The 129,076-nt window shown below is 45.1% G+C and overlaps 20 protein-coding genes, 7 long non-coding RNA genes, 1 other non-coding gene and 1 pseudogene across 33 annotated transcripts; 11 read left to right on the top strand and 18 right to left on the bottom strand.

Annotated features, from left to right (window-relative positions):
• Positions 1–1,793: 1,793 nt before the first annotated feature.
• On the bottom strand, positions 1,794–2,261 carry LOC112344661. Its single transcript, XR_002991800.1, has 3 exons — positions 2,181–2,261; positions 2,001–2,045; positions 1,794–1,935 (listed from the first exon to the last, which is right to left on the bottom strand). It is a non-coding gene; the product is annotated as an uncharacterized LOC112344661 (long non-coding RNA).
• Positions 2,262–11,214: 8,953 nt separating this feature from the next.
• LOC9660221 (peroxidase 29) lies at positions 11,215–13,283 on the bottom strand. Its single transcript, XM_024670001.1, has 7 exons — positions 13,167–13,283; positions 12,960–13,105; positions 12,816–12,872; positions 12,681–12,726; positions 12,142–12,626; positions 11,727–12,081; positions 11,215–11,661 (listed from the first exon to the last, which is right to left on the bottom strand). Exons 5-7 carry the CDS (start codon positions 12,388–12,390, stop codon positions 11,258–11,260), a joined length of 1,008 nt encoding a protein of 335 aa, XP_024525769.1. The 5' UTR covers positions 12,391–12,626; positions 12,681–12,726; positions 12,816–12,872; positions 12,960–13,105; positions 13,167–13,283; the 3' UTR covers positions 11,215–11,257.
• Positions 13,022–14,308, top strand: LOC9659032 (aspartic proteinase CDR1). The gene has a single exon (XM_002965170.2). The coding sequence runs from the start codon at positions 13,022–13,024 to the stop codon at positions 14,306–14,308; it is 1,287 nt and encodes a 428-aa protein (XP_002965216.2).
• Positions 13,918–19,546, bottom strand: LOC9660220 (eIF-2-alpha kinase GCN2). Of its 3 annotated transcripts, none has more exons than XM_024669996.1 (31): positions 19,345–19,546; positions 19,223–19,294; positions 19,124–19,171; positions 18,959–19,064; positions 18,800–18,907; positions 18,356–18,739; positions 18,227–18,307; positions 18,098–18,184; positions 17,933–18,046; positions 17,764–17,878; positions 17,595–17,706; positions 17,494–17,548; positions 17,287–17,441; positions 17,048–17,232; positions 16,842–16,996; positions 16,545–16,797; positions 16,230–16,494; positions 16,086–16,179; positions 15,952–16,032; positions 15,848–15,904; positions 15,665–15,796; positions 15,532–15,615; positions 15,376–15,484; positions 15,197–15,333; positions 15,048–15,149; positions 14,928–15,001; positions 14,770–14,878; positions 14,603–14,722; positions 14,426–14,549; positions 14,339–14,372; positions 13,918–14,285 (listed from the first exon to the last, which is right to left on the bottom strand). In XM_024669996.1, exons 1-29 carry the CDS (start codon positions 19,476–19,478, stop codon positions 14,430–14,432), a joined length of 3,648 nt encoding a protein of 1,215 aa, XP_024525764.1. In that variant the 5' UTR covers positions 19,479–19,546; the 3' UTR covers positions 13,918–14,285; positions 14,339–14,372; positions 14,426–14,429. The 3 variants fall into 3 exon arrangements, with proteins under 3 accessions (XP_024525764.1, XP_024525765.1, XP_024525766.1); XM_024669997.1 differs by having other exon boundaries at positions 18,374–18,739; XM_024669998.1 differs by lacking the exons at positions 13,918–14,285; positions 14,339–14,372; positions 14,426–14,549; positions 14,603–14,722; positions 14,770–14,878 and having other exon boundaries at positions 14,928–14,985.
• Positions 19,547–19,673: 127 nt separating this feature from the next.
• LOC112344696 (F-box only protein 6-like) lies at positions 19,674–20,820 on the bottom strand. The gene has a single exon (XM_024670000.1). The coding sequence runs from the start codon at positions 20,817–20,819 to the stop codon at positions 19,692–19,694; it is 1,128 nt and encodes a 375-aa protein (XP_024525768.1). The 5' UTR covers position 20,820; the 3' UTR covers positions 19,674–19,691.
• A 1,223-nt stretch (positions 20,821–22,043) lies between these two features.
• Positions 22,044–24,142, top strand: LOC9659031. The gene is made up of 2 exons (XM_024669999.1): positions 22,044–22,681; positions 22,748–24,142. The coding sequence occupies exons 1-2, from the start codon at positions 22,065–22,067 to the stop codon at positions 23,466–23,468; spliced, it is 1,338 nt and encodes a 445-aa protein (XP_024525767.1). The 5' UTR covers positions 22,044–22,064; the 3' UTR covers positions 23,469–24,142.
• Positions 24,143–24,242: 100 nt separating this feature from the next.
• LOC9659030 (conserved oligomeric Golgi complex subunit 4) lies at positions 24,243–26,936 on the bottom strand. Its single transcript, XM_002964828.2, has 3 exons — positions 25,347–26,936; positions 24,484–25,294; positions 24,243–24,410 (listed from the first exon to the last, which is right to left on the bottom strand). Exons 1-2 carry the CDS (start codon positions 26,919–26,921, stop codon positions 24,665–24,667), a joined length of 2,205 nt encoding a protein of 734 aa, XP_002964874.2. The 5' UTR covers positions 26,922–26,936; the 3' UTR covers positions 24,243–24,410; positions 24,484–24,664.
• A 35-nt stretch (positions 26,937–26,971) lies between these two features.
• LOC9659029 (adenylate kinase, chloroplastic) lies at positions 26,972–28,383 on the bottom strand. Its single transcript, XM_002964827.2, has 6 exons — positions 28,085–28,383; positions 27,789–27,917; positions 27,576–27,710; positions 27,359–27,505; positions 27,225–27,299; positions 26,972–27,162 (listed from the first exon to the last, which is right to left on the bottom strand). The coding sequence occupies exons 1-6, from the start codon at positions 28,337–28,339 to the stop codon at positions 27,058–27,060; spliced, it is 846 nt and encodes a 281-aa protein (XP_002964873.2). The 5' UTR covers positions 28,340–28,383; the 3' UTR covers positions 26,972–27,057.
• Positions 28,384–28,501: 118 nt separating this feature from the next.
• On the top strand, positions 28,502–30,079 carry LOC112344669 (DCN1-like protein 1). Its single transcript, XM_024669889.1, has 9 exons — positions 28,502–28,621; positions 28,735–28,796; positions 28,877–29,016; positions 29,076–29,241; positions 29,303–29,367; positions 29,452–29,501; positions 29,548–29,649; positions 29,706–29,765; positions 29,818–30,079. The coding sequence occupies exons 1-9, from the start codon at positions 28,619–28,621 to the stop codon at positions 29,911–29,913; spliced, it is 744 nt and encodes a 247-aa protein (XP_024525657.1). The 5' UTR covers positions 28,502–28,618; the 3' UTR covers positions 29,914–30,079.
• Positions 30,035–31,745, bottom strand: LOC9660219 (dynein assembly factor 1, axonemal). The gene is made up of 8 exons (XM_024670033.1): positions 31,587–31,745; positions 31,445–31,524; positions 31,289–31,363; positions 31,093–31,218; positions 30,893–31,025; positions 30,763–30,845; positions 30,617–30,702; positions 30,035–30,563 (listed from the first exon to the last, which is right to left on the bottom strand). The coding sequence occupies exons 1-8, from the start codon at positions 31,743–31,745 to the stop codon at positions 30,055–30,057; spliced, it is 1,251 nt and encodes a 416-aa protein (XP_024525801.1). The 3' UTR covers positions 30,035–30,054.
• A 1,296-nt stretch (positions 31,746–33,041) lies between these two features.
• On the top strand, positions 33,042–37,456 carry LOC9660218 (leucine-rich repeat receptor-like serine/threonine-protein kinase BAM1). Its single transcript, XM_002965168.2, has 2 exons — positions 33,042–36,903; positions 36,991–37,456. The coding sequence occupies exons 1-2, from the start codon at positions 34,227–34,229 to the stop codon at positions 37,383–37,385; spliced, it is 3,072 nt and encodes a 1,023-aa protein (XP_002965214.1). The 5' UTR covers positions 33,042–34,226; the 3' UTR covers positions 37,386–37,456.
• A 54-nt stretch (positions 37,457–37,510) lies between these two features.
• TRNAF-GAA lies at positions 37,511–37,583 on the top strand. The gene has a single exon. It is a non-coding gene; the product is annotated as a tRNA-Phe (tRNA).
• On the top strand, positions 37,584–39,467 carry LOC9659028 (probable proline iminopeptidase). The gene is made up of 11 exons (XM_024669550.1): positions 37,584–37,706; positions 37,756–37,880; positions 37,966–38,158; positions 38,254–38,392; positions 38,457–38,591; positions 38,641–38,739; positions 38,824–38,854; positions 38,916–39,001; positions 39,064–39,174; positions 39,240–39,288; positions 39,339–39,467. The coding sequence occupies exons 1-11, from the start codon at positions 37,630–37,632 to the stop codon at positions 39,416–39,418; spliced, it is 1,125 nt and encodes a 374-aa protein (XP_024525318.1). The 5' UTR covers positions 37,584–37,629; the 3' UTR covers positions 39,419–39,467.
• LOC112344716 (pentatricopeptide repeat-containing protein At3g26782, mitochondrial-like) lies at positions 39,465–42,952 on the bottom strand. Its single transcript, XM_024670032.1, has 2 exons — positions 42,837–42,952; positions 39,465–41,571 (listed from the first exon to the last, which is right to left on the bottom strand). Exons 1-2 carry the CDS (start codon positions 42,950–42,952, stop codon positions 39,465–39,467), a joined length of 2,223 nt encoding a protein of 740 aa, XP_024525800.1.
• Positions 42,953–43,557: 605 nt separating this feature from the next.
• LOC9660217 (photosystem II repair protein PSB27-H1, chloroplastic) lies at positions 43,558–44,384 on the bottom strand. Its single transcript, XM_002964825.2, has one exon. The coding sequence runs from the start codon at positions 44,214–44,216 to the stop codon at positions 43,626–43,628; it is 591 nt and encodes a 196-aa protein (XP_002964871.2). The 5' UTR covers positions 44,217–44,384; the 3' UTR covers positions 43,558–43,625.
• Positions 44,385–57,389: 13,005 nt separating this feature from the next.
• On the bottom strand, positions 57,390–60,739 carry LOC9660216 (U-box domain-containing protein 43). Its single transcript, XM_002964823.2, has 3 exons — positions 59,411–60,739; positions 59,043–59,343; positions 57,390–58,997 (listed from the first exon to the last, which is right to left on the bottom strand). The coding sequence occupies exons 1-3, from the start codon at positions 60,638–60,640 to the stop codon at positions 57,487–57,489; spliced, it is 3,042 nt and encodes a 1,013-aa protein (XP_002964869.1). The 5' UTR covers positions 60,641–60,739; the 3' UTR covers positions 57,390–57,486.
• A 2,854-nt stretch (positions 60,740–63,593) lies between these two features.
• On the top strand, positions 63,594–64,536 carry LOC9658847 (thaumatin-like protein 1). The gene is made up of 2 exons (XM_002965165.2): positions 63,594–63,713; positions 63,772–64,536. The coding sequence occupies exons 1-2, from the start codon at positions 63,665–63,667 to the stop codon at positions 64,473–64,475; spliced, it is 753 nt and encodes a 250-aa protein (XP_002965211.2). The 5' UTR covers positions 63,594–63,664; the 3' UTR covers positions 64,476–64,536.
• A 13,415-nt stretch (positions 64,537–77,951) lies between these two features.
• LOC9660215 (serine/threonine-protein kinase STN7, chloroplastic) lies at positions 77,952–80,528 on the bottom strand. Of its 2 annotated transcripts, XM_024669880.1 has the most exons (11): positions 80,198–80,440; positions 80,063–80,130; positions 79,913–79,996; positions 79,724–79,843; positions 79,565–79,663; positions 79,333–79,501; positions 79,186–79,279; positions 79,033–79,126; positions 78,918–78,974; positions 78,467–78,859; positions 77,952–78,410 (listed from the first exon to the last, which is right to left on the bottom strand). In XM_024669880.1, exons 1-11 carry the CDS (start codon positions 80,379–80,381, stop codon positions 78,213–78,215), a joined length of 1,560 nt encoding a protein of 519 aa, XP_024525648.1. In that variant the 5' UTR covers positions 80,382–80,440; the 3' UTR covers positions 77,952–78,212. The 2 variants fall into 2 exon arrangements, with proteins under 2 accessions (XP_024525648.1, XP_024525647.1); XM_024669879.1 differs by having other exon boundaries at positions 80,063–80,528.
• A 529-nt stretch (positions 80,529–81,057) lies between these two features.
• Positions 81,058–93,784, bottom strand: LOC9658843. 2 transcript variants are annotated; one of them, XM_024669886.1, is made up of 3 exons: positions 93,540–93,784; positions 93,021–93,481; positions 81,058–81,168 (listed from the first exon to the last, which is right to left on the bottom strand). In XM_024669886.1, exons 1-3 carry the CDS (start codon positions 93,760–93,762, stop codon positions 81,085–81,087), a joined length of 768 nt encoding a protein of 255 aa, XP_024525654.1. In that variant the 5' UTR covers positions 93,763–93,784; the 3' UTR covers positions 81,058–81,084. The 2 variants fall into 2 exon arrangements, with proteins under 2 accessions (XP_024525654.1, XP_024525655.1); XM_024669887.1 differs by lacking the exon at positions 81,058–81,168 and having other exon boundaries at positions 92,760–93,481.
• Positions 81,686–84,363, top strand: LOC9660214. Its single transcript, XM_024669881.1, has 13 exons — positions 81,686–81,785; positions 81,850–81,875; positions 81,930–81,987; positions 82,046–82,158; positions 82,231–82,392; positions 82,473–82,719; positions 82,782–82,946; positions 82,992–83,072; positions 83,123–83,194; positions 83,240–83,287; positions 83,366–83,471; positions 83,530–84,020; positions 84,073–84,363. The coding sequence occupies exons 7-13, from the start codon at positions 82,932–82,934 to the stop codon at positions 84,142–84,144; spliced, it is 885 nt and encodes a 294-aa protein (XP_024525649.1). The 5' UTR covers positions 81,686–81,785; positions 81,850–81,875; positions 81,930–81,987; positions 82,046–82,158; positions 82,231–82,392; positions 82,473–82,719; positions 82,782–82,931; the 3' UTR covers positions 84,145–84,363.
• On the top strand, positions 85,693–86,820 carry LOC112344664. Its single transcript, XR_002991803.1, has 5 exons — positions 85,693–85,831; positions 85,908–86,043; positions 86,096–86,187; positions 86,255–86,348; positions 86,402–86,820. It is a non-coding gene; the product is annotated as an uncharacterized LOC112344664 (long non-coding RNA).
• Positions 87,633–88,128, bottom strand: LOC112344665. The gene is made up of 3 exons (XR_002991804.1): positions 88,012–88,128; positions 87,907–87,964; positions 87,633–87,846 (listed from the first exon to the last, which is right to left on the bottom strand). It is a non-coding gene; the product is annotated as an uncharacterized LOC112344665 (long non-coding RNA).
• On the top strand, positions 88,252–103,827 carry LOC9660213. 2 transcript variants are annotated; one of them, XM_024669885.1, is made up of 3 exons: positions 88,252–88,496; positions 88,555–89,087; positions 103,678–103,827. In XM_024669885.1, exons 1-3 carry the CDS (start codon positions 88,274–88,276, stop codon positions 103,687–103,689), a joined length of 768 nt encoding a protein of 255 aa, XP_024525653.1. In that variant the 5' UTR covers positions 88,252–88,273; the 3' UTR covers positions 103,690–103,827. The 2 variants fall into 2 exon arrangements, with proteins under 2 accessions (XP_024525653.1, XP_024525652.1); XM_024669884.1 differs by lacking the exon at positions 103,678–103,827 and having other exon boundaries at positions 88,555–89,237.
• Positions 93,908–94,693, top strand: LOC112344666. Its single transcript, XR_002991805.1, has 3 exons — positions 93,908–94,024; positions 94,072–94,126; positions 94,187–94,693. It is a non-coding gene; the product is annotated as an uncharacterized LOC112344666 (long non-coding RNA).
• Positions 94,661–95,709, bottom strand: LOC112344663. Its single transcript, XR_002991802.1, has 5 exons — positions 95,626–95,709; positions 95,418–95,553; positions 95,291–95,365; positions 95,130–95,223; positions 94,661–95,076 (listed from the first exon to the last, which is right to left on the bottom strand). It is a non-coding gene; the product is annotated as an uncharacterized LOC112344663 (long non-coding RNA).
• Positions 97,261–99,700, bottom strand: LOC9658842. Its single transcript, XM_024669882.1, has 14 exons — positions 99,590–99,700; positions 99,500–99,525; positions 99,389–99,445; positions 99,238–99,324; positions 99,010–99,171; positions 98,682–98,929; positions 98,455–98,619; positions 98,329–98,409; positions 98,207–98,278; positions 98,122–98,130; positions 97,961–98,066; positions 97,586–97,902; positions 97,406–97,525; positions 97,261–97,353 (listed from the first exon to the last, which is right to left on the bottom strand). Exons 7-14 carry the CDS (start codon positions 98,467–98,469, stop codon positions 97,282–97,284), a joined length of 792 nt encoding a protein of 263 aa, XP_024525650.1. The 5' UTR covers positions 98,470–98,619; positions 98,682–98,929; positions 99,010–99,171; positions 99,238–99,324; positions 99,389–99,445; positions 99,500–99,525; positions 99,590–99,700; the 3' UTR covers positions 97,261–97,281.
• LOC112344667 lies at positions 101,652–102,162 on the bottom strand. The gene is made up of 3 exons (XR_002991806.1): positions 101,994–102,162; positions 101,843–101,940; positions 101,652–101,771 (listed from the first exon to the last, which is right to left on the bottom strand). It is a non-coding gene; the product is annotated as an uncharacterized LOC112344667 (long non-coding RNA).
• Positions 102,163–102,708, bottom strand: LOC9660212. Its single transcript, XR_002991807.1, has 3 exons — positions 102,595–102,708; positions 102,417–102,534; positions 102,163–102,321 (listed from the first exon to the last, which is right to left on the bottom strand). It is a non-coding gene; the product is annotated as an uncharacterized LOC9660212 (long non-coding RNA).
• Positions 103,828–107,013: 3,186 nt separating the features above from the next.
• LOC9660211 lies at positions 107,014–108,583 on the bottom strand (annotated as a pseudogene).
• Positions 108,584–129,076: the final 20,493 nt, after the last annotated feature.

The following is a 129,076-nucleotide window of genomic DNA, read 5'->3' as shown; positions in this document are numbered from 1 at the left end:
AAAATTTGATCTTTGATTCCTGCTTTGTTGGGGCAAAGAAAGCAGAAACCATCTCTGGCTTCCCTACTTAACAACGAGGACTGCTTAACTTTTGACTTTGGAAAAGTGCTTGTCCATTAACCTGGGGAGCACTCTCACTCGATCTCGCTTGAAGAAAAGCTCTTAGTTATATCAAAGCCCAGAACGAAACTCTCTCTCTTCCAAGGTCCAGAAAACTCCTCCCAAAAAGCTAAAGAGAGGTGGCGCCCAGCAGGTTATCATCGCAGTTGGCAATTTGCGTGTTTATGTGTTTCTTTGCCATGAATCAAAGTGCACACCAGCTAAGGAGAAAAAGAAAGAAAAAATAAGATCCATTCCATGAACCTCTCATGAAGCTTCCGTTTTCGAGCCCCAGAAGTTTGGCAGATCGACAAAGATGAGATCCAATCGCCCAATCCCATGTCTACCAATTTGCTATACTTGAGAGATGGATTGCTCACTCTTTTTCTCTTTAGTTATGGCTGTGATCGAAGTCAATCATGGATGATCGTATAAGATTCCAACGCCAATTTCGCATTTCGGCCCCTCACCTTATAATGTGTTGACATTCCTGATATCTATGAGGAGTGGTTCTTCCTTTTTATTTTTCTCACCCCTTTTGGCGGCGTGTCCAGTGCTCTCAAGCTTGCCACATTTTCCCTTTGCTAACATTCCACTCAATAACAGAAACACCCCACCACGAGGAACACTACTCGTCGCAACTTTGGCCTATCCATTGGCCACCATAGCTTTTCTCCACAAATCCTTTTCCACTCACTGCTCGCTTGTTGCATGATTGCAAAAGGGTGGCAGAAGCGAGATGATTAGGGATGATTCCCTTTCCCCCATGCAATGTACACATGTGGTTGTTGATGAGGCCACAAAGAAGCAAAGTTCCAAGAGTTATCCTCGCCCAACCTCCAGTTTCAAGGAATCTTGGCTTCGATCCGCTCAGGCACTGTTGCTGCTGCTGCTGGCTAAGATCGATCGAGTGCAAACTGCAAGAGCGTGGCCAATTCAAATCACAACACGTGAAACGAATCAAATGATGTCAAAAGTTGGCGATCTCGACTTTTAAGTGCAAATGCCGTGATCCGGCAAATGCTGCTAATGCGAGGAAATTACATGGGAGAGCGGTAGTCTACCCATTTTTAAGATTAGTTTTTGCATTATGAGGGAGGTGGGGAACGAAGAAAGATCACGAGGGCGGGGCCTATGGATTGTGCGTGTGTGTAGCTCTCCTGGATTGACACATATGCAGCTTTAACCTCCAGCAGGAAACTTCGGATCTCGAAAGCGAGATTTTGGAGTGGCCCATTTATCCATCTCTTTTCTCGCATTATTTGTGTCACAGCCACAACTGTGGCTTGAGGCGATTGACAACGAATATCCATGTTAACAATGTGCCTGGGCTGTACAAGTCCAACCTTTTTGGAGTGCACTACCTAATAATGTGTATACTGAATGCTCTTTCTTTTTTTTCTGTCTTGCCTTTTATTTTTGCTCTAAGAGAGAGAGGATTCCATTCCAGAACGTCGGTGGGTGATCAATCAGATTTATGCAAAGAAATTGTAGTTTCATGCCAGAAGTTGTGCTTCAAGTCAAACCTGAAAGTTCCACATTTCATCAAGAAATATTCCATTATGTGAAAGAGTTCATGGTTGAACTCTTTTCCTCTCAATTCCTAAGCTCCACCCATCAGGGAACCCTGGCTTAAAACCCACACCTGGAAGAGGAAAAAAAGTCTATTTTTACTTCCTAAAGCTGAAGATGGATGGGTCAAGCAAACATTGATTAAGCTGGAGCGAATCAGAAATGAAGTGAATTCCTGTCACGAACTTTCATTCCAGGTCTAAGAACATCATTTGAGCTGCTGGAAATGCAATAGCAGCTGTGGAAGAGATTACCAGCAAGGCTCTGTTAAGAGACAGTCAATGCTATATTTTAAATTCAATGGCACCTTGCTTGTTTAGAATACGCACCATAAGGAAGACAAATGCTTTGGCAAGGCGGGACCTCCTCCATCCCTGCATCCAGCAAATAGCAAACAGTCAGCTCCCTCACATCCACGGAGGAAGAACACCAAAACCAGGAGCTCAAAGTCTTCCACCCGGACCATGCTTGGAACCCTCGGCTGGCTCTCTAGCTCGAATTGGGCTTACCTCACGGAAAAGCTCGTGCGTCGACGTCCCGAGACTGGCCACATTCCCACACTCTCATCGATGATAGAACCTAGAGTGGAAGAAAATGAGCCGGGCAACGATTTTGGAAGGCTTTGGCAAGTTCCATTGCCAGTTCTGCGGACGGGCAGGATCGCTCCACGCTGGCGCCGCCGCCGTAGATGGGTATGACGTCAGCGTCCGAGACGGCGCCAGCCTTGGACACGTGCCCGAAGCTCATTGGCCCGCTAAAAACATCCATTAAAGTTTTTCACAGAACCATAGTTTGAGGACGAATAATACTGTTAGCATAAAAAGAAATTTTTAGTATTATAGATAGATTAGTAATGCCAAGGAAATGTTGGGTGAATACTCAATATATAATTTTGGAAGAAATATAAATAAAGTTTAAAAACTAATATTTAATATATTATTACACAAAATTTGTGTTTAGTTTAAGAGGAATGAAGTTATACTTATTTCTAGATTATTTGTAGCCAGAAATTTCAAATTTTTTCTTGTTATTTTTAAAATACCTATGATGCAAAATATTTATAACCAAATATGAATAAGTATGAGAAAACTATTCTAAGGGCTCGAATTGGTCTATAAAGGTTGTTAGGTCTGATTAGTGATATAGTTTGTTACTAAAGCTATTTTTTACAAGAAAAATTATACTCCAAAACAATTTATTATTTCATAATGTCTTAGCTAGTTGGTTGTATTAAACTTTTCTGAAGATTCTTATTTTTGTTAAGACTCAAGATTCTTTTGAAATAATTTTAGTAAAATAGTAAACACAAAAAATAATAAATACTTACTAATATTGCTAATTATTTATATTTATCCACTAAATTCAGATAAGTTAAATTATTTAAAATAGTATTTAAAATATTAAATGGTAGTTATTCATAAGATGGTTAAGTATCACATTCATGTATTTAATAAGCTTGTATTTCTGGATACTAAAATGGGATTATTTGATTGTTAAAACTCCAATTTAGCTGTCACATAAGATAGTCTAAAAAGTCTGAAATTAGAAAATAAAATAATAATTATAAATTACCTTAAATTAATTTTAAATACTAGAATAATATTATTTTGGTAATATTTAATAATAATTGATTATATAAATGTATAAAATATAGTAATATATATAGCCTTATCTTATATAGAAGAGTGAGTGGTCTAAATTAAAATTAATTTGATCCAATCAAAATCCCACTACACTAATAATAATATACAATATTGTAACTATACATTTAAACTTCCTCTTAGAAGGATAAAAGGCAATTAAAGTGTTTTTGTTAATGGGTTAGGATCTAAAAGAACATTAAGAAGAGGCATTAGTGGATTTATAGGCAGTGCAACTAAGTGTAATTCACCTGTTGCACATATATAATTTTTGAAAGATTAATTTATTGAATATTGTGCCAAACTTTATAAATTTGAAGTCTAACTTACCAAAATACATGATATGGTCCCTTCTATTGGGCAAGGAGCTTTTAAACAAACTAAAATTGGGAAAATGAATTAATATTTAATAATCTCGTGAGTTTATATAATGAAGCACCAATGGAACTCTATACCCTTGTGACATATAAATATCAAACCAATATGATATATACTTTCAAAATGGTGATGATTTTAAAGAATATCAACATCAATAAGTTTTATATCATGTATGATTGCCCCTGATGCAAGTTGATGACCATTAACAAATATTGGCATGATAATAATGTGGAAGAGGTCATAATTTTATGCTAGGAGCTAAAGCAAACTCCCAATTATGAAATTTGCATTAGCTCCACTATCCCCTAAGGCAATAAAATGGAAAGATGCAATACAAGCCTAAAGAACAATAAAGAGATAAAACAACCTTAAATGTGCTAGTCTTTGTTTCTCTATAGCATAGGTTAGGGGCTGCATTTATCATGGACATCTTTAGGCAATTAGCAACACTATGGTCTAGATCACCATAATAGAGATATAGATGGTTGTTGGTGCAATATTATTATTTCACAGATGTGAGGTGGTAGACAACTAAAAACATTAATTTGCATGGATGCTACATTATTGCCATCCGAATGAGGTGGTGTAAAGGAAATATATTGTGCTATTTATTGAACTACCATTCATAATATGGTCATTCAAGTTGTTCTTAGAGCCCATTTTCATAATGAACTGCAAGATTGATGGTTGTAAGGAACAAACTCTTTAAAATATCATAGGCTAAATGATCCCAAAATCATAATTGAAATAATAAAAAATTTGGGTTAGACAAGACTAAGTTTGAAAATGAGTCCAAATATTAATATAGGTCATAGGGTGAAAGTATAAAACACTCGATCTCTTGGGTGCAAGTGTATAATAAAGAAAGTATAATAAAGAAAATGAGGCTAAGGACCAAGTCTTAAAGGAATTCTCCAATAGTATTTCCAAATTGTATTAGGGTTCAAATTGAGGGTTAATAGCCTTGGAAGTCCCTGAAGGACATACTCAAAAATAACTCCCATTTTTTGAAGGAAAAGTAAATGTAGTGTTCCCGAATAAGGTAAAATAGTGCCTATTTGAGTACTATATGGTTCATTTGTCGTCACCCCTTCCTATGGGGCTTAAGTTTTCCATTTGGGATAGAGGTGGGGTAAGATACTTATATTGGGTCATTAGGTTATAATGTTTCCTCCTGAAGTCTTGAACTATAAAATGTACTCAAGGTTTAGAATTTAAGGGTCCCATGAATAAATTTTATCATACTAAAGGATGATAAAAATTTGGAGGCTTGGTGTGTTTAACTACTTGTATTTGCAATGAATGTAGTTGAACATTAATCTAATCTATTTTGGGAAGAAAGGGGGATTGGGAAAAAGAGTTTAGGAATTTATGAAAAGATGATTAACACCTATTACTCGTGCAATGAGTAGTTGAAGCCAAATAAGACTAAGTAAAAGTTGGTATAATAAGAGTGGACTTTGACAAAAGAACTTAACTACGGCCAATGTAAAAAATAGTCAAATAAGTAAGGTAAATTGACAAATTGGGAAAGGAAAATCTTGTGGTTTATAATCAAAGCCTTTTTCTTAGTTCTAATGAAGGATAAAAGTGGATAAATGGGAAATAGCTAAAGCATAACATAAGTGAATAAAGGTGGAGATTGAATTGCCTATGGAGATAGAGCCTTTAGTTACATAAGAAGCAATGGATGAATAATCTCTATATACATAAAAAAAAATCCAATAAGGAGACTATAAACTCCTGAATTTGAACTTTTTAGGAAGTCACCTAGCCCAATATTATTCAAACCTAAGGATATTTAACCCTAAATATCTTAATACCTTTAACCAATTGGAAAAGGAGGTGCACTTTTATTTATAAACCCTTTCCCTTTATATTTAAACCTTTATAAATCATGTTTTGGTTGCTTATAGAGACTTCTAAATGTGAATTTAGAGGTGAGATGAGGTCATCTAATGCTCAATTGGACACTCTGGAAGGATAATTGGCACATATTACAGACCCTCATATGTAAATAAAAACATGATGAGAAATGGAAGAGAAAACAAAACACTATAGATATTAAAAATGTAAAAAGTATAGACCATTTGACATGTACTAAGGCTAAACTAGAATAAGTTGAGCAAATCAAGATAGAATCTATCCCATAAGCAATTCCAAAACACAAACCAAAGCCTCACTAGTCTTAAAAGTTAATAACTATAAAGGGGTGAAGGATTAGTTCTATGATATGGAAGATTATTTCTAAATATTGCAATTATCAAACTTATAAAAGGTCCCATATGCAAAAATATACTTAGTAGATAATACTAAGTTTTGGTGGAAACTAACAAAGGTTAATGAAAAATTAATGGCTACTTAGGAAGTGATGAAGGTGAAGATTAAAGTATTTTAAATTCCCCCAAATACTACTTTACATCTAAGGGATGAGTTATGTAAGCTAAGGCAAATAAAAGCATTCAAGAGTATATGAATGGATTCATGACCAAAAGGATCCTTGTCATGGATATTGACGATATAAATGCATTCTATACATTTATCTCAAGATTGCAAATTTGGGCTCGGGGCAAGATGATATATTGGAATCTGACAAATTATAAGGACATATTAGATATTGTTATCAAAGTATATTTCAATAAAAACTTATAAAAGGGAATTAAATTCATATTTAGCAAAAGATCCAAACCAAGAGGAACATATAGAAAGGGGAAATTCAAGAAGAATTATCATAAGAATGAATCCTCAAATTTCAGAAGGCAAATTCAATAGTCAAAAAGTAAGCACACATAAGAATCATGCCAAAAAGGACAAATCCACTAATAAAAAGATTAAACCCATTAATAATATATGGAACAATACAAAATTGTCTAAAGCCTTAATAAAACTACCTTTAATCTTCTCTTGAAGGGCTAATAAATGTTGTAAATGACTCTTTACCAAAGTTGCTTATTTAATGAGTAGTTTTAAGCTAAAGACTAAATCACATACCTTTATTTGAACTTCACTTAACTTAATAGCTATGTTGATTTTGGCTTTCTTCAGGTAGGGATATTTTTTTGAGAAGTATCTAGCATTGTTACAATTGTCATAAGACATAGTTTAGCAAGTCAAACTAACAATGTAATAATTGGGAGAATTGAGGATTTCAAGGTATTCAAAGCACTAATGAAGTACTTTGACAAACAAAAGTTGAAGTAAAGACATTGAAAAATGGATATGGACTTCACTATTTTGGATATAATGAGATTTGATGTGATTTTTGGGATGAATTGGTTCAATCAATTTATAATAGTCTAACATAAACAAGGTAGAAACCTAATGGTATTGGTGAATCCCCTTGGAGAATGGATCTAAGACGGATAAAAATAGGGTAAAATAGGTCTAAAGACTCTTGTTTAAATATGGTATTCAGAAAACTAAAGGAACTAAGACAATATTTTTGTGCTTATCTGGATTGAAGTTGAGGTCATACATGTTATACCTCGTTTTCATCCACTACCATGGCCTGATGCTCCTGGAAAACATCCTCATGTCCTCTACCAAAGGCTCAAAGTTCGAACTCTAGATCCATTGGTGGGGTTTATAAGAGTAGTGGAGCATCATAGGGCTTCAATGAAGTTGTTTGTGCTCACCTTTTCATTTCCTCCCTGTTTGTAAGAAGAGTTGAAGAAGGCCTTGGCCTGATGCTCCTCCTCCCCTTATTGAATCCTGAACTGCAAAAAAAAAAAAAAAACTAAGTGTGAGAATTGACAAACCACGTGAGCAGAGAGTTTTCTGGCATTGGATCTAGTGTGGTGGCAATTGATCTGGTGTAGTGGCACTGGATCTAGGGCACTCACAGCAGCACTGGATCTGGCACAGTAGCTGCTGTGGCACTAGATCCAGCACAGCAGTTGTTGTGGCACTGGATATGGCACAGCAGCACTCGGCAGCACTGGATCTGGCGGCAGCGGTGGCACTAGATCTGGTGCCGCAACACTGGATTTGGTAATCAAGCTCACCCACTTAGAAGTTAAGTACTCTTCATTGCATAAACTGGTAAATGTGATAATCCTTATCATCTTGAGGAAAATGAGTTACCTTAACATCCAACTCCACTATAATCACCATCACTACCATTGCTATAGCCAATAGACTCCACAACTATGTGACCAAAATCAAAGGCAATGGCATGTGTATGCTATGATTCCACTATCCCATCTCATTGGATGGCTATTGATCACTCATAGAATGGCCATTGAATTCTAAGTCATATTGCCATGCCAGTGGAATATATTGGGGCATCTTGTACTTGCCATGGGTAAAAACCATCTAGGCCTATGGGGTTTTACCACATGGACTGCATATGTGTGTGTGTGAGGTAGCAAGGTGTCATATGGACATATGGACACCCATTTTATGAATAGCATGCCATACAAGTCCCTTATGGACACCCATTTTATGAATGACATGCCATACAAGTCCCTTACATCAGTACAATGATAGTGCACTCACATTGCAGATGATAGATAAAATATGGAATTAATAACCAATGAAGATTTGGAGGTATACATCTGTGGACTATGGATTGACATAGCATGGAATTGGACTCTAATTCTTTACTCCCTCTTGTTCCCCCTCTCTTTGAATTGCTCTTTGTTGGTATTTGAGCATGTTGAAATTGTCACCTATAAAAACTTACTTGTTTTAAATCAATTTATGGAAATTTTATTTATTACTTGATTTAGCTTTGTAAAAATGGTGAGTTGTTTTTAATTTAAAATTTATTCAACTTCTTCATAATGTTCATAACCAGCCAATACTCAAAGATCATTATTTAAAGCTCCTCAAATTTATCATCTATTTAACTTTATAGATTTTATATATAGATGTCAGCTGAGAAAAGAGAAAAAGAAATATATAAAAATGTAAAAGATAAAAGTATTATCTTTAAAAACTTTGTTTTTTTCCAACTTTTTAAAAATTATTTTTAAAATAAATAGTTGAATCTGAATCTCATTTTATATATACAGAAGGATGAATTTATATGTTTTTCTTACCTCTTTATTTTTTATTATAATTGTTGTAAACACATTAACTTTCACACTTAGATCATTTACTGATACACTTTCTAATCAAGATGCATATGTAATATTTAAAAATCTTGTTTTCTTTCTCCATAGTCTTCATAATAATACAAATTATATGGTAGGAACTTTTCCCATACAAAATTTTGAAGGAGTTAAAGTTTCTCAAATATCTATGAAAATATCAATACATGGATATTCTTATGATATTTCTAATGCTAAATTTTGCATACCTATGGGATCTAATATGCAAGTTAGAGGCGAATACCTTAAAATATTACTTACAACTCTTGCTCAAGCAGTTGTAGATCAAGCTTTAGCTGGACTATATGGTCATATTCGAGCTGTTCACGAATTTATAGAATTAGAATATATAGTACATGGGAACAGAATAAATGATAAACAAAATCTCACAATAAAAAATATAAAGGTAATTAATTATATTTCTAATGCCATTTGAAATATTTTGTGACATTGTTAGATAAATATGGATGAAAATGATTGTTGGATTTATAGGTCATCTTTAGTAAGTGGAAATAAAAACTATTTAGGATCTTATCTTCTCTCAGAAAACTCCATTGTTTCTTCAAATGGAAATTATAAATTAACAATAACTAAAAATTGTAATTTAATATTTGTTTATTTGACAAAAATAATTTGGGAATCAAAAACATCAAATAAAGGATTTAAATGCTATGTAGTTCTCAATACTAATCAAAATCTGATTATATATAATAGTTTAGAAATTCCAATATGGGCCTCAAATACTAATACTAAAAGTTCTACACAAAGTGCACTTATAATTGAAAATATTGGTAAACTATCTTTATATAATACATTAACAAAGCAGTTAGTTAAGCAATGGCCATAGTACAAGAATTGAGTAAAACAGCATACTATAATCATGCTTCACCATGAAACCCTCTAAACAGCTAATGAATGAATTCCCATGATATGTCTAATTGCTCACTGATTGTGTTTGAAATTTCCCCATAAATGTTGTTGTTGCAACCTCGAGTTGTGAGGAAGCAAAGGAAAACTACCTTGAAAGGTGTTTCTTGCCAGGGAGAGAACTTGAAGTCTCCTCAAGTCAATATCCAAGCCATGGATAGGGTTACTCCCTACCTTGAATCACTCCAGCTTTGTAAGCAGTGAAACTGGGATGCTTCCCACCAGCCTGTTCCTTTCCCCAGAGTCTTAAGACTGATGAAATGCCTCTTGTTCTTAGACACCTCGAGCACTTGCAAGGAGGTACAGTTTGCCAGTTCAAGGGGGATCTCAACATGCAGAAAGTTGGCTGAAGTTATGTAACCCATAACTCCAACGTGTTTTGAAGTAGTATCAAAGTCTCCAGCTTTTGAAGGCGCGCCAGTGATGAAGGGATCTCTCCTATACGTTGTGATCCAAATGTAAGCCTATGAGGCTGGAAAGCTGGGCAAGGGAGGAAGGGATTACTCCAGTCAGCATTTTGCTTCCCAGCCAAAGATGTGGAGGTGTGGATCGACTCTGGGATGGTGCTGAGATAAACCAAGGTCTTGGACCTGCCAACTTCCCCTGGTCATATGACCCCTCCGATTATGGAGTTTGAGCCGACGTTCAAGTGTCCGAGCTTGGTCATGTTATCAATCCTTGAAGAGATTGTCCCTGTACACATGGTTTCAATCAGGCTGAGGAACTCAAGCTGGGTCATGTTCCACAGCTCTTCGCTGCGAGTAGACGATTGAGTCCCAGCGTTGTGGAACTGGACCGTGTAGATGTCAATGTCAAACCACTCGATCTTTGTGCAGTTGCCAAGCTCAGGAGGTATTTGCCCAGTGACGCTTGTCTGTGTCGAACATGGAGAAGTACTCGAGCTTCTTGTCATCAGCAATGAGCAGTTGGCAAGAGAGAGCTCTTCCAGCCTTCCCAGCAAACTGGACTTCGGGGAACTCGCAGCAGCTGTGCGTCTCTTGGGCGGGAGTTACTTGTAGCAACGTTAATGGGCATCTCGAGGAGCTGGGTGGATGCTTGGAGGAGACCTCCGCTCGCTTTTCACCGGGCTCAAGCACGCCGACCTCTCTTCCAATGCGATCCACGGAGAGATCCTCCGACTCGTCAGTGAGCTCCACAGCTTGACACTCTTGGATCTCGAGAGCGACAATCTATCCGGGAGCATGAAAACTCTCAGTCGAGCTGGGCATGTTGCCAAAACTTTGCTGCTGCTGCTTCCATTCACGTCCCATGCCACTGCGCCAGGAACACGAGGAACACAACGAACACAAAGCCAAAAGCTCCCATATAGTTCTCTTGATGGTTTTATTTCGGTGGTGACGAAGATTAGCGTGTTCTTTATAGAGAGAAAATCGAACTCTCAGTCCACGACTTCACTTTCATTCCATCATTCTCTGAAAAAAAAAGTCAAAGCTCATATCACAATGTCAAAACTTCCTTTCTCAAATCAATTGGTTTTCTTTATATCATAGCAACCATAGCAAAGAACTTTAAACTTCGATGATCTACTTACGAGTTGACAACCTTGCAATCTCTTCTAATCTCTCCACTGCTACCCGTGAGAACGTTGGACGCCAGCATCTTATTAAACGCCGAGGAGAAGACCGCAAAGAAGTACGCCTGGTTCGTCGCAAACATGGAGACAATCCGGGAGGTTCTCTTGTCAAGCGCGATCTTTGAGTCGATTCCAAACAGCCCCTGCCCATTGAGAATGTCTCTGAAGTACTGGTTGTCGAAGAACACGTTGGTGAAGTCATTGGCGAAGAAGGTGTTGTTGTTGAGGAGCTGTGGCGGAGTGGGAGGACACTGAGCTCGGAGCTGCGCTGAGCGAGGAGGGAGCAAGTTCGGGTCTTGCGTTGGATACAATCGATCCAGGACGCTTACGCAGTGGCCAACACCAACAGTGTGAGCACCTACAAACAAGAAAAGAGCGAAGAAAAGAGCTCGAGCAGCAGTGGGAATTTGGAAGTAGGAGTACCTAGAATGGCCACTGTTTCTTGGAGCGTCATGCCTTTGGACTGGAACAGGCTGATGGTGTCGTCGACGCTGATAGTTGGGAGTGGAATGGATCGATCGGCCGCTAAGTTACTGGCGCTTGTGGAGTCCCTTCGTCCGAGGAGTATGGGAATGTTTGGTCCCCCCGAGATCCTGATGGAGTCTCTTGCAGCCAAGGCTATGATGTCCGCACAGGAAACCACACCCGGGCACGACGCTTCGAGCGCGCTCTTGATGCTGTCAATGAAATCCAGTCGACGGATTCCAAAGTTTCTATCGGAGACGAGCTCGCTGGTGATCGACTCGGAGGAGCTGAGCAGGATGGACGCGTCACAGCCCTGGAGAAGCACAGAAAAGTTGGCCAAAACTGTTAAGATTGTAGGAAAACATCTACGTACCCCGACTTGGCAATCGTGGAACGCCAAACGAATGAGAGCACCGGCAGCAGTCGGGTCTCGAAAGATATTGCTAGTGAAAGACTCCCGGACAATGGTTTCCACGTTTGGACAAGTAGCTGCATAGAATCCAAACCTCAGTCCTTTTGAAAACCCGTTACCACCGAAAGTGTCGACTGAGTAGTACTCGGAGTTGGACAGGCCGAGTAAAAACACCGAGCAGACGAGAAGAACTAGCGTTTGCCGTGTCATGGCGTTCTCCTCAACATAGCTTTCAGAACATTATACCGAACGAATAATATATATACAGACCGAGAGATTGGTGCTGGGGCTCGCCGACTTTCTGGACAAGAGCTCTGAAAAGTGGTGGCAAACTCGTGAACTTCCCACCAACATAGCGCATAGAATATTCAGAACTATTAGATTTCATAAACGAGAAGGAAATAAAGAACCTCCAATGTTTCCACAATTGTTAGATTGGCCTGGAGCTGTAAAAGACATTAACATTTATTAGAAAGAGTCACATTTTTCCTTTAACATACCTGCAAACAAGAATAAGCTCAATCTGATCAGTCAACCATTTGGCGGCTGCACAAAAGAGATGAGGGGAGAAAATTCTTTTTAGTCGGGAAAACAAGCGCTGTATAGCAAAGTCAAAATGCTTAAGTGATTCTTACGCAAAATGTAAGCTTCGGTTTTGATGAGACCGTCTACCATCTGCCTTTGGTGCTGGCCTGGAAATCGAAACACACAATCTTTATAAGCTCCGCATGCTTGGTGTGCTCGCACGACAAATCCAAGCTCACGCAAAATATACTTACATCGCCTCACATAAGTTCTGTCTTCGGCGGCTCGGGTGCTCGATCGAAAAACAGCCTTGGCAATGGCGATCTCCTCCTTTCTCCTGCTGCTCTTCGCGCGGGCTCTTTTCACGCTTCCACTTGCTCCTGCTCACGTCCATCCGCTCCTGCGAGCCACACAACAGGATGGATTCAGAACAGAGCTCAGAAGACGCGATTCCAACTTACCGATCTCCAAGAGGTTCCAGAACAGCTTCCTACGAGCCAGATATCTAGCGTCCAAGGCCGGAGAAGGCAAAGGGGAAGCTATTCCCGGGATCCCCATGACCGACGTGGGCAGTGCTTTCACAATGCCTCTTCTGCTCGGAACTCCTCCTCAACGCATGGACGTCCTGTTTGATACCGGGAGTGACCTCGTCTGGGTGCAATGCTTACCAAGCGCCGCCAACCGCTTCAACTATACACAGTCGTCAACTTTCCATACTGTGAGCTGCTCCGATGCCTGCTCACACTTCAACGACTACTGCCTCTACTCTTGCGAGTACCAGTACCAATACGGAGGAGGAGGAGCAACATCTGGCCTGGTTGTCACGGAGACCGTCTCCCTCAGGACGTCCAACGCGACTACTTCGAAGTTTTCCGATATCCTCGTCGGCTGTAGCTTATCTTCAAGCGGCTTCCCGAACCTAGACGGCGTTGCTGGCTTCGGTCGAGGCCAAGTCTCGTTGATCACACAGCTGAGCGACTCCATCGGGAACAAGTTCTCCTACTGTCTTTCGCCACTTAACCATCCCAGCCCCTTCTTCTACGGCAGTGCTGCTCCGGTCCATGCTTCAAATGCCCAGTCCACACCTCTTCTCACCCGCGATGGCGACGAAACGTTCTACTTCGTGAACCTCACTAGTGTCTCGGCTGACGGCTATACCATTTCCATGCCTCACAGCGACCTCGATAGCTCGGTTGGCACCATCTTCGACTCTGGCACTACACTAACGTTTCTTCCTCTTGGCGTGTACATCCAAGTGATAAGTGTTTTCAGCCGCCGGATTAATCTTCCCCTGGTTAACGGCACCTCGGTAGGCCTAGACCTGTGCTATAACATTTCCCTCCAGAGAGACTACACCTTTCCCTCCCTTGCTCTACATTTCCCAGATGCTTGGATGAACCTCCACCAAGATAACTACATCATCGTCCCAAGTCGAGCCGATGCCGAAGCGTGGAACGAATCAGTCGCTTGTCTCGCTATCATGTCCAGCGCAAGCATCGGGATTAATATCATCGGCAATGTGATGCAGGAAGGCTACCATATCATGTTCGACAATGAGAAATCCACCGTCACTTTCGCACCTGCATCATGCTCGGAGCTGTGAGAGGAGTAACGCATAAAAGGAATAACTTACACATAAGGCTGTACTTTGAGAAGCTCACAAAAATCTAAGCATAACTATTAGATCATATTTTAAAAAAAAATCATGAGATCAAGTTACCAGATTAGATGAGAGACTGTCGTAGCATTTTCACGGCCAGGGGGCCAGAAATCAAATCCGCCAAGCTTTTAGCCAAGTCATCCCTGGGAACGTCTACCACAAACTTGAAGTCTAAATGGCGAACCTGCATAGAACACCGAAAAGATTTGGCTTTGGAAACAGAAGGAAGTAAACTACCGTGACCACCCCCTGGGATAAGCCGGACTCCGTGATGATTACAAGCACCTTGATTCCATTGTCATGCGCATATTCGTACTGCTCAGTCAGGCTTGGAGCAATCGCACATACAAAGTCCGCCTGCTACGTAGATGCTTGTTGAGAATGACCACAATAAATCTGCTCACCTTGACATTTGCGGACCATAATTCGTCTGCTAATTCCATTCTCTCTTTCAGGAGACCACCCCCTCCTCGGCAACATACGAGAACTTCAGCAGGTTCCGTTTCATTTTTACTGCACGAACAAACTCAATTCTGCATTGATATACAAGCTTCCGTAGTACCTATCTTTCATAGCAATATGGATCAGCTTTTGCAAAGCAATAGTCAGTCCCACTGCCCCTGGTGGAGTGTGTACCTGATCAAGTGAAGTTATTGAAAGCAAGGATAGTTGTAGTTCTTACTCCATAATCCTTAGCGAGGTGTTCAAGAAGTAAATCATAGCGGCCTCCCACGGCAAGTAGCATACCCTGAGCTCCGGGGTAGCTTGTTCTAGGAAAATATATCTGACATATCATGCACTGTTAGCTGAGTCAAAAATCATATTCATCACCTGAAAATACGCGGCATTAAAGTAGTAATCACTCGGAACGATGAAAACGTCGACCGTAAGTAACATTTCTACACGCCAATTTCTCAAATAGCTTAGTAGTCTTGAGAGCTCTTCAATCGCTTCGATGCTCGATGGACCTGATCAAAGGTTATGCTTGTTAAGCACGAGTAGTATCTTACTATTAGATAAAGCTCCTCTTAATCGAGCAAGAACTTCATCCGCGTTTCCCGTGAAGCGACGTTCAGCTGTTTGAAGCCTGTCTACCACGGCTTCGGATAAATGTAAACCCTGCAGCAAAACTGAGCCTCACAAAGCTTAAGCACGTATTAGCATGCCTGGATAAGCTGCCGACGAACAAAAACCCATCTGGCCTTCCGGTCTGCTGATTGAGGACGGAGGAAGGTCATAGTTCCAAGTATCTGAAATAAAGCACAGAAAATATCTCAAAAGTAAAATCCAAGAGCATACCTGAGCCACATTCTTCCTTTGCTGTCTGGTTACGCCACTCCAGCTCCATATGGTATCTAGAATTTCAAGGTGATTAAGACGTAGCTCGCATGTTTCAGTAGACGACACCCTGGAAATGATATCGGCAGCTGCCTGTAGCTTGGATTGTAAGAAAGAACAGCCATGCAGGACTTCGTCAATTACCTTGATGACCTCGGCTTCGGCTAATGCACGATAACCGCCGATTATGTCAAAGTCTCCCTGCAAGCAATCCTTTTTGTGTTTTTGTAAACCAAAACATTCCTTACTTGAAGATACTCCTTCGGCGCACGATATCCCACGCCTTTCCTGTAAGTATGAGAAATCTCGTAGCGCTTCCATGACGTGCTCTGGAAAACATTATGCACGTCTGAGAAGAAAGAAACAGACACACACACATCACCTGATTTAGGACAACCCATCGCGCAAATAAAAGACGTGTGTCATAACGTAATTCAAACATCGTTCCTGAAGAGTTAATAACTTTGACGGCAGATCTATAAGCGCACAAGTAAGCCTCTAAACCGATCAACAAAAAAAGGCCAACCTGTTTGATGTCTTGACATCAGAAGCTACGGTCATGCTTGGGCTTCGAAATTTGCGGGCCCCGTGCCTCGTAAAAACGTCTTTAGTAAGGCCAATAACCAGCTCTTGTGCTGTCAGCCATTTAGGCGTAAGGTGATCCAAGTCACCAATCGAAAGGTTTGCTTCGTTATCAGTCTTCGAAGCTAGTTTTTCCTCGTCGAACAAAGCAGCAATAACTTGATCAAAAACAAAAGTATTATCGGCACTGTGGATGGTTCGCAGGATATCTGTACGAGAAAAGCCAGAAAAGTGAGGTAGAAACCAAAAGTCGCAATACCTTTCAATGCTTTATCTTCCATCCTAGGAGGCAAGAGCTCGGATTGCAGAACGTCCCGTGCAGAAGGACGGTCTTGAGGATGAGGCGATACTAGCAAATGTACCAACGCTGCTTGGTGCGGAAACTTAGCCGCCCAGTTTGAAGGTAAAATATTTTGCTGTTTCAGCTCGTTCAAAGTGACATAACGCTCCATGCCTGTGCTGAATGGATGCCATAGCTCAAACAGAATGACACCCAGACTGTACATATCAACCTGAAAGGAAAGATCAGTAAAGTTTCTTAACTTAGAAAACCAACCTTTTCATCAATGTGTGGCCAAGCTTGTTCAATTTCTGGAGCTCTATAAAAGTAGGTACCGACTTGGCCAGTCCCTTCGAGTGACTTTACGTTTGCTTCAAATTTAACAGGAACACGGTGATCTTGATCAGGATTTTGCAGATCCGCAAATTTAGCTGCACACACACCTGTCATAAACGATTTGATACGTAATATGCGAAACTTACCAAGGCCGAAGTCACCAATCTTGACATCATTTCGAGTATCAAAAAATATATTACTTGGCGTAAGATCTCGATGTATGATTCCTTGCCCATGTATATGTGAAAGGCCTTCGACAATTTGACGAAAAATTCCCCAAGTCAACTCCTTGTCTAGAACTGATCGTGTGTCAAACACTTCTCTCAACGTCCTGAAATCGAAACCACATGGTCACACGGTCTAAAAAGAATGCATTAACACCAACCTTGGGCAGTATTCCATTTGAATGTACAAAAATGTTGAAACCGTGTTGACATCGTTGCTTGAGGAGCCCGCCGTATCGACCCAGCTTGACGAAATTTCAGATTCTTCTCCATAGGGAGTGCCAGAAGAACCCCCTGCTGCTGTCTCGAACCACGCCTATATGAATATTAATTGAGCACAGGCATAGAAACGAACAGGAAACTCAAACCTGATAATAGCGAACAACATGTTGATGTTGCAAACGTGAAAGAGTAGCAACCTCCCTGTCATATTTTGTCTCAGGATCGTTGTAGTCTGGCAATAACTTACCTCAAGATCTTGTCGGAAGGGTTTTCATCTTTAAGCTTGACCTTCTTCATGGCATATCGTCGCCCGTCGAGTTTATTTTTGCACAAAACTACATGGCCAAATCCACCTTTCCCTGTGTAAAACACGTGAGAATTTTTTTAAAAGAAAATTCCATCACGCTCTTCCTTACCCAGCAAACAAAGCTCTTCAAAGTCAGACAAGTATCTCGAATTCATTGCTGCAAGATTGCCATCATTTTCTCCTAACAAATCGGGACTTGCATTCCAAAACCTTTCCAAATTTCTCTAAGTTCATTGTTAGAAATAGAAAACACAAACAATGATTATGTCAATGCTTACTTTAAACTCCGAAACATTATCCTTGTCGACGGTCTGCTTAAAAATACGTTTGAATGTTGCCTGAAACATTTGAGGTTGACGAGAAACCAAGTCCTCGGCCCACGATGGCATGATCTGCATAAAAAGAAACTTATACAGCAAATTCTCTCGAAAAACATCACGTACACCGAGTTGTGACAATTGAGAAGTCAATTCGGACAATGAATTCGGTAGAGGACCTTTCTTGCCACAGGCCAAACGAAGCAGATATACCTGCAACGATATCAGGCAAGAAAATTATAAAAATGCACAAACCAGAATCAAGTCCTTTTGAATGGCAAATATGGCGTCGTCGTCGCCTCCGGTTCCCAGTGCCTCAGAAGTCATAGCCGGTTGCTACAAAAAGCGCCACTAATTAGTAAAGACTAAAACTAGAAATCGTACCCTCGTAGTTCGCGCCACCTTGTAGCCAGAGAATGCTTTAAGCAGAAATTCGCTCACAGCCGCGTCTTTAGATAACTGCTCGTCTTCTGCCGATGCTTCGCGGGTTTCATTATCAGCATCTAAACCTTTAATATGTTGCTTTGAATCCTGCGGCTTTAGCTCTGGTAAAACTAAAGCTGGTGGTCTCCGAAAACCGGGTCTGTTTGGAATACTTGACGAAGGAATCTCCTTTTCTAATGGAGTCTGTCCAGCGGGAAGACTGTCCGGGCCTTCCCAGGTGCCACTATTTTCCCATAAGTCACAGTAGACGAAATCAGAGTTCACTGGCTCTGATTCCTTGACAATGGGAGGCTCGGACATTTGTGCGACGCTTTCGTCCAACTCCTAGACACACAAAATGAAACGATATGGCCATGTCAGAATCAAGATTCTCAGAGAATTTACCTTTTTTTGCTCTTGAGCTAAGTTGGCAAGACATTCCGAGAAATACTCCTGGGCAGCTTCAACAAGATTGAAGATCATAACTCTTCCTTCTCGAGCACACAAAGCAGCCTAAGAACGAAAATGCTAGATCGACAATGAGTTGGACTACAGTTTGCGAACCTGTTCTACCAGCATTCCGTGTAGAATATGGCACTCGGTTTCCAGCGATTTATCACTCGCTGCGATTTGTAGCTTTGGGGGCTTCCAGGGATAGCCAGGAAAACACCTAGCAATCAAGCACCAAGTGCGCGAAGAATTTTCGGCTAGACAAATTTTCAAGCCCACCTTACGAAGAGATGAGCAGCAAAATCGTTGTCATTCTCAGAATGTGGTCTGGAAGATAACTACTCGATAAAAAGAAATTCTCACGAAGATAAATCTTACCGAAGATTTATCGTGATCTCCTTGATCGGATGATCCGCGACAACGCTGAAATCGTTCTGAAATATCGCCGATCTGATCGAGGAGAATTCAGTCGGCTGAGCTACAATTCGCGTGAAACTTACAAAGCGGTGATCTCCTCGTCGAGCAGCGCATCGCCGTCGTCGCTGGCATTGCTGGTAATTGATTGCCGCGCCTTGCTCTTGCCCTTGCCCTTGCCCTTGCTCTTGGCGGGGGCGCCGCGCTTGTTCTTTCCCATCACTCCATCAAAGAGAAAGAAAAACCCCCTTCTAGGTTTAACTCAAAGCTCACATTTCTTGCAATATTTCTAGGTCTAGCGCAAGCGGAGAGATTGGAAGGCGCTCGCTCGAGCCCCCATCCATTCCAGCTTCTTACCGCAAGCGAACGAGGCGAAAGAGATCTCAATCCAATGGTATGTTTTTGGAGTGGAAGAACAATCTTACAGGGTTTCTCACAATTTCTTGGATGGGCTGATTTCCAGCCGGGGCTCGAGGCAGATGCCCCGAAGCATGTCGTAATGGGGATTCTTGGTCACGCGGGAGCAGCAGCTCGTCCATCGCCAGCTCCTGGTCGAGAATGTGTAGGCGAGGATCGATGCGCACTTGGTGCTGGAGAAGTAAGCCATATCGCCGCTTCCAACGCACGCAATTCTTCGCGACGGTGATTTGAGAAGAAGCTCGTCGCTCAAGCACCGAGGCATTCTGTCCAATTCTATCCAGAAGCTTGGATCATCGCTTGGAAGAGATTTCTCTCCATCGCTGCGGCTTCTGGGCTGTTCTTGGTGGAGTTCCCAGATGGCGATCTCGTCCTGGTTAGTGCGAGCAACGAGCACCAGCCTTCCCAGACGATCAACCAGCTTCACTGACGTGAGCTCCTTCGCTGGAAGATCCACACGCCGCCAGCTTCCTCGACCAAGATCATACGCTACGAGCTCGCGGTTTCCAGACACGACGAACAGCGTGCTGTCGCTCATCGCCTTGCTCGTCGAGATGGCCGCGTCGATCAAAACAGTGCCACCTTTCGTCCACTTCCAGCTGCGCGACTCAAACACCCAGGCGGAGAGCTTGAAGTTGGCGGAGGCGTGGTGGGAGACGAGGTCGGATCCGGCGACGACGATCGTGAATCCGCTCCTACCGGTGGAAACCATCCCGACGACGAGGAAGAAGAATCGCGACATCTCCCGAGGCTGAGGAACTCTCACCCATGATCTCGTCACGAGATTGCAAACATGGAGTTCTTTGCTGCTCCTGCTACTGCCGCTCCCAAGATCGGGTTTTGGAGCTCCACAGATCAATCCTCTGGAAGAAGCCAGTGGCTGGATTTGCAGCGGGACCGGAAGCGAGAGCCAGGAGTCCAGCGATGGATCGTAGGCACTGGCGATGGATGGTGTGGAGCTGGGGAAGAGAACCAGCCAAGAACTTTGCGATGGAACTCGAGCGATCTCGTCCAGGAAGCTGATGCTGCTGATCCACGCATGGAACTGCTTGGAGATGGTGCGCGATCGAAGAATGTCGGTGATTGGCAGCCACGAAACGACGCTACTCACGAGATCCCGCGGGAGCTCCTCCCAGATCACCATGGTACTCTCCATAAATCTTTCTTCCTCCTCTTGTTCTTCTCCTCGGACGCTCACGCGTGGTTTTAATTGTTCCAGAGTAGCTCCAATCGCCATGAAGGAAGCCAAAGATCGCGCGATCCAGAGGAGGGCTCCAATTCGCAGCGCGTGGAAACGGCCGATCGATCACTGTTGGAGCGGCCAAAGCAAACAACGCGAACAAGGATGGATGGATCGATGCCCCGCTCGGACAATACAAGCGAGAACACTATTGGACCGGCCAGGTGTTCACGCAATGCTTGCTTGCGGGGATCCCCTACCTAGTGTCGGTTAGGGCGCACGCAGAAGCAATGTCACGTCGTGGGAAAAGTTCCAAGAGCCCTAAAAGTGGGTAAAACCCTAAAACAGGGTTAAAACCCTAAGAGTTAGGGTTTAGACAACTGGCTAGTCCACGTCAGCTGGGCTTTTTTGTCGCTGTTAGCTGCTGGATATTGCCGTCGCGGACTGCCGGTCCCTCCATTTGCCCGCCAGGCTGTTAATTGCCTGGCTGTGAAAGGGGGTGTGTGAGTTGGCACGGCATTGGCAAGAAAACGCGAAAAACCCTACTGGAATACAGGCGAGGCTTGGCTGTGTGTGTAGTGTACTGGGCTGGAAGATCCTCTCTCTCTTCTCTCTTCTTTCAATCCCTCTCTCTCCTATTAGAGAGATCGATCCATCCAGAGCGAGCGAGGAGCCCCAGGCCGGCGCGCACGAATCCCTGCCGGAAATCTTGCTCTCCATCCTCGATATTCTACCGCGCTCCAGTGGATTCTCAGGGGATTTCTTTTGTTCGCGGCTGGATCGGTGGTCGTCGACGCGCATTTCGAGTGAAGGTCGCGCAGCGGCGCTCCAGGTTTCCTTCCCCCCTCCTCTCCTCTTTTCTCGTGCGTTTCGTCGATTCGCGATTCCTGGGGTTCTTGCTGGATAGCAGAGTGAAAAGAAAAGAATTCGGGATCCTTGCGAGGGATTTTGCTTTTGGAAGGTTCTCCCCTTTCGATTCTCTTGCCGATTTTTCTATCTCCCCCTCTTCCTCTCTCTCTCTCCCTCGCTTACGTTACGAGCAAAGCACAGCATTTATCCAGGCAAGCAAGCATTCCTTTACAGTGCCTTCCAAGGCTAGAAGAGAGGCGGGCCGCGATCACACTATCAATCCAAAGATCATGGCACTCCATCACTACATAGCAGCGATCTTCTGAGCATGGGCAAAAGGATCACTCGCCAGCAATCGACATGGATCCTCGCGCGTTCATCAAGCTCTCGGTGAGTGCTCTGGGCGTCCGGGTGCCGCTCGCCTCCAAGCCCGCTAGAACAGGAGTCCACTCCTCGACATCGCCATTCTTCTGCGAGGTCCGGCTTCCAGGCTACCCAGTCCAGACCACGCCAGTGCCGCTCGTCTCGCCCACGTCGCCACCCCCGGATCGCGGCATCGCCGCCAACTTCTACCTCGACGAGTCGGCTCTCGACAAGCTCCTCTCGCCAACTTCGTGCTTCAAGAGCTCGTTTCCATGCCTGGAAGTTCTGGTCTACACTGGACGGCAGGGAACTCGGTGTGGAGTGAAAGAAGGGAAGCTCATGGGGACATTCTCGCTGCCGGTGAGCTCGCAGTGGATGGAAGGAAAGCCCATCCAGCTCCACAGCGGCTGGACGGGCATTGGCAAGGGGAATTCCACCGATGGCAAGCCGGGAGCCGAGCTCCATCTCGTCATCAAAGTGGAGGCGGATCCTCGCTACATTTTCCAGTTTGATGGGGAGACGGTGGCCAGCCCCCAGATCGTGCAGATTCAAGGCAAGATCACGCAACCGCTCTTCAGCTGCAAGTTCAGCAGGGATAGACTGAGCCGATCAAGGTGAGCTTGTCAGAGTTTTTCCTGGAGAGAGTTTGGTGGTCTAACTCTTTGGATTTTTTCTCTCAGGCTGGGACTGTGTGAGACTCCTCGTAGCGGTGCGGGGAAGTGGTCGGGTCCATTGGGAGGCCATGATCACAAGGAGAGGAAGGAACGCAAAGGGTGGCTGATCATGATCCATGATCTATCCGGCTCCCCCGTGGCTGCTGCGTCAATGGTGACACCTTTCGTGCCGTCGGCGGGGAGTGACCGCGTCAGCCGCTCCAATCCCGGGGCCTGGCTCATCCTCCGCCCGGATTCCACAAGTGGAGACAGCTGGGAGCCGTGGGGGAGACTCGAGGCGTGGAAAGAAAGAGGCAGCAAAGGTGGCCTCGGGCTTCGTTTCCAGCTAGTTGCGGAGAATGGTGGTGGCGGCACGGCAAACGTTGGGGGCGCTTTGGTCTCGGAGACGGTCATCAGCTCACACTCCGGGGGAGAGTTCTCGATCGACACGGCGAGGTTTCGTCCGGCAACGCCGTCGCCGGCGAGAACTCCCGTGCAGAGCCCCCGCAGCAGCGGAGACTGCAACTTCATCAACGTCGGGCTGCCGGCGTCGGGGGGATTCGTGATGAGCTGCACGACGCGGGGCGAGCGGCAGAGCTCCTCCGGCAGGCCGCTGGTTCAGCTGGCGATGCGGCACATCACCTGCGCCGAGGACGCAGCGGTGTTCATGGCTCTGGCAGCCGCGGTGGACTTGAGCATCGACGCCTGCCAGCCTTTCTCTCGAAAGCTGAGGAAGGAGCTGTCGTGAAAGGAGGAAAAGATGGGAAGAGCAGTGGGGATCTATCTCCAGGTGGTGGTGAGATTGCGCTGGCGTCTGGCAATCAGGCCTTCGGTACATAAATTTTTTGGACAGGATCGGCTCTAGCTAGCGAGAAAGGTGTGGTGGTGGTGGTGGTAAGCAGCAGTGGATGGGGATATATATCTCTACATCGTCAGGGATCAGGATCGTGCTACAGCAGGTCTTCTTTTTTCCGGGGGCTTTGTTAATGCTCGCCAGTGCTCAACAGCAGGAACACACCGGCACAAAGTTATCATCCATCGCAGCAGCAGCAGCAGCAGCAAAGGCGAAGAATTTTGCGTGAAAAGGGAGGTGGTGCTTTCGCTCCACTGGAGAGGAAAGCATTGCTGCTATGATCCTTCACAAGCGGCGGGGCGCAAAGCGAGGAACAGGGGAAAGGCAAGAAAAAAAATCCAGGAACAACTCGATTCTGGAATCGTGATCGCGAGAAAAAGAATGGTTTCCCCTGGATTGGACAGGACTCGATCACGGAAAAAATCAAGCCAGGCAGCCAGCACCAGATAGAAAGAGTGCGAAGAAACCCAAAAAAAAAAAGAGAGAAAGAATTGAGTGGAAGCGAATCGATCAATCTCGAGACAATGGAACGAGATGAATGATAGGTGAATGATATTGTTTTGTAAGTACAAAGCGTGAGAGAGATCCAAACAAAAAAACGCATGGACGGATGGATGGATTGTTTCTCGCGCCAGGGAGTTCGTTGGTTTCCAAGCGTGTATAGTTCTCTTTTTTAAAAATGGAGGAATATTCTACCAACAGAGTAGAATTTTTTTTATAAAGGGAGAATATTCTACCAACACAGTGGAATCTCCAGTGTGAATGAAAGCTCCATCCTTGGCCACCAGCCGCCAGTTACATGTGCTTGCCAGCTACAAATTCATTCAAGCCATCTTCCTGCAAAGAAAAAAGAAAGAAAAGAGAGAAGAAAAAGAGGTGATGGATCCAAACGCTCAGCTCGCAAACATACCTTTCCAACGAGAAAATTAAAGCCGCAAGAGAAACCGCTGGAGCAATGGCGATGGCGAGCGCTGGAACGTCGTCCTCCTGGAAAGAGTCTTGGACCTTTCCGGGGGGGAGCTGAGCTTCTCTCCTCTACCCGACGGACAAAAGTTCCCATCGATCGATCGAGACTCGGACGTCGCTATGGCTCACAGCTTGAGCGCGGCGATGGCGTCGGGCTTGAAATCCAGCCGGAGCCCCAGAACGCGACGGACCTCGTTGGGTGTGAGCCTCCACGTCATGGGCCCCGAGTTCTCCCCCCAGTAGTCGAGGATCTCCGACACCTTCTCCAAGTTGAGGATGGTGGCCATCTGCGAGAGCCGCGCAAACTTGTCCCGCACCGTCCTCTGCGTCATCCCCGAGAAGTGCCCCACCAGCGCTCGCGCGTCCCTGTCCAGCTGCAGTCCCCCCAGCTGGTTGAAGTGCTTCTGGCCCATGACAACCTCCAGCCGCTTCACGATGAAGTCGATGACGAGGTGGACGAGCGTGTCGTAGTTCCCGGCCGTGAGCAGCGGCTGCAACCAGCTCACGTTGGCCTCCACTCCGTGCAGCAGCTTCTGGACCCACGGATCGTTCACCTCGTTCTCGGCGTACTGTGCTTCGGTGAGCTCGTAAGAAACAGTCCCCACCGCGTCTAGCGTGGAGCGCAGCCGAGGGGCGATGCAGTTGGCGAGCTGCTCGAGGCCCGAGTTTGTGATCTGCCGCAACGAGACACTCGCCTCGCCCAGCTCCAGTAGCGAGGACTTGAGCTTCTCCCTCTCGGCGGGGCCGGGGAAGATCTGTTGCTAAAGCCGTGAGAAAAGACGAAAGCAAACGAGAAGCACCGCTTACCTCGTTGCACTGCTCCTCGATCTCGGCCTTTAGCTTGAGGACGTACTCGGCACTCACGTCCATGTTGTTTAGCGCCGCCGCCACCTCCATTCCCACTTTCACCACCCCTGTTCCTCCGGCGAAGAGCTTCATCGCCAGGTTTGGCTCGCGCATCTTCCTCTGGAGCGCGTCCTTGTACTCGTTTCCCAGTAGGTTGGCCGCGCAAGTGACGATCGAGAGCGTGAGATGGACGTTGGACGTGGAGACCGCGCGTCTGGTGCAGCTCTGGAGCACGTAGAAGACGTCGTCCACAACCGAAGTCGTCAGGGAATTGGCCGGGAACTCGTCCAGCTTGATCGCCTTGCGGACGTTCTCTGCCATGAAGTACTCCTCCAGCAAGCGATAGTGGCTCGTCAGCTCTTGCACCGCGCGGTAGAAGCTCCCGACTTTGAAAGATGTGGTGGCGCGCGGGCTGAAGTGAGCTCCGGAAGATCCAGCCTCCCTCACTCTCCCGATCATATACTGCGTGTAGTCTTCGCTGGTCTGGATCAAGAGCAGGATCTCCTCCAAGAACATCTCGATGCTGCGGAGATCCGGCCCCTCGACAGCGCCACTGGCGGACATCAAGAGCTTGGACTGCGCGACGATGTCCTTCTCCGCGTTTGTCTGCGCGATGATCTCCTTCTCCAGCTTGGCCAGCCCGCGAAACTCCATATACTTCTTCACGATGGCCGAGCCGCGCGAGTCACACTCCTCTTGCAGCTCCAGGATCGCGTAGACGAGCCCATCCTCTCCATTCAAGCTCTTGAGGAGCTCCTCGTTCTCCTCGATCGCCTCGGCGATGTCCTTGAAGATGTTGTTGAGCGCCGCCACAAAGTCCGCCTGGTCTGGAGTCTCCTTCACGGCCGCGAAGCCATCGCGAGCGCGATGATCCACCGATCTCCTCAGGTAGCTCACGTAGGCCTTGATCCCTTCCTCGTGGAGCCCAAGAGGAGCAAACAGCGACGCGAATCTCACCACCCCGGCGTGATCTCTCGCGTCCACTGCCGCGTAGAATCTCTTCTTGATCACCTCCTCCAGCTTCCTCTTGGATTCCAGCAGCTGGACGTGCTGGTCACTCGCGGGATCCACCAGGCCCCCCATCCTCTCCTCGAGCTGGAGAAATCTCTCCACGTTCCTGGCCGCCGACTCGTAATCCTCGCTCGCCAGCGCCTTCTGGGCGCCGTCAATGCAGCTGCCGCGATCCACGATCGCCTCGATCCGGGCTAGGGTCTCCTGGACCCGCGACTGCGCCAGATCCAGCTCCCTCACCTTGCCACTCACCAGATTGGCCAGCGAGCACGTCGATTCCACGCTGCGGAGCATCTGCTCCGCGTCGGCGCGGACGATCTCCAGCACCTCGCCCGTCCGGTGGAGCCCTAGCAGCTTCTTCTCCACCTCCTGGCGCTGCGCGAGGAGGCTCTCCAGCTCGCCGTCGATGCTGCGCTCGTACGCAATGCTCTCGTGGAGCATCCGATTCATGGTGCCGACATCCGTGAGGGATCGGATGCGATCCAGCATTCCAGCGCCGACGCGCGGGGACTCGAGGATCGCCATCGCCACAAGCGCAACAACCCTAGAATTTGGCCATTAAAGAATCCACTATAAGCATCTCCCACATTAACGAGTATTTTAAGCATATTCTTTGTAAAGAATCTACGGGCATATTCGCCAAAAAATTTTATTTTGCTCTTTAGCTCGAGCTCATGGCCTCTCCTAATTGCTCGCTTTGTACCATCTCGTTTAGAATCGAATCGATGCTCGAGAAAACCTCGGTTTTGGGCCGATTTCCATCCACCTGTGTCAAACAAATCGAGACTTCTCAGCAAATAAAGAGCTTGTGATCGATCCAAAACTTACAGGAACAATCACGTCTGAGTAGATCGATAGCACATCCTCGACGTTTTGCCGGTGAGTTTTAAGCCTGAGCTTCACCTGGAGGAAGAAAATCAAAGAGAAAACTTAGTCAGGGAAAGTTTCTAATGCTACGTTACCCTCTCTTCCGTGTCGTCGCTTCGCTGAGTTAGCCGAGCTTCGATCTCTGGAGTCTCGGGAGGAGCATACGTAAGATGGTAGATTTTTCCCGTGACGGGATCCAATCTCCTACCGACCACTCTTTCCACGAGAATGTCCTCGGGAACCTGGATAAAAATCGGTAAGAGAAGCTCGATCGTTTCAGGTTAGACAAAGAAAAACTAAACGACCACTTACTTGCAAGAGGATGAAGACGTGAGGCCGGATGTTTAGAGCTTCCAGCGCGTCGGCTTGCGACACGCTTCGCGGGTAGCCATCCAGCAGCCAGCCTTTCTCTTGCGCGTCTTGCTCTTCCAGTCTTCGCTTCACCATCTAGAACAAAACAAGCACAAAACGATGAATAACTCGTGTTAGATTAGAACTATAAGAGGCTAGAGTAAGTGTTCTTACTGACACTACGATCTCGTTTGGAACGAGCTGGCCTTTGTTCATATACTCTTGCGCTTTGATTCCATTCTCAGTACCCGCGGCTACCTCGGCTCGCAGTAAATCTCCAGCTGCTATGTGTACAAGACCATACTGTGATCACACAAAAGAACTTGTGAGTTAGACACAAATGAAAATCAAGCGATCAATCGATCGACTTCCGGTCGAAATATCGTGCCGTGGAGACCCATAGATCGATCGTCCAGGCCCCAATGCGCAAAATCCTATCGGGGCAAAGAGAAGGAGGACGATCGGCATACCTTGTCCGTGATGAGCTCGCACTGCGTCCCCTTGCCCGACGCCGGCGCGCCGGAGATCATCACCTTGAGCGGCTCCCTGGCGACGGCGTGGACGATCTGGCGCTGGCTGGGGGACGACGCCGACGAAATCCGGCACTCGATGCACCGCTGCGGCAATGCGATCGACGAGGCGGAGAGCGCCTGATTCGCTGGCGACCTCGAGGATCCCGATCTGGCATGCAAATGGGACGCTCCGGGAGACGCCGCCATCGCCATCGCCTTGACAGTTCGTTGTGGTAGTCTACCATAGCCAAAGTCTTTATTCCCCAGGCGTCGGGGGTTCAATACCGGACAAAGATTTCCTATATCCAAAGAATATGCTTAAAGCATGTTTAAAGCATATTCGTTTTATAAAGATCTTTAGGTCTAGGGTTCAAACCTGATTATACAAGGAAGGGGAAAATAACACTCGCGTATATAGCTCCTTCGTACGAGGGAATGCGAGAGAGATAGGAGAGAGAGGGAGACCTAGCGCTGGGCGGCGCGACCACGAAGATGGTACGTTTCTATCGACTGCGAGCATAATCTTTGCGCGGCGCATCGATTCGATGCTAGCGCCATTTAGGTTTCTTTCGCAAATTTCGATTTCCTTGATCGATGCGCTCTTTCAGCATAAGCTGGGGAGATCACAGCGGGACAAAGTCCATCAGTTCATGTCAATCGCGGGAGCAACGTATGTAGAGATTGTCTTTTCTTTTTTGTTTTGCTTGAATCTTCTTCTTGTTCTTCGTTGATGTTGTTCTTCCATGGCAGTGAGAAGGCCTCCTTGACAGCACTGAAGGCGAGCGATTGGAACTTGGAAGGGGCTTTCGAGTACTTCTATACGAACCAGCCAGTGTCCAAGCCAATGGCGGATCCTCGGCACTTAGAGGAGCTTTACATGCGTTACAAAGGTATGGGGTGATGGAAAACTTTTCTTTTCTTTGACGATCCATTGTTTTCCAACTTTCAGATCGTTTCTCGGATATGATCTTGGTCGATGGCATCTCGGCTTTCTGTGACGATCTCAAAGTCGACCCTGGAGATGTTGTGATGCTCGTCATCTCGTGGCATATGGGAGCGGCCACAATGTGTGAGTTTTCGAGGCAAGAGTTCATCACTGGCTTTCAATCTCTTGGGTGAGTTTTTGGTTTCTATCCTTCGATGATCATGATCGTTCTAAGTCGGTGTCTCGCTCAGGGTGGACTCCATCGATAAGCTAAAGTCACTTCTTCCGTCCCTTCGGGCAGAGCTTAAAGAAGAACGTAGGCCTTCTCACTTAGTATGATTTTCTAACCCTCACCATGCGTTTAGCTTTCTCATTGCAAACGCTTTCTACATGGTTGCAGACAAGTTTCGAGAGATTTATAACTTTGCATTCAACTGGGCCAAGGAAAAGGTTTGTGTTTCTTTTTGTCCAAGTGGGCTTATGCTGGATCTTTCAGGGTCAAAAATCGCTTGCATTAGATACGGCGTTGGGTATGTGGCGCCTACTGTTTAACGAGCATCCTTGGCCGCTGGTAGAGCCTTGGTGCCAGTTTTTACAAGTACGTATACAATTCGAACCTTGGTTGAGAAACTAAGTTATACATGTGAATCGCAGGCTAAGCACAACAAGGCCATATCGAAAGATACGTGGTCGCAGCTGTTCGAGTTCTCCAAAGTAAGCGCTTTGTAGTCTGTGAAACTAATTTGCGTGATATCTTCCCTGGCAGTCGATTGATTCATCGCTTTCCAACTACGACTCCGAGGGAGCATGGCCATATCTGATTGACGAGTTCGTCGAGTTCCTCCATGACCTTCCAAAGTGAAAGAAGATTCACAAGAGTAATAAGCGTGTGAGTAACTCTCTCGCCTGTACCATAGCTTTCGCATCACATGGCCATGTGGTTTCTGTGAGTGGTTTCTAGGGAGGCTGAAATTTTGCTGATTCTACATTTGTCCGTTCAATTTTAACAGACACTATTGTCCTTTGCATCGGCTGCCGAGCTAAGCTTCTGTTCGTCCTCTTCTTTGGTCTCACTGACCGTGTGTTCGTCTTCCCTTGTGTTCAAGTTAAGCACTCGTTCGTCCTGAGATTTCTTCGAGAAAATCTTCTGTTCGTCCTCTTTTGTCTCTGGACTAAGGTTCTCTATCGTCCCAGAACTGTCCTTTCGTTCGTCCTCCTTGGTCTCTGTCATCTCCTCGTTTGTCACAGGAGTATCCGAGCCAAGCCTCTGCTCGTCTGATCGTGTAAGCTCGATGTCGTTGTAGTTCTCAGTATCACTGTCCAGAGTGAAACACTCGGAGCCAGAAGTCTCCAGCTCCTCTTCGACCTCCTCGGCTACAGCGGTAGACTCCCGACTTTGAAAGCATGCCTCAACTTGCGCGTCCTTGGTACTTCTCTCCTCCTCCTCCATCGCTTCCACAGCTTCCAACCGGGCTCTTTCTTCGAGAGCATCGTTTCTTATCTTTCTCATGCCTGTGCCACAAGTCTCTCTCAAAAGAACTTCTTCATCAGGTAAACAAACTTACTTTCCAGTTGCTTTATCTCCATTTCGCTCCTTATAGCTTTAACACGCTCTCGTTCCTCTTGCTCAGCTTGATATCCACCTCTGGCCCTGCAGTGGTCTTACAACTCAACAGGGCAGGGCAGATAAAGATCAAGCGAGCTCATTTACCAAGCCTCGGCACAAAGACGCTCGTCCCAAAACACTGGCCGATCATCCAGATGGTTGAGCTTGGGAAGACTCGAGATCACAGTCTACAGCAAAGTGGTAAGCTTCTCTCAAGTTTAAAACATGGACTTACCTTGCGATAGGGCTGCAGGTTCGTTACGCATGGATTACCGGATAAGTAAAGCACGGTAAGCTCGGGCATGGCTTTAAGAACTCCCAAAACTCCCTCTCCATCGTCAAGTTTGTTGGACGATACGTCGAGAACGCTTCATGGAGTTTTCCAAGCTCGAGGGTCACAACCACAAGCTGGAAGAAAGAGATGACAATGCTTACCATATCGAGGTACAGTCTTTGAGGTGCTCGATGGATTCCACAGACTTGAGATAGTTGTTTGAGACTTGCAGGACCTTGAGGCTCGGGCAAGCCGAGAGATTCTCGAGCGTTTTCAAGCAGTTGTTACTGTCGGCATCATCGAGCAAAACGAGAGCTTCAAACAAGAGAAGTTCGTGGAAGAGAAGAAGCGACCAACCTGAGATCCAAGGTGTCCAGCATTTTAAGATCCTCGAGATGGTTGATACAAGCAATTTGATTCTTCTGGACGTACCTGGAAAAGAGGTTTTTTTTTTTTTTTCTCCGCGTTCAAATCGAAACTGAGAAAACTAGAAGTTTTAGAGAGACTACCTACAAGCATCGTAATTCCGCCAGTGGCTGTAGACCATCCAAAGACTCAAAGAAATTCCCTTCGAGGAACAGCATCTTCAGTCCCTGGCTTGCACACAAGCAAAACCATGAAAATGTAGCAATCAAAGAAAACAAAGATCGCTCACAGTGTATTCTTCCAGGTTCTTGATCTCTCCAAAGCCCTGGTAGTGGAGATAGAGCTTGTCATTGAGAGAGGGCGTGACATAGAGCCCTAATCTCCGGCAGTGCTTGCGAAGCCATTCCTTGGTGATCTCTCCCCCGGAAGAGGAGGAAGAATCCAGCATTTCCTCTCAATCCACTCCAATCGCGCGCCTTCTTCTCGCTTCGCCACCCAAGGATCGACGAAGAAGAAGTGAAAGACCTAAAAACCAGCGAAGGTGGCGGCAATTCGTGCATGAAACCGAGCGCGGCAGATTCAACACCTGGCATTCCAAGTTCTCGGTTCAATTCCCGCCCTGGAATAAAAATTTAAAAATTAGCATATTACAGAAAGATGCTCTGAACTAGAATATGCTATAGTATCTGGAATAATTTCGCGTTCTTGGCTTTTTGAGTGGAAGACAGCACGCAGATTCCTCCGAAGACATGTTTCCAACACTTTGCTCGGAATCACCGTACACGCCGCGCTGGAGGAAAGCCCTAAAGTGTTTTTAATGGGATTGAATGGACTCATCGCGGTCAAAGAGCTTGCGTCACGGGAGCCGTGGCAACGTGAATCTCATCTCATCTCATCTCATCTCATTGCTCTCATCGCCGGCTTACGCAATCCTGTAAAGTTTTCCTTGTTTTATCGCGCTTACCTCTTCCGTAAAAAGTCCCTGGCTGCAAGTCTTGTTTAGACCAAGTTGATAACTTAGACCAAAGCACGAGGTTTGGAGATCGCGATTTGCGAACAAGCGCTTTGGCTTGTTTATTGTCTGCTAGGCCTAGACGCTCGCTCATCTTTGTCAATCGCCCTCGCGTTTTGATCCATTTTAGCAGAGAGTGTTCATCACATGCCTCGAATCGCATAATCTTTTGGAGGAGTTTGTCTCTTTGTCATATGCTATAGCGTCCTTGTCTCGATTCTTTAAGCAGCGAGCGAGCGATTTAATAATCCCCCTGGTGACAAAGAACTCTCCGAGAGTGACACAAAGCCCTAAAATCATACGAACACAGGCCAGGATCAAAATATTTTTCATTCAAGTTGACGGCGACGTAGAAGGTGGGGTATCCCGTACGTACCCATGCATGCACCCGCGCCGTACCTACTACCTACGCTACGTCCTTGGATTAGATAGAGTTAAGTTTTAAGCGGGATTTTAGAAGTCGCACGGGCGCAGTCAAAAGTAATTTCATGTAAATCAAACAACAAGGACAGCACTGCCAGTTTTTACTACATTGAAGTGCGCAGTAAATGTGCCAGGTGAAATTGTTGTAAACCCTAAAAGGCGGGCAAGAACCCTAAAAGAAGAAGATAAGAGCTGGCTCGGCCAGGAGAATTAAAAACGCTCAAAAACGCTCGCGTCGGGGGGGGTTGTTTTCATCCCCAGCGCTGTCGATTGATCGAAACCTCCAAAGAAGAGAAAAAGAAAAACGAAGAAACACAGTGACTTGATCGATCGCCTACATCGCTCTCACTGTCCGTGAGCTCTGCGTCGTCTAGCAGTCGACATTGTTGCGCGCGATCGCAGAGAGATCGCAGCGAGTAATTTCTCCCCTTTGACTGCCAGAATTTGTTTGTGTCAGTCAGGAGTACGCATCTCATAGCTTTCTAGGGTTCTTCTTCTTCTTCTCCTCTTCTTCCTCGCGAGTCGCGGCCAAAAGAGGAATCTCGAATCTCGAATTTCTCATCTTTTCGTCTCAGTCCTAGGCATAGCACTGGAGCTTGAGAGCTCGGCCGCCAGCTGATTGCGATTGCGCGCGAGAGAGATTTCATATCTTTTTTCTCTGGATTGCTGGATCTCTGGCGGCTTTGGTCGATGCATCGGGATGATGGGTCGAATTGGGCGGTCTTAGAATCTCGTCTTTGCAGCCGCCAGGCCCCGCATTGATTCGCGCCCTTTCACTGTTCTTCTCGAGAGTGTGTGTGTGCTAGTGCGGGTGGTGATTAGAAATCAAAAGAAAGAGGGGGACGACGACGAAGCGAACAATCGATAGATCGATCGATCGATCGATCGAGAAAGAGGGCTTTCTTTTAGTTTTTTTCCGCTGGAGCTGGGGACCGACCAACAGACACGCCATAGCTTTCACGGATTAGTGCTGTGTAGCGAGGAGTTCTCGGTCCTTCCTTTTCTTTTTTTTCTAGCGATTTTTTCCCCTGGGTCATTCTGCGCATCCGTGGATGATTCGCGCACAGCTCGCCCCTCTCTCTTTTCAGCAGTGATCTGACACAAAGACGACGAGCAACAAACAAAAGAACTTTTTTTTCCATCTTTTTCTCCCTCCTCTCGACACTCTGTTCTTCCCCAAATCTTTTGTCCACAGTGTGCGAGCCACAGCGCGGCGTCAAAGTGATGATTTGGAGCGAATGTGAGGGACCCAATGGCGCAAAAGATCGATCCCCCCATCACGCACACTCGCCCGGGAGCAGCATTGCCATTCCCCGAATTTGCCCCTCCATCACAGCGCTCATCATCGCCACCATAGCTTGATTGATTCTTCCTGGCTATGGCGGGCGAGCGCGACGCGTCATCGCGAATCAGGTGAACTGTCCAGCTCTAGCTTAGCTCTCCTCGTCCCAAGATCAACGACATTCCATTCCCATCGCGATCGCCAAATCAGGGATGACGCCCATCACTCCCCTGTTCTTGGCGATCGTCGTGTTCTTCACGACCGCGGCAGAGGGATTGACACCGGATGGCCAATCACTCCTGGCATTCAAGGCCTCAATCGAGGATCCAGCGACCCACCTGCGCGATTGGAACGAATCCGACGCAACGCCGTGCCGCTGGACAGGAATCACTTGCGACTCCCAGAACCGCGTCTCCTCTCTCACGCTCTCCAACATGAGCCTCTCGGGATCGATCGCGCCGGGCACGCTCTCGCGCCTCTCCGCGCTCGCCAATCTCTCCCTCGACGTCAACGATCTCGGCGGCGCCCTCCCGGCGGAGCTCTTGGGAGCGCTGCCGCTCCTCCGCTACCTCAACATCTCCCACTGCAACTTCAGCGGCGATTTCCCCGCCAATCTCTCCTCCGCCTCGCCATCGCTCGCGATCCTCGACGCCTACAACAACAACTTCACGGGCGCGCTGCCAATCGGCCTCTCGGCGCTGCCATTGCTCGCCCACGTCCACTTGGGTGGCAGCCTCTTCTCGGGCTCCATCCCGCGCGAGTATGGATCCATCAAGAGCCTCCGCTACCTCGCGCTCTCGGGCAACGATCTTAGCGGCGAGATCCCGGCCGAGATGGGCGATCTCGAGTCGCTCGAGCAGCTCTACCTGGGCTACTACAACCACTTCTCCGGAGGAATCCCTCGATCGTTTGGGCGGCTCAAGAGCCTCCGCCGCCTCGATCTCGCCAGCGCCGGCATCAATGGCTCCATCCCGATCGAGCTGGGGGGGCTCCGCCGCCTCGACACGCTCTTCCTCCAGCTCAATTCCCTCGCCGGATCCATCCCTGACGCGATCGGCGGCCTCCGGGCCTTGCAATCGCTGGATCTCTCGTGCAACCAGCTCACCGGAGGGATCCCCGCGAGCCTGGAGAAGCTCCAGGAGCTCAAGCTCTTGAATCTCTTCCGCAACAATCTCTCCGGGGAGATCCCCTCCTTCGTGGGCGACATGCCCAATCTCGAGGTGCTCTTCCTCTGGGGGAATGGATTCGTGGGCGCCATCCCGGAGTTCCTGGGCGGGAATGGTCAGCTATGGATGCTCGACCTCTCCAAGAACGCGCTCAATGGGAGCGTCCCATCCAGCCTCTGCCGGGGAGGGAAGCTAGCGACGCTCATCCTCCAGCAAAATCGCCTCTCGGGATCCATCCCCGAGGGGCTGGGATCGTGCGCTAGTCTCGAGAAGGTCCGGCTGGGCGACAATCTCCTCTCGGGCGCGATCCCGCGGGGGCTGTTCGCGCTGCCCAATCTCGACATGGTGGAGCTCATGAGGAACAAGCTGGATGGGGTCATGGGCGACGAGGAATTCGCCGCGCCCAAGCTCGAGAAGATCGATCTGAGCGAGAATCTTCTCCGGGGGGAGATCTCCGAGGGGATTGGAGCGCTCTCCATGCTCAAGGAGCTCCAGATCTCCTACAATCGCCTCGCGGGCGCGGTGCCGGCGGGGCTGGGGCGGATGCAATGGCTCCTCCAGCTCAATCTCACTCACAATTTCTTCTCGGGAGGGATTCCTCCAGAGATCGGCAGCTGCCGCTCGCTCACAATGCTGGATCTCAGCGTCAACCAGCTCTCCGGCGAGATCCCGCGATCGCTGGAAGCGCTCGAGGTGCTGGGCGTGCTCAACCTCTCCAGGAACGCATTCTCGGGCGGGATCCCGCGGGGGATCGCGCTGCTCCAGAGCCTCAACTCGGTGGATTTCTCCTACAATCGCCTCAGCGGCGCCATCCCGGCCACGGATCAGGCCTTCAATCGCAGCAGCTACGTGGGGAATCTCGGGCTGTGTGGCGCGCCGCTGGGGCCGTGCCCCAAGAACCCTAATTCTCGCGGCTATGGCGGCCATGGGCGCGGGCGCAGCGATCCGGAGCTCCTGGCGTGGCTCGTCGGCGCGCTCTTCTCCGCGGCGCTGCTGGTGCTGGTGGTGGGCGTGTGCTGCTTCTTCCGGAAGTACCGACGCTACCTCTGCCGGCTAGGGTTCTTGCGCCCGCGATCGCGCGGCGCCGGGGCCTGGAAGCTCACCGCGTTCCAGAAGCTGGGGGGATTCAGCGTCGCCCACATCCTGGAATGCCTGAGCAACGAGGACAACATCATCGGCCGCGGCGGATCGGGCATCGTCTACAAGGGCGTGATGCCATCCGGCGAGATCGTGGCGGTGAAGAAGCTCTCGGGATTCAATCCCGCGGCCGCGGCAGGGGTAGCGCGCGGCAAGATCGGCGGCTCCATGAGCCACAGCGATCACGGATTCTCGGCCGAGGTCCAGACCCTGGGAAAGATCCGGCACCGCAACATCGTCAAGCTCCTAGGGTTTTGCTCCAACAAGGAGACCAACGTCCTCGTCTACGAATACATGCCCAATGGCAGCCTCGGGGAGGCGCTCCATGGATCCAGCAAGGGCGCCGTGATGCTCGACTGGGCGACGCGCTACAAGATCGCGCTCCAGGCCGCCAATGGGCTGTGCTACCTCCACCACGACTGCTCGCCGCTCATCGTCCACCGCGACGTCAAATCCAACAACATCCTCCTCGACGCCGAGTTCCAGGCGCGCGTCGCGGATTTCGGCCTCGCCAAGCTCTTCCAGGACTCGGGGAAATCGGAATCCATGTCCTCCATCGCCGGATCCTATGGCTACATCGCCCCAGGTGAGAGACGGTTTTTTAGGGTTCTTGAGGTGGTTTTTTAGGGTTCTTGAGTGTCCGGTTCTAACGAACTTTTGGGAACTTTCGCAGAGTATGCTTACACGCTCAAGGTGAACGAGAAGAGCGATATCTACAGCTTTGGAGTGGTGCTGCTGGAGCTCGTGTCGGGGCGGCGGCCGATCGAGCCGGAGTTTGGCGATGGAGTGGACATTGTCCAATGGGTGAGGAAGAAGATCCAGACCAAGGACGGGGTGCTGGAGGTGCTCGACTCGCGGATCCGGGAGGAGAATTTGCCGCTCCAGGAGATCATGCTGGTGCTGAGAGTGGCGCTGCTGTGCACGAGCGATCTCCCGGTGGACAGGCCGACGATGCGGGATGTTGTGCAAATGCTGGGGGATGCCAGGCCCGGGAAGAACAAGGAGGAGAGCAGCACGGATTTTGGGGATCTGTCATCCTCGCAATCGCAGCTCCTGTCCCCAGTTTGATCTTCTTCGGCCATAGACAAGAGCTTGATGATACGAATCAAGGGAATATATTTTTTTTCGCCTTTCGTTTAGCTTAAGAACAAATCGTGCTTAAATCTGATAATAAGATTTAATTTTACGGATAAGCGGGGATAGCTCAGTTGGGAGAGCGTCAGACTGAAGATCTGAAGGTCGCGTGTTCGATCCACGCTCACCGCATTTTCTCGTTTTGGCTCCAAAAGGAAGGACCTAAGTTCTTCCAAGAATGGCGATGGTGTTCTTTGGTTCCACTGGCGGCTATGTCCATCACCACCATAGAAATGTGTCGCTCCAATCCTCCAGGTTTGCTACCCATCGACCCAAAGTCTTTTATGTTTCGTTTTGTTTGTAGAGCCGCGGTTTCTTCCAGTTTGTTTGCTCCCAGCTCCAGCATCTCTAATGGCTACCTCAAAGTCTCGGAGCTCCACACCATTTACTATGAGACTTTTGGAAATCGTTGCGGACAATCAGCCGTGTGTAAGTGGTGATCGATCGAGCGTCTTACTTGCGTAGAAATCTGTGAGTTCTCAAGTGGATTTTTTTTTAAAAATTTTTTTTGCAGTTCTTCATGGAGGTCCAGGAGCTGGATGCACACGAAGGCATGCACAGTTCTTCGATTCCCAGCGCTATCACATTGTGCTGCTTGATCAGAGAGGCTGTGGCAAATCCACGCCGAAAGGATGCCTCCAAGAGAACACGACTTGGGACCTTGTGGATGATCTGGAGAAGCTACGGAAGCATTTGAACGTCGAGAGGTTCGTCATCTTGGAACTTTTCTCTCTTTACTTTCAACTCTCCAAGAAGGATCTCGTCACTCAATCGTTCTTTCTTTGTTTTTTCTTATCGAAAGATGGCTTGTTCTTGGTGGTTCTTGGGGTGCAACGCTGGGACTTGCCTACGCACAAGCTTATCCACAAGTTGTCCATGCGCTTATATTGCGAGGAGTGTGCTTGTTTCGCCAGAGGGAGATCGATTGGATCTACAAACAGGTGAAAGTTTGGACTTGAGCTTAGAGTTTTTCTTTTCTTTTTTCACCTTACTTTTCTTTACCAGGGCGGTGCAAGCTCGATCTTCCCGTTCTCTTGGAAGAACTTCGTGTCAGTTCTTGAGCCGGACGAACAAAACGATGTTTTGACGTCGTTCTACAAAAGATTGACTTCCTCTGATCCCTCCCGCCAGCTATCAGCAGTAAGAATCCAGCTCTCGTTTCGTCTTCTAAAATAACTGGTATTTCCAGAGTCGGGCCTGGTTTTCATGGGAGATGGCTCTTAGCTTCTTCTCAGTAGAACAATCGCTCGCTTGGAATGGAGAGCAATACTCGAATCCTTCCGGAAAAGTAAGAGTATTGCTGTAATCCTTCGTGGCTGTTTGATCTTTTTGTTGCTTCTAATACTTGCAGGCTTTTCATGTTTCGTGCTAGATCCTGAGCCTAACCGCGGAAGAAAAAACAAGTTAGTAGTCTAACACTGATAAGAATTGTTTCTCACGACCATTGCATGTTCTTTTTCGTAGATCATCAAACTCTTGAGTGGCTTCCTACCGGCGATGCAAAAATGCCTTCTCAAGTTGTTCAAGCAAGGCTAGAATGCCATTACTCTGTAAGTTCTTCTCCTTTTTTCTCTTTCTCTTCTTCTTTGTTTCATTGCTAACACATCCACAGATGAGAAACGGATTCCTGAAAGACCAGCAGCTCTTGGAAGGAGTAAGGAGGATCAGACACATTCCTTGTGTGATCATCCATGGTCGCTACGATTTTGTCTGTCCCGTTGTTGTGAGTCATTCGCGATTCTTTCCTTCCCATTCTGCTAGTTCTTACAGGAAGCTTCGTCTTTCCAGAATGCGGTCGACCTTCACTGCGCGTGGCCAGAGGCTGAGCTGAAAATCGGTATGCTTGAGAAGCTTTTCGCAAAGGTTTTAAACTGGTGATACTCGCAGTGGGAGATTCTGGCCATTCCATGTATGAGAAAGGTATAGCAAGAGAGCTTGTTTTAGCTACAAACAAGTTCTTAGCTTAGAGTTGCAATGGAAAACGTTTTTGCGAATGAAAGTACCTCTTTAATCTTACCAGAAGTCTCCACACGAACAAGCACCATCGCGAAACGCGTGGAACCTGCTCGAGTCCCTACAAATGATCTCCCGCCGCTCAATCCTGGAAAAAAACGCCGTCGCCGAGTGACAATCGTCGCAAACTCTCAAGTTCTTCGCAATCCTGATCGTAGTCCCGGGGGAGGAATTCACGAGCGCACACGCGATCGCCAGCCTCTCACTGTGACAACATAGCGACCTCTCCTTGTCGGCATCGGAAGCTCTCTTCCTCGCAGCGCTCGCCAAGTCCGCAACGTAGCCTTTTTCGTTCATCTTCACCGCGAGCTCTCCCAACTTTCGCTGGATCTCTTCCATCTGTGGATGCCGCACGTCCCCGGCCACGAACTTGTGCACTGCCCCCGTCTCGTCCGTCCACCAGCTCAATCCCGGCCTCGCAAGCCCGCCACCTTTCCTCCTCATCTCGTAAACTCGCGGCATCTCCTGCCACATCCCCAAGCTCGCATAAGTCGCAAGCATGAGCGAGTAAGCAGCAGGATCTCTCTCGTCCAGCTCCACGACCTTTTCGAAAGCGAGCTTTGCCATCTCTACGTTCTTCCACTTCTTGCAAGCCCCCAAGACGGTCATCCAGTGCCCGACTGTAGCATCTTCCATGGCTTCCACCATCTTCACGGCTTCGTCTAGCCTGTTACCGCGTCCCAAGAGATCCACCATGCATAGGTAGTGCTCCGGCCCTGGCTGGATCCCAAACTTTAGCTCCATCGCTTGGAAGATCGCCTGGCCTTTGGCGACCAGGCCGGCGTGGCTGCTCGCCGTGAGAAGGCACACGAAAGTCACACTGTTTGGACGAAAGCCTTGGTCGAGAAACGCGCAGAACGTCTCAAACACGAGCCGGGTGTTTCCCTCGCGGCTATATCCTGAAAGCAACGCAGTCCACAGCACCGAGTCAGGCTTTGCAAGCGAATCGAATACCTGGAGTGCGCTCTGCATGCTTCCACACCGAGCGTATGAATCCAGCAGCGAGCACGCGATGATCTCGTTCTCGTCCGCGACTCCACGCCGGCATATCTCCGAGTGGATCAACCGGGTGGCGCTCAAGGCGACCATGGTGCCGCTGGCCTTGAGCACAGCCACGAAGCTCCGAGCATCCGGCTCGGTGTGATCATCCATGATCATCTGGAAGAAGAGATCCAAAGTTTCCTCTCCTTGCTCGTTTGACGCGTGTCCCGCGAGGAGCGTGTTCCACAGCACCAAGTCTCGCTTCTGGATCCTCGCAAAGGCCCTGCTCGCGTCCGTGAGGCTCCCACTCTTGGCATAGGCGTCAACCAGAGCGTTCCCCACCATGATGTCGTGCGAGTCTAAGTTCTTGCGAGAAGCTTGGACGTGCAAAGCCATGGTTTTCTCGAGAGCCTTGGTCTTTACCATCGTCCCGTCGATCTCCCGGCCTTGTTCCTTCTCGGCCAGCCCGGCACAGGCCTTAAAACCGGCAGTAAAGCTCAAACCATCCGCTCGAAGAGCTTCCACCTCCATCATCGAGAGAAACTCGAAAGCTAGCTGTTCTTCTCCACAGTCTGCAAATCCCTGTACGAGCGCGTTCCAGGTAATCAAGTCGCGGTTCCCAGCACCGGCAAAAACTCTCCAAGCGTCGGCCATGCTCCCACACTTCGCATACGCGTCCACCAAAGTGTTCTTCACGAAAACATCCTCTTGAAAGCCTCGGGCTGCCGCGAGAGCGTGCACAGCCATGGATTTCTCCAGTGAAACAGGCTTCACCATCGTTTTGCTGCCGGAAGCTTTGGACTCCTCCACGGCCAAACTCGTGCAAGCCTTCAGCGCAGCCACGAAAGTCCGACCATCAAAGTGGAAGCTTGTCCTGCGTTCCATGCTTGCAAAGAGAACCAGCGCGAGCTCGCCTTGGCCGTTCTCGGCGTATCCCAGGATGAGCGAGTTCCAGGAGACGATGCTGTGGCGATCCATTTTGGCGAAGACTCGAGCAGCGTCCACCATGGCTCCACACTTAGCGTACATGCTGAGCAGCGTGTTTGCAATGTAAATGTTGGAGTCGTGTCCATTGTGAGCGGCGTTTGCGTGGACGAGCCTTCCCTTTGGGAGGTCTCTGGAGCTCCTGCACGATTTCAAGGCAGTGACGAGCTGGGAGATTACCTCAAAGCATTGATCGTTTCGAGGATATTGGAGCGATTGAAAAAGCTCCATTCATGTTGAGCCAGGATCGCCCATGAACCACCACTACCCTAAAAAAATTGCCCATAAACCCTAAATCAACAACTATGCTTCTTAGAATTAAACTTTAAACGGGGTTGGTGTAAGGCCAAAATGACACGTGGTAGCAAGCTACCGGTGGCCCCCCTCCCACAAAAAATTAGATAGTAACGTTCCCCATATCATCAATCGAAATACCACTTTTTTATATCAATCAAAACAATCAAACAAGTCTATAAATTTGCCAATGTTACCATCTCCATGTTCAAAGAGATTGGAATCAATTCCGTTTGGATCTCTTCCCATTTGCCTTGTTGATACAAATCAAGGGAATAGCATGTATTAAGAGTTTAGAATTTAAAGTTTTTAGTAGGGTCACACGATAGTGCTTGAGATCGAAGAACTGTGCGTGTCTTCGCGTGCATCCAGCTCTTGGACCTCCATGAAGAACTGAAACCCAAAACAATTTCAACGTGTTCGTTCTTTGTTTTTTCTTTTCGAAAGATGGCTTGTTCTTGGTGGTTCTTCGGGAGAGACGGTAGGACTTGCTTACACACAAGTTTATCCGGGAGTTGTCACTGCGCTTATATCACAGCTTGTTTCGCCCGATTGGATCTACAAACAGGTGAAAGTGTGGACTTTTCTTTACCATGGCGGTGGAAGCTCAATCTTCCCGTTTTCTTGGAAGAACTTTGTGTCAGTTCTTGAGCCTGATGAACAAAACGATGTGACGTCGTTCTATAAAAGATTGACGTCCTCTGATCTTTTCCTTCAGTTATCGGCAGTAAGAGTCCAACTCTAGAAGTGGTTTATTCTTCTAAACTGGATTTCCAGAGTCGCATGGGAGATGGCTCTTAGCTTCGTCTCGAGAGAACTATCTCTCGCTTGGCCATACTTGAATTGGAAACTTTGTGGCTGTTTAATCTTTGCAGGCTTTTGATGTTTCGTGCTAGATCCTGAGCCTAGCTGCGCAAGAGAAAACAAGTTAGTAGTCAAACACTGATAAGAATTGTTTTTCACAATAGTGTTAAGTTCGCTCTGATATCATCGAACTCAATACAAACTTGACCGGCGATGCGAAAATGCGTTCTCAAGTTGTTCAAGCAAGGCTAGAATGCAGTTTTTCTGTAAGTTATTCTTCTCCTTCCTCTTTGAAAGCTCTTCTTTCACCTCGCCACAATGGACACGACTCTGGCATTTACATTGCAAACACGCTGGTTAGCATCCATGGTGGGAGTCTTCGCCAGAATGGATTTCCATAGCGTCGTCTCCTGGAACTCCCTCATACGCCGAGAATGGCCAACGTGAGCTCGTGCAAGTATGGAGTGTAGCACAAGCTTCCATTTTGATGGTCACACTTTCGTGTATGGCTTGTACGAGTTTGGGATTGGAGGAGTCCGATGATGAAGCCAGTCTCGGTGGAGAAATCCATGGCCGTGCACGCTTTACCGGCGGATGGTTTCATAAAGAACACTTTGGTAGACGCGTATGCAAAGTGTGGGAGCATGGCTGACGCTTTGCTGGTGCTGGAACCGCGACTTGGTTACATGGAACGCGCTCATACAGGATTCGCAGATTGTGGAGAAGAAGAGCTAGCGTTCATGGTTATGGACGATCAAACGAGCCGGACACTCAGAGCTTCGTGGCTGTTCTCAAGGCCAGCGGCACCATGGTCACCACCCGCTCGGAGATATGCCGGCGTGGAATCACAGACGAGAACGCGATCATCCCGTGCTTGCTGCAGGATTCATACGCTCGGTGCAGAGCACACACCAGGTATTCGATTCGCTTGCAAAGCCTGGCACTGCCTTGCTTTCAGGTATAGGCTCGTGTTTTGCAAAGGTTTTAAGGGTTTTAAACTATTCCATCTACTGTCCATAAACCACCTAAATTAGTCCATAATTTCTTGGCATCGTTCAGTGAATATGCCAGATTTTGATTATTGGTCAAAGCCTTGTTCTATCGTCCCCTACTCAACGCCTTCTCGGCGTCTTTCACTTCCTCGAGGATTCTTTGCTGGCGCTTGGCCGGGATGGTGCTCGAGGGCCCGAAGCTAATGTAGTGCCCGGAGATGGCGTTGAGCACCGAGTACATGTTGCTGAAGGAGGGCTTCCCGGCGACGCTCTTCTCTCTCCGGTACTTGGCGACCCAAGAGTTTGAGCTCTGCCGGAGGCTCGCCACCGCGTTGGGCTTTGCCGGATCGGTCTTCTCCAGCGCCAGCGTCTCCTTCACCTTGGCAATCACGGCCTCGGTGTCCGATTTGTAATCCTCGATGAAGTCTGCCAATGCCGCGCAGGGATGGAGCTCCATCATCCCCGCCAACACAATGCCGGTGGTGGAAGCCAACACCGCTTGCCTCCGCGAGAGCGACGGTGGGCTCTCCAACTTTTCTTCCTGGATCATTCTAATGGGATTGGAATGCTCCACGCTTGATCTTGCTACCCCTGAGAGATTTCTAGCTGAAGGAGGCGATTGCGGTACCTGCTGTGGAGCGTAAATCTTGGGAAGTCGCAGGAAGGAGGAGGAGAATGCCATTGCCGCTGCTGCCATAGCCAACAACGAACCGGCTCCGCGAGAAAACCCTCCATTGATGAAGCATATTCTAAAGATTCGGATTGTGCCAATAGGAAGCCGCAGATATGACACGTATGCTTATCCAGTCGTATTTTCTTTCGTTATAATTAAGAAAAAGGATAAAAGAATTTTTATTTTAAATTAATGTTAAACTTTAATATTAACATTGCTAGCTTTGGACTTGACATACTCTCTTTGGCTCAGCCGCGTGAAGCACAGCAATGGCACTCTTGATCTTGCTATGGATGATTCCCCTGTTCTTGCTCGATCGCTCGGCAGCACAAGGCATTCCACCCGACGAGCCAAGCAGCGACGCCAAACCTGGTGTCGTGTATAACGCCACCCGCAAGACCACCCAAGGGAGCCAGTTCCAGAAGAATGTGGAGACGGTCATCCAGTTCCTCTATGAGCACAATCCTCCCAATGGATTCGCTTCATGCCTTGGCTATGGTGATTTCCCCGACACCACTCACGGCCACATTGGCTGCTACAACATGTCGGATCAGACAAGCTGCGCCTCGTGCATCCAGCAGGCCTACAGTCAGTTCCAGCAAGTGGCTTCTCTTGCCGTGGGTGGCGTGCTTTGGATCAACGACACCTCCAATCGTTGCCGCTTGAGATTCGAGAACTACAACTTTACTGCCGAGCTGGTCAAAATGAGTAAGTTTCTCTAATATCACTAGATGCATCTCGTATGAGAAGCTTGTGCTTGTAGGTGTGTTGGGGGTGCTGGGTCCGAATGTTTCAGCTCCTGCGCTAGCTCCAATACCTCCATTAAGTTCTTCTCCTCCGGCTCGAGCATCCAGTTCCTCTTCTTGGCCATGGGGACTCGTGGGAGGAGCAGTGGGACTTTGTTTGCTCTTGGGTGTTGCTGGCTTTGCCATATGGAGATGGAGGATACATACCAAGTTGGTTTGGCGCCAGAGGCGTGGAGACGATACCGACATCGAAAGTAAGTGTTATTTTCTCTCGAGTGTTCTTCCCGTTTTTGACGTGGTTTGCTTCGTTGACAACAGGAAGCATTGAAGGTCCTCTTGTGTTCAAGTACCAGGATTTGTCTCTAGCCACTGATAGCTTCAGCGAGAAGAACAAGCTTGGACAAGGTGGATTTGGAACTGTTTACAAGGTTAGTTCTTTATTCTGTGAAGTTGCACGCCTAGAACTATCTTGTTTCTTGTAGGCCACCTTAAACAGTGGCTCGCAAGTAGCAGTGAAGAAGCTCTCCTTGCAGTCTAACCAAGGCAAAAGAGAGGTCGTGAACGAGATCATCATTATCATGGGAATTCAGCACCGAAATCTTGTAAGGCTCAAAGGCTATTGTGTTGAGGCAGATGAAAGGCTGCTCGTCTACGACTTCCTCAACAAAGGCAGCCTTGACCGAGCGCTCTTCAGTAATAATCCTTGTTTCTCTCCATTCTTTCTAACGATAAGCTTTATCCGCAGGTTCTGGATCAAACGCGTTCGTTGACTGGCAGTCACGCTTTCAAATTGCCATTGGGATAGCTCGTGGTCTTGCTTACTTGCACGAGGAGTCCCATGTCCAGGTTATCCACGGAGACATCAAAGCCAGCAACATCAAGCTGCAGCCAAAGATCTCCGACTTTGGGATATCAAACTTGGACAAAAGCTTCATGAGTACAAAGGTGGCCGGCACATTGTAATCCTCTTCCTTCCGCAGTCTGGACAAAACTCACGCCATTCTTCTAGTGGATACATGGCACCCAAGTACGCAACTCGAGGGCGATTGACAGCCAAAGCCGATGTCTTTATCTACGGAATCCTCGTCCTAGAGCTCGCCAGCGGCAGAGGAGCTCTTACTTCAACTGGTAAGTCGATCAAATTAGAACCGATAACCAATGCTTTCATGGCTGCAGTCTTGGAAACTCGTCATGGCAAACAGGATGAGCGAATGCATTGACAAGAGGCTGGGCAGTGTCTATGTGGTGGAGGAGGTTTCTAGACTGCTCCGTGTTGCCATGCTATGTACGCAAGAACATGAGGAAGCTCGACCAACAATGAGTGACGTTGTGGCCATGTTGCTGGGATATCTTGAGATTGGCACTCTTCCCACTAAGCTCCCACCAGGTAAGGAGCTCCTCAACGAATACAAGTAGTGATGATTTGAATTCCCTGGATATGCTGCATTGAGCAAAAGTGTCAGAAGTTTCCAGACTCTTAAAGGTGCCACAGTAGAAGTCAAGGGTGGTTGGGTGGTATAACATAGTCTAGGGAGACTAGATTTTTGTCTTTTTGCATTGGATCATAACATTGGCTCTACCAACTTTAAAATTTTGTCCAAGCCGAGGAAATAAAGAAGAAAGGTACACTAAAGCTGGATCTAACACATTTTACTAGAGTTTCTCTTAAACCCCATCATGTAAACCTTCATGCCATCTAATGCTAAGCTTGCAATCTTGCAATCTTTCTGCTGTGCAAACCCAGTGACGAGTGCCATCCACACCACTTCATCCTGTTCTTTGAGTTGGAAATATAGGACTATATAGTAACAGCTCTAGGTTTTTGAGTTGGCAGGACAATAAATTGACTCATGTGAAGAATGATTTAGCTACAGCAAGAAGCTGTTAATTAGCCACTATTATAATAAATTGCTGCGCATTGCGTTGCAGCAACGCTTGGTTTGCTTTTGTTTTTAAATATTTTTTATTATGATATATAATTTGTTATGATCTGTCCAATATGCAGGTGCTATTCCTGCTTTTGTATATATTATATCTTTTATCCATATATGATCTATTAATTTATTATTACGTGTATTGTGTTTTATTATTTGTATATATCCTTCTTTCTCCATTATTGTTTGAAGTGGTTTTACTTCTTCTATTTGGTAGTCAATATTAAAATCTCCTGTAATTATTACTGGTTTTTTATTATCTATTTTCTGTATATATTTTTGTAGTTGTTTTATGAATATATGTATATTTGTTCCAGGTTTTCTATGTAAATTTATTATCTGTAATTGTTTTTTATTTTTTTCTAGTGATACATATGACATTGCCATTGTTTCTGTTTTTAAATGTTCTACTATTTCTGATTTGTAGTCATTTGTATGCAATATTGCTATATGTGGGGGTTGTTCATGTATATATGATTTATATTTATTAAAATATAAATCCTCATGTTTTTGTGTTCTTACTTCTTGCATACATATTATATCTGATGTTAATAATTGTGAATCACTCTTTATATCTTCTTGATGTGCAGTAATAGATCTTGTATTTAGAACTTGTATAATTGTTTGTTTAGCTGTTTTTTCTTTTTGTAAATCTATTAGATCAATTTGCCATGGTGCTTCTGTTGTCATTCTTATTATTTCTTTAGCTGCATCTTTATTGATTTTAATATGTTTATGTTCAATTGGTCTATATAAATGTATCCCTTTTAATGTTTGTGCTCTTGATAATGCAGTATATGCTTGTCCTAGATATTTTGTTTTATATGGGTCATATCCTAATTGCATAACTGTTGATCCTTGTGCTCTATGTATTGTTCTTCCTGCGCATGGTTGTACTGGAAATTGGGTTTTACTTATAACATAGTTTTTATTTTTAGTAATATTTATTGTTCTTGTTATTTTTTTTATTGGTGTCCAGTTTTTTTCATTATTTTGCTTTATTGTTATGTTTTCTTTAGCTCTTGTTTTTTCACCTGTTTTTATATTTGGGAATTCTATCCACATTATTTGTTCTTCTTCAATCTGGGTTATATCTTGTAATACTCCATCTGCTCCATTTACTAATCCATCTTCTGTTGCTATATTTTGTGTTATTTCAATTGCCATTTTCTTTTTCAAATGTAATATTTTATGTAGTCCTTGTGTTTTTCTTGTGTCATCTGGCAGCGAAAAATGTGTAGGACAGGAATTTCCATGTTTGTCTTGTGCTTCTATAATTATATCTTTACCTTGTATGTGTTGTATTATTTTTTCATTATGTTCTCTTACTTGTTCATTAGTTGCAAATATAGAATAGTATTCTGTGTTATATGTATCTGTAGTGACTTGTTTATTTATATATTCTAGCTCTTTATCTGTTTGTTCTCCTATTTTTATTTTATTTAAAGCTTTTATAAAGATTATATCATCTTTTTGCCTCATTATTTCAGTAAGTTCATAGATTTTAAAATTATTTTTCCATGGGTGGTGTATGGAGACATCATTTTCAGGTCTATATGTTTTTGTTGAATAAATTGGTGCTTCAAATGTAAGATTTAATTGATAGAAATCACCTGTAAATATACAATCCATCCCACCAAAGTCTATTCCATATGTTGTTTTGAAGCTTTCACATCTTCTATTTATATCTTGTAGCATTTCTATACTTACCATTGATATTTCATCTATTACTAAACATTTTATTGTTGAAAACTTTCTTTTATATTTATCTAATGTGTCATTTGTTAATATTGTTTGACGTTGTTTTGATGCTTCTGGTCGAAATGCAAAAGCTGAATGTATTGTTGAACCATTTATATTACAAGCTGCTTTTCCTGTAGGTGCTGTTATTAATATTGTTTGTCCTGGTTCATTATTTATATCTTGGTTTGTTTTATAATATCGTTTGAGTGTTTTTATAAGTGTATTTAAAAGCATTGATTTTCCAGTTCCTGCTCCTCCTGTTAAAAATAAGCATAATTTTTTGTTAGGTTGTTTTATTTTTTTCAATATGAAGTCATCATGTATTATTCTTTGCTTTTTATTAAGAGTTCTTAATAATTGGTGATATTTACTAGTTTCCATAAGGTATTCATCTTGTATTATAATTGTTGTATTTGTTAAAATTTTATCTTTTATATTTAAATTTAATTTTTTGTTAATTTTCATTTTGAATAAATCTTTCTTTATATCAAATTCATCTGTTTGGTTTGTGTTTATTTCTTGTATATACTGTGCTTGTTCTTTTAATAATTTATTTGATTCTTGTTCTGGATTCTCCCAATCAAATTCATTCTCATTTGTTACTTTTTTATATATGTATCGATGTTGTTTTTCATTTATTTGTTCCATATTTGCTTCATATGCATTCATGTATGTTGTGTACATTTCTTTAAGATCTTCTTCTTTTCTAAATTTTTTATGTAAGATTAATCTTTCAAATGCCCACTTTTCTGGATCTTTTTCTTTACTAAAGTTTATATATCTAATTATATTTTTTTTTTTATGTTTTCGTGTTGTTACTTCTTTTTCAATTATATATTCAGTTGTTATCTCTGCTAATGTTAAATCTTCTAATTCTTCTGGTCTTTGCATGTATTTTTCAATTAGTCCAGATACTGCTATATCTGTTTCATCTTCTTGCATTTTTGCAAGGTCTTGTTTCATTTTTAAACGCTTTGTTCGTTGTTCTTGTGGTTTAGTATCAATGAACTTTACAGTTCTAGACATATGATGAAATGGGATTGACAATATTAAAAAAAGTGCTTGTGGAATTGGCATTTCCCTACCACGTATGAAGCTATTTCCTAATAACCGAACTCTATTAAATGCATTTGTTCCTTCTTTTTGGCATTTTTTAAATACAGTTGATAATGTCTTTGTTATTTCTGTTTCAATACATGCAATGTATGATAAACAATATGATGCTGCTGCATATGGATCAAGAATAATTTGTATATCTACATTTGATTGCCACAGATTTGATAATTTGTTATTAAAAGTATTTGTGTTTATGTCTTTTGGTTTTCGTTTATAAAATTTTTTTGTATTTGTTATTGTTGATCTTATTGTAGCTTTATATTGCTCATATGTTATTCCTATTATTTTTAAATATTCATCAAACTCTAAATCTTTTAGATCTATAGTTTTATCTTCTAGTATTGTTTTTATTTTTTTGTAAATTATTGTATATGAATCCTTTTCATGTTTTGTAATGTCTTTTATAGGCTCTAAGATTTCTGTTTGTGGCATTGGAGGAATTGGGTAATTAAATCTACAATTTATATTTTTATATTTTTTACTTGTTTTTCTATGTTTATGAGTTTGAACATCTTTTATATTATCTGGTAGTTTCTCTAAATCAGTACATATATTTTCATTAGCATATTCTTTTATTTGTTCTAATGTTTGTGGTGGATTTTCTAACCATATTAGTGCATGTTCATGTGGTGTACCACGTTGTTGAAATTGTGTTACAAATATATAGTCTTTTACTTTCCTTCCAAATATGTGATAATTGGACATTAATATTTTTCTAAATGCTGATGTTTTATGTGCATAATATCGTATTGTGGTGATTGGATCAGCTCTTAGTATTTTATATATTTTCTCTTTTTCATTTAAATTTTCTATCTCTTCTTTTTGTAATATATCTGTATTTAAATGTTTTAAAGCATTTATTAATGGTTCCCAATGTCTTTCTGAACAACTAAAAATTAAAAATAGTGTTGGTGGTCCTAATTGTCTTATCATGGCAAATGCATCTTTTTTTAGTGCTTCTAAATTATCTGGTGATGTTCTTAGATTTTTTAAATCTCTAAAACCTATGTTTGATTTTAATATTTTATCCATATTTCCATTTACAAGCACATCTTTTGATGTGATTTTTCTTCCTTCATAAGTAAATTTTCTTAATTTAAAACCTGCATTTTGATTAACAAATTTGATTTCAGTTTTTACTGCTGCTGTAAATATATGTTCAATATGTCGTGCAAATTTTCTATCCTCATTCATTAATTCCCATTGGATTATTTCTTGATATGTAAATTTATTTTTTATATCTAATGGTCTTGGTTTTCCACCAAATAGTTTTGGATATGCCATTTCTTCAGCATTTTCATCTACAAATAATCCTAATGGGTGTTGTCCTTGACTAGGTGCTATAACTAAAACTTTATTTGTAAAATTATCTATTTGATTTGCATCTAAGAAGCTAATTACCATAGTATCTGTTGGTAATATCTCATTATCAGGGTTGTCTATAAGATTTACACTTTCATCATCTTCATTTAATTCTTGTTGTAATTCGTTTTCTAATATTATTTGTGCGTTATTATCTATATTATCTAAATTTTGTGCTTGTTGAAACCAGTTTTCATCTATATTAATTTTATTTTTCTTATATAGTTCGGTTTCTTGTAATTGTTTTATACTATTATAAATATAATGTGGTCTGGCTATTCCATATTTATAATAATATTTATCAGTTAATCTTCGTTTCAGCTGAATTGTTATTGTTTGTGTTTCTTCAAATGTTCTTGGTAGTTTATTAATTATTGGTTTAATATTAGTTGGGACATTTATTATTCCTCCTTTTATGCGCTGCTGACATTGAGGTTGATTTGGTATTGTTATATTTGCAAATAAAATACGTAGAGCTATCATTTTCTCTTCAATATCATTTAGTTGTTCTGTATATTGATCAATTTGATTCATTCTTATTTTTTCTGGACTTTTATATTTTTCTTTATTTGTCATACATTGATTGCATGCATATTCTTGTTTTTTATTATATTTAAACCAAAGTCTTTTACATATTTTACATGGATGTATCGGTATATCATGTATAGCTTCATTATACATTTGTAATGCTTTCATACTTTTTGGATTGTTTATGTCATATTCATTTTCTTGTTGTTCTTTCTCTTTTATTGATTTTTTTTCTTTACTTCTAATATAATATACTCTTCTTTTAAGTTTTTCATCTGATATAGTACTCCCTGTTCTTTGTCGAAAAATATTTATTTTTTCATTTGTTTGTTTTTGTGAGTTCTAAGTTTCCATAAGTATTTTGTCTTCTTCTGTTGTATATTGGTTTTGTAAAGTACTTTCTTCATGTTTTTCTTTGGATATATTAATAGTTTTTATTTGCTCATTTTTATTCTTTCTTGATAAATAATAGTATCTAGAAACAATTTGTTGCTCAGTTAAATCAATATTATGGTTGAATTTTAGTTCTTTTGCTTTTTTTTTTGCAGATCCTTGAATTGATAACAATTTTGCATCTAAAAGTTCTGTCCATTCAAATTTTCTCTTTGTCATAATTTTGCCCTTTATACTTAAATGCCCTTATTGCCCTTGATGTCCTTACACCCACTGGATAGGTGGGTGCATCCAGATTAATTTTTTCTATGATTGTTTAGCTGATCAAGATTGTTTAAAGAGATTCAACAATCGAACCGAATGGACTATTTTTAGCCTACTTTCAGCAAGTATTAATTCTCTATCTTTCAATCAACAGCTTTGTGAAGGCTGATAATTGATAATCTAGACCAGTCAAAGACCTTTTACTTACTTCTCAATGTTATTCCATTGAAAGCCATTTATGCCCTAAAGCTATATTAAGTCTTTATTTAAATGGGCCTAAAATGGGCTTATGAGAGAAATGTGAGCACAAGTACCAGACTCATGCATACTTAGGTAATTGACTGCCTGCTCAATTGTATTGTTTCTAGATCTCTTTTGGGTTTAACGCCACTACCTCGCATGGATTCTTGGGTCTTGCCCAAGAATCCATGTGAAATGATTTTGATTGGACGTGCAAGGGTTGGCTGTGGAAAACCCTCACACGTCCAATGACAAGTCCTTGAAAAGTCAATGGACTCAAAGATGGTTTGAAGTAGTTTGTAACTTTCTTTCTTGTTAAGACATTTTTTTATATACCTTGATGCAGGTTCTACTTGAAATGATTTTTTTTTCTCACTGTCAATAGAGCATCTTCAGGCTCTACTGACAGTGATAGCCCTGGACGAGGTAGCCAAGTCCAAAGAAAGTTATTCAAAATGTCAAGTGAGATATCTTCGACTAGGCAGGATGATTCCACAAACAAGTAACATTGTTCTCACTATGGAGACTGGTATCTAGCATGATGTTTTCAGTTTACAGGGTTGGGTGTGGAAAACCCTCGCACATCCAATGACAAGTCCCTGAAAAGTCGATGGACGTAAAGATGGTTTGAAGTAGTTTGTAACTTTCTTTCTCGTTAGGACATTTTTTTTATATACCTTGATGCAGGTTCTACTTGAAATGATTTCTTTTTTTCACTGTCAGTAGAGCATCTTCAGGCTCTACTGATAGTGACAGCTCTGGACAAGGTAGCCAAGTCCAAAGAAAGTTATTCAAAATGTCAAGTGAGATGTCTTGATGTAGGTTCTACTTGAAATGATTTCTTTTGAGCTACTATAGGGTGAAGGAGAGCTCAACATTGCCAGAGATGGATATCGAGGGCCAAGAACCAAAACAAACCTTTGATGTATGTGTGCCTTCCCATTTAACTTTCTTCTAAGCTGTTTTGTTTTTCTTTTGTAAGTTATCCAGTAGGATCCAGTAAGAGCACGATCATTCTCACATATTAGTTCTCTAATTGAATGTGCAATGCAATCAGCAACAATCTTGTGAGTCGTTGCCATGGGATTTCTAGTTTGTGTGCTTTGAAATCTAGAAATTGTTAAGAGAAGCATTGCAAGATTTCATGAATAGATATTTGTATTATAGAGAAAGCAATTGAAAAATAGACAAGAGACAATTGTATCTGGTTGTTGGCAATTTCCATAGCTGAATTGTTTGGTGTCTCAAAATGGACAATAATATTTGCCTCATTCAATAGAAAGAATCCTGTTGGTTTTGAAGATAGATAAATAGCAATCTTTTCTGGGGACTCCATAGCAAACTTGACCATAGACCCTTCATCCAAATTATAAATTTTATCCACCATTTTATCACGCACTGTAACTCTATATTCCATCATGTCATTTGATATAATAGAACCAGTTATTGTAGCTGATTTACGAGGGATGGAACGCCCTTTACACTTTGCGCAAACAACAAAACCATCTTCTCTCTGCTCTAACATTGTGAAAGAGCAAAATGAGCAAAGACTTTCAGCTTGAGTGAGACTCTATTGGTTGTCAGGGATGAAATATCCACTAATCTGTATAATTGGAAGTTAGATTTGAAAGTAGATGTAAACAATTTACATTACCTTGTCTTTAGAAGTGAGACCACGGTGTGTTTTATAAACTTCATTGAGCCTCTGAATTTCGTTTGAATCAACTAGTGGCAAAAATAAAGTATTTCCAAGTGTTGCTAAATCACCTGATGCACTCATGCTTTTCATAATATTAAAAAATAAAAACTTTGGCATATATCCAGCATATAAATCTGCTACAATATGATGATATTGCTCTTCATGCTCCAGATGCATATAGAGCTGTGAAAATATCTTAGAAATAGAAAATTAAATAGAAAAAAACATTACCATAGTTACGTCCAAAGGATTATCAGAAGAAGCAATCTTTATTTTAGGAAAAACACCAGTGTTGATTACAACAACATGTATAGCTTGTGGATAAACTCTAGTAGCCATTAAAGATGATATAGAAGCTCCTCTAGTTGGCTGTAATCTTAATTTAACATCAAAATCATCTATAATTTGAATGATAGAAGAATCTGTAATATAAAGAACTTTTTCTGAAGTTCCATGGTGGTAAATTGGGTTTTTCTGTTGTTCAACCCATCTGCAGTGAGAGAATTATAATTTTGTTAATTTTTTTTTAAAAAATTACAAACCTTGTAAGTGAGAAACATTTACCAACCATAAATTTATTATATAATCATGCACACATGGATGAATCACCATATATAGTTAAAGTTTGCAAGCCATGCATATCTGTACAATCCATTATATAAGTTAAGTATTTTGCACTTCGCAGAGTGTTCTTTGCAAGATGAACTTTATAAGTTCCATACCTAGGCAAAAAGCAAATCAAAACTACAGAAAAAAAACGATTTCAAAACCATACGTAGATAAAACCTTCAGCTCAAGAATTTTGGTTGAATTTGCTTTTTCAAAGACAAGTGATGCAATAGTGGCTTTTAGGATGGTCAACTTTGTCCTCTTTGCTTGTGAAACTACAAAACCAAAGAGAAATAAATCAAGAAATACTAAGGAATAAAGAGAAAAACCAAACCTTCATAAGAATTTGATTCTGTAGACAAATCCTCAGCTGGTGATGACTGAACAATATCCATAGCACAATCCAAATCTGACATATCTATGTGATTGATTAAATAGAATTACCTCTAGTTAATTTATACTAGTAAAAAAATCCTAAAATAAACTAGACTTCACTTTGAAGAATCAAAAACATAAAAGAATAAAACTTTGAGCTAAAAATTAAAATCCGTCAACTTTTCCAAACTTAGGGTTACGGTAGACAATAAACCAATTCGGCAGCTTCTGAACCTTTTCAACCTTTTCGTGCACTGACTCTCCTCATTTGTAAACATCCTTGCCAGATACTTCTCATCATCGACCAAGCTGAAGCTAGAAGCAGCCTGACTGTACTCCTCAGCTGCTACAATCTCCCTCTATCAGTCGCTTTAGAAAAGAGGAATGAATAGGAATAGAAAGATTGTCCTCCACTGATCTTTGTTTTCTACCCACTGCCCACTCACATAATAGGGAGCCATACTGAGGAAGATCTAAGCTCCATCCATAGATGCGTTCCAGGTTGATTGATTGATTCTGGGCAATCAATCAGTACCACCATAGCGGGTTTCTGATCCTGGATCGTGGCTCTCAGCTCAAACCTCCAGGGAGAGCCAATTCTCAATCAATTCACTAGTCCAAATATGATTTTCTTGATGCTTCCTAGGGACAAGAGCAATCCATTGGAGCCAGTGGACAATGCAGCGGCCGGGAATGACGATAGCATCATGATTGATCTCGAGGGGGCACTACTCAAATCCCTGAGCTGGTTTCAATGCTTCATGCTTGTCACAATTGAGGCTGGGAGGCCTCTATGAGTGCTCCTCCTATTTTTCATTCTACCCTTCATGTGGATCAATGGCTGCTTCGTCCATCTTGGCTCTAGATTCTCTGCTTCATGGCAGATCCTGGATTGAGGGCCTTGGCAGTGGAACTTTGAGAGCTCCCTTGTAATTGCCATTATGGACATAGAGCTTAACCAATGCACTATACATTATATAGTTTCTTTGGCTCATGCTCCAAAAACCACGTATGCTCATGATGATATAAAGTGGTTAGAAAAGTTTATAAATTATAAACACGTTTATAAATTATAAATATGAAATTAATCTAAATGAATAACCACCATTGGATGATAGAATATCCAAGAATATTCAAGCATATTCTAAGTATATTCATTACCATCTCAGTCCTCCTACAGGTTTGCTTAAGCAAACCAAAAACCAATTCAAAAAGTTTTAAAATATATTTTATAATATTTGTATTAGGCATAAATACATGTTTAATTATAATTTTCATAATTATCACTAATACAAAATGTGTTTAGCTAAGTAGATTCATTAATAGACCCTTTGGTTCCTTGTAGTAGAAGAAGATATCTGTCATGTCATAACACGTTTCTGTACATGTTATATGCTGCAAGCCTGTCTCCGAGCGTGTTTGGACCAGCTTAAGTACTTGGTTCATGTCTCCAAGCCGTCCATGGTATGGCGTGTTATTTGTAAATCAAGACCATTGACAGCGGCATCCTCCAAATAGATTCTATATCTTAAGAATAATGTGGTCCATATGATGGGGCATACCCCCATCCATCATAGCCATTCAAGCTTGCCCGTTTCCAGCCATCATGCTTATTAACAACTTCAATAGCCTGGTGTGCCGCTACTCACTTGGAATTATTGTGCATCTTGCAGGCCCAGATCAGAGACAGCACAAGACTAAATCTGCTGGCACTGACGTGGCCAAGGATGAGGAGCCAAAGTGGTGGGTGGTGGCCAGGACTGTGATCCTGGTAGCGAAGTAGTTGAAGCCATCCTCCATGGCTGCAAGACAAGACGATTTGTTGCAGAGCCAGCTAAAGAGTAATCCTTCTTTATAGTGGAATATTTGGCTGGAAGGGAGGTTGATGAGAGGGTGTTTTCCAGCATGTGTAAAAGTGAAAGGAGTAGAATAAAAGAAAAGGATTTTGGAAGGATGCTTCATCCAACAGCCTTGGAGTGCGTAGAGCGGAGGTTGGTGGTGCAATAGTGACTAGAAGTGTTTGAAGAGTGCATCACAGCAAGAATTGCTCAAGATCAACTAATCTGTGTGAATTGTCCAACCTGTGGCCACAGCCCAGCAGAGGTTCTTGCAAAGGTCGCCAACAAAGCTAGTGACAATGCTAAGCAGCAGTGATTCTTAGTCAGGATTGTTCATGTAAGTGATCCTGTTTGGCTTGAGAAGGTGGAGCTCCAGCTGGAGCTTGTCTTTATATATTTAAAAGCCTATATTCCATCATCGCATGGTTGAAATCTAGGATGATTTTTTCAAAAGTATGACGACTGGTCGTGAAGAACATTCAGATGAGCCAAGATTTTCGCAGCAAGCTGCCTTGTCGACGCGCTACCTCTCTGCGTGAGATCAATCAGTGGCATCTGGGCCGCCCTGCCATACTCCTCCTGGTACTCTCTAAACCGGAAGAACTTCTCCAGCATCCACACCGCCTTCTCTTTGGCCCCCGCGCTCCCGCTCGTCAACAGCCGCACCACTGGCCTCACGCCCTGCGCTTGCGCGATGACGTGAACTCCATTCTCCCACGTATCATCGTAGAGCAAAGTTGTCAAGGCCCCAAGCGCAGCCTCGTGAACGAGACCGTCCTCGTTACCCAGCGTCTGGACCAGCGGCGCGATCGCCCACGCCTCCACCAAGCAAAATGACGATCGCACCGAGCACTTGCCACCGTGAACTGGACAGCCCAAGTCGCGGCGAGGCCCGAAGAGGCTACAGCAGCCTCTGGAAGCTGGAGCTCTGGAGCTCAGCTTGCCCGAGTTCTCCGAGAACTGTCCCAGCGCTGTGGCTGCCCGGGACCTTGCTAGCGGCGTCCCGACCTCTAGCAGCCTCACCAGCGATGGTATAACTCCGGCGGCTTGCGTTTGCACCTCGACGTTGGAGGGGTTCGTGAAGAGTAACAGCGCTCCCGCTACGTTCTCGAGGAGAGTGTTGTATGGTTCCTTGGTCGAGATCCTGGACAGAGCTTCGGAGAGAGCGTCGATGGCGGCAGGCAAAACCCTGGCTTGTTGGAGGAGCCGCATGACTTGAGCATCCGCCTGTGGGAGAATGCCAATGATTCCCAAGGCAGCGCTGCTGGCTCCAGCGTCTTGCGAAGAGGTGATGAACTTCACTAGAGCTTCCATGCATGGAGAGTCTACGTGCGAGGCCAGATCCTTGCCTGTGGTATCCCTGGAGATCCAAAACACCAACTTCAAGGAACCTGTTCTAACCTCTTGATCCTCGGCTTCCAGAAACAAGCTGATAAGCAGCGCCATGGCCCCTGCGTGTCTCAGACTTAGTCGGAGAGTCTTGGCGCTGCTTCTCGAGCACATTGCCACCAGTCCGTATAGTATGTGAGCTTGCACCGAAGGATCCGTGAGCTTGAGCATCGCGAGAAGTCGAGCCACTGTATCCTCACTCTGGAGAATCCTAAACTTGTCTACCACGTCCCCTTGGTCCCCAGCTACACTACCGTCCCACGAAGAAATGTTGGCTATCGTAGCAGCGGCCTGTACTTTGAGAGCCATCACCACCGAGGCAATGGAGAACAATAGCTGGAGCAACGGAGGTAGCACATTTGCCGCGATCATGGCCTCCCTGTTGCTAGGATACGTTGACAAGCTCGCAAGAGCTCCAAGAGCTGGCTGTTGGAATTCAGGCTTACCAGAAGAGAGCATGCTCGCCAGAGGCTGGATTGCTCCTGTCTTGCCAAGCGTAGCTTTACTTTCGTCCGTCAAGCTCATCTCCGACAACGCAGTTGCCATGAGAATTTTTGTCGCGTCACTCCCTGCAAAACTTCTGTCAGAACAAGAAAAAACGCATAGCATTTCACCTTCATCTAGACGTGAGATCAAGGGCCCGAAATGGTTCGCCTCGGCCATCTGGATAACGTTGGCGTCAGTGCCGGACAAGTTTGCCAGCAGCTGTCGAGCATCTTCCACCGCGCTCGAATTTTCACTTCTCAGCATGGCCACCAGAAGCAGAATGCAGCCTTGAGCCTTTCCTATTTGCTCCAAGCTCGTAGGAATTTTCGACAGTTCTAGCAGCAGTGCTACAGCCTGCCTGCTCTCCCCGACGTCACGAGCTAGAGAGCGAGCGATGATCGGGATGGCGCTTTCTGCCGTGATTTCTTCCTGATCCACTAACACGAGAGTCCTCAGAAGTGATGGAGAGGGAGAGAGAAAAGAAAAAGTAGAGTACCTTGATCTCGTCACTCTTTGCAAGACTGCACAGCGTTTCTAGAGCCCTTCTCCTTGTATCTCGTCCGCCATCTTTGAGAAGCCTTACAATTTCAGGAATGAGGCGCTCCGAGGCAATCCAGTATCGATGCAGGGACTTCTCTTCGCTTAGCTTCTGCAAGTCACGAAGACCACTGTGAATGTCGTCCTGGTTATCCGAAAGAATTTTCGACCGCGCAACTCCGATACCGATGATAACGTTCCTCTCCTTCCACTCCTCGATGGACTGGCGAAGAGCAAAGTTCGGCTTCACTTCCAGCGAGTCCAGCTCCACTTTGGTTGTCGGACACGTCCTCTTTCCAGCCGAGAACCACTTCGATATGGCACTCCTCTCGAAGATCTGTCCAGAAGCTATCTCCACGGGATCCTCCATGACTTCCTGCGTGATCGGACAGCAAAAAGTTTGAAGTGGAGGTAGAGCGTGAATCCCCCCGAAACTCTTCTTCCTCCTGTACGTCGACTCCTTCTCGGCTGCCGTGGTCGCGGCATCGGCCGCGTTTAAGATCCCAATTATCTGCTCGAGTTGATAAGCCTCGGCCTGGTCCTTGTGGAGTTCTATCTCCTCCTTCTCCTTCTTAAACTGCAAGAGCTCCTGGCGAAGAGCCACTGGATTCACTGGAACCCCAACCGCGTGAGCGATTTGTAGCAGCAGATCATTGGAGAAGTTACTGTCAAGACGACGCGTCCTCACTCCATTCTCTATCATTCCCACGATCTCCTCCCCCGCGAGAGTTGCCTTGAACTGTGCGCTTTGCATGTCCTGGAGAAGACCCATGGCATTTTGCCTCGTGTCGGCCGAGAGATTCATGCTCGCCATTGGCACCAGGCTCAAGCACCGCCCAATCTCTTGGGTGATTCCCTGGACCTGGCTGACGATGGAGCGGCAATTGATGAGCAAGTAGATCTTGCTCTTGGAGCTGCAGTGCGCGATGAGCTCCTGCGACTTCCTCATCTCCTTGCTCAGGGTCTCGAGCGATTTCCTGAGCGGAGGAACATCGTCCGCGATCTTGTCCTGGAGCTCCACCAGCAGCGGCCGGATCTTCTCCAAATACCTGGCCAATTGGCTGAAGCTCTCCTTCTCGATGAGCACATCCTTCGCCGCCACGACTGTCTCTGCGATCTGGACGAGAACCCTGGCCAGGAGCTCCGACACCGGCGCTAGAACAACGCCGCCAAATCGCCCCGGCAGCATTCTCGATGCGAGAGTGCCGTCAGCGCCGCAGAGAATGCGCCATAGCCGTCACCGAGCAAGGCCGAGAATGCGCCATACCTGTGATCGCGCAAGACAAAACCCTTGTGGCATGGCATTTGACTGTCAGCAGGATTGACTAGTATGAAAAGTATGTCCGAATAGTTGTATAAGAATATTCGAATATTTTAGAGCCTTATAAAGTTGAAACATTAGGTTATAAGGAAATAGGTGGCGGTACTGTCAGCAGGATTGACTAGTATGAAAAGTATGTCCGAATAGTTGTATAAGAATATTCGAATATTTTAGAGCCTTATAAAGTTGAAACATTAGGTTATAAGGAAATAGGTGGCGGTACTGTGTGGTTGGCGATGGTGAAGTTCTCGCGCCGGATCAAGCTGCCGTGAAGCAGCACCCTTCTTGCAAGCTCCAGGCACCACGCTTCTCGACTGCATATAAAGAATCAGGGCGCCCAAGGTCAGCGACAGCGCTCGATTCCTACATCGCGATCTGGGATGGGTGAGCTTGGACGAGGGCTTCTTGAGCTAGCGCTGCAAGGCCGATGACAAGATCTTCCTTGCCCTCAGTTCTTGTAACTTTTCTTGAATGTTTGCTTTAGCAGCTGCGATGGACAATAGCAAAGCTTGGGCTAGAAGCCACTCCCTTTCTCCATTCTGGAGCCCGAGGGCTTGAAGAGAGCGCTCCGTGAGCCGCTGCCCCTGCCAATGCCCATTGGCACTGCTATGTATGAGTGTCACGCTTCTTGCTCGCTAGCAACCAATTGAAATCTCAGGGAAAAATAAGTTTTCTTGCAGATGGGTTACAGGATTTTCCGTGTTGACGATTCTGAGATTGTGTCGCTGAACAATTATACTATGCATTGTTTTGCTCGTCTGTCATATCTATGTTTCTGTGTTTTCTTGCATATTTATTTGCATGTGATACACGGTGATGGTAGAATTCAAGCTAGCAACTGACAAAGACATATATGACTTGTCCCAAGAGCGCGACTCTCGCACTGTAAAAGAATTTCTCAATACTTGTGTGTGTGTATAGATACGCATGCCACGTATTGTACACGTGCCTTATCCGGGATTGAGTTTCAATGGCGGTACGTCTTTCACACATTTGTGCAATTCCTGGTCAGCTTGGACGAGGGTAAAGAACGCTCATAGTTTTCAGTGAATCTCACGGATCACAGCTTTTCAGTTAGTGATCTTTGCTCTATCGCCTAGAGCCATTCGATAGCTATGGAGTGTGTCCCATTGCGTCTGTGGACCGCTAGGGCGGAATTCGCATTCCATGTGCACAGATTTGCAGCTGGGCGATCGCGGCGTTGTGGCCTCAATCGCATTGCTCTGGTCAGAGTGAGAGGTGGCGCTGTTCTCGAGCCGGAGAATGCCACCACAAGAGAGGGATTTGTCTCCAGCAAGCAATGATCTTGTCAAGTATTACGTTTCTGGAGACAACGCCATCGAAGCAACAGAAGGACCGATCACCGCTACTATAGGGTTCTACGATGGCTGCCGACTTTATTCCGACCAGCCTCTACCCGTCGGAGATAGTTGCATCTGCAGCCACGATATTCATCTCACGAACAACAGATTTTTCACACGCCATGTCCGCAAACGTTCTGCAGTCTGTCTGGGATTTCGCCTTCTGTCGTCTCTGGCTGATATATCCACTGTCCAGTTTGATCGCAGCGTCGATTACTCAGCAGATTTAATCGTCCACATTTTGTAAAAACGCCATAATCAGTCAAACTATACGTGTGGTTCTTTTTGCAAGAGTAAGCACAGCCTCGGAATGGGCTCTGTGCCAAAGTTTGAGGAGAACAGGGACACGCTGAATGACGCGTATCAAGATTTAGTTAGTAAGTTCAATGATGGGCCGGTGCAGTGGTCATCGGGTGGCTTTAGCAGGCGAGCAAATGGCATCCTGGGCAATGAGACTCGGCCAGCAGCCAGATGATCTCATCGGGCCTCTCAACATGTCATCGGTCACGGACAAGGCATTGTGCTTGCGCTTCTCCATCAATCTTCTTCGGGTTGCTCTATCTCTTGGTCACTTCTCTTCAAAGACCATATCAGACTCTCAACTAACTGCCTGGATAAAACAGACGACTTCATGACACTAAAGATTAAGGTGACTCTAAATCAGAAGTCAAATTTGACTCAACGAGGATCACTACTGTTGCCCTGGCAGATCTTTGTCCAGCCCCTCGAGAGCTTTCAAGGAAAGGTTATCCTTGCGAAGCAAACTATATGGAGACAACTGCCACTTTCTGTCCAGTACATGAGACGTCTCAAGTTTAGGCCAAACTTCATAGAAATTTCATAAACTTCATATTTGATATTTGATTTTTGAGAAAGTTGCCCGAGCGTAGATATACTATTTGACTCTCACAGATGAAGTAGTGTGCTACTAGATCGTTCACATCCCGTCTGGAGCGCTGACGACAAGCATATGGACAGAGACATGACAGCAATGAATTACAGATCGACATCCCACTAGCCCACGCCACCAAGCCCAGTCCCAGACCTCGGACTCTACATCCGACTCCGAGATGGGCTAAATATGGTGGTTCGATCCAGCTCTTGAACTTGCCTCAGCGCACATGACCCAGACGCACCCAGGAAGCGAGAACAAATTCTGATAAGAATTTATCTATTCAAACAAAATTTCCACCGAGAGCCATCTTGTGCACTGAAGCTTCTTTCTCATCTTTCATTGTTCTCCAGGACCTCAGTTTGATCGTGTACGAGCGCAAAACTGGTACTATGATTCTCCTATGAAGATAGGTTCTGCGTAGAAATGAAGGATTGACCATTCTAATCCTTCACTGGTTGTCGGTCGAAAGCTGGTGATCGGTCACACTCAATGAAGCAGCTGTCAATCTTATCAGCAGCAATGAGACCAAGACTTTTCGAAACAGCGCCCGCCAGCATCACTGTCTCAAGTCAAATGGCTCGCTTGCTATAAGAATCGCATGAGCAATTCCCAAAGTCATCATCAACAACGTTGGAGATGTGTCGTGGAGTTTTTGCTCTTGTCTTCCTCCTCGCACTCGCAGCAGGCAAGTCTCTTCTTCTTCTTCTTCCGTAGATCCAAAAATCGAACCTTCTCTGACACAGGGCATGGATCGAGAGCCCAAGACAGCAGCGTGTTGATCCGACTGAGAAACTCGTGCTCCTTCTCCGTGTGGGCAGCATGGACCACTGACCCGGGCGTGTCGAATCCATTTTCGAGTGGAACCGAGCTCAGCGCGGACGAGACCTTCTCGCTCTTCGTCCCGCGTGACTGGTCGGGCCGGTTTTGGGGAAGAACGGGGTGCTCCTGGCGCCAGGCACCCGGATCCAGTACCAGCAGATTCATCTGCGACACAGGCGACTGTGGCTCGGGCGATATATCCTGCTCCAAGCGTGGAACTCCGCCAGCCACCATCGCCCAGCTCAATCTCCCGGCCCGGTACTCCGTCTCTCTGCTCGAGGGCTACAATCTGGCCATCTCCATCGCTCCCAGGAACTCGTCGTGCTCCTGGGCGGGTTGTAAATCCGGCAGCGATGCAAACTCTGGGTGTCCCAAGGAGCTGGCGGTGGTGGACAAGAGCAACATTGGACGAGTGATTGCTTGCAAGAGCCCATGCCTGGGACTCAACGAGGATCAGTACTGCTGCCGGGGGAGATACACTTGTCCTCTCAAGTGCAGCCCAAGCCAATACGCGAGAGCTTTCAAGGCCGCGTGCCCAAGGTCGTCAACTTATCCTTGCGAAGCAAACACCTCGAGCTATTCGTGCTTGGGAGCCTCTGAAATAATTGCCACATTTTGTCCCCCTTAAAAGAAGTCAAGAAGCGCAAACGATGATGATAAAATGGGTTAAGAAATAAAAGACTTCCATTTGCCTCAAATTCTGCAATCCGGCATCATAAGACCGCTCATTCCCAACCATACCACCGGTCATTCTAAAGAAGTACTCGCAGTAGATCCAAAGTCTCAGAACCACCTACACATTGCTCTTTCCAGAGGCCTCCACACATTGCAGGTAAATCAGAATCAACGATCCCGACTGGCTTCCCGAGGCGTATTTGTCGTCGCTGCTCAAGGGCAACGCTGCCGAGCTCCGTGCCTGCGCATCCTTGGCAAGCGTCACGGAGGAAGCCCTCTCCATTCTTGTCAACTTTTTCACTCCTCCAGCCTCTCCCCGCGGGAGCACTGAGCACCGATGGCACCATGCTTGCTCTGGATGCAGTCGAAGAATATTGGGAAAGGTACTGAGGCTTCTACTAAGTCTCACTGGTTCTTTAGGAAGCAGCGATGGCAAGCTTCGCACCATTGTAGACAAAGTTGTTCGAAGCACTTATTTCCTCTGGGCCGAGCTGTGCCACCTCGCTGGCCACTCTCCGGAGCAGGATCAAGGAGGCCGATCGTCTAGAGTCTGTGGAACGCGAGGTGACCAAACTCTACAAAGAAGGCTACGTTCCAGTTGAGGCAGAGGACTGGGAAAAGGATTACCGGAGCAGCCTCACTTTCGTCCTTGGCTATATCGGAGTCCTGACCCAGAAATAGACCGGACCGAGGACATGGAAGCGGAGGTGGAGCGAGATCCTGACGCATGGCGGTGGCCTCACGTCACAAACAGCCAATTCAAGGAGCTCCTGTCCGCTTTGCATAAAAGCCAGCTCCTGCTCGGAGACGGAGCGAGGTTGATGAAAATATGTTAATTTTGGCCTTCTAAGCGAGCTAAGCTATGATCCGGCGTCCAAGGGGGAGGATTTTGAGGGCCTGGTAGCCAGGTTTCAAGGCACAGGTGTACTCTGGTTCAAAGACTCTGGAAGCAATGTAGAGGAGATTGACAAGCATATACGATTTTTTATCCACAAAAAACTTTGCTAACGACCAACATTTGCTGAGTTACTCATGTTATTTCAGCAAACACATCATCAAAATCTTCAAGATAGATATATTTTATGATACCTATTAACTTGTCTTGTTATAGGGAGATGTCCAAAAAATTGAATTAAGCTCATGAGTTGAAGTCAATTGAGCTCAAGTCAATGGAAATCAACATAATCAACTATAAATCTTGAAACAATATAGATCCTCAATTAATTTGCTATCTGTTTGTTAAAATTAAAGTCTACACACTTTCTAGCTTTTAAAGTCTCATTGGTGTGTAGATATGCAAACTAAATTTTCCTGTATGCGAACTAGATTTCTTTTTCTTTTTTTTATAAAAAACCTTAAAACTATAAAATCTAGTTCAACCTTAAAACTAATTTTAACACCTTAAAACTAGTAAGAAACTTTCGTGCTAACCAAAATAATTCAATTTACAAAGTAAACCACTCTACCCCCTCTTGCTGCTTGAGGTGGCCATTAGTGCAACCTCGATTTGGACTTAGCTAAACTGGTTCGGCAAAATGTGGTTTGCACTTGAACTGGTTTGGCCAAATTTGATTCGCATGCAAACCAATTGGAAAAAAACTGGTTCACTTCTGAACTGATTTTTGCCTGGGGCTGCAAGCTCTTATGAGGCATGCATTTTGTTTCTGTTAGGGCAACAAGCTTCAACATCTCTGGCCCTTGACCCAAGAAGCCCCTCTTTAAACCCAAGCCTCATCACATTTGTAAGGCCCTAAGGTTTAATAAGGTTGTTTGAAGTACAAATTGAGCTCAGCTCTAACTTTGGAGCTCATGAGCTCAAAAGTGTTTTGCACTTTCTTAGATCTTCTGATGGAACCAATCAAGATATTCAATCCTCCCATTAAGGGGGAGTGGTGTACAGTGGATAAAGTGTTTATTTGATCTAATTGAATTATGATGATTGATCAATTCACATCAATTCATGCTGAGTTGATTGATCACTTTATGAGTTGGTTGAGTTGTTCATTGATTGATCAATTCATGAGTTGATTGATCTTTTGATGACTAATCAACTTAATAAGATGATTACATTAAAAAAATTACAATCCATATACCATAACTCCATTGCTGCTTCAACATCATATTGTCGGCTATTGATAGTGCTTATATGACACCTTTTAGCTGTTTCAAGATCAAGAGTATTCAATGCCAACCTCACATTTTCACAGGGAACACAAAGGCTAAAATCCAACAGTCTTTTCTGCACTGATCTAACTCCCCAATTCGAGCCTCCTCTGTCCAATGCAACAACATTTCTCATAACATCACAAAGCGTATTAAGAGGGAGATGAACTTTTGTGGTGACTCTTAGTTTGCACAGCAAAAGAAAGAGTACACCAATGAACTTGCACCACATTTGCAATTTCTTTCACTGAAACACCACTTACACACACAGCTCACAAATTTTAAGATTAACAAACAATTCCAACGTGTGCCTAAGGGATCCACGTCCCAAAAAAGGGAGCTCGGACATTCTAGCTGAAATCGTTGCCACACGTGGTCCAGCCACATGCACCTTCAAAACCACAAGGTCACCCTGTCAGTTGTAGCAGCATACACTCTGATGCCCTGCCCATCCAAGTCCTGAGTTGGGCAGGCTGGGCAGGGCAAGCAGGGCTGCCCATCCAAGTCCTGCATGAGTTGGTTGAGTTATCTATGAGTTGATTGATCTAGTGATAACTAATCAACTTAATAAGATGAGTTTATGAGTTTATTGATGAGAAACTGATCCAATGATATATATATACTTTTTTGTTATATTCCAGTTAAATCATATTAATAATTACCTTAATTACTGTAAGGTCCAAGTGTGGCTACAATGCCGTATATTAATATTAACATAATGGGATTTTGATAGCCATTAAATTCCAGACCACTCACTCTTGTATATAAGCTAGGGATTTTTAGGCTAATGGATATGCACATTTTTGTATTTTGTTTCCATATTCTATGCACTCATATTGATGGAGGAGAAAGGCAACTTTAATTATTCTTGAGGAGTGGGATTTTGTTTTAGATCTAGCTTTTTCATTATCTAGATCTCCTTTTTCTTATAGCTTTTCTTAGTTTCTTCTCTTTTGCTTTTTCCTTTTTGTTTATCTTTATGGTAGAGTAGCAACCTCTTCTTCCTTTAACTCTAAAGTAGTAGTTAATGCAATTGCTCAATGCTATGCAATTGCAATTGAACAATCAAACTCAGTTGATAGTGGCATTCACAGTATGTGGTACAACTCTTCTTGCTTTTGCTGCCAATCCTTGAGTTCGGTCGGAGTTCTGCCATGAGAATCTTGGGGATGATATGTACTATTGGTTCAACTACTTATAGACACATAGTGATTGCCACATATCATTCTTGGGATGATGTTTAGCGTTTGTGTGAATTTCCCATATGTCTATAAGGGACTACACTATAATGGTACAATAGTTTGATTGCAACCACTTGTGAGGATTGGAGCATTCTCCTAGACATCTTTAAACATGCATTTGGACATGTTAACAATTGTAATGATGCCTTCTAACAATTGCATTATCTTTGTCAAAAGCCATATGAGTTTATGATGTAATTTAGTGTTTAATCCTGAAGCTTTTTGCTTCGTGCAGAGCCAAATATGTCAAAGTAGATCAAGTTAGGAATGTTGTAGCCAACACTTTCTCAAAATCTTGCAGGACTTGTGCACACTTGCTCTAGCCTCCTTTGATAATACTTTTTGCTTGGCACAATATTATGAGAAGTTACCTTTTCCACTTCTTCCTACATGTCTTTTAGCTCCACTTCCTATGGGAGATGGTCTTGTTCTAATAGAGGTTGATGTTGTTGCTACCCGAGTTCAAGGACAAGGGCGAGGACATAGTCGTGGCCATGATGTCCAAAGTTGAACATGTGATAAAGTTGGTTACATTTATCAACATTGTCAGTATTTTCCATATTGACGACCTCTATTTCTTGGGTGGAGACTTTGGCATCAACAACATTCTATTGGTGTTGGTGTAGTAAAAGGTCTAGACACCGAAATGTTTTTAGGAAACAAGGAATCACATGAATAGTGAAGGGTACTTGTATGAATAAGTTAGTAACCCCTCCTATAGCACATATGGTTTTCACCTTTTATTCTATGGTGGTTTACCATAGGATAACTATAAAGTAGAACTTAATCCTCTATGTGCCATGTGTCACATGTCATGTGCCACATGCCACATGTCCAAGGACAATGGAATGAAACCTAAATTTTAAAGCTTTGGACCATTGAATGAAGGAATGGAGCCAAACTCCGAAGCATAGAGCTAAGGATTGAAGGTTCTGGAGCACGAAACAGCTCTCAAATGTACAACCCAAGGAGTGAAGGGATAGGAGCATAAAACGACTTGGAATGGTTTTAGAGCATCTAACATTCTAATGCCAAAACTAGTATGCAAAACGGAGTCAAATAGAGTATGACGCTATTTCAACATATCAGTGGCCTCCTAACACAAAGATATGGGTACTCCACTAACTAGCATAGTGGTGAACTTAAGATTAGACCCAAGTTAAACGTAGAACAAGAATAACCACATAAGCAGGAGCTAGACTATGCTTTATGTTAGTTGGCTATGCTTGACTTACCCACTATCCCTATTATACATTTGAAACCCCCCACAAGTCCCCCCCCTTTGGCCTGGCTTTTAGTTCTTTTTTGTTTTATCTTACATTAGCTTAACAAGAACCCTTGTATATTGAGATTAATCTTTCAATATCACCAGATGATAACTTACCATGTCTGCCAAACATTTTCGCTATCATGCACCTTGTGTTAGTTCTATTCGATCCTAATTGCTATTTATAGAAATTATCTAGATTTACTAATTTGGCATATCTTGGAATGTAGAGATTGTTCTGAACACAATGGTGTTCATCCCATGCCCAAAATCGCAATCAAGCATAATTCCATATTTAATAAGTTTCAAATTAGTCCTAGAGACTAACTCCTGGTATACTCAGCAAAAAGTTTTTACCTTATGTCCATACTAAGTACAAATGCTAAGTAAAGTTTATTAACACTTGAACAAGAGGGACTAATAAAGGGTCTAACAATATTGACCTCCTGCCATTGTGGCAGTAAGGAAAGAATATCCAATAAAACTAGCGAACAGATAATTTTCGATACCCATAGTCACATTTATAACACTTATCTTTATTTTGGAAGTATCATCAAGGGGTTCACTTGGCATTAATTCATCTAGTGTTTACTTTCTAAGCTTGTTTTTACAACAAGAGGTTTCCTATTATTCTTTCTATATTAGTTAATATAAACTTAAGTTCATTTTCTATTGCTTAGCCTATTGTTACATGTTGCCATCTACATTTGTATTGTGTGGCAAAGCCATATTGCAATGGTTGTACACACACATATGCATAGGATAAAGTGGATCTAATTGTGCATATGGGTAATCTTGAGCTTGAGCTATAGTTATTACAGATGGTGCTAAGTCAAGCTTTTAACCTTATCCTTGGTATAGATTGGTTGTGGTGCAATCATGCCAAGTGTAACTTTGAGGCTTTTCCCTCTTGTCTCATACTTTTTCCATTCCTCTCACTTTTGTTCTTCTTTATCTTTTTGCTTTTACCTCTGTTTCCATCACTTTTATCTCCCCATTACTTCCTCCTATAGATCCATCTTGTTCCTTTATTCCCTCTTTAGATCTCTTCGATGGTCTTTGTATTGCAATGGTTGATCAGTTCATAAACGAGTATGTCAATTTTTTTGAATTTGACATGTCGTTTAAGGCCAAGATTGCAATATGTCATCCTATTCCAATTAGGAATGCTTGTCAAAGTTCTTGTTCATCATCAATCATCAAAAGAAATCAAGATTTTACATGCAAACGTCAAGAAGATGTTAGAAAAAGGTGTTATTTGAAAATTGCGGACTCTTTAGATATATGAACTTCATCTTGTGACAAAGCTTAATAAGAGTATTTATTTTTACATCAACTATTGTTTATTAAACAAAGTGACGATTTTGGATGTATACCTTATTCCTCACATTGCTAATCTATTAGATCATCTAGGGAGAAGTTGTTAGTTCACTAAGTTAGATTTTGCTTTTGAGTACTAGTAAGTGCCAATGGCCAAGGAAAATATTCCTAGGACTATTTTTCATACACTATTTGGTTTATACGAGTTCTTAGTGATATTATTTAATTTGAACAATATTCTAGCAACTTTTTAGCAAATGATGGACGAAATTCTTTGCCACATACCGAAAGTGATTACTAACTTAATCAATAATGTCTTGATCCACTCGAAGGGGACATAAGAGGAATACATCCATGATATTCATAAGGTGTTAGATTGGCTACGGGAAGTTGGTTTAAAATTGAAGCGGTTGAAGTGTTGTTTAGGTTTAAGGACACAACTTATCTTGGGTACGAAGGCTTGTAAATTGATTTTGACAAACTTGTGGTTATTTTAAAATTCCTTAATCTGAAGTGTGTGAATGATGTATAACACTTCCTAGGCAAAATGTAGTATCTTAGCCATTTTGTTAATCATCTTTCTGATTATGTTGCACTATTACAAACATTGTTAAAGTCGTCAATATTGTCTTTCATCTTATATATGGACTGTGAGCATGTGTTTATAGATCTCAATGAGGTATTGACAACTCCTTCAATTTTGGCATATCCTGATTATACTCAACTTTTCATTTTGTATGTGGATGCTTCTGATATTAGTTTTAGAGATGTGTTAATACAAGAGAGCCTAAGTGTACCTGGTTAGTATCATCCTATTGTATATATCACCTGTACTTTACAACCAGTGGAGGTGAACTACTCCACAACAGAGAATGAGTGTTTAGTAACAATTTAGGGTTTCAAGAAATTTCATGCATAATTACATGGTTCTTGGAGATGATCATGCTACAGTTACTTCATTATTAAAGTGGAAGAACTTGGTTGGTCATACTGCTCAATAGGTTTTAGAGTTTCAATTTTGATGTTATTCATTGGCTGAAGAGTTCTATAGCTGATGCTAATACCCTTTTTCAAACTTTTTTTCCTTCTTCATTCTCTTTTTATGTTTTTAATGAGCCTATTGTTCTAACATCTGTGGATATTTTAAATGAAGATTCTGTACCATCCGTGATTATTGTATTTGATGTTAAGTATCCATAAGATGCAAAGAAAAATTTACCTTCTCTTGATGAGGTTCATAAGGTTTAAAAGATTGAGTTGTGGATTCGAAAGCTTTGGGTTTAAGAATCTTGCATCACTCACTAATGACTTGCTATTTCAACATTTACATTCTTAATATTGCTTTGAGGTTAGTTTTTTTATTTTGTAGGGATGGATCCTAATGATCATTTACGACTAGTGGTGTCTTCAATCTTTATTCCATGCAACCTCCACACTGACCATGATTCTCATGTTCTAGGTGGTCATATAGGACATCGTTGTATGGCAAAAAAGTTATGCAAGTCTTTTTATTGGTTAGAGATGCAATATGATATTATTTGATATATACATAGTTGCATTTGGTGTTAAACTTGTAATATTTCCCCTTGTGCTATAAAAAAAATGTTGAGTCAATTGCAGTTTCCTATTTATTTGAGTTAGTGGTGTTTAATCTAATAAGACCCTTTCCATGATCAACTATTGATAATGAGTATGTCATTATTATTTTTGACTACTTGACTTGCTAGATGAAAGTTAAAGCTTTTGTTAGCGCATCTACAATTACTATTGGATATTTACTCCTCAATTGAGTAGTGTTCCAACATTCTTGTTCAGAATGGATTCTTTCAGATAATAATTCCATATTTATGGCTGAGGTGTTTTATGTTTTGATGTTTCAATTGGGAATACATCACACTTTCATAAGTGCTTATTCTTCTTAGTTTCAATGGGTTGAGAGCTCTTGGCCTCTCTTTGTTCCATCGCATCTTTTAGCAATAATCTTGGCTAATTATTGGCTTGAAAGTTGAGTTGCCTTTGCCCACATTCTCTTTGTTTCCATAGCTCCTTCTTTCTTCTTGATCATTGCTTGGCTGTCTTGGTGAGCTGGTTTATGGCTTGATCATAGTAGTCTTACTTGATCTAGTCAGTTGCAACCTGCTTCCCAATAAATTAGAAGTTCTTGGCCCTGTACTCCCTCTTTTTGCTTGCTTCATTGTGCTTCCATATTGTGATTCTGTGCCTGGTGTGCCGACGTGTTGCGCTCACATAACATGGCAACATGGCACGTTAGCCAACGTTGTGGCAAACATCACTAAAACCAGGTGGCATTTTAAAGCCCTGCAATTTCTATGTCTACTGCACTGTTCTTTCACCGAATGCCAAAGACACTCCCGAGTCCTGATCCCACACTCACCCCACCATAGATCAGAGCATTTCTCTGTCACTCCAGGAGCGTTTAAGCGTTTCTTCAAAGATAATAACTTGCGATCTTCACTCGAGAATTTTAAGATTGCAATGACGAGCTTTCTCCCCGTCAAGACTGTGGATATTCAAGCATCGGGCGGTCTCCAGTGAAGAAGGCATGAATTTCAAGAGATACAACTTGCATTGTTTTTCCTTTCATATCCACAAGACAATTTCTCTTGATTGAAATTTTCATAGAAGCATCTTCTAAGCAATTGAATGGGAGCCAAATATTTTCCCACAACGATTCCATAAATGACGACACATTATGAAACATTGTATCCACCAGGCTTCACGTGTGCAACTATACCTTTTCTTGTAAACTTTCCAGATCTTCAACGAGTTTCTCCAACTTAAGAATTTCCTATGAACAGATTACGTGTACAAAAGGTGATGATCTCCATTTGACGTTTTCATTCCACCTGGAGCGAAACAAGTTTGGACATGGAAGCTCTGCAGCATTTGCATTGCGAGTAAGCCAATTCTCCTCGCAAGGGAGTATTCTTATATCTCTTTAAAGATCACTTTTTTTCTTCACAGACCCATCGATTGATCCTCACAGCCCTGTCGCTACGCAAGACGTATAATGCGACTCCCACAGATCAGTATTCGCGGCCTCGGTGATGATCATGGACGGATCCAACTCCTCGATAGGCCGGACAATCTCCACGTCCCACAGCCCGTCCGAGTTGATGATATTTAGCAGCAGGCTGCTGGACGAGTGGTGATGATCCTTGTGAGCCTCGGCCTCGCTGAACAGCGGCGGGATGGGGACATGCATTGCGTCGTGCTTGCCGTGCTGATCATCCCACTCCACCGCGGCCACGGGATACAACTCGAAAGACGGCGACGATCCGAGGTCGCCCGGTTTGATCATCATGGTCCCCGAGCAGCAGCTGGTAGCTGTGTCGCAGGTGGCGGACAGGCTCGGCAGCTCGCAAAACTCCATGTCCCGCGCGGCCGAGGAGGTGATGGAGTGATCCCCGGAGCCCCCCGACTTGATGTTCTTGTGGTGGTAGCGCTCGGTGAGGCCAGAGCTGTTTTGCGAGAGGATGCTGATGGGAGAGGATGGTGGTCCTTTGAGCCGGGCTTCCTCCTCGTCCTCCTCCTCCACGTCGAGAATCTGGTCCGAGCCCATCCCCAGGAGTTTTTGGTACGAGAAGACTTCTCCTCCTGGCCGAGGACGCTCGTCCGTGGTAGCGGCGTATGGAGATGGAGATATCATGGTGATACCAGCGGAGGTGGTGGTGGCGGCGGCGGTGACGCTGGCGGCACCGGTGTTTTGTTCCAGCGTCGCGGCGTCCGGGTGGCAGCTGCATGCCGCGGCGGTGTTTTTGGAGTGGAAGGACGGGCAGCTCGGGTCGTGCTGTGGTAGCGGGCGGTGCGTCTGGGGATCGATGCCCATGTTGCGGAGCTTCTTCTTCAGGTGGGTGTTCCAATAGTTTTTAATCTCGTTGTCAGTTCTTCCAGGGAGCCGTCCAGCGATCAAAGACCACCTGAGAGATGGAGACAAACGCGAGAAGGAAAGTTTAGAAAAACCGCGAGACAAGAATCACGGGGGAGTTCTTTTTTAACTCGCTGGGGAGATTTGCGTGGCGGCTGGCGAGCTATCAAAAATGGTTCCTTGTCGGTGGAGGAGCAAGAAACAAAGGAAGTGTGACTTGAAACTCGTGAGCATTGGAGATATCACGGGAAGAAGATTGGGAGGAGGGGGAGAATGCAAAGGTGATGACACTGGAGATGGAAGTGAAAACTCCAGACCTGTTGCCGAGCAGCGAATGCAGTTTTATAATCAGCTGGTCTTCTTCCTCGGAGATGTTTCCACGCTTGAGATCTGGACGAAGATAGTTTATCCACCGGAGCCTACAGCTTTTGCCACAGCGACGAAGTCCTGGGACGAACAATGCGTAAGCTACGAAAATTCTCTTCCGAGAGTTTTCTCTCTCGCTCTCTTTTTTCGAGTGATTTACAACTATGTGAATTTTACCTGCAGCTTTTGGAAGTGTTCTCCATGATCCTTCGCCGTGGAGGCTGATGTGCTGGGTGAGGAGAAGATCTTCTTCTCGTGTCCAAGGACCTCGGTTAAGGCCGACTTTCTCACAGCAAGGTGCTCGTCCCATCTCCCTTTCTTCTCGATCGATGGCTGAAATTCTTTCTATACTTTTGACAGAAAGAAGTGAAATTTGCTGAGAGCCGAGAGGGAAGCTTTTGCTCTCGGCTGGATAGCTTGGAAAGCTATGTAGAGCTCTAGGCGAGGACCTCTCTCAAAAGACTTGGAATTCTCCGAGAGAGAGGTCTAAAAGGAGAAGTTGAGGAAGAAGAGAAAGAGAAACTCTAAAGCCCCGGGTATCAAGGAATGCTAGGCGCGACAAGCAGCAGACAGGAAAACATTCACAAACTCTCTCTTTTTCGAAATCACGGCACGAAACTCAAGAATGGTCCGCAACTCAAGCGCTACGAATTGCAGGAAACTGCGAAAAATTCAAAGAAGAAGAATGGATCAGCAAATCGAAATTATCTCTCGAAAACGCTCACGACGACGAGAGAAAAGAGGAAAGTGAGCAAGGAGAAAGGATCTTAAGTAGCCAAGCACGGATCCCGCTAGAGATCTTCTTTGGTTCGCCTGACACTTCTAAGAAGGACCTCAAAGAAAAAGTTGAGAGAGCTATTGGCGAGAGGAGGAGGAAGAAGAAGACGACTCTACAAGCTCCAGGCAAGTCCTTTCGTTACAAACTCTCTCTTTTTCTCTTAACGGGAGCACTTTATCTGATCTGTGTGTGTAGAGGCCTCTCGCTGTCCAGGCTATGACTCCTCCGGGGCTGCTACTGCTACGTTTTGGAGGTGGTGTTCTCCTTTTTTCTCGCTTTTTTTTTCCGCTCTTGTGTCAGGCAGAAGTTTGACACACGAAGCAACTTATTCTGCAGATGATTGATTGATTGACACTCACACCACGCACACGTATAGCGAGCACAAGCACAGCTTTTCTTTCCGCTAAGCTGGTCTTGGTCCAAGCTCGTAAAAATCCCTCCTTTTCGCTCGACGTTCTTTGTTCCAGGTCTCCTCTCCGGGCTTAAAACCTTACCCCCTCGCCGTGCGTAAGTGTATTTATATGCGAGCTCGATTCATTGATTGCAGTCACTGATGCTAAACTCGTCCGTGCTTTCCGTTGCATGGTGGTCGCGGTTTTATGCCAGATCAACTTCGAAGGCATGTTAAGTCACCAAGAAGTGAGTTAATCTCGGTTTCCAACTTAGTTTTTAAACGCGACACTCGTTTTCCAGGCTCTGACTTTCATGGATGGGCACGATTACTGTAAGCATGACTTGAAAAGCATTTTTTTTTTCTTTTTTTCTTTGTGAAGGACTATCCGTGCATCTTGACACCGTCCGTGCGTTTCCAGTTCCGGCTATTATGGAGCATGCGGTTAGTTCTAAAGTTTTTCTTCCTCTCTCGCTCGCTCACATTTTGTTTTCCAGCTTAAAGAAGTAACTCAGTCACACGAGTGTTTCCACCCCGTCCGTCAGTGACTCCAGGAGCTCTGACTACTTGTGTTCCATTCCTTGGACTCCAGAGTAAGCTCAGTCTCTGCCATGCTCGCTCGCTCGTTCGCTCGGTCGCTAGCTGTAATCCTCGCTCTCTTCCGACTCGACTCGACTGGATCGATCGATCGGAGCTTTCTTTTTCTCGCCACTCACCTTTCGCTGCCTGACTGTTGTCGTTTCAGAGAAAGGAGGAAGGAGGGGAGAAGAACTTACAAGTTGGCGCGAGGCAGTCATCGTTGATTTAATCGTGTGTCAATTTCGTATATCGCAGCACCATATATGCTTCCAGGTCCCTTTCTCGCTTTGCTTTAAGAATTTCCTTGCTTTTTTCCCTCAAAAAATGATCTCTTCTTTTTCTATTGCAGCAGCATTTGTTCCATGAATGCATGTGTGTGTGTGTCGGGATTTTTCCGAAGAAGTAGCCGGAAGATGCCATTAACGACGATCTTTTCAACTGGCTCTTGACTGGAACGCGAGGTTCTTCTCTCTTTTTTTTTTCTTTTTTTTTTCCTGCTGGTTTTTTCTCCTGCCCGTCAATCTCACTCTGCCTACGTATCGAGGATAAGAGAAAGTTACGACTGTTTCAACGCATTCCATGCACCCAAAGTTGAAGTTTCCACCTCCTTTTTCTTCCTCGCATCTCAGCTTTCTTCCTGGTTTACTGGTCAGGCTGAATTTATTTCTCTTGGCAAGAAAACGGTTGAATTTTCTGTTCCCAATCAACCTTTTGGGACTGTAGAAAAGAAAAAAGAAGAAAAACAAGAATTTCCAAGAGACAAAGAGACTGCCCGAGGAGAAACACACACACGCAATGTGGGTGAAGAGGAAAGCAACGCAAACGCGAAGGGGAGGAACGTAATATTATAAAAGAACTCTTTTCTATTGATCAAAAATCGTTTTTTACCAAAAAGTATATATTTCTGCGCATTTGGGGGGAAAGATTGTGGATCCATATTATGAGGAAGGCCAAGAGAGCCTCGAATATTTTCCCACTTTTCTCCTGGTAACTAATAACTATTACTATTGCTATTCATTATTTGTTACTATTATTATAATTATTATCAACTTATATATGATAACTATTTGTATCGGTATCAATCAAGATCCAGCAAAGGAGATTTATATGCTGACAAGTTGGAACTCATAAGCTCGCTCGATCGACCGGTGGTCGCTCTCATCGAAAATCAGGCAAAGCTTGTTCTTCGCCACGAGTCGCGGGATCAAGTGGACTGGAGTTGAAAGCGACCATTCTCTTTTCTGCAAGTGATCAAACTTACACGGTCTTTTATGTGTCAATGTGCCAAATCCTTGTGATACTGTAAGCTTTGCGTTTTAAACGGAGTCTACACGAGCGCGCTTGTGTAACTTGGCAAGATCAGCATGTAGGAACAAACTTAAAGATCTAGCGGCACAAAGTTCTGGTCTTTGGCTCGAGTGGAGTTCTTATCTTATATCAAAAGACCATCGAAGTAACTACGAGAGTTTTTTTTTACACCAAACTCGAAATGGACTCCACGATCGAGATCTCTGAGTCGTGTGACCATGATCTTTCGTGACCCATACTGGGAGACACACTCCATCGTCTTTAAAAACTTTTTCTTCACACTGGTACTATTAGTGTGGCTATAGCGCGGTGCTTCCACGTTTTTAATGCCTGTTAACTTCATGTCGAGCGTGGGTGGAGCACACAGAGATGGCCAGCCAGCCATCAATCAGATCCACCAGAAACTTTTCTTCTTGGTCTCGAGTCCGTCCAGTGTTTCATCAATCGTCTCCATCCACCAGATCTTTCTCTTTCCCATCTTCTCGTCCACGCTAGCAGCAACAGTTTGAGCAACCTTGCGTTGCAATCGCAAAGCCGATGCTAGCGCGTTTCTCTGGAAGGTCGATTTCTTCTTTGGCTCTCGCTCCTGCCCGAGAAAACTTTAGACAACGAGCAAACTGAAAAAGGAAAGAGAAACCTTACCCGCAGTTCTTCGAGCTCGGCCTCGGTGAATCCCTTCGCCATTAATCCCAGCACCCATTGGAGAGCTTGCGTTCTATCCTGCTGAGCAAATCTGATCAAGCCCAGCCACAGTGTCTGTACGGGCGAGGCCTTGAGAAGTCCCAACTTGACGAAGTAAGGGTGGCCGAGAGCAGCCTTGGCACTGATACGTTGGCGACCTTTAAACTGCATCATCGCTTGGAGCAGCTCCCAGCCAGCTCCTCCGTCCATGTCCAGAATCTCGAATCCACGTTGAACGTCCGCATTTGGCCGAGCGTCCACCAAGTCTCTCCACGCAACTAAGTCGTGGTCCACGCGCTTCAGCTGCCGGTTGAACTGGATGAGAGCACTGTCGCTTCTCAAATTCGAAAAGACCTGTCATTGACAGATGAAAGCTTTATATCAGCTGGAAATGAAGTACTAATGTCATTACCATTTGCAAGAACATCAATCCGAGACTGTAGATATCAAAGCGGTCCGGGAGGTTCAGCTGCAACGATCAACAAACATCGTGATTTGTCACAGGAAACATATTCACTGGTATAAACCTGCCATAGAACTGGAGAGAGTGCTGTTGCAATGACAGGCGATGGAGCCGAGGGAGTTTGAGTGCTCATAATGTACTGCTCAGGTGCAGCGTACCTTGAACATAGAAAAAATGTCAGGAAACTTTCTTTACGCGAAGTTGAGAAGAAATAGACCTTGGATCCAGTAGGAACTCTTGCGGAATGTAGTTGATGCCAACTCGCAAGTCCGTAGCAGCGCCGAGATCAATAATCTTGAAGGACTTCGACTCTACGAAACAGTAAAACTGATAAGAAACAATGGCTACGTATCTACAGGCTTACCGTCGGAGAAAATGATATTTTGCGGTTTTATGTCGCGATGAACAATCCCAGTATCGTGCAGCCCCCTCAAACATTTCAATAGCTCTTGAAGTAAGGACTGGATGATCTGGTTTTCTCGCTCGGCACCTTTGGCAAGCTGTGTAGTCTTCAAGCTCAACGCCTTTTCAACCTGTCTGTCGCGATTTGAGATTTTCAGTAAATCCATCCTTGCATGAACTGAGAACTCACTAACATTGTAAGGAAAATCCTTGCTACTCATGAAGTCCGCGAGAGTCGCCACACCTTCGTAACGCCACACAAGCCAAAACTCCTTCCTCTTTGGATTGACTCTCTAAAACCAACCAATATAAAAGGTCATTGACAAGCAAAAAGAAGGAGAGATCAAGCATACCATCTTAAATCCGTCAAGGTAGTCAGCACATTTGCCCGGGCATGCCCGTCGCACACGCTGGTTCATCCAAGCCTCCACTTCTCCATACTCACTAGCCTTTTTCACCACCACTGGAAACGACTGCGCGTTAACAAACAAATGTTTCAAAGTGATCGAGCAAAAAGCAAAAGAACTACAAAACCCACGCACCTTCTTTTGAGGATTCGCAAACGATCCTTTGTAGACGGATCCAAACGCTCCTTCTCCAATCTTCTTCTCCAGGACAAAGTCATCCTGGACGAAACAAACACCTCGTTTCAATCCAAAACGCTAGAACTTACGTAAACAACGAAGAAATACCTTTGTGTAAGAAGGCCGGAGCCTCTTCTCTATCGGTGCTAGAAGAAACATGTCCCAGAATCCAGGAGCTACACCAGGAGTCGCCCACAAATAAGTGACTGCGAGCACCGCCAAAGCAGCGCCGGGCCCTGTTACCTGCAAGGAATTGGATTTGGGCAGCGTGCTCCGATACACCACATCGCCACACTCCATCACCGTGCAAGGCAATCCAACCCCAACCCCGATCACAATACCGTGGAATGCATCCATCCAATCCATCCCTGCTACCGCGACTAGGGCACTGGATCGATGCCCGCCGCGCCGCCGCCGCGGCTCCCATCTCGCCCCGCTCGATCGATGCCCCAAGAAGCCGCTCCTAAGCCCCGATCTGGCGGAGCCGCCGCAGCAAGGATCGCGAGAAATCATGGACACGGAGAGAATCGCCATGGGAACTTGGGAGAGAGCTTCAAACCATGGCTAGCCTTAATTTTTTCCCACCACGAATGTGGGTGGACGCCCTTGCGACACGTTGGACTAAACGAAATCCACGTGGCGGATAATTAGTGGAAACATTTCTTTTTCCTTTTTCTTTATTACGTACGATCAGATGGCGAAAAAGTGATGACAGGGAAAATAGTCACAATAATCAAAAGAGACTGGTTATTAGCAGTTTAACTAGAGCTGACCAAAACCAAAGGTCCTGCTCTTCATTTTATTTCATTTCATTTAAAAAATGATTCATACAAAGTCTGCGATTTGAATAAGGGTTGCTGCCGTTGACCAGCAGAATTCCTCCAGCCGTGCGTGAAAGTTTCGAACTTTCACCTGAATGTCTACAACACTAACAATAGATTTAAATAGATTGTAGAGAACACTAAATTCACGTGGCTATGATTGGCCACCGCGCTAGCTGAAATATTTATGTTATAATAAATAAAACTCGGGAAAATTACAAAGCTCATTTTAGGGACATGTAACGAAGGCTTTCTCGGAACTGAATCTCTACACTCTTTAAATCTAACAGTAGCCACAAATATTAATATTCACTCCGGTGCCTTGAGGCTCTTGAGATTTTCTGGTAAAGTATTCCCTGTTGCCTCGGCAAACTCCCTCAAGGCTTGAATGGCCTTCTCTTGTAAAGCAGACACCTTGTGGTGAAGATCACGGTCATGACGAAGCAACTGACCGTGTCGTACCAATCGTCAGGAGCCAGTTGTATTGCCGGAGTGTAGAATCCACAGAAAAACATCACCCCCAGCAGGATCACCACCCTTGGATCTGTGCTCATTGTGGAAAGGATACCACTGATGCCTCCAACAAGAAAACCATATGTAACGGGTTTCTTTCGACCAAAGAGGAGGTACAGAAGAGACCTCTTGTTAGACAAAAAAGAACAAAAAAAAAAACACAAAAGCTTACTTGTTAAGAGTGAGATCCCTCACTTCTGCAGATAACTGAGGGGTTCAATATATGGTAGCTACATAAAATCCATATGCAGTGAAGCAGTGATTCACAAGAATCATCAAAAACTGGCGCCGTATAATCCAGTGGCGTCTAAGATCCCAGGCCTTGTAGATATCACCAAGTTACCCGTTCTTTTGGGATATGCAGTTATATACAGTCCGATCCAATATACGATATACGATCGTATCCATATCCACATGGGCTGGATTCTCTGCCGAGCATATGGCTATGTCAGCAAATGATGATCCTTAGGGCCGTCCGCGATTGCTCCTCTGGCAAGGTAAGCGCATTCTACGGTTCACTGGCTCACAGTTTTGATCGCTCCCTTACCCTCCATTTTCAAGAGCTCAGCAGCAGAAGCTCCCGCAAGGTAAGCGCCTTGGCACTTGGCAGTGGCTCAATGGCTCATGGTTTTGATTCCCAGCTGCAAGCTTGATGGCGCCGTGTGGTCGGGTCGGGATCATCTTTTTCCCCACGAACAGGTGATCTAGTGTCCAAAGCCTCCGCAAGTCCTTGTTTTCTAATGTTCACTGTTTTTAGCTTCAGATTGCAGAGAGATCGATTACTCTCCCGGGAGGAAGACTGAATGGCAAACGGATTGTAATCACTCCAGTTCATCGATGAGTTTGGACCTCGGCCATGGCGTTGACAAGGTACTTTCTTCTTCCTCTCTTTACTCCATCAGTTCCTTCTCCTTTTGAGCGAGCTCTAAAAGTTCTTCTCAGAGCCGAGCGACAATCCCTCACATCAAAAGGCTAAAGTCTTTCTTCGGTTGATCTGGAGACTAGGCTTTGCAGTTGAATTCTCGTCCGTGTTTCGCCTGCTGTGGATTATCACTTAGGACTCACGACGAATAACCAAAAGGCCTTGGAAACATTGGTGCGCAGGTGATCAAAGTTTTTGGAAACTTTGAAAGCTAAAGTTCTTGCTTCCAGCAAGTTAAAAAACTGTCTACTTATTCGTTCAGGAGGATTCCAGCTCTGGAACCCACGCTGGAGATTTGAAAAAGGAGTGGAACGCATGGACGTTTTCAACACCATCCTCTGGGGGCTGTAAGTTTGGTTCCATCATCTCAAAAGTCTTTTTTTTGTTCACTTTTTTCTTCCAGATCTTTTGGAAAGCTGCTCCAGATCTTGCTGCTTTTGGCAAAGGCCAGACCCCATCCTGGAGATGATAAATTGGAAACCATCCAGCTAGCATCTGGTATAGCTCAGGTAAGAAACGATCTAAGGAAGCATCGACCTCTATCCATCCTGGCCTGACCAGCAGCTAGCAGGAAATGATCTAAGGAAGCATTGAGCTCTATCCATCCTGGCCTGACCAGCAGCTACCAGATTCAAGTCTACACAGATTTTGTGAGCCCGAATAAATAAAACTTCGAACCCTTTTCACTGTTCCCTAGGGTTTTCCGGGAGCAAGCGGAGGAATGGCGTCTCTCGAGGTAAGAATCCTGGCATCCCATTACTTTTAACAATCTCTGGTTTAGGAGCCTTTGATCGTAGTCTCCGAGCCAGTCGTGGACGCGATAGCCAGTCTCCCGGACGCGACAGCGAGTCTCCAGGACGAGGTAAAGCATTTCTTTATTCCCCATTGTCTCATTTGTGGTTGCCACGTCAGCTCCACGTTGTGCCACATCAGCACCACGTCGTACCACACCAGCGCCAGCAGAACGCGCCAGAGCGAGACCAGGTAAAAAGCACCTTGATTTCTTTTGTATGGATTTGATGTGATCAGCACCAGGACGAGCGCCACCAGGAGACGCTGATGGAAAAGGCATTCAAGGTGATTTTGCAAGTTTTGTTTTTTTTTGTTTCATGTTTTTGTTTTTTTTGTTTCATGTTTTTGTTTTTGCTTTTGTAGATCTCAGCTGTCCTTGCATCGGTAATTCTGTACGTTTTGCCGGTTTTCCTCGCGAAAACAGCGTTACTCCCGGGGACTCAACTAGCCATATTATATGGCACTTCGAGTAATTGCTTTTTTTTTTAATCTTTCATTCACTAATGTTTATAAAATTTTTTTTGCAGCTTTGAACTGCATAAGCTGGTTTGTGTATGGCCGAATTGAACAAGATGTGGTGGTCGAGAACGTGAACCTCCTTGGGCTCGTAACAGGGCTCATGTTTACCGTGCATACTGTCGGCGATGTTACCTGGTGGCCTGCGCTGGGTGGTTCATTCGTGTGGCCGCTTCTTGTTGCAGTGGCTTACTACGTTTTTCTCTACGGGTTGTACGGGAACTTCAAAAAGGAGAAAGTGTGCTGCTGCGAACTCACGGTCATGGACTTTTTTGGTATCACCACCACTGTCCTTGCCTCAGGGGTGCCGCTGTGCTTTCGTGCTGTAAGATTGTGTATTTTTTTGCAGTGGCTTCTTGAGAGTTTTCTTTTTGTGATGCAGGTGACGATGATCAGCAATACCAGCAAAGCCACAGGGTCTCCTCTCGTTCCACTGATGGCGACGGCGTGTAACATCCTGTGGGCTGCTTACACCCATATGGCAAAAAAGAAAACCATGCGTGTAAGTATTCGTTCTTTCGTACTCCAACTAAGCTATGAGCTTTTGTATGTAGGCTGCTAGCATTTCAGCAGCTGTGCTAGCTGGAGCCCTCTCCATCCTCTCGGTGAAAGAGAGGATGCTTTGACATCATGCTTACTTCTCAGCTCACTTGCGTCACACTTTTTTTCTCTACAGAATGTAGAGCTTGTCGTTTTTTTGGAACTCTACGCGTCCCGTAGAGTTCACGCGAGAATAAAACGAACGAAGTCTTGACGCACACTGCCACGTAAGATCTCGCATGAATCGGTTCTGTAACGTGGCCAAACTGTTGAAATGAATCGGAGGAAACCAAGTAACTGTCAAAGCTCGGATGGAGATGGATAAGCTACAGGATAGTTTTTACTTATCCCATTCTGCTGTCCATGTCGCAGGAATCGGAACGCTCGTCAAGTGGACCAGTGGCTTTGCCATAGCTGAGAAGGTAGAGTAGTCGCCTGCCCATTCGTTTTTCCATGTAGGCAGACATAACGGCTCGGGTAAGGAATACTCTTGAGAAAAATATTCACTTCCGATTGTTTTCTTTGTTTCCAGGATTATCTGGAGATCATGAGAGTTTGTGTTCGTGTTCGGATAAAGATGGAGGCTGATGCACATGAACCAAATTCACTGCGTAAGTACAAATAGGTCCTCATGAAATAGCTGTGAACGGTTTTCCTTTTCTTTACCAGTGGACTCGAATCGGGATCCCTCGGACTTGTTTTCCACAGCATGCAAAGATGTGTTTTTGGATTAACACTGGATTGGAGCAAGCTGACACTATGTTGTTGTCGCAGTTGGGCTTCAAACGAATCCTCGGCACCTACACTCACCGGGAAAGCAACTTGAGACTGTCCGAAAGGAGTCGACGGGTCTGGACGACCATTGTGCTGAGCTCGCGGGCACACTTATCAACGTCTGACCATTACGACTCAAGCAAGTTCGTCCATGTCCGTGCTGATGGAACTAAAGCTCGAGTGCTTGTCCAGATCGGTGGCTACGGGATCCTTTTGTGTATCCTCTTCAGTTGCTTGAGTGCCACCTATTGCAAGTATTCAAGAGGACATCTGTGTCAGCAAGACGACTTTCAACGCTGTTGCAATTCTTTTCGAAGATTTTGGAGCAGACTCTGTGAAGTTTGTTACAGACAAGCTCGGACGTTAAGGGAAAGGAGAAACAGCTGCGACAATGAGCTAAGTCGAATGTAGCAAAAAGGAAGAGATCCGTCTTGTAGGTAACCGCTTCTCTTACACTCGTTTGTTTGCATTAACATCTGCTTATTTGCAAGATGTGATGGAGAAACTTTTCAGAGCATTTTTGGAGCTAGTCATCGTTCCTGGTATTTCTATGTTTTTCTTACATCTCACAGCGATATCTAGTGCCCTAGTCGCGGTAGCAGGAATGGATTGGATGGATGCATTCCACGGTATTGTGATCGGGGTTGTTGCCTTGCACGGGAGCACTCTGCCCAAATCCAGTTCAGGCTCAGGCCTTCTTAGACGAAGGTATTTCGTTTTTCTTTACTGAAGTTCTATTGAAGCGAGGTGTTCGTTTCGTCCAGGATGACTTTGTCCTGGAGAAGAACAGTGGAGGAGGAGCGTTTGGATCCATCCGTCTACAAAGGATCGTTTGCGAAATCCTCAAAAGAAGGTGCGTGGGTTTTGTTCTTTGATTTTTCTCGATGACGGATTTACGATGGTTTGCTGATCCCTCTCTTTCTCTCTGGTGTTTCATATATCTTTGGTTCTAGAGAGTCAATCCGAAGGAGGAGTTTTTGCTTGTGTGGCGTTACGAAGGTGTGGTGCCTCTCGTAAACTTCATGAGTAGCAAGGATTTTCCTTACAATGTTAGTGAGTTTTCGGTTTCATGCAGAAAATCTCAAATCGCGACAGACAGGTTGAGAAGGCGTTGAGCTTGAAGACTACACAGCTTGCCAAAGGTGCCGAGCGAGAATTCCAGATGGAGCTATTAAAATGTTTGAGGGGGCCTGGGATTCATCTTTCTGACGGTAAGCTTGTAGATATGTAGTCGTTGTTTCTTAACAGTTGGATGTTTTGTAGAGTCGAAGTCCTTCAAGATTATTGATCTCGGTCGGTGAGGACTTGCTACTTGGCATCGACTACATTCCGCAAGAGTTCCTACTGGATCCAAGGTGTGAGTTGTAATTTCTTTTCAACTTCGCGTACAGAAAGTTTCCTGACATTTTTTCTATGTTCAAGGTACGCTGCACCAGAGCTGTACGTTATGAGCACTCAGACTCCCTCCGCTCCATCGCCTGTCATTGCAACAGCACTCTCTCCAGTTCTATGGCAGGTTTATACCAGTCAATATTTTCTGTGACAGATCACGAACTTTGATCCTTACAGCTAAACCTGCAAGACCGCTACAGCCTCGGATTGATGTTCTTGCAAATGGTAAGTCCAGCTGATACATCTATCAATGGCAGGTGTTTTCGAAACTGAGAAGCGATAGTGCTCTCATCCAGTTCAATGAAGCGCATGAATCACGACTTAGTTGCGTGGAGAAACTTGGTGGACGCTCGGCGAAATCCGGGCGTTCAACGTGGCTTCGAGATTCTGGACGGAGGAGCTGGCTGGGAGCTGCTCCAAGCGATGATGCAGTTTAAAGGTCGCCAACGTATCAGTGCCTGGCCTGTCCCACAATGTCCTCGGGCACCAGCGACCACAGCTACCATCGGGTTGTCCCTGTCGAGACGGAAGTAGCGTACTCCTAGTTACTTAGACAAGGATTCAATTCAATGTGCATTCTTTCCTTTCTTTTCTGATGTAGACTGTGAGATCAAAACATGGGAAGGCCTTTGATCAAAGTCCACAATCAAACCTCTCGCAGCCAGCTCCAAGTGTAAAGTTTGCTCAGCTTGTTCAAAGTTGAGCAACATCATGCGAATGGTAGAGACGAAAGAACTAAAAGAAGAATCTTGCATGGCCTCGCAAAGCACCAGAACTTTCTTGCTTTCGTTGAACGCCGCTAAACTGCCTTCAAGCTCCATTCACAGATCTTGCATCTTGGCAAGGAACTCTTCAAAGTTCTCGCCTGGATGAAAACGAGTCTCAGGAACGCAAGTCTCGACCATGCTGATCTTGGAGAGGGAAAGAACAACATACTTGTTGTGAAAATGAGCCCAGATCTCACAAGCACTCTTATGACACAAACGCATCATAAAGGCATCTACAAGCTTAGAAAGAATCAATCCTTTTACTCAAGATTCCTTCATCTCCAGCACAGCTTGTTCCCCAGGATCAAGCTATTGTCGAGCTGATGCAACAGAGGCACGAATTGCCTCTTCATCCACGACTTCTCCTTCCACCGAAGTTGAAGCTCCAAATGCAGCAGGGGCTCACCATGTATGAGCATCTGCAGCGATCGTCGGTGGTGAAACGATTTCCCAGAGTTCTTCCATCTGCAGCACGCACATCATTTTCTCAGACCAGGTGTTGAACCCTCTCCTCCCATCAAAGGCAGTGACTCCCTGAAGCAAGATCAATCCAACTTTGCTGCAGCTCATGATGTGAGGCACAAAGAAAGGAGAAGAAAGAATTCAGAAACTGAGCTCCGATACCATGAAAGAAAAGCGGAGCAAGAACAACAGATTTCACTTTTGATTCATGTATGGTTGTATATATATACAACTTCAATCAAATCAAAAATCACCAGAGATCTGATCACGATTCGGACTGCTTCTGATATGAATCATCTTGCTTGTCATGTTCATCATTATTCCTACAATTACAATCCGGTTGCCATTCAGTCTTCCTCCCAGGAGAGTAATCGATCTCTCTGCAATCTGAAGCTGTAAACACAGTGAACATTAGAAAACAAGGACTTGCAGAGGCTTTGGACACTAGATCACCTGTTCGTGGGGAAAAAGATGATGCCGACCCGACCACACGGCCCCATCAAGCTTGCAGCTGGGAATCAAAACCATGAGCCCTTGAGCCACTGCCAGGGCGCTTACCTTGCTGCTGAGCTCCGCAAAACGGAGGGAAAGGGAGCGATCAAAACTGCGAGCCAGTGAACCGTAGAATGCGCTTACGTTGCCAGAGGAGCAATCGCGGAATAGTGCTCGGCAGAGACCACTAAATCCAGCCCATGTATCGGGATCGGACCATATATAACTGGGATCTTATCCCATATCCCAAAAGAACAGCCGTTGGATGAAACGGTCTAGGTGCTCTTGAGAGAGGGTTTGGGGAAAGGGAATTTCTAGGTTTCCTACCATGGAGCAGGGATTGTTGAGCCCAAATGGTGAGTATGCGCTTGGTGATATCTACAAGGCCTGGGATCTTAGACGCCACTGGATTATATGGCGCCAGTTCTTGATGATTCTTGTGAATCACTGCTTCACTCTATATGGATTTTATGTAGCTACCATACATTGGCCCCCTCAGTTATCTGCAGAAGTGGGATGCCTTGCTTTCATAGTGATTACATTCTTCACAGGTAAGCTTTTGTGTTTATTTTCTCTTTTTATTATCTAACAAGAGGTCCCTCCCTCCAGCGCTTCTGTATGCCCTCTTTGGTCGAAAGAAACCCGTTACATATGGTTTTCTTGTTGGAGGCATCAGTGGTATCCTTTCCACAATGAGCACAGATCCAAGGGTGGTGATCCCACTGGGGCTAATATTTTTCTGTGGATTCTACACTCCGGCAATACAACTGGCTCCTGACGATTGGTACGACGGGGCCAGTTGGTTCGTCATGACCGTGATTTTCACCACAAGGTGTCTGCTTTACATCGGTTCTTGTGTTGTGGCCACGGCTGCTCCACCGCTGGGATGGAAAGCACAAGCCACTGTACTCTTGGGATGCAGCGCTGCAATTGTCTACGCCAGTCTGCTTCGTCACTACATGTTGCAGTCTCCAAGTGAAGCTCTAGAGGGCTGCTGCGATGGTTTGGCAAGGCTGCAACCAGTGGATACAGTTGATAAGGACAAGCGGCATGCCGTGCGACAAGAGAAGGCCATTCAAGCCTTGAGGGAGTTTGCCGAGGCAACAGGGAATACCTTACCAGAAAATCTCAAGAGCCTCAAGGCACCGAATATTTGTCGCTACTGATAGACTTAAAAAGAGTGTAGAGATTCAGTTCCGAGAAAGCCTTCTTTACACGTCCTCTTCAAGTCCGAGTTTTATTTATTATTTCAGCTAGCGTGGTGGCCAATCAAAAAGCTAGATTTTAGTGTTCTCTGTATACAATCTATTTAAATCTATCGTTAGTGTTGTAGACATTCAGGTGAAACTTTGAAACTTTTCAGAGCATTTTGGAGCTAGTCATCGTTCCTTGCAATCTATGTCTTACATCTCACAGGGATATAAAAGTTCATGAGCCGAGCAACCAAGTTGACTCATGACGAAACCTTAAACAAATCACCTACAGTCATCGTCACTCGACCTGGGACCGTATGATTCGACGATCATACAGCCAGATTGTGCTGATTCGGACAACAGGCTCGAGGGAACACTGAAACCAAGAGCACCAGTCAATACCTTTCACAGGCGTTGGTTCCATGAGGGACGATCACGAGGACTCAGCATGACCAAACGATCCCGTAGCCAACGATTTTGACAGGCAACTCCCACCAGCAAGAGGCTTACTAGCTCGGACTTTCCAGAGCTTTTCGACAAAATATTCACTTCCGATTGTTTTCTTTCATGAAAACCAGCCTGGCCTTGGATATCTTGTGTGAATATTTTTCTCAAGAGTATTCCTTACCCGACGACTGGTATGACGGGTTGGTTTGACTGGTTGAGTGTGCTCGCATTATTCCTCGTTGACCTCCTCAACCTGGTCAAGATACATAAATCACATCAGGCATGGGACGGAAACCGGCGAAGATTCAAGGACAAAGATAAAGATGTTCGGATAAAGATGGAGGCCATATGAAATTCTTGTAGATTGTTCTTGCGATGGTTTGGCGACAAGAGAGGATGCCAACAAGCTGCTTGAGGTGTGACAAGAGAAGGCTATTGAAGCTTTGAGGGAGTTTGCCGAGGCTCCAGGATGGTGTATCCGGCAGCTCGGCCTGGCTGAATGCAGCCAGACTGGGAGCAGCGTTTCCAACAGATCTGGAAGAACTGCAGTCTCCAGCGTCGTTTCCAGCGCTCGAGCGTAAGAATCCAAGGCTTATCGAATAAGACTCTCTGGAAGGAAGATCAAAGTTTGGACCTGTTTTGGTCCTATGTGCACCATCCACACGCGAGAGCGATGCCGGGAACAACAGCAAGAGAGACGAGCATAAGTTGCCACACGGACGAGAATCCAACTGCAAAGCCTGAGACGAATCCTTCCATATGTAGTGGAGATATGGATCAAACGAGAAAATCAAAGACTCGCCGGGTCGAACGTCTTGGCTGAGCATCGATCCCATTTTTCTAGAGCTCGCTTGAAAGGGAGGAACTCCCAGTGAAAACTAGCTTAGAAGGAAGAAGAGAACGAAGTCATAAATCAGGAAAGCTTCTATCGATCAAGGGATGAACCTTCGAGCCAAGCTTGGCATAGTTTGCAGCACCAAACTCATTCCCAAAGAAGATGGAATCGCTGCTCCGCACCCAGTCCCTCTTCTTTTCCTTCTTCGTCCTGAAATCGCGATATTCTCCACCTCGCTGTCCTTGAATCTTCGCTGGTTTCCATCCCATGCCTGATGTGATTTATGCCCAGTGCTTATCTTGACCAGGTTGAGGAGGAATAATGCGAGCACACCTGATCCTTTCCATAAATTTCCTTTCACTCAAACCAATCAAGATCATCAGTTGACTGAGATGGAGAGCGTCAGATCGATCGGTCTAGAACGATAAGCCGTTTGATACAAGCTCGTGCGCGACCTTTCTCTTCATCGCTTTGAAAAACTCTAGGAAAGTTTTTTCTTCCTTGCGCCTTCGAAAGTCTTATTTGCCATTTGACGGCATGTTTTTTATTTAAGGACTTTTGATTGATGCAAATTTAAGAGGATGTAAAGGAATTTGTAAGTTACCATGAGATTGTTGAGCCCAAATGGTGAGTATGCTCTTGGTGATATCTACAAGGCCTGAATCTTGTGAGTCACTGCTTCAGTGCATATGGAATTTATGTAGCTACGGTATATTGGCTCCCTGAGCCTGAGCCTGGGGGGTGGGTGTGCGTTGGTTTCAATTTACTTTTACTATCATGTAAGCTTTGTTTTCCTTTATCTCTCTAGAGACTAACTCCTACATCCAGTTGTTTCCTATGTTTTCTTTGGTTGAAAAAAAGTTGTCACATACGGCTTTCTTATTGGAGGCACCAGCGGTATCTGTTCCACAATTATCACAAGTCCAAAACTGGTGAATCTACTTGTATTAATAGTATTCTCTGGATTATTTACAATACAACCGATGATTGGTGTGACAGGGTTGGTTTGCTCAAGTTCATCCTGGTCTCTATTATGAGTTGGTTGCTTTACATTGGTTCTAGTGTTGTGGCTATCGCTACTCCGCCGTTGGGATCAAAATTACAAACCATTGTAGTCGTGGGATCAAGTGCTGCAATTGTCTATGTGGGGCTAGTTCATGTCTACATGTTGCAGTCTCCGTATGAAATTCTTGTAGATTGTTTTTGCGATGGTTTGGCGACAAGAGATGCTTGAGGTGCGACAAGAGAAGACCATTGAAGCTTTGAGGGAGTTTGCCAAGGCAACCGGGAATACTTTACCGGAAAATCTGAAGAGCCTCAACTTCAAGAAACTAAAGCAGAACTATAATGACGTTTGTTGAATTACGATCGTTACTTTTAGAGCTTGATTAGCCATAAATGATTGCAAATCATGTAAGATAATCTGGTATTTCTATGAACTCACTTTCTTTTCTTACATCTCACAGGGTTGCATCATGCCATACTTTCTCACACATTCACGCGGTAGATTTTTTTCGGTGGTACTTATTTTAAAGTTTGATAGCAGAGTCAAAAGGCCAATTTCAAACGACTAGCTCCAGACAGTTTTTCCACCATATTTTGCAGGGGAGCAAATCAGATAATAACTGGATAGGCAGTGATGCGAAGAAACACAAAGAAAAGAAGCGGTTACCTCCAAGTCGGATCCATGCACCAGTCTTTGTACAACCGTCCTCACTTACTGACAAGCTCTGTGTTACGAAAGGGGAAAGTCCCCAGCAAATACTCCAAAATCCGCAGCCTGCGACAATGAGGTAAGTCGAATGTAGCGACATGTAAAAAGAAACATAGACCTTCAATCAGTAAAAAGGATTGCAGCAGCGTTGCCTTCGATCCTGCCAAGGGATAGTCTTGCTGCCACAGATATCCTCTTGAATGCTCACGATATATCTGGCAAGTCCGAGCTAGTAAGGCGCTTGCTGGTGGGAGTTGCTTGTCAAAGTCGTCCTCGTGCCCGTCCCTGATGGAACCAACGCTTGTGAAAGGTTTGACTGGTGCTCTTGGTTTCAGTGTTCCCTCGAGCCTGTTGTCCGAATCAGCACAATCTGGCTGTATGATCGTCGAATCATACAGTCCCAAGTCGAGCTTCCGAGCTAGTTGACGATGACTGTAGGTGACAATTCGTTTAAGGTTTCGTCATGAGTCAACTTGGTTGCTCGGCTCCTCAGCTCAACTGTACATGAACTTTTATATCCCAGTGAGATGTAAGACATAGAAACACCACATTGCAAGGAAACGCTGACTAGCTCCAAAATGCTCTGAAATGTTTCGAACTTTCACTGATAGACTTAAATAGATTGTGGAGAAACTAAAATCTAGCTTTTTGATTTATGTTATAATAAATAAAACTCGGACTTGAAGAGGAAAATTACAAAGCATTTTAGGCAAGCAGCGATGCACACCAGACGTAAACAAGGCTTTCTCGGAACTGAATGTCTACACTCTTCAAGGCTAACAGTAGCCACAAATATTAATATTCACTCAGGTGCCTTGAGGCTCTTGAGATTTTCTGGTAAAGTATTCTCTGTTGCCTCGGCAAACTCCCTCAACGCTTGAATGGCCTTCTCTTGTCGCACGGCATGCCGCTTGTCCTTATCAACTGTATCCACTGGTTGCAGCCTTGCCAAACCATCGCAGCAGCCCTCTAGAGCTTCACTTGGAGACTGCAGCATGTAGTCATGAAGCAGGCTGGCGTAGACAATTGCAGCGCTGCATCCCAAGAGTACAGTGGCTTGTGCTTTCCATCCCAGCGGTGGAGCAGCCGTGGCCACAACACAAGAACCGATGTAAAGCAGACACCTTGTGGTGAAAATCACGGTCATGACGAACCAACTGGCCCCGTCGTACCAATCGTCAGGAGCCAGTTGTATTGCCGGAGTGTAGAATCCACAGAAAAATATTAGCCCCAGTGGGATCACCACCCTTGGATCTGTGCTCATTGTGGAAAGGATACCACTGATGCCTCCAACAAGAAAACCATATGTAACGGGTTTCTTTCGACCAAAGAGGGCATACAGAAGCGCTGGAGGGAGGGACCTCTTGTTAGATAATAAAAAGAGAAAATAAACACAAAAGCTTACCTGTGAAGAATGTAATCACTATGAAAGCAAGGCATCCCACTTCTGCAGATAACTGAGGGGGCCAATGTATGGTAGCTACATAAAATCCATATAGAGTGAAGCAGTGATTCACAAGAATCATCAAGAACTGGCGCCATATAATCCAGTGGCGTCTAAGATCCCAGGCCTTGTAGATATCACCAAGCGCATACTCACCATTTGGGCTCAACAATCCCTGCTCCATGGTAGGAAACCTAGAAATTCCCTTTCCCCAAACCCTCTCTCAAGAGCACCTAGACCGTTTCATCCAACGGCTGTTCTTTTGGGATATGGGATAAGATCCCAGTTATATATGGTCCGATCCCGATACATGGGCTGGATTTAGTGGTCTCTGCCGAGCACTATTCCGCGATTGCTCCTCTGGCAACGTAAGCGCATTCTACGGTTCACTGGCTCGCAGTTTTGATCGCTCCCTTTCCCTCCGTTTTGCGGAGCTCAGCAGCAAGGTAAGCGCCCTGGCAGTGGCTCAAGGGCTCATGGTTTTGATTCCCAGCTGCAAGCTTGATGGGGTGTGGTCGGGTCGGGATCATCTTTTTCCCCACGAACAGGTGATCTAGTGTCCAAAGCCTCTGCAAGTCCTTGTTTTCTAATGTTCACTGTTTTTACAGCTTCAGATTGCAGAGAGATCGATTACTCTCCTGGGAGGAAGACTGAATGGCAACCGGATTGTAATCACTCCAGTTCATCAATGAGTTTGGGGCGAACTGATGACCCGACCCACTTTCTTCTTCCTCCCTTTACTCCCTGGATCGCTACATCCATCAGTTCCTTCCACGCTAGTTTCCCTTCCTTTCTCTAAAAGTTCTCCTCCGATGAACTTACGCTCGAGCGCTGGAAACGACGGTGGAGAAGTGAACATTTCTTCCAGATCTGTTGGAAACGCTGCTCCCAGTCTGGCTGCATTCAGCCAAGGCCGAGCTGCCGGATACACCATCCTGGAAATTCAAGAAGGTCGACAGCGTCCAAGAATCATCGCGATTGACAAAGTGTGACCGATCTTCCACCCGCGAGAATGACCGTTGGGAGCAGCGGATATCCGGCAAGAGCTCCTCATTTCTACGATCCCAGTCAGAGCCCGGGCAGAAAAGAAAGGAAAGAATGCACATTGAACTGAATCCTTGTCTAAGTAGCTAGGAGTACGCTACTTCCGTCTCGACAGGGACAACCCGATGGTAGCTGTGGTCGCTGGTGCCCGAGGACATTGTGGGACAGGCCAGGCACTGATACGTTGGCGACCTTTAAACTGCATCATCGCTTGGAGCAGCTCCCAGCCAGCTCCCCCGTCCAGAATCTCGAAGCCACGTTGAACGCCCGGATTTCGCCGAGCCTCCACCAAGTTTCTCCACGCAACTAAGTCGTGATTCATGCGCTTCATTGAACTGGATGAGAGCACTATCGCTTCTCAGTTTCGAAAACACCTGCCATTGATAGATGTATCAGCTGGACTTACCATTTGCAAGAACATCAATCCGAGGCTGTAGCGGTCTGGCAGGTTTAGCTGTAAGGATCAAAGTTCGTGATCTGTCACAGAAAATATTGACTGGTATAAACCTGCCATAGAACTGGAGAGAGTGCTGTTGCAATGACAGGCGATGGAGCGGAGGGAGTCTGAGTACTCATAACGTACAGCTCTGGTGCAGCGTACCTTGAACATAGAAAAAATGTCAGGAACCTTTCTTTACGCGAAGTTGAAAAGAAATTACAACTCAGACCTTGGATCCAGTAGGAACTCTTGCGGAATGTAGTCCCTCACCGACCGAGATCAATAATCTTGAAGGACTTCGACTCTACAAAACATCCAACTGTTAAGAAACAATGACTACATATCTACAAGCTTACCGTCGGAAAGATGAATCCCAGTCTCCCTCAAACATTTTAATAGCTCGATCTGGAATTCTCGCTCGGCACCTTTGGCAAGCTGTGTAGTCTTCAAGCTCAACGCCTTCTCAACTTGTCTGTCGCGATTTGAGATTTTCTGCATGAAACCGAAAACGCACATTGTAAGGAAAATCCTTGCTACTCATGAAGTTTACGAGAGGCGCCACACCTTCGTAACGCCACACAAGCAAAAACTCCTCCTTCGGATTGACTCTCTAGAACCAAAGATATATGAAACGCCAGAGAGAGAGAGGGATCAGCAAACCATCGTAAATCCGTCATCGAGAAAAATCAAAGAACAAAACCCACGCACCTTCTTTTGAGGATTTCGCAAACGAACCTTTGTAGACGGATGGATCCAAACGCTCCTCCTCCACTGTTCTTCTCCAGGACAAAGTCATCCTGGACGAAACGAACACCTCGCTTCAATAGAACTTCAGTAAAGAAAAACGAAATACCTTCGTCTAAGAAGGCCTGAGCCTGAACTGGATTTGGGCAGAGTGCTCCCGTGCAAGGCAACAACCCCGACCACAATACCGTGGAATGCATCCATCCAATCCATCCCTGCTACCGCGACTAGGGCACTAGATATCGCTGTGAGATGTAAGAAAAACATAGAAATACCAGGAACGATGACTAGCTCCAAAAATGCTCTGAAAAGTTTCTCCATCACATCTTGCAAATAAGCAGATGTTAATGCAAACAAACGAGTGTAAGAGAAGCGGTTACCTACAAGACGGATCTCTTCCTTTTTGCTACATTGGACTTAGCTCATTGTCGCAGCTGTTTCTCCTTTCCCTTAACGTCCGAGCTTGTCTGTAACAAACTTCACAGAGTCTGCTCCAAAATCTTCGAAAAGAATTGCAACAGCGTTGAAAGTCGTCTTGCTGACACAGATGTCCTCTTGAATACTTGCAATAGGTGGCACTCAAGCAACTGAAAGTTCGTCCATGTCCGTGCTGATGGAACTAAAGCTCGAGTGCTTGTCCAGATCGGTGGCTACGGGATCCTTTTGTGTATCCTCTGCTTGAGTCGTAATGGTCAGACGTTGATAAGTGTGCCCGCGAGCTCAGCACAATGGTCGTCCAGACCCGTCGACTCCTTTCGGACAGTCTCAAGTTGCTTTCCCGGTGAGTGTAGGTGCCGAGGATTCGTTTGAAGCCCAACTGCGACAACAACATAGTGTCAGCTTGCTCCAATCCAGTGTTAATCCAAAAACACATCTTTGCATGCTGTGGAAAACAAGTCCGAGGGATCCCGATTCGAGTCCACTGGTAAAGAAAAGGAAAACCGTTCACAGCTATTTCATGAGGACCTATTTGTACTTACACAGTGAATTTGGTTCATGTGCATCAGCCTCCATCTTTATCCGAACACGAACACAAACTCTCATGATCTCCAGATAATCCTGGAAACAAAGAAAACAATCGGAAGTGAATATTTTTCTCAAGAGTATTCCTTACCCGAGCCGTTATGTCTGCCTACATGGAAAAACGAATGGGCAGGCGACTACTCTACCTTCTCAGCTATGGCAAAGCCACTGGTCCACTTGACGAGCGTTCCCGATTGCTGCGACATGGACAGTAGAATGGGATAAGTAAAAACTATCCTGTAGCTTATCCATCTCCATCCGAGCTTTGACAGTTACTTGGTTTCCTCCGATTCATTTCAACAGTTTGGCCACGTTACGCGAGATCTCAAGACTTCGTTCGTCTTATTCTCGCGTGAACTCTACGGGACGCGTAGAGTTCCAAAAAAACGACAAGCTCTACGTTCTGTAGAGAAAAAAAGTGTGACGCAAGTGAGCTGAGAAGTAAGCATGATGTCAAAGCATCCTCTCTTTCACCGAGAGGATGGAGAGGGCTCCAGCTAGCACAGCTGCTGAAATGCTAGCAGCCTACATACAAAAGCTCATAGCTTAGTTGGAGTATGAAAGAACGAATACTTACACGCATGGTTTTCTTTTTTGCCATATGAGTGTAAGCAGCCCACAGGATGTTACACGCCGTTGCCATCCCTGGAACGAGAGGAGACCCTGTGGCTTTGGTGGTATTGCTAACCATTGTCACCTGCATCACAAAAAAAAAAAAACTCTCAAGAAGCCACTGCAACAGAATAAACAATCTTACAGCACGAAAGCACAGTGGCACCCCTGAAGCAAGGACAGTGGTGGTGACACCAACGATGTCCATGACCGTAAGTTCGCAGCACACTTTCACTTTCTCCTTTTTGAAGATCCCGTACAACCCGTAGAGAAAAACGTAGTAAGCCACTGCAACAAGAAGCGGCCACACGAATGAACCACCCAGCGCAGGCCACCAGGTAACATCGCCGACAGTATGCACGGTAAACATGAGCCCTGTTACGAGCCCAAGGAGGTTCACGTTTTCGACCACCACATCTTGTTCAATTCGGCCATAGACAAACCAGCTTATGCAGTTTAAAGCTGCAAAAAAAAAATTATAAGCCTTAGTGGTTGAAAGATTAAAAAAAAAAGCAATTACTCGAAGTGCCATATAATATGGCTAATTGAGTCCCCGGGAGTAACGCTGTTTTCGCGAGGAAAACCGGCAAAACATACAGAATTACTGATGCAAGGACAGCTGATATCTACAAAAGCAAAAACAAAAACATGAAACAAAAAAAACAAAACTTGCAAAATCACCTTGAATGCCTTTTCCATCATGGTGGCGCTCGTCCTGGTGCTGATCACATCAAATTCATACAAAAGAAATCAAGGTGCTTTTTACCTGGTCTCGCTCTGGCGCGTTCTGCTGGCACTGGTGTGGTACGACGTGGTCCTGATGTGGCACAACGTGGAGCTGACGTGGCAACCACAAATGAGACAATGGGGAATAAAGAAATGCTTTACCTCGTCCTGGAGACTCGCTGTCGCGTCCGGGAGACTGGCTATCGCGTCCGCGACTGGCTCGGAGACTACGATCAAAGGCTCCTAAACCAGAGAATGTTAAAAGTAATGGGATGCCAAGATTCTTACCTCGAGAGACGCCATTCCTCCGCTTGCTCCCGGAAAACCCTAGGGAACAGTGAAAAGGGTTCGAAGTTTTATTTATTCGGGCTCACAAAATCTGTGTAGACTTGAATCTGGTAGCTGCTGGTCAGGCCAGGATGGATAGAGCTCAATGCTTCCTTAGATCATTTCCTGCTAGCTGCTGGTCAGGCCAGGATGGATAGAGGTCGATGCTTCCTTAGATCGTTTCTTACCTGAGCTATACCAGATGCTAGCTGGATGGTTTCCAATTTATCATCTCCAGGATGGGGTCTGGCCTTTGCCAAAAGCAGCAAGATCTGGAGCAGCTTTTCAAAAGATCTGGAAGAAAAAAGTGAACAAAAAAAAAGACTTTTGAGATGATGGAACCAAACTTACAGCCCCCAGAGGATGGTGTTGAAAACGTCCATGCGTTCCACTCCTTTTTCAAATCTCCAGCGTGGGTTCCAGAGCTGGAATCCTCCTGAACGAATGAGTAGACAGTTTTTTAACTTGCTGGAAGCAAGAACTTTAGCTTTCAAAGTTTCCAAAAACTTTGATCACCTGCGCACCAATGTTTCCAAGGCCTTTTGGTTATTCGTCGTGAGTCCTAAGTGATAATCCACAGCAGGCGAAACACGGACGAGAATTCAACTGCAAAGCCTAGTCTCCAGATCAACCGAAGAAAGACTTTAGCCTTTTGATGTGAGGGATTGTCGCTCGGCTCTGAGAAGAACTTTTAGAGCTCGCTCAAAAGGAGAAGGAACTGATGGAGTAAAGAGAAGAAAGTACCTTGTAGACGCCATGGCCGAGGTCCAAACTTACAATCCGTTTGCCATTCAGTCTTCCTCCCGGGAGAGTAATCGATCTCTCTGCAATCTGAAGCTAAAAACAGTGAACATTAGAAAACAAGGACTTGCGGAGGCTTTGGACACTAGATCACCTGTTCGTGAGGAAAAGGATGATCCGACCCGACCACACGGCCCCATCAAGCTTGCAGCTGGGAATCAAAACCATGAGCCATTGAGCCACTGCCAAGTGCCAAGGCGCTTACCTTGCGGGAGCTTCTGCTGCTGAGCTCTGCAAAATGGAGGGTAAGGGAGCGATCAAAACTGTGAGCCAGTGAACCGTAGAATGCGCTTACCTTGCCAGAGGAGCAATCGCGGACGGCCCTAAGGATCATCATTTGCTGACATAGTCATATGCTCGGCAGAGAATCCAGCCCATGTGGATATGGATACGATCGTATATCGTATATTGGATCGGACTGTATATAACTGCATATCCCAAAAGAACGGATAACTTGGTGATATCTACAAGGCCTGGGATCTTAGACGCCACTGGATTATACGGCGCCAGTTTTTGATGATTCTTGTGAATCACTGCTTCACTGCATATGGATTTTATGTAGCTACCATATATTGAACCCCTCAGTTATCTGCAGAAGTGAGGGATCTCACTCTTAACAAGTAAGCTTTTGTGTTTTTTTTTGTTCTTTTTTGTCTAACAAGAGGTCTCTTCTGTTCCTCCTCTTTGGTCGAAAGAAACCCGTTACATATGGTTTTCTTGTTGGAGGCATCAGTGGTATCCTTTCCACAATGAGCACAGATCCAAGGGTGGTGATCCTGCTGGGGGTGATGTTTTTCTGTGGATTCTACACTCCGGCAATACAACTGGCTCCTGACGATTGGTACGACGGGGCCAGTTGCTTCGTCATGACCGTGATTTTCACCACAAGAGTGTAGAGATTCAGTTCTCGACTTTTAGTTCTTTGCGTGTCACATATCAACTCTCAACCAAGGCTTCGTCATGAATCAACTTGGTTGCTCGGCTCCTCAGCCACCGGCTCAACTGCGACACAGCCATCGTTTATATCCCTGTGAGATGTAAGAAAAACATCCAGGAACGATGACTAGCTCCAAAATGCTCTGAAAAGTTTCTCCATCACATCTTGCAAATAAGCAGGTGTTAATGCAAACAAAGGAGTGTAAGAGAAGCGATTACCTACAAGACGGATCTCTTCCTTTTCGCTACATTCGACTTACCTCATTGTCGCAGCTGCAAGCGGCGGTTGGAGTTTAGCTCTGTTTCTGGGGCCCTTTCCGTCCGAGCTTGTCTGTAACAAACTTCAGAGAGTCTGCTCCAAAATCTTCGAAAAGAATTGCAACAGCGTTGAAAGTCGTCTTGCTGACACAGATGTCCTCTTGAATACTTGCGATAGGTGCCACTCAAGCAACTGAAAGTTCGTCCATGTCCGTGCTGATGGAACTAAAGCTCGAGTGCTTGTCCAAATCGGTGGCTACGGGATCCTTTTGTGTATCCTCTGCTTGAGTCGTAATGGTCAGACGTTGATAAGTGTGCCCTCGAGCTCAGCACAATGGTCGTCCAGACCCGTCGACTCCTTTCGGACAGCTCAAGTTGCTTTCCCGGTGAGTGTAGGTGCCGAGGATTCGTTTGAAGTTCAACTGCGACGACACGATATCCAAGGCCAGGCTGGTTGTCAAGCATACTCGTTGCCATGGCCGTAGTGTCAGCTTGCTCCAATCCAGTGCTAATCCAAAAACACATCTTTGCATGCTGTGGAAAACAAGTCCGAGAGTCCACTGGTAAAGAAAAGAAAAACCGTTCACAGCTATTCCATGAGGACCTATTTGTACTTACGCAGTGAATTTGGTTCATGTGCATCAGCCTCCATCTTTATTCGAACACAAACAGAAACTCTCATGATCTCCAGATAATCCTGGAAACAAAGAAAACAATCGGAAGTGAATATTTTTCTCAAGAGTATTCCTTACCCGAGCCGTTACGCCTGCCTACATGGAAAAATGAATGGGCTATACGACTACTCTACCTTCTCAGCTATGGCAAAGCCACTGGTCCACTTGACGAGCGTTCCCGATTACATGGACAGCGGAATGGGATAAGTAAAAATTATCCTGTAGCTTATCCATCTCCATCCGAGCTTTGACAGTTACTTGGTTTCCTCCAATTCATTTCAACAGTTTGGCCACGTTACAGAACCGATTCATGCGAGATCTTACGTGGCAGCGTGTGTTAGGACTTCCTTCGTTTTATTCTCGCGTGTACTCTACTAGACACATAGAGTTAAAGAAAAAACAAGTTCTACATTCTGTAAAGAAAAAAAGTGATCAAAAGCTCCTAAACAAAGGAATGTTAAAAGTAATGGGATCTTGGAAAACCCTAGGCAACAGTAAAAAGGTTCAAAGTTTTATTTATTCGGGCTGACAAAATCTGTGTAGAATTGAATCTGGTAGCGGTTGGTCAGGCCAGGATGGATAGAGCTCGATGCTTCCTTAGATCGTTTCCTACTTGGCATAGTAGCTGCTGGTCAGGCCAGGATGGATAGAGCTCTATGCTTCTTTAGATTGTTTCCTACCTGAGTTATGCCAAGCTAGGGCAGATGCTAGTTGGATGGTTTCCAATTTATCATCTCCAGGCGGTCCGGCCTTTGCCAAAAGCAGCTTTCCAAAAGATCTGGAAGATAAAAGTGAAAAAAAAGACTTTTGAGATGATAGAACCAAACTTACAGCCCCCAGAGGATGGTGTTGAAAACGTCCATGCGTTCCACTCCTTTTTCAAATCTCCAGCATGGGTTCCAGTGTTGGACTCCTCCTGAACTAACGAGTAGACGGTTTTTTTACTTGCTGGAAAAAAGAACTTTAGCTTTCAAAACTTTGATCACCTGCACACCAACGTTTCCAAGGCCTTTTGGTTATTCGTCGTAAGTCCTAAGTGATAATCCACCGCGGGAGAAACACGGACGAGAATTCAACTGCAAAGTCTAGTCTCCAGATCAACCGAAGAAAGACTTTAGTCTTTTGATGTGCTTCTTGAACGAGGGATTGTCGCTCGGCTCTGAGAAGAACTTTTAGAGAAAGGAAGGGAAACTAGCGTGGAAGGAACTGATGGATGTAGCGATCAAGGGAGTAAAGAGAGGAAGAAGAAAGTACCTTGTAGACGCCATGCGGGTGACTCGGGTCATCAGTTCGCCCCAAAGAACTGGAGTGATTACATTGTACAATCCAGTCTTCCTCCCGGGAGAGTAATCGATGTCTCTGCAATCTGAAGCTGTAAAAACAGTGAACATTAGAAAACAAGGACTTGCGGAGGCTTTGGACACTAGATCACCTGTTCGTGAAGAAAAAGATGATCCCGACCCGACCACACGGCCCCATCAAGCTTGCCAGGGCGCTTACCTTGCGAGCTTCTGCTGCTGAGCTCCGCAAAATGGAGGGAAAGGGAGCGATCAAGCAATCGCGGACGGCCAGTCATATGCCCACTTCGCGAACAATGGCCAGGATACGATCGTATATCGTATATTGGATCGGACTGTATATAACTGGGCATATCATGTTTGAGAGAGGGTTTGGGGAAAGGGAATTTCTAGGTTTCCTACCATGGAGCAGGGATTGTTGAGCCCAAATGGTGAGTATGCGCTTGGTGATATCTACAAGGCCTGGGATCTTAGACGCCACTGGATTATACGGCGCCAGTTCTTGATGAATCTTGTGAATCACTGTTTCACTCTATATGGATTTTATGTAGCTACCATATATTGGCCCCCTCAGTTATCTGCAGAAGTGGGATGCCTTGCCTTCATAGTGATTACATTCTTCACAAGTAAGCTTTTGTGTTTATTTTCTGTTTTTCTTATCTAACAAGAGGTCTCCCCCTCCAGTGCTTTTGTATCTCCTCTTTGGTCGAAAGAAACCCGTTACATATGGTTTTCTTGTTGGAGGCATCAGTGGTATCCTTTCCACAATGAGCACAGATCCAAGGGTGGTGATCCCACTGGGCCTAATATTTTTCTGTGGATTCTACACTCCGGCAATACAACTGGCTCCTGACGATTGGTACGACGGGGCCAGTTGCTTCGTCATGACCGTGATCTTCACCACAAGGTGTCTGCTTTACATCGGTTCTTGTGTTGTGGCCGCGGCTGCTCCACCGCTGGGATGGAAAGCACAAGCCACTCTACTCTTGGGGTGCAGCGCTGCAATTGTCTACGCCAGTCTGCTTCATGACTACATGCTGCAGTCTCCAAGTGAAGCTCTAGAGGGCTGCTGCGATGGTTTGGCAAGGCTGCAACCAGTGGATACAGTTGATAAGGACAAGCGGCATGCCGTGCGACAAGAGAAGGCCATTCAAGCCTTGAGGGAGTTTGCCGAGGCAACAGGGAATACTTTACCAGAAAATCTCAAGAGCCTCAAGGCACCGGAGTGAATATTAATATTTGTGGCTACTGTTAGACTTGAAGAGTGTAGACATTCAGTTCCGAGAAAGCCTTGTTTACGTCTGGTACTCATCGCTGCTTGCCTAAAATGCTTTGTAATTTTCCTCTTCAAGTCCGAGTTTTATTTATTATAACATAAATGTTTCAGCTAGCGCGGAGGCCAATCAAAAAGCTAGATTTTAGTGTTCTCCACAATCTATTTAAATCTATCGTTAGACATTCAGGTGAAAGTTCGAAACTTTTCAGAGCATTTTGGAGCTAGTCATCGTTCCTTGCAATCTGGTGTTTCTATGTCTTACATCTCACAGGGATATGTGGTGTTCATGTCACAGTTGAGCCGGGAGCAACCAAGTTGACTCATGACGAAACCTTAAACGAATCCTTGTCACCTACTTGGGACCGTATGATTCGACGATCATACAGCCAGATTGTGCTGATTCGGACAACAGGCTCGAGGGAACACTGAAACCAAGAGCACCAGTCAATACCTTTCACAAGCGTTGGTTCCATCAGGGACGAGCACGAGGGCTCAGCATGACCCCGTAGCCAACGATTTTGACAAGCAACTCCCACAAGAGTCCAGGCCTTGTAGATATCACCAAGAGCATACTTAAATTTGCATCAATCAGAAGTCCTTAAATAAAAAAGGCGTGAAATGGCAAAGTGATAAAAGATGACTTTCGAAGGCGCAAGGAAGAAAAAACTTTCCTAGAGTTTTTCAAAGCGATGAAGAGAAAGGTCGCGCACGATCAAACGAGAACTGGCAGCTTTTCTTATCATTCTAAAAGGAAATTTATAGAAAGGATCAGCTGAGTGTGCTCGCATTATCCCTCGTTGACCTCAACCTGGTCAAGATACATAAATCACATCAGGCATGGGACGGAAACCGGCGAAGATTCAAGGACAGCGAGGTGATAGCTTTGGAGATTGAGAGTTGATAAAAGTCGACTTGGGACTGTATGATTCGACGATCAGACAACCAGATTGTGCTCATTCGGACAACAGGCTCGAGGGAACACTGAAACCAAGAGCAGAGGGGTTGGTTCCATCAGGGACGAGCACGAGGGCTCAGCATGACCAAACGATCCCGTAGCCAACGATTTTAACAAGCAACTCCCATCAGCGAGCGGCTTACTAGCTCGGACGTGCCGGAGCTTTTGAGCACGAACTTTTAGTTCTTTGCGTGTCACATATCGCGAGATCTGTGGCAGCAAGACTATCCCTTGGCAGGATCGAAGGCAACGCTGCTGCAATCCTTTTTACTGATTGAAGGTTTATATTTATTTTTTTTACATTTCGCTACATTCGTGTCTCAGGCCCAGATTTTCTGGGGACTTTCCCTTTCGTAACACCGAGCTTGTCTGGTTGTACAAAGAATCCGTCTTGGAGGCTTTTCTTTGTGTTTCTTCGCATCACTGCCTATCCAGGTATTCTCTTATTTGCTCCCCTGCAAAATATGGTGGAAAAACTGTCTGGAGCTAGTCATCATGCCGCATTTGAAATTTGGTATTTCTATGTTCAGTTCGCACGTCCCATGAACTCCACAGGGTTGCATCATGCCGTACTTTCTCAAACATTCACGCGGTAGATTTTTTCAAAGCGATTTCTTTATTTTCAAAGCTTGATAGCAGAGTCAATAGGCCGTTATCCAAAGCCAAACTCACAATCTTTTATGGCTAATCAAGCTCTAAAAGTAACAGATTCAACAAACGTCATTGTAGTTCTGCTTTAGTTTCTTGAAGTTGAGGCTATTCATGTTTTCCGGTGAAGTATTCCCGGTTGCCTTGGCAAACTCCTTCAAAGCTTCAATGGCCTTCTCTTGCTGCATTGCAATCAGCTTGTCGGTATCCTCTCTTGCTGCCAAACCATCGCAAAAACAATCTACAAGAATTTCATATGGAAACTGCGACATATAGACATGAACCAGCCCCGCGTAGACAATTGCAGAGAATAATATTAGCGTGATAATTTCCAATAAGAAAGCCGTATGTGATAACTTTCTTTCGACCAAAGAGAAGATGGGAAACCCCTGGATGTAGGAACCTCTTGTTAGTCTCTAAAGATATAAAGGAAAACAAAGCTTACATGATAGTAAAAGTACACTGAAACCAACGCACACCCGCCCCTGAGGCTCAGGCTCAGGGAGCCAATATATCGCAGAAAATCCATATGCACTGAAGCAGTGACTCATAAGATTCATCAAGAACTGCCGCCATATAATCCAGTGGCGACATTCCAGATATCACCAAGAGTATACTCACCATTTGGGCTCAACAATCTCTGCTCCATAGGGTAAGTTACAAACTCCTTCACATCCTCTTAAATTTGCATCAATCAAAAGTCCTTAAATAAAAAACTCCAACTCACACAGGAAGAAAAAACTTTCCTAGAGTTTTTCAAAGCGATCAAGACAAAGGTCGCGCACCTTGTATCAAACGAGAACTGGCAGCTTTGCTTATCGTTCTAGACCGATCGATCTGACGCTCTCCATCTCAGTCAACTGATGATCTTGATTGGTTTGAGTGAAAGGAAATTTATGGAAAGGATCAGGTATTCCTCCTCAACCTGGTCAAGGTAAGCACTGGGCGTAAAATCACATCAGGCAAACCAGCTAAGATTCAAGGACAGCGAGGTGGAGAATATCGCGATTTCAGGACGAAGAAGGAAAAGAAGAGACTGGGTGCGGAGCAGCGATTCCATCTTCTTTGGGAATGAGTTTGGTGCTGCAAACTATAAGGTTCATCCCTTGATCGCTAGAAGCTTTCCTGATTTATGACTTCGTTCTCTTCTTCCTTCTAAGCTAGTTTTCACTGGGAGTTCCTCCCTTTCAAGCGAGCTCTAGAAAAATGGGATCGATGCTCAGCCAAGACGTGGGATTCTTCGACCCGGCGAGTCTTTGATTATCTCGTTTGATCCATATCTCCTCTACATATGGCAGGATTCGTCTCAGGCTTTGCAGTTGGATTCTCGTCCGTGTGGCAACTTATGCTCGTCTCTCTTGCTGTTGTTCCCGGCATCGCTCTCGCGTGTGGATTGTGCACATAGGACCAAAACAGGTCCAAACTTTGATCTTCCTTCCAGAGAGTCTTATTCGATAAGCCTTGGATTCTTACGCTCGAGCGCTGGAAACGACGCTGGAGACTGAGCATTTCTTCCAGATCTGTTGGAAACGCTGCTGGATGCATTCAGCCAAGGCCGAGCTGAGATTCAAGAAGGTCGACAGCGTCCAAGAATCATCGCGATTGACAAAGTGTGACCGATCTTCCAGGCTCTCCATCCATCCCCGCGAGAATGACCGCTGGAAGCAGCGGATATCCGGCAAGAGCTCCTCATTTCTACGATCCCAGTCAGAGCCCGGGCAGAAAAGAAAGGAAAGAATGCACATTGAATTGAATCCTTGTCTAAGTAACTAGGACTGCGCTACTTCCGTCTCGACAGGAACAACCCGATGGTAGCTGTGGTCGCTGGTGCCCGAGGACATTGTGGGACAGGCCAGGCACTGATACGTTGGCGACCTTTAAACTGCATCATCGCTTGGAGCAGCTCCCAGCCAGCTCCTCCGTCCAGAATCTCGAAGCCACGTTGAACGCCCGGATTTCGCCGAGCGTCCACCAAGTTTCTCCACGCAACTAAGTCGTGATTCATGCGCTTCATTGAACTGGATGAGAGCACTCTCGCTTCTCAGTTTCGAAAACACCTGCCATTGATAGATGTATCAGCTGGACTTACCATTTGCAAGAACATCAATCCGAGGCTGTAGCGGTCTGGCAGGTTTAGCTGTAAGGATCAAAGTTCGTGATCTGTCACAGAAAATATTGACTGGTATAAACCTGCCATAGAACTGGAGAGAGTGCTGTTGCAATGACAGGCGATGGAGCGGAGGGAGTCTGAGTGCTCATAACGTACAGCTCTGGTGCAGCGTACCTTGAACATAGAAAAAATGTCAGGAAACTTTCTTTACGCGAAGTTGAAAAGAAATTACAACTCAGACCTTGGATCCAGTAGGAAGTCTTGCGGAATGTAGTCGATGCCAAGTAGCAAGTCCTCACCGACCGAGATCAATACTCTTGAAGGACTTCGACTCTACAAAGCATCCACTGTTAAGAAACAATGGCTACATATCTACAAGCTTACCGTCGGAAAGATGAGGTTTTAATGAACAATCCCAGTCTCCCTCAAACATTTTAATAGCTCGATCTGGAATTCTCGCTCGGCAAGCTGTGTAGTCTTCAAGCTCAACGCCTTCTCAACCTGTCTGTCGCGATTTGAGATTTTCTGCATGAAACCGAAAACTCACTAACATTGTAAGGAAAATCCTCGAGAGGCGCCACACCTTCGTAACGCCACACAAGCCAAAACTCCTCCTTCGGATCGACTCTCTAGAACCAAAGATATATGAAACGCCACACACACACACACACACACACACAGAGTCCGTCAGCACATTTTCCCGGGCATGCTCGTCGCACACGCTGGTTCATCCAAGCCTCCACTTCTCCATACTCACTAGCCTTTTTCACCACCACTGGAAACGACTGCGCGTTAACAAACAAGTGTTTCAAAGTGATCGAGAAAAATCAAAGAACAAAAGCCACGCACCTTCTTTTGAGGATTTCGCAAACGATCCTTTGTAGACGGATGGATCCAAACGCTCCTTCTCCAATGTTCTTCTCCAGGACAAAGTCATCCTGGACGAAACGAACACCTCGCTTCAATAGAACTTCAGTAAAGAAAAAAAGAAATACCTTCGTCTAAGAAGGCCTGAGCCTGTTTTCTATCAAACTGGATTTGGGCAGAGTGCTCCGATACACCACATCGCCACACTCCACCGTGCAAGGCAACAACCCCGATCATAATACCGTGGAATGCATCCATCCAATCCATCCCTACCGCGACTCTCGATCGATGCCCCAAGAAGCCGCTAAGCCCTGGATTTCTCGCACTCCTACCCTAATTTTTTCCCACCACTTCGCGACACGTCGGACTGGCGAAGTCCATGTGGCAGATAACTAGCCATGTTAAGTGACGTGGTGCTGCTGATGTGGAAAACATTTTCTTTCCTTTTTTCTTTTATTACGTACGAGGACACATCGATCGGACGGCCACGATCGGCCACTACAACTGGAAGGTTCCAGCTATTAAATGCCAGACGGTCTTTTCCAGGCGTCCGGCCGCGTAGCACGTGGCGGCCTGCCATTGTTGGACTTCCCGGCAGCTTTCCCGGCGACTGAAGTGTGTGGGGGACACATGGGACAACCCTCACCGGCAAAATATTCCCGGTCGCGTTTATTTTTTTGGACGGTCCATCCAAAATTAACCGGTCCAACTGCCCGTGCGTTCCGCGACGACCGGAAAAGAGCCTGTGCCCCACCGGCACGCGGCAGTGGCCAGGGGATACTTACCCGCTGTCCCGGTCACGGTGGTGGTCCGGACGTGAGCCCGCCCCTCAAATCGAGCCTAGAGTCAAGCAAAGAAGGAAGTGTGGTGGGTGAGCGAGGAAGAAAAGGGGAAACTTTTAGAGAAGAGTGTGAGAGTGTGTGAGCGTGGAAGAAGAAGTGGTCTATCTTTCCCATCTAGCTCTGGTACAGTGTAATAGTGAGAGTTGTTCTTCGGGGTGTTCTTAGCTTCTTGCAATCGTGTGGGTGTGTTCTCCAGAGCTACATTGTGATCTCGCGCTCTCGATCGCCCAGGATGAAGATGCGCAAGCACCACTGCGCGAGGCTCAAGCACGCCAAAGGCCAAATCTTCACTTGCGGGATGTTTGGGACGTGCTCCGACAGCGTCCTCAGCCCAAGAACACCGCCGCCAGCGCTGGTCATCTCCAGCCCCCTCCCTACAGCGGCGGCGGCCGCGAATCTCCCTCCACCTCCTCCTCCGCCAGCCCCGGCCGCGGCGCCGCCCCCCAAGAGCAATGCCGCCGTTCCCGAGAAGCCCAAGGCGGCGCCGCTGGCGGAGGTGCTGGCTCTTCCGCCATCCCCGGACACGGTCGCCCAGGAGAAGATCCTCAGCCAGTGGGACTTTGGGCTCAAGCAGCAAATGGTCCAGCTGCGCGAGAGGGAGAGTGAGATGATCAAGGCGGCGGCAGCGGCGGCGGTGGCAGCGGCGGAGCCCAAGAGCGCCGCCGCTGGCAACAAGGACGATTCCTCCCCCCAAGAGGCCGGCTTCTTCAAGGAGAGGTATGTGGGTCTCGTGGACAGGGATCTCAGCCCCTTCCAATCCTCAAGAACAGCGCCACCAGCTCCAGCGGCGAATCCAGCGCCACCAGCGGCCGATCAGTCGCTCGACTCGCTCACCAAGGACACCGCCTGCGGCAGATTCGCAAAGGCCTCGCTCCGATCCCTGCGCGTGCTGGCGGAGGAATCAGATCGAAACAAGCGCGCCATCATCGCCGCCGGCGTCCCGGACAGCCTCATCGCCCTCCTCCTCTCCTCCTCCCCGGAGATCGAGAAGCGCGACATCCTCCGCGAGGCGCTGGCGCTGCTGGCGGCGCTGGCCGACGACGAGCACACCCAGGATCTCATCGCGCGCTCGCGCCTCCTCCCCGCCATCGAGTGCGACCTCCGCCGCCGCTCCACCGACGCGTGGATCCTCCTCTGCAAGCTCTCCGCCAACGAATCCGCGGTGGATCCGGCCGCCACCTCCGGCATCCTGGGCGCCTGCGTAGCGCTGCTCAAGGATCCCTCCGCCGAGGCCAAGCTCGTCCGCCTAGCCCTAAAATCAATGCTGGGAATTTGCCTGAGCAAGCCGAATCGCATCCCAGCCGTCAAGGCCGGCGCCGTGGAGGCGCTGCTCGACACGCTGGTGGATCTCCATGGCGTCGATGGTGGCGAGTTTTGCAGCAAGAGTGGGATCGTCGTCAACGTCGAGAGGGCGCTCGCGACGCTGGAGCTGCTGTGCACGAGCAGCGAGGGGCGCGCGGCGATTTGCAGCCAGCCCAACTTCATATCCGAGCTCGTCGGGCTCGTCCTCGGGGTCTCGGAGCGCGCAACCGAGTACGCCGCCGGTGTGCTCTGCGCGGTGCTGTGCGACAATCTGGGCAGCGAAGATGGTACCACCGCCGCCGCCGCCAGCTTCGCCGCTGGAGCTGCCAGGATCACTTCTAGCGCCACCTTCAATGGGCTTGGCGAGCACAGCAGCGTCCAGGAGATGGCGGTGAAAGGTGGCGCGCCCGCGCAGATGCTGCTGGTAATGCAAAGCGATTGTAGCGATCGCGCGCGGAGGAAGGCGGCCAAGCTTCTCAAGGCGCTCCACAAGTATGGGGAGAATCACAACACGATTCACAGCGACCTGGCCAGCACGATCACGTATTGATCTGATCGATCACGTATGGGTTCTCAGATTTGCATCTGGGGGACTCTTGTCTGGTGATCTCCGGGAAGATCCGGATCCGCGGTGTACAAAAACTATCCCGATCCCGATCCCACTTCCACGCTGCTGTGGAGACCGATCGAGCGAGCGAGCAAACACACGAGCAAACCAACGAACACCAAGAGGCCTGCTGTGTATATATTAGTATGAAGTTAATCAAAAACTTTCTTCTCTGAAACAACGTGATAATTGTTGGTAGATCCCCGATCTCGTCTCGATCGATCTTTCGGTCCACTCGAGAGATATTGCTCGGCTTGGTATCGACAAGTCCAACAACAGGGAAAGAATGAAGTTTATAATTGCTCCCGAGGACCAAAGGAAAGGCGGGCGTGGGGAAGTCCATGCTGCTCTTGATGGAAAAGAGTGCTATCAAAAGTATTCTAGGATTAAAGAAGGCACCAACCTTTGATTGCAGCATTGCATTGTTTGTGCACCACCAACAAGGCTCACGGAGCCCTAAATAAATGGTATAGTCTATTGGAGCAGACAATTTCAAACGCTGCTCATCCATCCACGTCAATCGATCAAGAGCAAGCAAAGCAAGCAGCAGCAGCAGCACCAACTTGATGGGTGTTGTCAAGTTGTCAACAATTTGACTGAGGTTTCCCAGCTTTGAACGTGCGTGGATCGGCTGATGTGGGCTTTGAATTCTGTAATTTGGACTGATCTGGAGCTTTGAATTCTGAAAACTTGTGGCTGTTTTTGTGGTTGCAGATGGTGGCAGTAGTGCAGTGATGGTTTTCTCAATTTTATTTGAAATTGAAAATAGAATACTGGAATTGAAAATGTCTTTTATTTGGATCCTTGTGATGGTCATCAAGATGTGGTTGGTTGCTTTGAGACACGGAGTATAAAATAACCCTAAAGGCCTGCATTTTTCTGCTCCCTGGAAGATGAACAGCATGTGCAATTTGATCTGTCAATTGCAGATTTTTGTGTGTGGATCATTGGTTTGTTTGGAGGCTATTTGCCCAATTTCTTGTATCATTTCCTGATTGCATGCACACATAGAGGTGCAAAAGTAACAAGATCTTGATTTATCTATATATGCCCTTTTGATCTTATATAAGATTGAAACATGCAAGCCTGATTATGGAGGGCACGAAGTTCTAAATTTTGCAAATGCGCACGAATCTGACCACAAAATAATTCACTTGGCACAAACTAAAAACTCTGCATGTACAAATGTATTATTATACATTAAAGCTTGTTCTCTTTTCTTTGAGGTCTTATGTTGATTTAAAACATTGTAATATATTCAAGAAATGATAAGAAGATATAAATATAGTGGAATATGCTTTTTCTTTATTTGTTATATAAAATTCTTTCTTGGTATGTCTTATGCTTCCAATTGGGTGCTCAATAACCCTAGAAATATGTAATATTAATTTAGAAGCCAAAGGTAAATTTGTATAAGAGACAGTGTTTTTTTAATTTCTAGAGCATAAGCTATATATGGTAATTTAATATCACCTTGAATTTTATTAAAACCTTTTTAATTTTTACTTATATGCTTAAATATTTTCATAAAGTATTTAGTAGTTATAGAGAATGTCTCACATTATTTATATTGATTTATATTATGCTAAAATAGTTAAATAATAATTTTTATGACATATATATTATATATATAATATCAATATGAAATAAATGATCCTAGGGTTATCACATTATTTTAGTAGTTAATTCTAGTTGGTTAAAAGTAATATTTTTTAAATTTTTTTATTCTTTTCTTTGTTTCCAGGATTGCAAGTCTCTGTCATGTCTAAAAAACATGATAGTGTTCACAATCGGAGATCAATACACATGAATTAAATTCACTAAATCTAAAACATAAATACATTATGAAATACCTAAAAAAAATTTGTTTTCTTTATTAGTGAAAGTGGACTTGGAACTACTGAGATCTAGCACTCAGACTTATTTTTTAGCAGGCAAAGATCCTTAAGACTATAGGATGGGTAAACACTATGGCCATGATAACAAATATGTTTGACAACCAATAAATGGTTTCTACTGTAGCAGTTAAGGTGGCAAGGATCCCGTAGCCAACGATTTGGACAGGCACTCGGGCTTTAGTTTCAGCAAGCGGACTTACTAGCTCGGACATGCTCGACCTTTTGAGCACGTTCTTTTCTTTGTGTGGCAGTCAACACAAGTATTCAAGAGGATATCTGTGTCAGCAAGATTATCCCTTAGCAGGAGTTTGCAATCGGAGGCAACGCTGCTGCTGACTCTCTGAAAGTTTATATTTTTCTTTTTTACGTTTTTGCTACATTCGACTTACCCCATTGTTGCAGCTGCAAGTGAAGTTTGGAGTTTAGCTCGCTCCAGATGGCTTGTTGCTGGCCTTTATCCGTCTTAGAGGTAACCCCTTGTCATGTTTGTGTTTTCTTTGTTTCGTTTGCAGTCATCCCATAAACTCACTCTCTTACATCTCATAGGGATATCTCCAAAAGACAGCTACTTTCTTCATGCCAAACGTTCACACGGTGGATGAACTATGGCTGTGTAGCAGTTGAGCCGGTGCTGTCCATTGCTGAGCAGCCAAGCTGCCAGGACTCAGGAAACAAAGAATGTTTACGAGCACACACAATGTTTAACGAATCCTCATCACCTACAGCCACCGTCAACAAGTTCAGAACCTCGACTTGGGAAAGCACTGTGCGAAAGGATTCGAGTCAGTGATCTGGACGACTATTGTGCTGATTCGCACAACAAGCTCGAGGGAACACTTCGGCTGAACAAGGAAGCCATGCTCTCAAGAGCACCAGTCAATACCTTTGACAGGCGCTGGCTCCATCAACAAACGAGCACTACAGCTCAAGCGGAGGATACACAAAAGGATCCCGTAGCCAATGATTTGGGCAAACACTTGAGCTTTAGTTTGGACATGCTCGAGCTTTTCTATTCAAGAGGATAGCAAGACTATCCTTAAGCAGGAATTTGCAATCGGAGGTCCTGCAAATTTTACTGGATCTACGAAGATTTTGGAGCAGACTCTTGGAAGGTTTATATTTTTCTTCATTTTTGCTGCATTCGACTTATCGCAACTGCAAGCGGAGTTTGGAGTTCAGCTTACTCCAGATGGATCCAGCCTTCTGTTGCTGGGGACTTTTCCCTTTCGTAACCCGAACGGAGGTGCATTAAAGAATGGCCCATGGATCCATCTTGGAAGTAACTGCACTGAGGTCTTCTCTGATTTGCAAGATATGATGGAAAAAATTTCGGGTGCATTTTGGAGCTAGTCATCGCGTCTTTACAATCTGGTATTTCTATGCTCGATTTGGTCTCACTCTCTGTTCTTACAGGGAGATTGCTACTTTCTTCATGCCGTACTTCCTCAACGTGTTAAATCTTTTTTCGGTGGATGAAGTCGACGGGGATGGCTGTGTCTGCCTTCTGACCAATGTCAAAGACGATGCACTATGCGATACGTCATAAGCACTGGGTTGGCAATGCGCTTGCTGGCAGGTATGAAAACTTGCTGGATTTTAGAATTCATAACATTCGATCGCAGCGTAACAGCCATCGTGGGATTGCCTGACGAGGAGAAAGTGGCTGATTTTTGACTCTACATTGAACGCTTGCATAATAAACGATTTGAAATAAGAAACTCGTACCTTGTTCACACTTAATCAACTACTGGAGAGGATGGGCGTGTTGCTCAGCATGTGTAGGAGGTATGACAATACAAGTTTGTTAGAATTTGAGCTTCACTTTCTTTTAACTTTTGAAATGCTGCCACTTCGGAACTCTTTCATGCCGAAACCTATCGCAAGCTCAGACCTCATCTTTTCTTCAGCGGACGTGTTTCGGGAAGAGAACGAACAACGCGTGACTTCTCCTCTAGGTGACAGCTTGAAGTGCTTTGCTGCTCGTTCCGGAGTTTGAGCTTTTGCAAGCCCTCACATTGTTTTGTTTTGTTTTGTTTTTTTCTTTGACAGCAGTTTGTGAGCTCTTGACTTGCAGCATCAGGGGCAGTGTAAGCTGATGTTACTTCCAGTTAAGTTTTTTGGTTTGTAATGTCCAGTCATACGAATAACGTGTTACAGGAAATGTGGACCATGGCAGCTACATTGAGGATATTGCAGTGTCCTGTTGATTGTCGAAAACTGACTTGATCTGCTCAAGATCACCAACAGGACGGCGATATCATAATCACCATGAGGCGATTTCTACACCGGCATTCACAATGGCCATGACGCAAAAGCTGGAAATGTCAGAGGTGATCAAACTTCTATTTTTTGAAATCTTGCCTTTTGCATCCGGCTTTTGTTTTTTCGGATTCCAATTGCCTATAAAATGCATTTTTTTTATAAAAATGACTGCTGACTAGGACACTATTATTTGCTACCATCTTTAGCTGGTGAAGCACTGCGCCGTTGGATGAGCTGCCGACCAACGGTCAAGATTTTAAAAATGTGCAAAGGAGAATTTCTAGGAGCCCGTGAGCACAATCTTGGTCCTGGGATCTTAGTCGCCACTGGATTATAATGCACCAATTTTTTATGAACCTTGTGAATCACTACTTCAGTGCATATGGGTTTTATGTAGCTACCATATATTGGCAGGAAGCATTGGTTTCTTAATGATCACATTCTCATTTGTTTTTATCTCTTATAGAGAAGGTGTCTCAGTGCTTCTGTACTGTCTCTTTGGTCGGAAGAATGTTGTCAGATATGGTTTTCTTGTTGGAGGCATCAGTGGTATCTGTTCCACAATGAGCACAGACTCGTGGGTGCTGATTCCACTGACGGTTTGGCTTTTCACTCCCGCAATGCAATTTGTTCCTGACGATTGGTACGACGCGGTCGGTTTGTTCAAGTTTAGCATCGTCTACAACACGAGGCTTTTGCTGGTTCTTCTGCTCTGGCGGCCGCTACTCCACCGCAGGGATGGCAAGTTGTACTTGTGGGATCGAGCGTTGCAATTGTCCACGCTAGGCTGGTTCATGTCTACATGTTGCAGTCTCCACGTGAAATTTTAGGAGGATGTTGCGATGGTTTGGCAATGGTGCAATTGTTATTTCCGGAGATATCGACAAGCTGTTTGCTGTGCGACAAGAGAATGCCATTGAAGCTTTGAGGGAGTTTGCCAAGGCAACAGGGAATACTTTACTGAAGAGCTTGAAAAGCACGAACAACTCGACAGTTTAGAGAGTGCTTGAATAGAGGCTTCTTTCTTTTTTTCTCTTTCTGGCATGCCTGTGAAGCCTGATGTGATCATCTGGATGGTAGTGTTGGATGATTGCGTCAAGTGGGAGAATGTGGGTGTTGGAGAGCTTGCGTTTCAATCCGTGGTCAAGCTAGAGAGCACAAGTGCATCAGCTCATGTACTTATGTCTAATGTCTATGCTGCCACCGGATTGTCCAAGGAGGCCTCTAGGATTCAAAACCAGCTAAGTAATATAACTTACTAAAGATTAGAAGATTAATGTTAAATCAATGAATATTTCAAAATTCGTTTGCCCACTCTTGGTGTGTGGAGCATCGCACACAAAAAATTGCCAGGAGCAGCTCAAAATCATCCACCCCTTAAAAATGCTGGAAGATATGGACCAGAACTCATTGGTTGAGACTCCAGGAATATCCTTCAGCTCTTCCTTGACGCCCTCCACATCATGGTTCTTTGGCCGAGATAGCAGAGAGAAAAACAAGTAGTGTGAGCTGATGGATTTCCCTACAGACAAAATAGAGCCTCTGTAGCAGGGACAAAAACGAGCAGAGTGAGGTAGAATTCTCTATAAACTCCTGTAACTTAATTGATGTTTTGATACTACCGCCAGGAAAATCAATGAATGTTAAAAAGTTTTTGTTGCAGTTGCCACCATTCACGTGTTCAACTTTAGACAAGAAAAGCCCGTAGGATTACGCTAGTTAACATGCACACCCCAGAAACGATCGTAGCCCAAGAAACTGGTCATTTTCGAGAGTGATTGGTCTTGAGTGAGCTTGAGGAAGCAGAGAACGTGTTAAATCTACGTTCTAGCTCTCATGGGAGTTCTCAATGGCTGGCAAAGGTAAGCTTCTTTCTTTTCATTTTCTTCATTTCGTTTAGCTCTTTCTTTTTCCAACAGATCCATGGAGTTTCTGTAGAGGAGCTTAAACCGCATTTGCTTGTCTTCCGGGAATATAATGCTTATTCTCTTGTTCTTGGCGAGGCTAAGAAGGTGAAGCTGGGTGATCACAAGGGTGGGGCCAAGCAGACATCTCAACAAGAGCAATGTCAGTCACTACAGCTGCTTTGGAATTGGCAGCTAGAGCGAGAGGAGTTTGGCTCCAAAGTTATGCTCATGTATAGGATCTTGGAGAGACTTTAAGCTTGTGCTAGAAAGGTCAACGTGAGTTTTACTTGCATGGCTTCCGGCCAGATTTTCTTCGTCAAGGAGCTCGTGAGTGATTTTCCTATGGCTCCTAGGATTGGAATTCACTACTTATCAGTTCCTCGAACGTTAGAGCAGGTTGAAAGTTTTCAACAGAGATGATCTCAAGGCAAGAGGTCACTTGAGCGGTTGATCAAGGAAGAGCTTGCGAAGTTCAAAGTGTTGAGATATCCTGGTGATCAAGAACCTGCGATCTTTGAGAAGATTTGCTAGAGCGAGACTGAGAAGTGTATTGCAAGATACCTCGGACCAAAGCAAAGGTGCCGATCGAGAGCACACGTGTGCTGCTGATAAACAAAATACTTGGATGGGCTTTATGATGTGATGGAAGTGATCTTAAAGCCATATGTTAGATAAAGGATTTGTGATATAATGTGAGATTTAATTATAGTTCTGTATTAGTGTATTAGTATTAAACTGTGATTACAAATAAATTACAAAAAGTTAAAACTGAATATTCTAGTATCTTCCTTAGACCCATGCTAGAGCTCACTGGTGGACGGAGAGAAAGTTCAGGCCCCATGGGAGCTTGTGGTGGGCAAAAACGAATAGAGGGAGTGGTGTTCCAAAGAAGTCTTTTTTTTTTCTAAATTGGAAGCTTTGTTTGATTTTCTTGGTTAGTTTGCACCAGAGTCTCTGGTTTGCATACCCAAGACTTAAAATGTGTGGTTTTTATTTTTGTAACCACAAACAGTTTTTTTTGGTTTGCTTAAGCAAACCTGTAAGGGGGTAATGAATATACCCATAATATACTTGAATATTCTAGAATATTTTACCATATAACGATTGTTATTTATTTAGATTAATTTTGTATTTATAATTTATAAACATGTTTATAATTTATAAACTTTCTTAAACCCTTTCTAGTATATCCTTTTTTATTCTATCATCTAATGGTTAATATGAAATAAGAATAATCTTGTGTTTATACAACATGCTAATAATTATAAACTTTATTTGATCAATTGGATTAATAAGTAAGAATAACACTTTATTAAGTAAACCAAGTGTTGCTACATGCAATGCATAGCAATTTATTAACATAAAATACAAATTAATCCATCTTTGTGATAAATGGCTATAAATGTAAGGATGGTCAAAATACATGATAAATCCTTAAAATATCAAATCCCATTGAATCTTCCTTCTCCTTTTGCCATCTGATTGTCTTCTTTCTTACACTCTATTGCTGAGTGATATTTGTGCTTTATCTAGGTCATCCATTTACTCTTCTAATAAAATTTTTCAACATTCAGGTAAAAATACAGTATTTTTTGGGTTTATAGACCCATCTTCTTTGTATAGTGATCTAGTTGATATGTTTGATAATAGCAAATTTAGAAAGACCTCCACCATGCAATCTACCTGTAGTGCATGTGGTTTTTACCCTTTATCCTATGGTGATTTACCATAGGATAACACCACGAAGCAGAACCTAAACCCTCTTTATGCCACGTGTCACATGCCACATGTTCATGCCACGTGTCCACATGATAATGGTGTGAAACCCGTGGTTCAAGGCCTTGGGTCACTGAACGAAGGAACGGTGCCAAACTCCCAAGTGTGGAGCCAAGGAGTGATGGAACTGAACCATGGAGCAACTCCCGAGCATAAAGCCCAAAGAGCGAAGGGACAAAAGCCCAGAGCGACTTGGAACAGTCCTAAAGTAACCAGGATCCCAATGCCAAGATCAATGCACAAAACGGAGCCAAACGAAGTCTGGTGTTATTTCAGCATACCGGTGGCCTAATGCAAGGACATGGGTACTCCACCAGCTAGCATGGAATGGAACTTGAGCTTTGACCCAAGCCAGACGTAGAACAAGGACAAGCACGCAAGCGGGAGCTAGACTATGCCTCAGGTTAGTCGGCCATGCCCAACCTACCCACTATCCCTACTATCCTACTATAAATTTGGAACCCCCCCAAGCCCCCGCCCCCCCTTGAGGAACACAAGCTTTGGGCTTTCACCCCAAGCCTCCCTTAGTATTAGGAGTTAGTCTCTGGAACAAACTCAAAACTGACTAAATATGGAATGGTGCTAGATTGCGAATTTGGACACGGGACGAACACCATTGTGTTCAGGTCAATCTCTACATTCCGTAGATATGCCAAATGAGAAAATCTGGACACTTTCCATAAATAGCATTTGGGACTGAAATGAGACGAACACAAAGGGCATGATAGCGAGGGTGTTTGGCAGACATGGTAAACTATCATTCAGCAATATTGAGGGACTAATCTCAATTCGCAGGGGTTTTTGATACTAGCAAGTGCAAGCCAATGATAGGAGTTTCTCAAACTAGGCCGAGTATGCTCAGCAAGAGACACATAGGGTTCCTACCTTATGTTTATCCGATTTAAGTACATGGTTATTGACCAATTTCTCAACTAGCTCAAGTGAGAAACTAATAACGGGTCCAACAATACCGACCTCCTGCCATCGTGGCAGTAAGGAAAGAATATCCGAAAGGACTAGCCGACAAGTAACTTTCGATACCCGAAGGCACATTCACGATACTCTCCCCCCCTAGGGAAGATCAACGTCCTCGTCGATGCACACTTGAGTCTAGAATACCACCAAGGAAACAACTCTTGGAAAATTTCACAATATTCACACTATGTGAGAAATGCATCAACTTAAATGAGTTAGGGGTAACCTCTTTGTCTAACGCAGATGCGCTACCAGCTCAGACACCTTTCGGCCGTCGCCGACAAGGAAATGACTAACAGAGTCGGCCACCCTTGCTGCTCTGGGTGTCACCCAGCTTACAAAAGTGTGATATGCCCCTGCTCGCAGGAACATAGAGAGAGAAGCCAGAGGCCCCAACTCTTCTGAGCAAAGAAACCAAACCCATCGGTAAGGTTTAGATAGATTACTGTAAACAGGCAGTTAGAGTTGTTTACACGGTCACGCTCTTTTTTAACGAAATAAGGAACATCGACAGAGAGGTGGGTTATGTGACTAGTCGACAATAGCTACCCTATGACTAGAGATTTTACCATACACATGAAGTGCCAAAGCCAGTTTGCCTATACTGGCCCAAACTCAAAGATCAATAAATGGACAATATCAAAGTCATAAACAATGATATCTGAGAGACTTAATTATCAGTGAATAAATCTTAGATGAGAACATAAAAGTATTCCAAGTAAGTTATCATTTGATAAACTAGTATTAGAGGATAGGAACCACCAAGATCACTATCAGTGGAAAATATAGGATTTACCATCCAACAAAATTCAATGGTTAGCGTATTATCAAGAAAACTCAATGATAAAACTTAACTACTGAAGATGGCAGACAGTATGCCAAACAACTTATGAAAGGGAACTCAAAGAACATAAAGTATCATTGATTGGCAAGCAAAATACTCGCGAATGTATCACCCGAAGGAAATAACATCTGAATCTATCAAAGCAAACTCGAGCAATAATCAACAGAATAGAATGAATGTTGCATGGCCAACAAACACTTGTTCATGCCAACTATCACACGAGCCAATTCGAATAGATCCCGGTCAACGACACCAAGGGACTCAAGTTGCTTAAGCAAGTGTCAGCAACATCCTATCGATGTCTCGAACCTAAGAGATCAATCCAAAGCAAACCACAAACAATATGTGGTATTGCGAAAAGCCATAAACTATCAAAGAGAACAACTAACCATCATGAAAGATCATGAATCATCCCATCAATGAAGACATGCATAATCATTGTCAAAGAGGAATTCACCATCCCAAAGAATGGCAAATCATTTCATATCAACAACAATCAAACAAAACCTTTTGACAAGGATAATCAATTATCCTAGATGATAGTCAATCATCACCAATGATTGCTAGATGCAAAGCCAACTTCAACATCGAAGCTAATGAGCAAAAATGCCTTCCCTAACAACTTCTAACAAATGGACCATAAGCATGAAAACTCAAGGAACCAAAAGCTCGAAGAAGCCTATAGCCAAGTCTTGCCTAATAATGATCACATGTCGTGCATGAACTAACTTCAATGTTAAAGAAGAAATCATGGTATAACCCATAACATTTTTTTCAACACATCCATAAGCTAAACTTCATAATGCCAAAACTAATGAAGAGCATATTTGCATCAATCCAAAAGCTAAGCATAACGAAGATATGCTCAACAAGTGATCATCTAATCGATTCTCCATGAATCCATCTATAGCAAGACGTATGTCAGGAATCCCCCAATTCTTGCCACATTCCTAACTCTCGCCGGATTCCTGATTTGTAGACCACATTCCTGATTCTCAAGACACTTCCCTATTCCTGACTCTTGAGACACTTCCCTATTCCTGACTCTCAAGACACTTCCCGATTCCTGAGTCTCGAGCCACATTCCTGATATTGATGTGGTGCCTCCTCGACCTCAGCTATATTTAGGCTGTCCTCGATCCAAGAGTGGTGGAGCTTCATCAACTTATAGTATATATAGGTTAGCCTTGTTCCATTTCTCCACAATCTGAATCAACGCCAGTTTAAGGCTTCTTTTTTGTTTCCACTAGCTTTTCTCTTTGTCTTTAGCATTTTCTAGTTTTGATTTTGTTGGGGGTCTTGACAGTTTGATTCAGATTGTGCTTTTTGTTTTTCTTTTAGCTCGTTTTGATTATTTGATTGCCTTTGTCTTTTTCCCCCTTTCTTTTCTTTTTTCTTGCCAATGGAGTCTTCAAGCCATCTTGATTTCTTTGCCGAAGTCCTTGCAAAAATCCAGTCTGAGAATATTGAGCTGAAGGTGACCCTTCTTCGCATGCAGCAGGAGCTTGCTTCACTTTCGGCTCAAGGATCCAGCAAAGTTCCTGAACCGAAGGTGAGTTTCCCGGCGAAATTTTTAGGCAAGCGTTCGGAGCTTCGTGGATTTTTGAACCAAATGGAGATGATCTTTGCACTTCAACATCGGCGGTACCCCACTCCCGAGTCTCAAATCGGCGCGATTGGGACGTTGCTCAAGGGTGCAGCTTTGTCATGGTTTTCTCCTCTTCTGGAGAAGAGCATGAAAGGGGTCGTGGTTCCAAAGTTGATGGATCTTCAATTGTTCAAAGAGAAGCTCGAAACATGTTTTGGCGAGACGGATCGGGTTTGGGCTGCTACCACAAAGATGAGACGTCTCTCTCAGGGGTCTCGTCCTGCCTCGATCTACACTGCAGAGTTCCAACTCCTTGCCTTGGACACTCAGTGGGATGAGTGGGCCCTGATTGACCAATTTCGTTTCGGCCTCAACAACGGTGTCAAGGATTTGTTGCTCACCATGGAGGATCCCAAGGACCTGTTGGACGCCATCAGCAAAGCTGTTCGATGTGACAATCGTCTCTTTGAACGTCGTCAGGAAAGTCGCCGCGCCGCTGTTTTTCCGTCCCAGACTCAGGAATCCCAACTTGAGTCTTCGGGGCATAGTCCTGAACCTACTGCTCTGGTCCCGATGGATATTTCTGGTACTCCCCGACTCATTAGAGGGAAGTTGAGTCCTGCTGAGAAGCAACGTCGAATATCTCATAATCTTTGCCTCTACTGTGCTGATCCTAATCACAAAGCAGCTGTGTGTCCCAAGAAGCCTCCCCGACTGCTCGAGTTCACTCTGCCTCAAAGTCCACCTCTGTTACAGTCAGGAAACGACCCTGTCCAAACAGAGTAGGAGCTGTCTGTTTGGACTGTCTGATAAGGAAGAAAAATCACTTTTCTTCCTTATCAAGCTCCTCACCACCTTTCATCAAAGCCACCACCAATTCCCGCAACTTCCACATTCCATGTCTCCTTTCTTTCACCGGACAATCAGGACTCAAGGCTTTGGCGCTACTGGACTCGGGTGCAACTTCCTGCTTCATGGACACGGACTTTGCTGCCCGACATCACGTTCCTCTTTCTCCTACTATATGGGATCTGAGGGTTGAAGGCATCGGCGGGCATTTTGTGTCTCCATCTTCTGGACTTAGGGAAACGTTGCCCATTCGAGTACACATCGGGTCCACCGTCACCGATATCGCCTTCAACATCATCAACAGCAAGTCCTCCTCTGTGGTGATCGGTCTTCCTTGGTTCCAACTACATCAGCCTCAGATTTGTTGGAAGGACTTACAACTCATCTCTCCCACATCACCATCTCCCACGGCTTCCCCTGCTGTTCATCGAGTCCAAATCAGGAAAAGTTCCCTAAACTCAAATCGGGGTTCTGTTCCTGACTCTACGAAGTTTTCACCCTCTTATTTTTCCTCTCTTCCATCTTACACTGGACAGTATCCTCGTCTCATCATTTCATTTAGTCGTACCCCCCCCTCCTATCTCCACAATCACTATGAAAGAACTCCTTCATGAAGAACCTATTTTCCTTTTTGCTTTGCATGTTTTTCCTGTCAGTCTTCCTGAGAAGTATTATGATTTTGGGGATGTGTTTGACAAGAAAAAAGCTAGTGTACTGCCTGCTCATCGGCCTTATGACTGTCCCATTGATTTACAGGAAGGAGCGTCACCTCTGTGGGGGCCTATCTACGGGTTATCCCCGTCCGAGCTTAAAGCCCTCAAAGAGTACGTGGATGAGAACCTTGCCTCGGGGTTCATTCAGCATTCGTAGTCCCCGGCTGGAGCGCCTGTCTTCTTTGTCAAGAAGAAGGATGGGAGTTTGCGGCTAGTCATCGATTACCGAGGTTTGAACAAGGTGACTGTTCGGAACCGTTATCCGCTGCCCCTGATCTTGGACCTGTTAGAACGCCTCGGCAGTGCCCGCTTTTTCACCAAGATTGACCTCCGTGGCGCATACAACCTGATCCGGATCTAGCCTGGTGATGAATGGAAGATTGCATTCCGAACCCGCTATGGCCACTTCGAGTACACTGTCATGCCATTTGGCTTGACAAATGCTCCAGCAGTTTTCCAACACATGGCAAACGACGTCTTTCGGGAGTTTCTTGATCAGATGGTGATCGTCTACCTCGATGACATCCTCATCTACTCAAGAACTCAGGAGGAGCACGACAAACATGTACGCAAGGTGCTGGCGAAGCTGCGAGAACACGGCCTATACGCAAAGCTTGAGAAATGTTCCTTCAATCAGCAGTCTGTGGAGTTCCTTGGGTACATTGTCACTCCTGAGGGTATCATGATGGATCCTGCCAAAGTCAAGACTATTCTCGAGTGGGAGCCTCCACAATCAATGTCGGACATTCAGGTTTTCCTTGGCTTCGCCAACTTCTACCGCAAATTCATTGATCACTACTCTGACATTGTCCTTCTTCTCACGCATCTCACTCGCAAGGATGTTCCCTTCTCTTGGTCTACTGCTGCCCAGCACGCCTTCGACACACTCAAGGCAGCCTTCAGTTCTGCTCCCGTTTTGATCCATGCTAATTCCTCACAACCTTTCTTCATCGAGGCTGACGCCTCCGACTTTGCCATCGGTGCTGTGTTGTCTCAACTTGGAGCGGATCAAGAACTTCATCCGGTTGCTTTCCATTCTCGGAAATTCCAGCCTGCAGAGATTAATTATGAAATCCACGACAAGGAGCTCCTTGCCATCGTGGATTCCTTTGGAGAGTGGCGCCGTTTCTTGGAGGGGGCGGGCCATCAAACAACAGTCTGGACGGATCACAAAAATCTCGAGTACTTTGCCACTTCCCGAGTTTTAAGCCGTCGTCAAGCAAGGTGGGCACAATTCCTGAGTCGGTTTGACTTTGTTATCAAGTACAGACCTGGAAAGCTTCAAGGCCTTCCTGATGCTCTTTCAAGGCGCTCCTATCTCAGTCTCAGGCCTGGTAATCCTGCCTTTGATCAACAGGATCAAATTATCATCGGTCCTGATCGGCTTCAAGTTATGGCAATTTCCCTGGCCCCTCAGGACTCCTCCTTGATGGATGCCATCAGAAATGATCTTCAATCCGATGATCTCACTAGCGACATTTTCCCCCATCTTCAGGCTGGACACCCTGTGACTCCCGACTGCCGGCGATTTGACGAGTTCGAGTTCTTAGATGGCTTATTATACCATGGGGAGCAACTTTACGTTCCTGAAGGTGATGCTCGAAGGTTGGTCCTAATGGCGTGCCACGATAGCCCGACTGCTGGACACTTTGGCATTGCGAAAACCTATGAGCTAGTTGCACGGGACTTTTGGTGGCCTCACATGGACGACTACATCAAAGCTTTTGTTACCTCTTGTGACACTTGCGCCCGGAATAAGGTACCTCGCCACCTTCCTTCAGGTTTGCTTCGTTCCCTTCCGGTCCCTTTAGGTCCTTGGGAATCCATCTCCATGGATTTCTTGAGTGATCTTCCAAGTTCTGGAGGCTTCAATAGCATTTTAGTCGTGGTGGATTGCTTCACAAAGATGGCGCACTTCTTGCCATGTACCAAGGAGTTTTCGGGCAAGGACATGGCAAAACTGGTTTTCAGGGAAATTTTCCGACTTCATGGGATTCCTACAGATGTGGTTTCGGATCGGGGGCCTCAGTTCATCTCTCATTTCTGGCAACGGTTTTTGCAACTGCTTGGAGTGAAGGCCAACCTCTCTTTGGCGTATCATCCTCAAACTGATGGGCAGTCCGAGCGAACGATGTCCGAGCGAACGATTCAGAACGATTCAAATTCACCCCGTTTTTCATTCCTCTCTCCTTGAGCCTTATATTCCCAGTCCTATTCCAAATCGGGTCATTCCTCCACCTCCACCAGTGCAGCTCGAGGATGGGTTTGAGTATGAGGTTCAGGACATCCTTGATTCCAAGATTTCATGGTCTAAAATCTACTATCTGGTCGACTGGAAGGGTTACGGGCCTGAAGAACGCACTTAGGAACCTGCGGACAACCTGATTCATTCTCCTGACCTTGTTCAGGACTTCCACCGCCGCTATCCTAGTCGTCCCAGTCCTCATTCTTTTCCTCCATCTCCCATCCCTCGCCGCTCATCTCATCCTCCTCGTTGTTTTCATTCACATCCTCGTTCCACTCGTTCTTGAGAAGGGGGTGTTGTCAGGAATCCCCCAATTCTTGCCACATTCCTGACTCTCACTGGATTCCTTACGTGCAGACCACATTTATGATTCTCAAGACACTTCCCTATTCCTGACTCTCGAGACACTTCTCTATTCCTGACTCTCAAGACACTTCCCGATTCCTGAGTCTCGAGCCACATTCCTGATATTGATGTGGTGCCTCCTCGACCTCAGCTATATTTAGGCCGTCCTCGATCCAAGAGTGGTGGAGCTTCATCAACCTATAGTATATATAAGTTAGCCTTATTCCATTTCTCCACAATCTGAATCAACGCCAGTTTAAGGCCTCTTATTTGTTTCCACTAGCTTTTCTCTTTGTCTTTAGCATTTTCTAGTCTTGATCTTGTTGGGGGTCTTGACAACGTAACTCACTTCATAACAAGCACAAGAAAAATCATCAATGATCGATATATTTCAACTCAAATCCAATAAGGATTCAAACATTTCAATATCGATCACTAACTCTTCATCTCATAAAGCTAGCATAGTCCACGACTAAATCACTTTTCAAGGAAAAGCCAAAGCTCAACCCCTACTAAATAATCTCGTTTAGACACAACTAACTCAAATTTGCCACTTAGCTTGTTTGAACGTCAATATAGTTGCTAACTAGCAATTGCACGAATGTTAACAACACAAAGCTACAACAAAATCATTAACACAATCTCTATGGAGATTAATGAAACTCGATATCAATCCTAAGGATAGACATCTCATTTCACTCAAGTTTCAACATCAATAATGTCAACGACAGAGCATCACTTCAATGCCATCAACACTAGGACAAAGCTAGAAGAAAGCGAGAGTGAATCACCACTCAAAACTCTCCAACAACCAAGTTAACCAAAGTCAAAGATACTTTAGTCAATATCCGAGACTAATCCTTCTGCAAAACCAGTTATAGATAACACTTCCTCAAGGAATGAATCACCACATCCAAGACTTAATGAAATCCAAAACTATGAACTAAACGCAACCATATGATATTGATAATAGAATCAACATGCCAATATGAACAAGAAACCATGTAAGTCTAACAACATAATCCTCCGCAACACCATCCAGTAAAGCAAGCTCATCATTACTAAATCATCATTGAGTGAAGCAAGTGTCAAAATCCCTTGACAAAGTCTACAAGCAATCACTAGTTGCAAAACAACTAACACTCACTTGTCAACTTGCCTTCACAAAACTTGAACACTAAGCTCATATCATCAAGTCATATACTCATCCATCATAAACATAATACCTCAAGTATGAGATAAAGGTTTATGGATAAGCATAACAAAATGACCACTCAAATCCAACTCAACCGCAATAAGCTCACTAATGCATTTAGCCATTAGCTCTGAGCATGCCTTGAAGAGGCTAGCTATGCATGATCAGCACTCAGTCGAAACTAAAGTGATGACCATGAGATGAATTCATATCGGTACACAACCTCCTCATAGACAAAGCTATAGTACGGGTACCAACATCTCAACTGCAAACAACTAAATTGGATATCACCATCCTCAACCAAGGCGTAGGGCCACCAAGACTAAGTCAAGATCAGTGAGAGCTCACTACTCTCATAGAGTCTAACGAAATGCAAAGTGCAACCTGCCACCAAGCATAATGTTACAGAAGAAAGGCACAAGGGTCACCTTTCTAGAAAAGCGCAACAACCATTTTTCTACATCAACTCCAGATTCTATCCAACTCAATTGCCTTAGTCCCAAAAGTCAGCATCCCTTTCGAGTTGCATCATACAAGCTACCTACTAAAATCTAAGCCAACCAAAGTCAACTCTAACCCCTTCACTAGTTTGTACTGGCTTATGAAAATGGAATGGTTTTCGGGCAAAGTGATCAACAGATCAGCCATTGGAAAAATCTAAGAAAATTTGTGAAAAATTTTCCATCCTAGAGAAAAAATGACTCTCAGTCCAGGAATGCAAACTTTCAAGACTCAACCAACTTCCTCCTACTAACAACTTCACATAGGTTCACTTCAATACCAATTCTCATGATCCATAGTATGCTTAAGCCTTGAATATCTTTGCCCATACTTCCGACATCTAACACTGACATTCGCAAAGTGCAAAGTGAATATTTAAGGCTTGATCACGAAAACCACATCTTTAGACATCTACATTGCACTAACACTTTTCTTCAACCACCTTCAAGATCTAATGTGAAGCCAAAACACTAACAAGAAAAATGACATGAAAATTCAAGGTCTAAGGAAAATTCTTCATCACTCGAAACAAAAATGCCACTTTCACTAACACAAGTGTTAGTGATGTCAATGCCTCAACAACACATCTTTTCCATCCAACAATTTACTCCAAGTGCTAACAGAGAAACTAACAAGTTATAGCAAGTGAATGATATAACCCTTTTCTAACACCTTATGGGCAAACCGTCAAGGAAACAAGGAACCAACTTAAGCTTAGCATAATGGATAACTATCGAAAATTTAGTCAAAGCTACTACAGTGCTACTTTGTGCAAGTAGACTAACTTCACCATCAACCACTTTGGGGTTGATCATCGTTTACCTAAGCAACTTCGTAAACACATCACTCCCTATCACATGGATATGATATAAAGTCACAATGACTTGATCATCAATTGAGCATCACCACGA

This window comes from Selaginella moellendorffii, unplaced genomic scaffold, assembly GCF_000143415.4.
Source record: "Selaginella moellendorffii unplaced genomic scaffold, v1.0 SELMOscaffold_5, whole genome shotgun sequence".
Classification (NCBI taxonomy): domain Eukaryota; kingdom Viridiplantae; phylum Streptophyta; class Lycopodiopsida; order Selaginellales; family Selaginellaceae; genus Selaginella; species Selaginella moellendorffii.
The sequence above is the reverse complement of the archived record's forward strand: the minus strand, read 5'-3'. Positions and strand labels throughout refer to the sequence as shown.

Bases quoted from the DNA above. Each gene is read 5' to 3' on its own strand.
- LOC9659032 (XM_002965170.2), top strand. From the start codon at position 13,022: ATGGCGATCTCCTCCTTTCTCCTGCTGCTCTTCGCGCGGGCTCTTTTC.
- LOC9658847 (XM_002965165.2), top strand. From the start codon at position 63,665: ATGTGTCGTGGAGTTTTTGCTCTTGTCTTCCTCCTCGCACTCGCAGCA. The intron at 63,714-63,771 runs GCAAGTCTCTTC...TCTCTGACACAG, and splicing joins CCTCCTCGCACTCGCAGCAG to GGCATGGATCGAGAGCCCAA.
- LOC9660213 (XM_024669884.1), top strand. From the start codon at position 88,274: ATGGAGCAGGGATTGTTGAGCCCAAATGGTGAGTATGCGCTTGGTGAT. The intron at 88,497-88,554 runs GTAAGCTTTTGT...CCCTCCCTCCAG, and splicing joins AGTGATTACATTCTTCACAG to CGCTTCTGTATGCCCTCTTT.
- LOC9660221 (XM_024670001.1), bottom strand. From the start codon at position 12,390: ATGACACGGCAAACGCTAGTTCTTCTCGTCTGCTCGGTGTTTTTACTC. The intron at 12,082-12,141 runs GTACGTAGATGT...GTGCTTCTCCAG, and splicing joins TCCACGATTGCCAAGTCGGG to GGCTGTGACGCGTCCATCCT. The intron at 11,662-11,726 runs GTACTCCTACTT...TCTTGTTTGTAG, and splicing joins AGAAACAGTGGCCATTCTAG to GTGCTCACACTGTTGGTGTT.
- LOC9660217 (XM_002964825.2), bottom strand. From the start codon at position 44,216: ATGGCAGCAGCGGCAATGGCATTCTCCTCCTCCTTCCTGCGACTTCCC.
- LOC112344669 (XM_024669889.1), top strand. The intron at 29,242-29,302 runs GTGAGTTTTTGG...TGTCTCGCTCAG, and splicing joins ACTGGCTTTCAATCTCTTGG to GGTGGACTCCATCGATAAGC. The intron at 29,368-29,451 runs GTAGGCCTTCTC...ACATGGTTGCAG, and splicing joins GGCAGAGCTTAAAGAAGAAC to ACAAGTTTCGAGAGATTTAT.
- LOC9660214 (XM_024669881.1), top strand. The intron at 83,073-83,122 runs GTAAAGCATTTC...TTGCCACGTCAG, and splicing joins CAGCGAGTCTCCAGGACGAG to CTCCACGTTGTGCCACATCA. The intron at 83,472-83,529 runs GTAATTGCTTTT...TTTTTTTTGCAG, and splicing joins CATATTATATGGCACTTCGA to CTTTGAACTGCATAAGCTGG.
- LOC9659028 (XM_024669550.1), top strand. From the start codon at position 37,630: ATGGCGATGGTGTTCTTTGGTTCCACTGGCGGCTATGTCCATCACCAC. The intron at 38,740-38,823 runs GTAAGAGTATTG...GTTTCGTGCTAG, and splicing joins ACTCGAATCCTTCCGGAAAA to ATCCTGAGCCTAACCGCGGA. The intron at 39,002-39,063 runs GTAAGTTCTTCT...ACACATCCACAG, and splicing joins GGCTAGAATGCCATTACTCT to ATGAGAAACGGATTCCTGAA.
- LOC9660218 (XM_002965168.2), top strand. From the start codon at position 34,227: ATGACGCCCATCACTCCCCTGTTCTTGGCGATCGTCGTGTTCTTCACG. The intron at 36,904-36,990 runs GTGAGAGACGGT...GAACTTTCGCAG, and splicing joins CTATGGCTACATCGCCCCAG to AGTATGCTTACACGCTCAAG.
- LOC112344696 (XM_024670000.1), bottom strand. From the start codon at position 20,819: ATGGTGATCTGGGAGGAGCTCCCGCGGGATCTCGTGAGTAGCGTCGTT.
- LOC9660215 (XM_024669879.1), bottom strand. From the start codon at position 80,488: ATGGCGATTCTCTCCGTGTCCATGATTTCTCGCGATCCTTGCTGCGGC. The intron at 79,844-79,912 runs GTGCGTGGGTTT...GTTAACGCGCAG, and splicing joins TTGCGAATCCTCAAAAGAAG to TCGTTTCCAGTGGTGGTGAA. The intron at 78,860-78,917 runs GTAATGACATTA...TGTCAATGACAG, and splicing joins GATTGATGTTCTTGCAAATG to GTCTTTTCGAATTTGAGAAG.
- LOC9658842 (XM_024669882.1), bottom strand. The intron at 98,279-98,328 runs GTAAAGCATTTC...TTGCCACGTCAG, and splicing joins CAGCGAGTCTCCAGGACGAG to CTCCACGTTGTGCCACATCA. The intron at 97,526-97,585 runs GTAAGATTGTTT...TTTGTGATGCAG, and splicing joins TGCCACTGTGCTTTCGTGCT to GTGACAATGGTTAGCAATAC.
- LOC9660219 (XM_024670033.1), bottom strand. From the start codon at position 31,745: ATGCTGGATTCTTCCTCCTCTTCCGGGGGAGAGATCACCAAGGAATGG. The intron at 31,364-31,444 runs GTAGGTAGTCTC...CCTCTTTTCCAG, and splicing joins CTGGCGGAATTACGATGCTT to GTACGTCCAGAAGAATCAAA. The intron at 30,846-30,892 runs GTAAGTCCATGT...ACTTTGCTGTAG, and splicing joins ACCTGCAGCCCTATCGCAAG to ACTGTGATCTCGAGTCTTCC.
- LOC9660220 (XM_024669996.1), bottom strand. From the start codon at position 19,478: ATGGGAAAGAACAAGCGCGGCGCCCCCGCCAAGAGCAAGGGCAAGGGC. The intron at 19,065-19,123 runs GTGGGCTTGAAA...CTTGATTGCTAG, and splicing joins GCTGCTCATCTCTTCGTAAG to GTGTTTTCCTGGCTATCCCT. The intron at 15,905-15,951 runs GTAAGGAATGTT...GATTGCTTGCAG, and splicing joins CGCCGAAGGAGTATCTTCAA to GGAGACTTTGACATAATCGG.
- LOC9659031 (XM_024669999.1), top strand. From the start codon at position 22,065: ATGGATCCTCGCGCGTTCATCAAGCTCTCGGTGAGTGCTCTGGGCGTC. The intron at 22,682-22,747 runs GTGAGCTTGTCA...TTTTTCTCTCAG, and splicing joins GATAGACTGAGCCGATCAAG to GCTGGGACTGTGTGAGACTC.
- LOC9659030 (XM_002964828.2), bottom strand. From the start codon at position 26,921: ATGGCGATCCTCGAGTCCCCGCGCGTCGGCGCTGGAATGCTGGATCGC. The intron at 25,295-25,346 runs GTAAGCGGTGCT...CTTTAGCAACAG, and splicing joins TCGAGGAGCAGTGCAACGAG to ATCTTCCCCGGCCCCGCCGA.
- LOC9658843 (XM_024669886.1), bottom strand. From the start codon at position 93,762: ATGGAGCAGGGATTGTTGAGCCCAAATGGTGAGTATGCGCTTGGTGAT. The intron at 93,482-93,539 runs GTAAGCTTTTGT...CCCTCCCTCCAG, and splicing joins AGTGATTACATTCTTCACAG to CGCTTCTGTATGCCCTCTTT. The intron at 81,169-93,020 runs GCCATTCAAGCG...TTACAAGAGAAG, and splicing joins ATGCCGTGCGACAAGAGAAG to GCCATTCAAGCCTTGAGGGA.
- LOC112344716 (XM_024670032.1), bottom strand. From the start codon at position 42,952: ATGAGGGAGTTCCAGGAGACGACGCTATGGAAATCCATTCTGGCGAAG. The intron at 41,572-42,836 runs GTGAAAGAAGAG...GAAATCGTGCAG, and splicing joins GTCGTGTCCATTGTGGCGAG to GAGCTCCAGAGACCTCCCAA.
- LOC9659029 (XM_002964827.2), bottom strand. From the start codon at position 28,339: ATGGCGATGGCGGCGTCTCCCGGAGCGTCCCATTTGCATGCCAGATCG. The intron at 27,918-28,084 runs GTATGCCGATCG...GTGTGATCACAG, and splicing joins GCGAGCTCATCACGGACAAG to TATGGTCTTGTACACATAGC. The intron at 27,711-27,788 runs GTAAGAACACTT...GTTTTGTTCTAG, and splicing joins CAAACGAGATCGTAGTGTCA to ATGGTGAAGCGAAGACTGGA.
- LOC9660216 (XM_002964823.2), bottom strand. From the start codon at position 60,640: ATGCTGCCGGGGCGATTTGGCGGCGTTGTTCTAGCGCCGGTGTCGGAG. The intron at 59,344-59,410 runs GTACTCTACTTT...TTAGTGGATCAG, and splicing joins CAAAGAGTGACGAGATCAAG to GAAGAAATCACGGCAGAAAG. The intron at 58,998-59,042 runs GTGAAATGCTAT...GAAGTTTTGCAG, and splicing joins GATCTCACGTCTAGATGAAG to GGAGTGACGCGACAAAAATT.